The following is a 144,179-nucleotide window of genomic DNA, read 5'->3' on the forward strand; positions in this document are numbered from 1 at the left end:
TGGCAACTGTACCGTGTCTTTCGTCCCCCCTAGCCCAACACTCTGAGATGAAGGAACCTTTTTACTGAGGATGGTTTAAGTCCACACAGCCATCAAACGTCAGTCCCCAGGGTTCATTCTAAATGGACATGCACAAACAAATGGTCAAAGCTCTGGAGACCCAGCCCATGATGAGGCCTGAAAGGTTAGACATTAAGGATGAGCCTGCCTTTCAAAGCAGTGTTTAGTGCTCCCAGAGCTCAGGCTTTGGAAGCTCTCTGGGGACCCAGACTGGAAGAAAGAAGCTCAGAGAGAGTGAGTCACCACACAAAGCTCTGCTATTCTCTCCTCTTAATGATGACTCATACCTAACCCTTACCAAGATGTTACAAGATTGTCTCTAGTTTACTTGCAAACTACTACATTTTCTCCACACAACAGGTAAGAAATGGCATGTTGTCACTACTGAATTGACAATGCGTCCTCTCAAGGTCTTGATAATGGGAGGGGTCCGCACACGGAATATTGCTTTGTCATAGTATGTTATTAACCCTGCACCGGTGTTCTCAAGTGTGGGATGTATATATCGTTTTTCTTTCAAGGTCTTCTCAAAAGGTCTCGAACCGTCATTTTGAAAAGTACTTTTCTTAGTGATGGAAACCGAGGCTTTTTGAAGGCTTCAGAGCTTTCACCAAATTGTGCCAAAAAATGGTTCATTAATTGTGATCCATTATCAGGTCACAATGCACATTAGTGACATCTGCTGGTCAGTGTGTGATTGTCAGACTTATTTTTCTCCACTATTTTCGTCAAAACACGGTGACACTGGTAAGTCGTTGGCTTTAGTAGCCTATAATCAGTTGAAATACCAGGTTTGAATCTTACATAATGCTTCTATTTTTTGCATTCAAGTTGACTATTTTTCAAAAATAAATCTATGGCATTATTTAGGATGCATAATACAGAAGCTTATGCTATACTAAATAAAACATTATTTGAACAGCTGGTATAAAACTATTTTCTAAATAGTGCACCTTCAACAGGATTCGACCTACAGTAGTACCCTCACGTCCCATAGTGCCCCACACTACCTGCAAAGTGACTGGTCACGGTGAAACTACACTGAACAAAAATATAAATGCAAACATGTAAAGTGTTGGTCCTATTTTCCATGAGCTGAAATAAAAGATCCCTGAAAACGCACAAAAAGCTTATTTCTCTCAAATGTTGTGCACAAATTTTAATACATCTGTGTTAGTGAGCATTTCTCCTTTGTCAAGATGATGCATCCACCGAACAGGTGTGGCATATCAAGAAGCTGATTAACTATAATTATCATTACACAGGTGCACCTTGTCACACAACACAATGTCACAGATGCCTCAAGTTTTGAGGGGGCATGCAATTGGCATGCAGACTGCAGGAATGTCCACCAGAGCTGTTGCCAGAGAATTTAATGTTAATTACGTCCAACCGGCCTCACAACCGCAGACCACGTCTTTGGCGTCGTGTTGGCGAGCGGTTTGCTGATGTCAACGTTGTGAAAAGAGGGCCAGCATCCCAGAGTCGTCTCTTCACTGTTCACGTTGAGACTGTTGTTTTGCGGGTACTATTTCATGAAGCTGCCAATTGAGGACCTGTGAGGCATCTGTTTCTCAAACTAGACACTCTAATGTACTTGTCCTCTTGCTCAGTTGTGCACCGGGGCCTCCCACTCCTCTTTCTATTCTGGTTAGAGCCAGTTTGTGCTGTTCTGTGAAGGGAGTACAACACAGCGTTGTATGAGCTCTTCAGTTTCTTGGCAGTTTCTCACATGGAATAGCCTTCATTTCTCAGAACAAGAATAGACTGATGAGTTTCAGAAGAAAGTTATTTGTTTCTGGCCATTTTGAGCCTGTAATCGAACCCACAAATGCTGATGCTCCAGATACTCAACTAGTCTAAAGAAGGACAGTTGTATTGCTTCTTTAATCAGGACAACAGTTTTCAGATGTGCTAACATAATTGCAAAATAGTTTTCTAGCAAGCCTTTTAAAATGATAAATAATTTTAAAATGATCCATTTGGATTAGCTAACACAACGTGCCATTGGAACACAGGAGTGATGGTTGCTGATAATGGGCCTCTGTACGGCCCATGTAGATATGCCATAAAAAACCTGCCGTTTCCAGCTACAATAGTCATTTACAACATTAACAATGTCTACACTGAATGTCTGACCAATTTGATGTTATTTTAATGGACAAAAAATGTGCTTTTCTTTCAAAAACAAGGACATTTCTAAGTGACCCCAAACTTTTGAACGGTAGTGTATATTTTTTAAATAATTTTGACACCAATAGAGTAGCTATCTAGCTATATAAAAACTATATAAAGCTATATAAAAACTATATAAAAACACACCTTCTCTGATGCTGGTTACAAGGCGTTACTTATTTAAATTAGGTAAGAGAATATCATGCTACCATTGGTGTATTAAAATGACAGTTATGGTGATGCCACCTTGTCCCCTTAATAATTAATCCAGGGTGTTTGACATGGGGGAGGGGACCATTAACTTTCTAATAAAACTTGATCAATGTAAAAGCAACATTTGTCAGTTTTCATCATACTTGATATGTTGTCCTTCAAATATCATCCAATTTCATGAAAAACATGATTTTGACGACATTTAAAACCTAGCTGTTACGGCGTTATGCCAGTAATCGAAAGGTTGCTGGTTTCGAATACCTGAACCAACAAGGTAAAAAATCTGCCGATGTGCCCTTGAGCAATGCAGTAAACTCTAATTTGCTCCAGGGGCACTGTACTACCATGGTTGACCATATAAAATAACACTGCAAAAGTATATGACTATATACTATATAGATTGTTTTTTGTTATCTTTAAAGCTCATACCTCCAAGACATGGTAACCTTTTACCATTACTTGAGTGGGTTGAGTTACTAATGTGATATTCCTGTCTGGGTTGGCGCCCCCCCTTGTGCCGTGGCGGAGATACTCGTCCTTGTCTCAGGATGGTACGTTGGTGGTTGAGGATATCCCTCTAGTGGTGTGGGGGCTGTGCTTTGGCAAATTGGGTGGGGTTATATCCTTCCTGTTTGGCCCTGTCCGGGGGTGTCATCGGATGGGGCCACAGTGTCTCCTGACCCCTCCTGTCTCAACCTCCAGTATTTATGCTGCAGTAGTTTATGTGTTGGGGGGCTAGAGTCAGTTTGTTATATCTGGAGTACTTCTCCTGTCCTATCCGGTGTCCTGTGTGAATTTAAATATGCTCTCTCTAATTTTCTCTTTCTCTCTTTCTTTCTCCCTCTCGGAGGACCTGAGCCCTCGGACCATGCCTCAGGACTACCTGACATGATGACTCCTTGCTGTCCCAAGTCCACCTGGCCGTGCTGCTGCTCCAGTTTCAACTGTTCTGCCTGTGATTATTATTATTTGACCATGCTGGTCATTTATGAACATTTGAACATCCTGGCCATGTTCTGTTATAATCCCCACCCGGCACAGCCAGAAGAGGACTGGCCACCCCACATAGCCTGGTTCCTCTCTAGGTTTCTTCCTAGGTTTTGGCCTTTCTAGGGAGTTTTTCCTAGCCACGTGCTTCTACACCTGCGTTGCTTGCTGTTTGGGGTTTTAGGCTGGGTTTCTGTACAGCACATTGAGATATCAGCTGATGTACGAAGGGCTATATAAATCCATTTGATTTGATTTTGATTTGATTACCAATAACAAGGGAGGTTAGCATTATAATCCTTATGACACCTAAAAATGGGGGAGCCAGATACACAAGGTATTGTCATTTCTAAAAAGTTAAACACAGGTATGAAAATACCCCAAAAAAGAAGTTGAAATTCTGTACTGCTGCCTCATATGAAACATTTGATCTCAAATCCAGAATGCTGGAGTATAGAGACAAATGAAGAGTTTTCGGTTCACTGTCCAAATAAATACGTAGGGGAGTGTAGCCACACTGTCCCTGGTTCAGTGTAATGGTGGCTAATGGGGCCTCAGGAGGATGGAGGCTGATTGGGCTCCTTATGGTCTGGCCTGCGTGTTGTAGACTACAGTGACAAGTGTGGCTGTGTATCCCACAGAGGCCTGACTTAGCCAGGCCACCTTCTTTGTGTCACAGCAGATCTACATCGGACCCACATTAGCGCATCATGACTCATGTTCCCAATGGTACAACTGTGCCGTTCCACTCCCTCATGTAAAGACGCACTCAGAGTTACACTGAGACAAGAAAATGTCATTTTGCAATCACTTTGGTGCAATTTTTACAACTGTGATACAAATTCACTTGTTTACTGCATCAAATTACTCTTTCAATTTGTATACATAATTAAATCTTAGTATCTGCTTTTCAAAATGAAATATTATTTTGATATGAGTTTCTTGTCATTTGTCAACAATCCAATGAACTATCACTTAATCAAACTGCTCAAAACTGTTAACTACTGAACCAAAATGATGTAGTGCCTAGTTAAAGTATATAGTTTGACAACTGCTGAACACTGTACATTCATAAATGTATCAATTTGACATAAATTTATGTTGGAAGGTCCAACCAAATCATATATGGATGTGTCTGTAAATACTACATCATTGTACTCAATCAGCCAGTGTGCTTCAATAGGACAAAGTGGAAACAGTCACTCTATGTGCTGCCATTTGGAATTATAGTGTAGTGTACAATGCACTGTTGAAATACCTACGTTGTATTCCACTCATTATCTGAATTTCATTGAAACACTGTAAATGTGGATGTCAATTAAGGCAGCTCCACGCACCTGTCTGATTCAGAGGGGTTGGGTTAAATGTGGTAGACACATTTCAGTTGAATGCATTCAGTTGTATAATTCAATAGGTATCCCCCTTACCCTAAATGTATGAATTTCAAGCAGCGAGACAGGCGATACTGTATCAATTGACAAGTCAATTAGAAAAGGTGATCGTGTACAATGTTGCATGGGGCAGAAACGGAATACAACACTGTGCTATGTTTTTACAGTAGCCAAATGCTTTACAATACCCCTATTTCTGATGATTTGCCCTACATATGTACAGTATAAGGACAATGAAACTGTAAAACTGACATATTTCTCACATGTAAAATGATTTTTAAAAATGGTGTATAGTCAAATACTGGAAATACTGGAAAATGACATTATTTCTATTCAGCACTTCACAAATAATGTCTTGAAATGTATATCTTACATTTTTTGCTGGATTAAATGGTAGCTAATATGATTAAATGGTGAGCCTATAATTATCTGAAGTATTGGGGGCCGATTCAGACCTAGGTAATTTACGCCTTTCCTTCGCACACCTTTCCTACATACTTCTCAGTATTTGGCTTTCAGACTTACCTTATTCAGTCCAGTAACACGCTTTTATTTTAACTTAATATAATACAGCAATAAAATCTCTTTAGTCTCAAATAAATAATGAAACATGTTCAATTTGGTTTAAATAATGCAAAAACAAAGTGTTGGAGAAGAAAGTAAAAGTGCAATATGTGCCATGTAAAAAAGATAACGTTTAAGGTCCTTGCTCAGAACATGAGAACATATGAAAGCTGGTGGGTTCTTTTAACATGAGTCTTCAATATTCCCAGGTAAGAAGATTTAGGTTATAGTTATTATATGACTATTTCTCTCCAAATCATTTGTATTTCATATACCTTTGACTATTGGATGTTCTAATAGGTACTTTAGTATTGCCAGCCTAATCTCGGGAGTTGATAGGCTTGAAGTCATAAACAGCGCAATGCTTGAAGCACAGGGAAGAGCTGCTGCCAAATGCAGGACAGTGCTGTTTGAATGAATGCTTACGAGCCTGCTGCTGCCTACCACCGCTCAGTCAGACTGGTCTATCAAATTATAGACTTAATTATAATATAATAACACACAGAAATACGAGCCTTAGGTCATTAATAATATGGTCAAATCTGGAAACTATCATTTCGAAAACAAAATGTTTATTCTTTCAGTGAAATACGGAACCGTTCCATATTTTATCTAACGGGTGTCATCCATAAGTCTAAATATTGCTGTTACATTGCACAATGCTATGTCATAATTACGTAAAATTCTGGCAAATTAGTTCGCAAGGGGCCAGGCAGCCCAAACTGTTGCATATACCCTGACTCTGCGTGCAATGAACGCAAGAGAAGTGCCACAATTGCCCTAGTTTCATTTTGCCTGCTAACATGAATTTCTTTTAACTAAATATGCAGGTTTAAAAAAATATACTTCTGTGTATTGATTTCAAGAAAGGCATGGATGTTTATGGTTAGGTACATTCGTGCAAAGATTGTGCTTTTTTCCTCAAATGCGCTTTTGTTAAGTCATCCCCCGTTTGGCGAAATGGTCTTCACAAAGTTCGCAACGAGCCAGGCGGCCCAAACTGCTGCATATACCCTGACTCTGTTGCACAGAACGCAAGAGAAGTGTCACAATTTCACCAGTTAAAATAAATTCTTGTTAGCAGGCAATATTAACTAAATATGCTGGTTTAAAAATATATACTTGTGTATTGATTTTAAGAAAGGCGTTGATGTTTATGGTTAGGTACACATTGGTGCACCCGTTTGGCAAAGTAGGCTGTGATTCAATGATAAATTAACAGGCACCGCATCGATTATATGCAATGCAGGACAAGCTAGATAAACTAGTAATATCATTGCCCATGTGTAGTTAACTAGTGATTATGTTAAGATTGATTGTTTTTATAAGATACGTTTAATGCTAGCTAGCACCTTACCTTGGCTCCTTGCTGCACTCGCATAACAGGTAGTCAGCCTTGCAGTCTCCTCGTGGAGTGCAATGTAATCGCCCATGATCGGTGTCCAAAAATGCAGATGACCGATTGTGTCCAAAAATGCAGATTACCGATTGTTATGAAAACTTAAAATCAGCCCTAATTAATCGGCCATTCCGATTAATCGGTTGACCTGATCGGTCGATTGTCAACATACAATCAATCCAGCTTTAAAGTAAGGTTGATAAGCAAGGGAATTGTACTGGGATGGTAACAGGTATACACTGAGTGTACAAAACATAAGGAACTGCTCGTTCCATGACATAGACTTACTAGGTGAATCGAGGTGAAAGCTATGACCCTTATTGATGTCACTTGTTAAATCCACTTAGATCAGTGTAGATGGAGGGGAGGAGACAGGTTAAAGAAGGATTTTTAAGCCTTGAGACAATTGAGACATGGATTGTGTATGTGCCATTACGAGTGTGAATGGACAAGAAAATATTTATGTGCCTTTGAACGGGGTATGGTAGTAGGTGCCAGGTGCACTGATTGGAGTGTGTCAAGAACTGCAACGCTGCTGGGTTTTCCATGCTCAACAGTTTGACATGTGTATCAAGTATGGTTCACCACCCAAAGGACCTCCAGCCAACTTGACACAACTGAGGGAGCGCTACGGAAACCTTGTAATCCATGCCGCGACAAATTGAGGCTGTTCTGAGGGCAAGGGGAGGGGGGGGGGGTGAAAGTCAATATTAGGAAATCAATAATTGACTTTATTACTTGATGCTGCACTCTCAGCCTCTCTCTTCATCTTCATGCATTTGAAATGTTCTGGTTAGTCCTGGTTGAAATGCAACAGAGTAAATGTGCAGAATATGCAGCACTTTGAATGTAGCAACAAATGCACCTGAGATTGATTTGAGCTGGGCTGAAGGAGACTTACGCTAACATTGATCTCCATGGGTGAATTTAAAGTCTTTCACGCTTTCAGATGGTATTTGTCTCTGAATCAATGGATCTTTTATGGAAATGAACTAAAAGCCAATACCAGATAATCCAAGCCTTTGAAGAGGCAGAGCTGAACCCAACTTGGAATATGTCAGGTCCTCAATACTTTAAAAACTTTATTGCTATGTCCACACTCCTGCTGCATTGACTGAGACACCTGTCTGTGATATACAGTATCTCCTAATGCCCAGCACCCTGCACCTGACACGTCTGCTAGACTGGAACCATCAGAATAAGCTGTCCTCCATTGTCCTGAGCAGGAGAAAGAGCCTTCACCCCCAGCTTCAATTCTTTATATGTGAGCAGTGATGTCGAAAAAAGACTTAAGTGAGCAACTCCAGTCATCTGTGAAGAGCAGCCATAAAGTCTCCCTTTCTGACAGAGAAACAGGTTCCCTTCTAAAAAGGCTGCTTATACAACCATTTACCTAATCACACAATGTGTGTGGTAATACTCAAACAATGTAATCCTCCCATTCTTTTGGCAATATGAATTACTTTGTGTGGAGGCGTCAGTGTGATTCTCCTGTCATTCTTTATGTAAAAATGTGGGTACGGAGAAGTGCTCGTGGACGCGATGTGAAGATTGAGTCCCTCTTGCTGAAAGAGAAATAATAAACTGGGTCAGGTTTCTTTGGTAAAATAGTCTGTTGGATACCATTCAAAATATCCATGGGAATTTGTTAATTTTTGATTAAATAGCCACCACTTTGAAAATGATTTTATGAATGGCAAAACATGTTGTAACAAGCATGCGACCATAATGCATACAGGTTATTCAAAACAAAGGTTGAAACCAACATCATTTTCCAATTGTTTCATTCTGGACAGAACCATTGTTATTTTTTTGTTCCATTCCACCGTTCTGACCAGCAAAGTAACATTCTGAACTGGGTCGAACCAAAGAAAAGTATATAGTTACTTTCTGTTCCTTTTAAAACCTCTGAAATCATTTGTTTGTACATTTAGCTCGACATTAAGTTACTTCAGATAGAGCAGCTACATTATTTACACCCCATTATTTTTATTTCTACTTTGCACATTCTTCCACTGCAAATCTACCATTCCAGTGTTTTACTTGCTATATTGTATTTACTTTGCCACCATGGCCTTTTTTTTGCCTTTACCTCCCTTATCTCACCTCATTTGCTCACATCGTATATAGACTTGTTTCTACTGTATTATTGACTGTATGTTTGTTTTACTCCATGTGTAACAACTCTGTGTCATTGTTTGTGTCGAACTGCTTTGCTTTATCTTGGCCAGGTTGCAATTGTAAATGAGAACTTGTTCTCAACTTGCCTACCTGGTTAAATAAAGGTTAAATAAAAATATATATATATTATTTTTTTACATGCATTAGATAGACGAGTGTAGATGAGATGTGAGTGAATGTGACTGAAATGAGATGTGACTGAAATGTTGCAGATGGGGAGAAAGTGTTGTTTGTTTTAAGTGCTGGGCACCTTGTTGTTTGCATTATCTGAATTAGGCCCACAGAATTATACCTACAGAGGAGCGGCTTCTACGAAGGAACGTTGAATGTCTTTGAACTTGAGAGTTGGCTTAACGTTGGACCAGCTAGCTAACTAGCAAGACTGTGTGTGCAGAGCGGCACCAGAATTAAAATAAAAACATGTCTTACCTTTTTGGAGTTAATAAATCCGATGTGAAACGTGATAACTATAGTATCCTTAACTAGCATAATCCATTATTCTCTAATTAAAAATCTCTCTCCCTAATTTCTGAATTACATTTACATTACATTTAAGTCATTTAGCAGACGCTCTTATCCAGAGCGACTTACAAATTGGTGCATTCACCTTAAGACATCCAGTGGAACAGCCACTTTACAATAGTGCATCTAAATCTTTTAAGGGGGGGGAGGGTGAGAAGGATTACTTTATCCTATCCTAGGTATTCCTGAAAGAGGTGGGGTTTCAGGTGTCTCCGGAAGGTGGTGATTGACTCCGCTGTCCTGGCGTCGTGAGGGAGTTTGTTCCACCATTGGGGGCCAGAGCAGCGAACAGTTTTGACTGGGCTGCGCGGGAACTGTACTTCCTCAGTGGTAGGGAGGCGAGCAGGCCAGAGGTGGATGAACGCAGTGCCCTTGTTTGGGTGTAGGGCCTGATCAGAGCCTGGAGGTACTGAGGTGCCGTTCCCCTCACAGCTCCGTAGGCAAGCACCATGGTCTTGTAGCGGATGCGAGCTTCAACTGGAAGCCAGTGGAGAGAGCGGAGGAGCGGGGTGACGTGAGAGAACTTGGGAAGGTTGAACACCAGACGGGCTGCGGCGTTCTGGATGAGTTGTAGGGGTTTTATGGCACAGGCAGGGAGCCCAGCCAACAGCGAGTTGCAGTAATCCAGACGGGAGATGACAAGTGCCTGGATTAGGACCTGCGCTGCTTCCTGTGTGAGGCAGGGTCGTACTCTGCGGATGTTGTAGAGCATGAACCTACAAGAACGGGCCACCGCCTGAATCGTGCTTGTAACGTCAGTAGGTTACTAGCCTAAACGTCAGACGGGGAGCAGTGTTGCCAACTCCTCAGTAAGGAAAGTAGCTATTGGCTGTCCTAAAAGTCACTAGAAGTCGCTAAATGACGTCATCACCTAATTTGTGTAATTGGCCATGTGCATGTAATTGTGATTAAAAAACACCCTAAATATGTTTAGAACTACAAATGAACTGTCTTCTGTCGATTCTTGTTTTTTTTTAAATGTCACAATTCCAACCCTCCTCCTTTATCCGGGCTTGGGACCGGCAAAAGTGACCCAAAAGAGACACTCTGGCGGAGTTACTTCGTTTTTTATTTTATTTTTTTGTTTTTTGTTTTTTTGTTTAGTTTTTTACATTTACACCCCGCCCTGAATGTAAGCCAGGGCGGGATCAGCCAGCGTAGGCTTCCCACATGCTTGATTCATTTGCAATCTGGACGCTGAGGGGTGAACATCTCCTGCTCTGACTGCAGCTGGGAGGGACTGCTGCGCGAGGACTGGGCTTTGGGACCGGCACAGCAGCACCCATTGAAAAGAGTAAGAACAATGCGTGCTTTCACGTCAGTCCCCAAAAGTCTCCAATAACACAAGAAAAAGTCACTAGAATTGTCGCTAGTTGCTTTTTAAAAATTGTGTTGCTAGAGGGGTCTGAATACTTGCTAAATATAGCAACAAAGTTGCCAAGTTGGCAACACTGACGGGGAGGGGCAGGTTGCCTACACATGCACAGGCGAAGATTTTCAGCAGGCAGGCAGGCACGGAAGTTTCTGACAGTGAGGGCTTGCATTGTTGCACTTTTTGTGGACTGGAAAAAAACGCCCTGAATGTAAATTAACGTTATTAACCGGTCCCCATGCTTTAAAAATAATTGTTATTTTCCAGAACGGTAAAGATATCTTTCATTCACAGTTCTGTTCCTCAAACAATTTAATTACTTTCTGGTTTTCGATTCCATGAACCGTATCCAACCCCTGATTTTAAAATGAAATGTTATTATGTATTTTATTAACTAGCTCTTCCACAATCTTTCTGTGAACAACTGCTATGTTCCAAATGCAAAACAACTCTAGCACACACAGCAGGAACCCAGTCCTTCAGAATACCTCATTGTAGGCTAGTGTAGCAGGCATGGTAGCAGAGTCAATCATATCTAGTGTATTCAATCGTTGATTTATGGGAGATGTTAATATTCTGCAAATACTCAGCAATTCATTATTTAAGATTTTATTCATGTGATTTTGACCATCATAGACTGTAAAAGAAAGACAGACCGACAGGTGGAACAGTCAGCCTGGAGTTCTAGAGAGAAAGACAGAATGTGTCTGGCAGTCTTTAGCCCGAGGATAATGCTTAATGGGCTGAGTGATTTGGACAAACACACATCACAGCCTCTTGGGATGAGGCACTAAATATGAAGATCACACTGATATCTAGGCTACACTGTGTTACTGGAGAGTCAGGCTTGCCAGTCTTTTTTTTTACTGACATAAACCAAAGCTTTTTTTCCTTAAAAAAAAAAACCCACATCTGTGTCCAGGCCCAACAGAGGAGAAGATGCAGACAGTGTAGACTAGGAGGTGCTCACCAGGAGAGAGAAGACACGGGTGATAGACAGCTAGATCTGGCCCCACAGCTGGTCATGCAGAAAGAAAGGTGACCAAGGCCTTGTGACCGTGCAAGTGGAAAATAACTTGCACATTAAAGGTGTATATTTAGGGAGAACTACAGTGGTCAGAGATTGACTTGAACTCAGCAGGTTTGGTGTGGTTGCAGCATGAATACTAATGTAAGGGTTGCCATGAAATACAAAAACTTGATGCTGATAAGGGATGACCAATAAGGGAGTAAGTGTTACCAAAGAGCATGTTTGCATCTTTAGAGGAGTTTATATTTTCAGGCTATTAGTACGGGGATATTAGACCCTTAATGGGGAATTTATCGTAGTGATGTCTATTCTAATCAACAGTATTCCAAAATAGTATTACATTTCCCCCGGATTACTATGCCTCTACTGGAGAAAAACATCAGCTCAGATAAGTGGCTTCGGTAAAGACAGCAGCTAGTGGCTCATACCCTGAGTTTGAGTTAAATAACCATTCCCATTAGCGTGATTCAGTGAAAGTTACTTCAGGACCTTGCTTGTGAGACGAGGTTCTGATGTGGTCAAACATATCACGCAGATACAGCAGATTATGATGATGTTCTCAGGACTCTGACAAGACCTCTTCTCCCTACATGGCAACAGGCCATTAGACGAATAGGCAGCACAGCTGATACAGCTCATTATAATAAGACTAGTGGAATCTGGGCAGTACATGTCTGGAATCCACCTTTTAGCCAATCAGAATATGTGGCAGAACAGATGTAATCGTTTCCAGGGAAAATACAAAAATAGTAAACATCTCACCTCAGCAATAGATAGCCTATAGGTTGCTTGTGTTCGGAGCTGGTTTTGTTGTGTTTTCGTTTTACCTCTCAGTAGGGGCGTGGCTTGGCTCTGTCTCCTAAGGACCTATCTATCTATTCCACCTTTGAGAAGCAGATGGAGGCGTGAAGCGGGCAGTCTCTGAATAAGACCAATTACCCAGACACAGACAGTCCTGGCATACCAGCATTACATGTTGGCAGGATAGCACCAGACCAATTAATTGAGGTCTCCTCACTCTCCACCCCCTCTCTCTCTCCCCTCTCTATCTCCACCCCTCTCTCTCCCCACCCCTCTCTCTCCCCCCCTCTCTCCCCACCCCGTCTCTTTAAGGCTCTCTCCATGGCACTGGCCTGGCACTCCCAGAACCTTGACACCATGGCAGGGGGCAATAAATCACACAGACACTGGGAGGCCAGATAGATAGAGTCTGTACATATTGTCTGTCCAGTCCAACCGCCCACTGTCTGCTACAGTCAGAACACTCACCCCAACACACCTGCACGTACAAGGACCCAGATAGACTGATAAATACGTTTTACCATGTCTGCATCTGTAAGGGTAATGTTGACACTCCCTGACCAGCACTCACTGTCTGAAATTACAATCCTGGTGTCTTAAAAGAGACTGAATTGGTACCAATTATAATGATAATTACAAGTTATTATCAGCTGTGCTTGTCGTGCTGGCTACACAGTTTCCCAATCTCTCAGTTGTGACCAAACCAAACATATTTGATGTCCTGGACTTATTCCCGAAGGGCCATTTAAGGATAACTCCCTTTGGCTTTGTGTTCCTCATTAAAAACCTATCAAACCTGTAAAAAATATTTTTACAAATACCGTTGTACCACTGCATCTGCTGCTAGATAGAAGGTATCAGCTAGGAACTGTAAGAAACAGATATGTCCTCTTGGAATCTGTCTCTGATTGGCTGGTTGAGGCCGAGGCCCAGTTAGTGGCTCTCCCAAGCAGGTAGTAGTTATCTCTGCCTCCACACACACGTCAACCAGAGTTTGGTCCAGACAAGGTCATTGGCGCTGACGCAGGGCCTGGTGGGGAAGAATGATATAAGTGGCCCTTAAAGAAGTGCAAATCACAACCTCACAATAACAGCTCAATCAGAGCCACCGCTGAGCTAATCTGTTCTGTCAAGAAATCATCAAAGTTTCATTGGAAAGGGGAGGAGTCATGTGGCACGGTGAGTGCAGCCAGTCGTCATCCATGAACAATTCCGCTAGTCCTATAACTCATCTTCTGTTGTTTTGGTTTTCAATTCTTATTTAGATTAGTAATTCAACATGAATGAAACAATAGATTGCTTTGTGAATCAGCCTTCTTCAAATGGTCAAAGATGAGATAGAAATGCTTTAAAATGATTACATCACTACAAGAAATACGTTTTGAATGAAGGGATGACAAATAAAAAGGTTTGTGAAGCTGTTTTACAACTCAGTCCCTCAGAAAGTTAATAGATGAAAGCTAGTCACTCAGAGGGGATTTGTAATTCCACATAAACAAGGTGAGTAATTGATGAGTCAATGCAGTATGTCAAAAAAGGACCTGTTGCTTACTGGCACAGAGAGACAAAGAGAGAGGAAGAAAAAGACAACAGAGAGATGCTCGTCTCAAATCAAAGTCCTGATAAGCATATTTTTCCTAAATAGGTACAGTATCTGCATCTAATCCCTCCAGATAGAGCCAGTCAGATAAGGGCTAATTGTTCTGAAGAGGGTCTAACTGGCAACAGGAGCATCTGACACATCAGCTGTCATCATCACAGGCCATAGGAGAAAGCACCACGCTATAGAGAACATGGGCAAATTATCATAAGCGATGTGAGAGAGCACAGCTAACAGAGAACATAAGTACATTATCAGAGGCGATGGGAGAAAGCACAGAGTTACAGAGAACATAGGCCAGCCATGATCACACTACAACTCACTCCCACTGGGTCTGAGGAAAAGCCGCAGGGTTTTGGTGTATTGGAAAGGCATAATTTAGCTGGAGCCATGAAAAAGCTGTTTTACTGCTCTATTCACAGTACAAAGATCAGATGTTCTATTTTACTTCCTCCAAGTTCGTTTTGGACATTGGAATAATTGATTTATTGTTGTTTTCCAATGCATTAGTGAAAAAGTTTATAAGGCAGATCATGTACGTTTTGAATGGATGATTTGTGGAATATACAAACCATTCAGCATTATTGGTTGGAAAATACTGAAAATATGTGTGTGTAGGGTGAGGGGAATCTCGTGAAGATCAAGCCATAAACCAAGAGCAGGTCAGTGACACATCTCAGTTGTTTAGCCCAGTCCACTCTCCTGTGGCCTGGTGCCTGACAGAGTCATTATTAAGGGGGATTTTTGGGGCAGATGTGGCGATAGGATTTCATGCAAAAGTGCACAGCATGACATTCGCATATAGCTGTGGCATGGCCTCATTATCATCTCAGACAGAGCATCCCATAATTCCTGATGTGGTAAGAGTGATGTGGGGAGTTTCAGGGACTGTCATGTGTCTCCATGGGCCAGTGGTAAGCTCACTTTGCCCCCAGGGAGATAAAAGCCAGTTGGAGCACATCTCGATCCACTGAATTGTGTGTAATGACAGTGGTCTCGGGTGACCAACACTAATACGTGTATAATAGGTACTATCCCAGAATAATAATCTTCTGACCAGGGGGACTATACAGTATTATTCCAGTTGGAACAAGTAGTACATATTGACATGCCAAGATATAGGACTTCTGAGTAAACCACGTTGCGGTGCATAATATTACTGCTCTTTATCTGCAAATTAGAAATCAAGGTTACCGTGCAATCATTTAGCATGTTCATTTTGTGGTTTTGGAGGTTATTGTTCATGGATGGCACTAGGACCTAAAGAGAGTGACCTAATTCAGTTCACATAGGAAAAATGTACAGTATATTCTACGTGCTGTACTGATATCTCTGTGTCCTTCTTGAATGTACTTGTCATATCTCAGTGCAATTCCCCTGGTGATTTAGTGGGGCCGCATGGGACAGATCAGCACCCTTCACCAGGATTAGAAAGACACAAGGGGTTTAGTCTAATAAAACCCTTGTCACAGCCTCATCCCTAGCCGTTCCCTCCTAATAATGCCCCCAAAAAATATTCTCCGCACGGCAGCCAGGCAGGAGCACACAGACACAAAGATCCTATGGGGAAACATTTGTAGCCTCAGCAGCATCCTTATCTGGCCAGGCCAGGTCAACGCTGCCTGTGAAAAGGGGAAAAGCAGTGTGATTTGTGTCGAGGCATAGAAAGCTACAGATGGAGTCTGTGATAGGCGCTACTCACCCAAAGCTGTTCAAATGCCCAGACACCAATCACAGCTGATAACCTGGGCTTTGTCTCCCGTTTGCTCTTTGAAGAGCAACAATAGTTGTGCCCTAGGGGTAATTAAAGGGCTCACTCTGTATGAGACAGCTCTGCTCTGCTCGTTAGTGCTGCGTACTCACAGAAATGCAGATAAACCGGCAACACCACCCTTCCTCCCAGTCACAATCCTTCTCTTGCTTATGCGCTAACCTTCCACACCTCCCTTAAGATATCCTCCTCCTCCCTCTCTCCCCCCTCTCTTTTCAGCTCCACAGCTGGGCTGCACGCTTACTGTCCCGAAACATGATGACCATTCAGCCCTATGGGAATTTCTCCTCCCAGCTGGCGTTAGCTACATCTGTCTGTCAGGGAGGACGACAGCAGCAGCAGCAGCAGGATCAGGCATCCTCTCCTGTCCTCTCTGCCACAGACACTGACTGAGCTCACACTTTACTGAGAGGGAGGGAGCGTCACCAGACAGCCCACAGCAATTCAGGGGGAAAGTTCTCTCCTTTCTCTCTCTCTCTCTCTCTCTCTCTCTCTCTCTCTATCTCTCTCTCTCTCATTCATTCACAAATAACAAAGTAAGGATATCATGCAATTTGTGGATACTTTTCATAATTGAACTGCTACGTTGACTGATTTTGCTCTCCAAAGAGATGCTCTCCAAAGAGATGTCCTCTCTTCTATTGTCAGCGTTTGAGCGGTGATGACTAAAGCCTTCTGTTCCTCGTCTTACTATTACTCTACACTCTGGGATCTATCTATCTGGACTTCTGTAGCATGTTGGGATACATTCAGAGGGCTTTCTTATCAGCAGTGTCCTCATCCTCTTTCCCAGGTTTGTGGTAACACTTTTCAGCCCTGAAAATTACCTGGAGAGTTCATAGAAAGACAAATGGATTCAATATGAACTGGGAATCTTTACATATCAAGGAGAAGCTGTTGTTACTCTGAAGGCAACGGGGCTTGGATGGTGAAAGTCAACTGTGAGTATGTGTCTGTTCTCTGGCTTGCTCGGTTGTCTCTAGAGAAAAACAAGTGATTCTTCTGGAAGTTTTACATTCACAGATGTGTGACCTCAATAAAGGCGAGTGCAAACTGCTACAAGCATGTCTGAGAGGTCTTAGCATGTATATTTTATGCTGCCTTATCCTGTCCTTCTCTTGTCCACATTCTGATTGTGCCCACATTTTCAGGCATGCGTTTACACATGGTTTTAAAATGTGTCTTTTATCCGTCCACTATGTTCACATTGTGACCAGATTTAATGATCATTCCCTGTATGCACATTTTTTGGCAGATATTCTTTCAAAATAATATTTATTTATTTTAAGACACATAGTGATGCAATAAGTTGCCACCTGTCAATGATTTTACAGGACAAGATAATGAGGATTTAAATGGTTTCACTATCCAGATCTGTTTACACTAAATATATCCAGACACAATGGGTCCCTGACTACCTCTAGAAGTGGTCAGGATGACCACATGACAATCAGATCACAATGCGTATTTTAATCGTCTACAGGAAGAGTAGCTGCTATTTTTGCAACAGCTAATGGAGATCCTAATAAAATACCAAATACCAATACACATGTCCAATAATGTGGGCACGATCAGAATGTGGACAAGATCAGGTCAAAGGATACATGTTAGCACCAGGTATAAACCGGGCTACAGGGAAAGAATTACAGTGTACAGCCACATAGGGTTACTGTATCAAATAGCAGCATATTTAGGTTTCTGCAGTAAATCACTGATGGATGACATAAACAGACAGCTCATGGAAACTTCAAACCTCTTCTCTCAGGTCACCTTTCTAGAAATGTCTGTCTCTGTACCTCACGTCACATTTCTATACATTTACTACATTTTCCTCCCCATTCATCACTTTTAATCTTCCCCTTCATCCATCACTCTATTATCATCTGGCAGCCCACTGTGCACCCCCACCCATACATCCCCTTTTCCATATCCCTGACCTATCTCACACTCTATATCCTTCTGTGTCTTTTTCTCATCCTCCCTTTCCATATTATTAGGTTTTCTTCATCTTCCTCCTTAACTCCTTCTGTTTCCCTTCCCATCTCATCACTCTGGCTCTTTTGAGCTTTCTTATTCTCCTCCTCCTTCAGCCTTCTCTCCTCCATCAATTTCTCCTTTTAACCTCTGTCTCCTTTTCATATACCTTTCATTTCTACCTGGAGGCATGGGACTAAGAATGAGCATACGTTAAAAAAAACAGTGGCATATGAGGAGAACAACACTAAACTTGCTACCTTGTCAAGTCAACAGATTATTAGATTCAATTTGGATTTTGTACACGGTGGAATTGTCTCCAAATGGGCCTGAGGAACTAGTTACTTTAAACCCCACAGTAGGCTGTCTCTTATCCTAAGGTTCCACTCCTCCACCTCCCAATACAATTAAACATTTTTTTTTTTTTTTTTTTTTTTTTTACATTGACAGGGCCTATGTGACCCTCCCATTCCTCGATCCCCTGGCCTGCTCTTTGACTGAATGAAAACTACAAAAAAAGGATTAAGCAGTCGAGCGTGATTTTAACGAGTCCTTGCAGAGCCCTCGAACTTGGTAGAGCGTTAAAGAAATGTGGGGAAGCACAGGGCTATCAAATATTCGGGGATAGGTTGCCACAAAACAGGAAGCATCTGGTAGCTGTTGTTTCCCTTGTGTCCAGTGGAGCATCACATACCTGTACTATCTTATCCTCTTAGCTGCACAATTGGCTCTTTTAAGGTATGAACTGCAAGGGTACAATTATGTACCTATAACTAAAAGGACGTACCTTACAGGGTACCACTACAGTGACGTTTGTACCCCTTTAAGAACACATCTAAACCTTTATTTCTAAGTGTGTATAGGGTTCCTGTATTACCTTATTTCATAGTATTTACATATGTATTTTTCCTTTCAGTTCGACTGACTTTTTGGCAGCCACGACACCTGAGCACATTTCACCCATTTTCATACAGGCAAAATTGCGAGCATATTGAGAAATTGAGTTATTGACCTGAATTTGTTGGCAATGTCCGTAAGCCCTTTCCACGCAGGCCTTGGCAGAGGTAGTGCTGTGTGTGTGTGAGAGAGCGAGAGAGTTAGGACACATAGAGCATATTTATAATAGCATGGTTCATTCAAATAATCCCATCAGTGTGCCCAAGTCCTAATCAAACCAGGGACTTTGGCACACACACAAACAGGCACTCACATACAGTAGAGACATGATTCTCGGACTGGAATGACTTGGGGTGTTTTGGACTTGGGATAGAAACAACAGAAAACCCTCTGAGGGCACAGACACACAGTTTTGCAGTTTTAGAACCGAGCTGTTAATAACACAAATGACTCAAGTCAAACAATAATAACGATAAGAAGTAGAGATGCAGCAGAAACGCAATGCTCCAGTGGTGATAGAAAAAGAAATCCCCTGGGGGAGAGTCAGCCTCCTCATCAACAGACATCAGACCGCTATAGTCATCTCCATCAAACTGATGATAAAATGAATGTAATGATCAGACTTAGCGTCTCTCGTCTAAACAGAAATGCAATTACAAAGTTTGTGCTCATGGTTGAAAAAGAGACACTTGGAGTGCCGAAGGGGAAAATAGTACACACTGAAACTAATTCAATTGAACATTAGGAGATAGATAATGTGTATACAGTAATAGCTATAAATGAATGATTTGAAACAAATGTGAAAAAGATTCATGACAAAAACATGTCAACAGTAGCTACGTTCTTAGAAAAAAAGGTGCTATCTAGAACCTAAAACGGTTATACGGCTGTCCTCATAAGAGAACCCTTTGAAGAATCCTTTTTGGGTTCCACATAAAACCCTTTCCACAGAGGGTTCCCAAAAGAGTTCTACCTTGAACCAAAAAGCGTTCTACCTGAAACCAAAAAGGGTTATCCTATGGGGACAGCCAAAGAACCCTTTATGAACTCTTTTCTCTGAGAGTGTATGTGTATAAGAGTGTATGTGTATAAGAGTGTATGTGTATAAGAGTGTATGTGTATAAGAGTGTATGTGTATAAGAGTGTATGTATATAAGAGTGTATGTGTATAAGAGTGTATAAGAGTGTATGTGTATAAGAGTGTATGTGTATAAGAGTGTATGTATATAAGAGTGTATGTGTATAAGAGTGTATGTGTATAAGAGTGTATGTGTATAAGAGTGTATGTATATAAGAGTGTATGTGTATAAGAGTGTATGTGTATAAGAGTGTATGTGTATAAGAGTGTATGTGTATAAGAGTGTATGTGTATAAGAGTGTATGTGTATAAGAGTGTATGTGTATAAGAGTGTATGTATATAAGAGTGTATGTGGAAAGCTTTAGAGGACTGGTTTTACTTGAGAAAAGTCAATGTCAATAATCAAGAAGACTGTCGCAACATCCCACCTGAAATGTGTCTCTTTGCTCATATAATCCCCCTCTCTACCTACTACACTGCACCCTGCCTCAGGAGAATCCTGTCATAGGTCCTCCTCTAGAATGCCAGATATGCTGGGATCTTAAGCATGGGTCACTGGAATGACTAGAGTTATGCGGGATACACTGTGCCAAAAAGCCTTCGGCCGCTCTCCAGAGCACGCACACAGAACACGTGCACACACTCTGGCTTTTTCTCTCTCTCTCTCTTACACACACACACACACACACACACACACACACACACACACACACACACACACACACACACACACACACACACACACACACACACACACACACACACACACACACACACACACACACACACACACACACACACACACACACATCCAAACACACATACACATCCTCATCTTCATTCACTCTTAGCTTTACCCAAGCACACACATGAGTAGCACTGCAGTGCGGGGCTGGAGTCATGCAGCCACAGTAGGGTGCAGGGAAAGGTTCAGCGTGACTCTGAGGAGTGGTCAGTGCCAGTGCATGTGGAGACTAGTAGACAGAGAAGCCATGGCAGGGGAGGGCTGGTAGCTGACTGCCAATGGACCTAGAGGTAATGAGCCTGTCATCCTTTAGAATGGACCTCTGAGATGTGCCATAGATTTGGTTCATTCATACACACCTGACCACACGCACACCTGACCAATGTAATGAGGTGAAGGCCAAGATTGAATCAGATCAAGCGTTAACCGGCGATAGCCAAAACCCGCATAGCTGATGTTTAGGCGGTGTCGGAGGTATAATTGCGTTGGAACTGTCAAATCAATGAGCAGCTGCTCTTGATTACTGTCATTAAGGCACACCCATCCCACTCACGTTAGAAGTTCAGAAGGAGAAAGTGTAGGCAATATTGAAATAATTAGGCTCAAATAAAAAATCATTAAACAAAATAATGAGGATTTCTATCAGCCTTATCGACATGTACATTACATGTGCCCTTCCAGTGTTTGAACTTGTAACCAATGCTGCATGGGAGTTCTCGTAATGCGACTCCTTGCTGCCAATGCAATGTTCACTTTAGATATAATGCCAGGAGCCACTTCTGGACTTGACAGCTCTAACACAGTTCCACCTCAGACACCTTCAAAACAACCACTATGCGGATGTCGGCTAAAGCGGATCTGTTTGAATAGAGCCTTTAGTCGTGCATTCAATCTGTAGTGCCAAAGATCCGCACCATAGCTAGCGTGATTTAAAGGCTATGTTCCGCATTGGCAAAAACGCTGCATATGTCAGGTCAATCTAAAATTACCTTTAAATTATGATTGCACTATAATGCCTATCTTTCGCTCTACGGATTGAATGCAGCCCTTAGAATCCATGTAACTTACAGGTTTTATGGTGAGTGTAGTTGAGCTAACACTCAAAACGAAACGATACGGAAGGCAGCCAAATTATTTAAAAGGATACAAATATACTGTAGATAGTCAGATCGAAATAGAAATAGCTCAAATCTCACTTCCGCCTCTGACATAATGTCAGAGTAGACTAGTCTACTTCCCACCCCATCTTTCCCCATTTAAAAAGCTTTTACCTCAGAACAAGACAACGATAACAGACGATTCCCCCATGTGCATCACGCTTGTTGCTGTTCTCCAAACATCCCCCCAAAATTGCTAAAACAGACTATTTATTAATTATTTTTAGTAAAACTGGAGCTATGTTTGGGCTTGCCTTACTGAGCATACAGTAGCGTTAAGATTTTTTCCCCTACAATTACGGATTTAGTGTAGGTCCATTGAGCTGGCAAGCTGCTGAAGTCCCCAAGCTTTGAACTCACTGCTGGTGTTAGTCTGACCATTATGACTTATGTTTTGCACCATTTTGGGGGAGAAATGGAAGTTGTGAGTTCTTGCTTTGTTCAAAGCCTCTCTCTGGCTACACCTCCTCCTCAATTGCTTACAAAGTATTTGTGGAATGGAACAATGGCTTTCTTTGGCCCTACTATTTAGTGTCTCGTGCTGTGTGTTTGTGTGTTTGTGTGTACCTGTATACGTGCATGCATTTTTGCCTGAGTGTGTGTGTGTATATTTAAGCATGAGAGTCATTTTTGAGTCAGAGACTGATCTCAAGAACGCCTCGTCACTCAAGTGTCCGTGCATACTAGTCATAATTAATTCATCCACTTCCTGGCATGGAACTAGCTGACTGAGAGAGTGGCCTGGCCTACCTCTCCAGCCCTTTTTACTGCAAGAGGAGAACAAGCTCTTGCTGGAGACCCTCAGTCTACTACACGAGGGCGTACTCCTCAAGCACACATATTCCCATTCGTCAGGCGTAAAAAATGGACAGAGGTGCCAACCTAGAGTACCCTTGTCGAGGGAGGCCAGTAAGGTTACTTTGAACTTGATTACGTCTGCCATTTTTCCTCATGATCAAATAAAAAATAGATTTCTTCGGGGCAAGCAGTTCATGGCGAATGAGAGCGTCGGCGTGAGAGACCGATAGATTGAAGAAAAAAATACAGAAAGGGAGAGAGAAGAAGAGAGTTTAGTTCAGAATCTAAAAGGACAGTGCAGAGAGAGAAAAAACCGATGCCAAGTGCTACCTGGGCTCTCCAGTGCTGTGATGTCGATTGTGTGAGTGATAAAATGTCACAGTAACAAGCTGAAGGGCGATCCAAGGGTTCGCTGAGCCTCCCTGTGGTGAGTGGAATGTTATTTGTGTGGGCCTCAGGCTACCACAGTGTGCCAACAGAATACCAATGAGTGGAGAAGTTACTTAGAAGGGTAGGTCACTGTAATTTAGTTGGTAGAGCATGGTGCTTGCAACGCCAGGATAATGGGTTAAATTCCCAGGACCACCTGCACATAAAATATATGCATGCATGACTTTTGGTAAAAGTGTCTGCTAAATGGCATATATTATTATTATAGGTCACGATAGGGTCAAAATACTATTGGTAGGTGAACTGACAGAGACTATAGATTCATCTACCAATGCTGAGATGATAACAGATGAGGTCTTCTGATATCCAGGATCAGAAAAGGAGGAGGTGGTAGTCTATCATAATAGTTTTATTGAGCCAATCTAAAACTGGGACAGCAAGTTCAGCAAGATATTGCACACATGTACTGTAAATGTTTCCATTGTTACAACTTACAGCAGGACTCAAAATGTATTTGAAGACCATATGAATAGTGTGTTTCGTTCATTTTGGGACAGAAATCTCATAATGCAGATGTTTTGAGAAGGGATCGACCAAGCAGGTGTCTATCACTGAGTGATACCATTGATCTTAAATATCTTAAGTACTGTAGGGCGGATGCCCTAAACTCAGCATCTGTGATGCCACCTTCACCCCCTCTCAATAAAATGGACATTGGAAAATAATAGGACGATTATGTAGATTTTTGTAGATTTTTATTTTAGCTTTGAAAATTAGCTACAGCATTTACGACACAGCTTTAGTGACACCCCTGTCCCAGAACCGTATGATTATGACCGTTTGGAACTTTTGCTAAAAAGCTTCTCCTCCCTACCATGCAGTTCTGCTCGTAAGATGATTACCAACTTTCAGCATTGGGGAAGCTACTCTGAAAATGTAGTTTACCAAAAATCATATCTAAATCTGAAATATCATAGATAACAAATAGCAACAGCTCACACTGGAATCAGATGTTAACAGAATGTTTAATTTAGCCTATTAAACATTAAAACAATGTTTCTAGTGAGGATTAGGAAGGTCTCATGCCGAAAACAATTAAGGAAATGATTGCCTACTTCTTGCCATATTTTTTGTGTGTAGTTCCTGTAGTTAGCTACACCACTACATGGCAATAAAGTAATTAACTACTGGAAATTAGCCACCAAGATTTGAATTTAGTTCAACTACCACCAAGCTACTGCAAAATGTAGTTAAGTTAGTTGAGTAGTAGTTCAAACAGGGGTGCAAATTTGGTTTTAGAAGTGGGGGAGATAAACACTCCAAACAGCCTACCCGACCGCTCGGAGGCGTCCACATTTTCCTAGAGAACACTGTTGCCTTGTTTTGTATCACATTCCAATGATAAAACTGGGGGGGGCAAAAATGCAATTTCAGAATGTGTGTGGGGGACATGTCCCCCCGTCCCCAGTGAAGGTTGCGCCCCTGAGTTCAACTACTCCCCAACACTGCCAACTTTATGTAAAAATGACAAACTGCTGTTGAGTAAACTACATCTTTTTATTTTTTACCTTTATTTAACTAGGCAAGCTAGTTAAGAACAAATTCAAATTTTCAATGACGGCCTAGGAACAGTGGGTTAACTGCCTGTTCAGGGGCAGAACGGCAGATTTGTACCTTGTCAGCTCAGGGGTTTGAATTTGCAACCTTCGGGTTACTAGTCCAACGCTCTAACCACTAGACTACCCTGCCGCTAGGCTACCCTGCCTGCCGCCTACTTGAAGATAAAGTGTAATACCCCCCTTCCTAAAATGTATATAATAAGACAATATTGATGATTACAATTTTTAGTTCACAGTTATTGTCCATAATTGTCGATTATATGATTATTGTCCCATCCCTAGGAAATAACATTACCTATGTTGGATATTCTCCAGCAGCACTCCAGATGACGTGGGACATTGGGTACTTTAGGCTCATGGCAGCACGGAAATACTATACAGAGGTGCTAGTGGGCTTCGACTGATTACCGCTGTGATATCCATGTAGCGAGCATCCATGTCAGCTCGGCAAGATCAGGCGGCTTGCGAGGCTAGCTAGTGGGAGCATGGTTTCAAACATAGGCACAGGTTGGCAATGGCAAACGCTACAAATGCTACCATCCAGATACCTTCAAGCTTCAACCAACTTTCATGCACAGTATCACACATTAGATGTATGTTCGTGGTCGTAGACACAGTCAAACCTATACATCAAATATAACACACTATATGTTGCTCACATTTCTTTTAACCATACCATTCTTTCATCTCACCAGCATTAGAGCTGTGGTTTTCTTTTCCTACCTGTAGTGTTGTTCAGAAAAAAATAGAAATGATAGGAAAAAAAACATTGCTTTCATGTGACCGAGAAACACAGGGCAGAAAAAATGATAGCAATCACTCCAATCACTATTTCATTCCCACAGACTCTAAGGGGGCTATTACATTGACAAATGCCTGAGTTCATCATTAAACTAAATAACCTGGCAGGAAGAAATAGGCAGAATGTTGAAACGAGTTCTTGAAGTGCCTGTCTCCAGGGCTAGATTTAGGACACTGTTATAACCCAATTGGCTGGAACCAGTCCCAAGGTTGCATGTTCAATTCCCATTGAGGCATTATAACATACACGTCAGAATCTGTAGGTGACTTTGGAGAAAAAGTGTTCATCATAGAGATAGGCGTCCCGTCAATGGGAAAGTTGTAAATCATGCAGCGCCTTGTGTCACAATCGCAGATTTTAGAGAAAGAACAAATGTCGGTACATATAAGTGTCTTATATCGGCTGAAACTGAATTTGTTGTTAATGTAACTGCACTGTCCACTTTACAGTAACTATTACTGCGAAAAAGTGCCATGCTATTGTTTGAGGAGCGCTCCTAACAACAAAACACTTTTTTTCACCGCAATAGGTTTGATAAATTCACCTCTGAAGGTGAAATGTGTACTTACATTCTGAAATCTTGCTCTGATTTATTGTCCAAAGGGTCCCAGGGATAACATGGTGTCGTTTTGTTAGGTCAAATAATTTTTCATATGCTAAAAAGGTCCATATAGCATGCACGATCAATTTTGTATTTCCACTTGTTCAATTTGCAAAGAAAGGAATCTGTGAAAATCTAACCCTAAACATGATTTCAACCAGTCAAATCACGTTCGTATTTATTCCTCAGAGATCCTAGAATGGAACCACACTTCACTATATCATTAGGAGTGTAGTATATCCTATAGGACACCAAATTTGGTCAGAGAGCAACACCTTCATAGCACGCCGATGACGCGGGCGGTCTTCACTTGATCGACTGTAACTTTATCAAAAAAGCACCAATCGGGGTCAACCAAAGCTAGCTAGATAGCCAATGAGCTGGGCTTTACGGGAGTATCACAAAATGTAGCTGCTAACCTTGTGCGACAGCAAGCCTTTTTCTTTTGGACAAAAATGATAAGAATATGGAGAGTTATAAAGTTATGAAAACTGGGTGTTTTGCAAATGTTGAACTAATATTGAAAAAGCTAAATCAAAGTCCAAGTATACAGATTTGACGATATTCTTACAGAAAAATGTAATGTGAATGTAAATGTCTCCTTCATGACTTGCCCAAATTAACTTGGGCGACTTCACGCTAAATGTCATGTAGTTTGCTCATACTTCAAGTTATCTGTCTGAAACTTTGCACATACACTGCTGCCATCTTGTGGACACAATCGGAACAACCAGAGTGTTGGCTAGATGTGGGACCTTTCTGTTGCATTTCAAAGATGGTGGTAGAAAAAAAGGTTGTTTTTTTCTTTTATGTTTTCTTCTACCAGATCTATTGTGTTATATTCTCCTGCATTCACAAACTTCAAAGTGTTTCCTTTCAAATGGTACCAGGAACATGCATATCCTTGCTTCAGGGCCTGGGCTACAGGCAGTTAGATTTGTGTATGTCATTTTAGGCGAAAATTTAAAAAAAGGGAGCTATCCCTAAGAAGAAGTGCTAAATAACTAATGGACAATTCAGGTAGTCTGCCTGTTTGTTGCACAGTTTCAATCTACTTAATCACAAGCCATGACATCGATGACGTTTAAAAACCCAGTCAACCCAGTCAGAAGTATAGTGAAGAGACTGAAGCCAGGATAACAGTACGGAAACATTGAAACAAAGACATATGCCAAAGTTTGGGATTTAGCACCCCAAGCATCCCCATAGTGATCTGAGGTGGATTAATCTCACATAAAGGTGTGTGGAGGAACTGCAAAGGTCCAGGTTAATTTGTGCTTTATCAATCCCCGTCGGTACACATTGAGTTCTAAGCCAAGTGACCTAAGAACTGGGATGCTGCTCTTCTTTCAGCTGGGTGAACTCAGCCAGGAGGCAGAGCAAACACCTGCTACAACCTACATCTCACTAGACAATTCTAACAAGCTCTAGGGACAGAAATGACAGCTCCTTTTGTCTGCTAGTTGATTGATCCCTCAAAACTCAAGCATATTTCCTCTAGCTCCACTGAAATCAGTCTTTGTCATCCAGAAGCGACCCCTTCATCTCCCTGGTTACAGAGAGCCACCGAGACAATACTGTGACATCTAAATCCATTTAATACAGACAACAAACATGCTTGCTGATATTAATGAGCAAAGGACTCATTTTTGAATGACCCGGATTTCAAATGTCACAGCTGTTCGGCTAGACTGCTTAAAATGAATCATGTGCTCATCTGTTAAGCCTTGTTGTCTGCTGATGTACCTCTGTACTGTAACAAACTGTCTGTAATAGACCTCAATACAGCCACCTATGCATATATACTAAATGAATTAACAATAACTAGAGCAAAGGATGCGTGAGTGCTTATATGACCTAATGGCCCTAACATGTTCAGACATGCATTCATATGTGACATTGTTCTACATGAGCTTTTTTTTGGCAGTAATCATACACTTTTATATGACACAGCACAAACATGCATACTACACATAGGTGCTATTATCACATGTTAATTATATTGAGGTCCTAAACAGTCTTACTGAGTGGTTTTTCAAGGTGCATGGTCCCCATCTTTGGCCAGTGTAAACATTGGTGTCCTACCCACTAACTCACTAGCTGATGATTGTTGATTATTACTGCCATCTAGTGGCTGGTGGCTCTTGTGGCACAACTCTTTGTACATTTACATGGAGTTTTGAGTTTACATCAGGAGATCACCTATAAACTGCATTTGTTATTTTATTAACTCACTTTATTATTTCTTCTTTTCAGGATATCCTACTCAAGATGGTGCACCCGACAGACTACTCTCTCATAGTCATACCACTGATACCACAATAAGGACAACTTGAGAGAAACAACATGGAAGGTGAAGGAATAAAGAACTCATCTATAAATGGCAATGCGACCGACATCCACCTTGCCACACACAGTCTATGGGAGGTCATAACCATAGCAACTGTGTCGGCCATCGTGAGCCTGATTACGATAGTGGGCAACATCCTAGTGATGCTGTCATTTAAGGTAAACAGCCAGCTGAAGACAGTCAACAACTACTACCTACTGAGTTTGGCTGTAGCTGACCTCATTATAGGTGTGTTCTCTATGAACCTCTACACCTCCTACATACTGATGGGATACTGGGCGCTGGGGAGTATTGCCTGTGACCTCTGGTTGGCTTTGGACTATGTGGCCAGTAATGCGTCAGTGATGAACCTGCTGGTCATCAGTTTTGACCGGTACTTCTCTATCACCCGACCTCTGACCTATAGAGCCAAGCGCACCCCCAAACGGGCTGGGGTCATGATAGGCATGGCCTGGCTGGTGTCCCTCATCCTGTGGGCCCCTCCCATACTGTGTTGGCAGTATTTTGTGGGGAAAAGGACAGTCCCTGAGAGGCAGTGTCAGATCCAGTTTTTCTCTGAGCCAGTGATAACATTTGGGACAGCCATTGCTGCGTTTTACATCCCTGTGTCAATCATGACCATCCTTTACTGTCGGATCTACAAGGAGACGGAGCGTCGCACCAAGGACCTCGCTGAGCTCCAGGGCATCAACAGTTCCACAGACGCTGGTACCACCAAGCCCCAGAAAACCATAATCAGATCCTGCTTCAACTGCAACCAGCTCAGCTCTGCCTCCCGGGACAGAACCCAGGCCTCCTGGTCCTCCTCCAACAGGAGCCACGCAGCCAAATCAGCCGCTGCCACCAACGATGAGTGGTCCAAGAGCGACCAGCTGACCACCTTCAACAGCTATGCCTCCTCGGAGGACGAGGAGCAGCCCGTGTCCCCGGGTGTCTTCCAGCCCACCTACCGGATCCAGTCATGTGGGCCGAGCACGGGTGCAGAGGGCTGTGAGAATGAGCAGCTCAGCAGTTACGAGGACAACTTCTTCCACAAGCCTCCCAAGACCAACTCCCATAAGAGCAAGAAGTGTGTGTCCTACAAGTTTAAACCAGTTCCCAAAGACACTACCAGCGGTGCCCAGCAGAGCAAGACTGGGGACACCAACATGGTCCCATCATCTTTCTCCTCAGCAGACTCCATGAGTGCCCCACCCTCCACCACTTCATGCAAGCCAATAGATGCAACTCTGAAGATCCAGCTGACCAAGAGGAAGAGGATGGTGCTGATCAAGGAGAGGAAGGCTGCTCAGACTCTCAGTGCCATCTTGCTGGCCTTTATCCTGACATGGACACCATACAACATCATGGTGCTCATCTCCACCTTCTGTTCTGACTGTATCCCTGTGTCTCTCTGGCACCTGGGCTACTGGCTCTGCTATGTCAACAGCACAGTCAACCCCATGTGCTACGCGCTCTGCAACAAGACCTTTCAGAAGACCTTTCGCATGCTGCTGCTTTGTCAGTGGAAGAAGAAGAGAGTGGAAGAGAAACTCTACTGGTACGGGCAAAACCCTGTAGTGAGCAGCAAACTAACTTGAGCCATTCACTCTGTCCTTCCAGAGGAACAAGTATGAAGACCATATGACTCAGATACACATGGATATATTTCTGTTTGGTACTTGAATTATGCCTACAGGTAGAGTGTGTCAAATGTACAAAGGTTAGAGACAAGACTAGTTTGTTCGTGGTATTGTTCTTTAATCAGTACTTTTCTTACTGCTCACAAGAAATACAAAAGTGCTTTGCCGAAAATGTTGACACTGTACACCAATACATCATTGAATATGAAAATATAAAAACATAACCCGACATGCACAAAAAAGTGAGAGATGTTTTTTTTATTTTTTTTAACATGCTCTGATTGTTTTAGAGGTATTATGTTAGACTACATTGTGTTTGCTTTAAGGGCTATCACAGTTTTTGTCGTGCGAGCTGGACAACAAACGATTGTACACTCATCAAAGCCTTGTTCACATGTGGCATTCACTTTAGTCAGATACAAACAATAAAACCTTCAACAGCCAATCTTTCCACAAGCACAAACACATACAGTCCAAATGAAACCATACAGCACAGAAACACAGGGGAAGAGATTTGATGAAAGTAAATGCTGAGGTTTCAGTATCAAATTCTTCCAAATAACTATTACTTTTATTATCGACTCAGCAGCTTTAAAGTGCACATACATTTCATAAAACGTGATTTTATTCTATAGTTCACTGGACACTTCCGCATAAAGTATACACCTAACCAGGCAAGTGCACAGATAGGGGTCAACCTGTGCCGTGCCACCTGCCCCTTTGCCCTCCCACTCGCCGAGTGCCCTTTTGGATGGTGGTATATATACTTTTTTGGTGTTCAGGTTTGTTTTTGTTGTTCTGATCTCACTGCACCCAAGTCATTGTGACGTCATCAAGTTCAGATAAGAATTAGCCTTTAATCAATTATAGTGGGTACTTCTTTGTTTGGCGGTTAAGACCCAAGGATGAAATCCTATCAGGGAGTGATTTCATCAGCCCAGGGTCACTATAAGTCACTTAGCACAGTGACAGCTCTCTACACATTTACATTCAGGGGGAGAGCAGGGTTTGATTCATGCACTGTTCTGTGTCATGTATTCATAACAATCTGTTTTACGTCCATCTGTCCTCAGGATACAGGCCTTTGTTTTGGTCATTCTGTATTGGACTTTATCATTCTTATCTACCCATTGATAGAAATAACATTTAAAAAAATAAAATAATGACATCGCTGAGTACTTCTTGCAATTGATCATAAGAAAATCTACTGTAAACTCACTGTATATAATCTTGTTTGATTCAGTACATATTGGTTTTTCTACCAACAACCAACACATACATAGGTTATTCATTCAGTGATATTGGGTGAGTGAGTAAAAATACTGCAAATGTTGTATTACACGTGTAATAAGCTATGATATCATGACCACAAAATGTTTGGTATCGTTGATCATTTAGACTACAAGAAAACTGCACTTGCAATTTTGGGGGGGAAGGTCGAGGAGGAGACTTACGTGTATGAAATCCCCAAAATAATGATAGATTCTTTTATTACTTAAAAAAATGTGTGACAAGTATATTACAGTATTTTGGTCTCTGTGTATTTCTGAATTAAAAGTGTTGAACTATTGTCTCTATTATGTAAACAATGTTTTGAGAACCACTGCATAAGTACAACCACATATTATCAGGAATCGAGGTAAGACCCAAGTGCAGACTGTGTGAAGTAACAATGTTTATTGTAACCACAGGGGCAGGCAAACGACAGGTCGAGGCAGGCAGCGGTCGATAATCCAGAGCAGAGGCCAAGGTACAGGACGGCAGGCAGGCTCAGGGTCAGAGACAGGCAGTGGTCAGGTACAGGACGGCAGGCAGGCTCAGGGTCAGAGACAGGCAGTGGTCAGGTACAGGACGGCAGGCAGGCTCAGGGTCAGAGACAGGCAGTGGTCAGGTACAGGACGGCAGGCAGGCTCAGGGTCAGAGACAGGCAGTGGTCAGGTACAGGACGGCAGGCAGGCTCAGGGTCAGAGACAGGCAGTGGTCAGGTACAGGACGGCAGGCAGGCTCAGGGTCAGAGACAGGCAGTGGTCAGGTACAGGACGGCAGGCAGGCTCAGGGTCAGAGACAGGCAGTGGTCAGGTACAGGACGGCAGGCAGGCTCAGGGTCAGAGACAGGCAGTGGTCAGGTACAGGACGGCAGGCAGGCTCAGGGTCAGAGACAGGCAGTGGTCAGGTACAGGACGGCAGGCAGGCTCAGGGTCAGAGACAGGCAGTGGTCAGGTACAGGACGGAAGGCAGGCTCAGGGTCAGAGACAGGCAGTGGTCAGGTACAGGGTCAGGACAGGCAATGGTCAAAAACCAGGAGGACGAGAAAAAGAGAGACTATGAAAAAACAGGAGCTGAGACAAACCTCTGGTAGGCTTGAACAAACAAGACGAACTGGCAACAGGCAGACAGAAAACACAGGTATACATACACAGGGGATAATGGGGAAGACGGGCGACACCTGGAGTGGGGTGGAGACAAGCACAAGGAAACAGATCAGGGCGTGACATCTATGGTATTGATCAACCTAATCTCCAGACAACACTCACAGTTCATCCTTCGTACAGTCCCCAGTGCGGACCACCATCACTGTGTCCGAGGGTTTTACCATCCTCCAGGCGTACTTACACGGGTGCTCCTTGTTGCAGTCCTTCTGCCAGTAGATGACGTTCCTGCGGTTTAGGTTGGCTCCAGCGCAGGCGTCGTACCTCCAGCCCCCTCCCGCCACACCCCAAAACTTCAGTTCGGCACAGTTCTGGAAGTAGTTGTTGTCTCGGTCCATGGTGGTAAACCTCTGGTTGTCATGCAGGTAGTTCTCTGTGTCTTAGGTGAGAGTGTCTAAGGCAGAGCCCTGGAACAGACCAAGATGCAGCCTGAGCCCAAACCGCTCTTCCTCCACCATAAAAGGACATACTTGCGCATCTTGGTGATGGCAATCTTTGTTCACTAGCTTGACACATAGCTTGTAGCGTCCAGGCCCTTGGGAGAGGTGGTGGAGGAGTTCATTCCCCAGCCAGTGGTCACCAGTCAGGAACACTGCTTGTATTCGACACAGGTGCGGTTGAAGTCCACGCTGCTGTTAACCTTGATGTGCTGTACTACGGTCCAACTACCCTCTTGAATGGCGCAGTAGGCCAGGGTGGAGTAATCACCAGGCTGAATCAGGTACACTCCATCTCTGGCCTGAACCCCTGAATCCATCAACATCTCATAACAGTATCTGGGGTACTCTGCAGGGTGAAATAGCAACAAACTGAATTAACACCCACAGTAGTTAGATCACACAAAGAGTTGATGGGTAACATGAGGTCAAGCTGAGTAAATCAAAGCAGATAATCTGGATTGCTTTTTCTAAGCATTACTTACACCTATTCAAGGTACTATGATGATGATTAAAGGGATACTTCAGGATTTTGGAAATTAAGCCCTTTATCTACTTCCCCAGACTCAGATGAACTGGTGGATTTGTATGTCTCTGCATGCAGTTTGAAGGAAGTTGCTAACTAGTGTTGGCGCAATGACTGGAAGTCTATGGCAACTGCTAGCATGCTAGTAGATACCATAGACTTCCAGACATTGAGCTAATCCTAATTAGCATTGGCACGGGAAACTACCTCTAACTTTCGTCATACAGGATGAAGACTCAGAGACATAAAAATTGTATCCACCAGTTCATCTGACTCTGAGGAAGTAGATAAGGGGCTTCATTGACAAAATCCCAAAGTATCCATTGAACCTGCCACTCCCTGTCTTTTCAGCGATGGACTAATCCTCATGGATATTGGCAGTTCCAACACACATGGGATTTCAACGTGTTCATCAAACATTGATGCTCTAACATCATTTCTCAGCTGACAAAAGTGTGTCACAACGATACACTAATGCTCTTATTAGCAGATTAGAAATGTGAAACGTGGAACAAGTGTATAGAAAGGATGATGCTGAAGGGTCAATAAGTCATTCGGTCTAGACTTTGGCATTTGAACTACCTCCAGAATAATGGAGACTCAAAACAAACTTGTTTGTCTATCAGGAAAGATATGAGACTTAAAATGACCACATATAGCCCACACATACAGTAGGGCTTCTCATTCTACATCATCAGAGAAGTAAAGCCCTTCTCAATCAATACCATTTAAAGCCCAAATGAAATCCCCCTCAAATGATACATGACAGCTACAGATCAGACTATTTAAGGTATTTGGAAGTAAGTATTTTGATTATTATTTTTAAACACAAGTAGTGTAGGAATGTATTTGGAAATACACCGTTCCAAAACACTATATACACACATTTTTCATATGGGTGTTTTTTCATCAGAAATGATTGCTTATGATTGCCTTCTTGAAATAGTACTGTTCAGATGCTTTATTCATAGATTTAAGATGTGTATTAATGTTTTTTTTTGTTGCAAAATGCTATACAGTGCCTAGTGAAAGTCTATTTACCCCTTTCACAGTCTTCACATGTTGCTGCCTTTAAGGTAAATCTAAATAAGAAAGATTAAAGGATGGACAATTAAAGGATGGAATTATTTTCCCTATAGATCTACAAAACCTGCTCCACATATTCAAAGTGAAAGAAAGTTAGAGAAAATGTTCTAAATTAATTAACAATAACATAACAAAGATGTCTTGATTGCGTAAGTCTTCACAACCCAGTGTCAATACTTCCATTACAGCTGTGAATAATTTAAATAATATTCTACACATTTTACACATAAATACTCCCATGCATTTAAACCCAGGTCTGTTCGGTATTTGAAATAATGTATTTGGAAGTAAGTACTTGAAAATATTTTCAAATATTAGGCTTTTTAATAGAACATTTTTGAAAGTACTGTCACGACTTCCGCCGAAGTCAGTCCCTCTCCTTGTTCGGGCGGCGTTCGGCGATCGTCGTCACCGGCCTTCTAGCCATCGCCGATCCACTTTTCATTTTCCATTTGTTTTGTCCTTGTCTTATACACCTGGTTTCAATCCCCCAATTACTTGTTAATTATTTAACCCTCTGTCCCTCATGTTTGTTTGTGAGTGATTGTTTATTGTATTGCGGTCCGTTATTGTGGCCTTGGATTATTTGACGTGCATTGTGATTATTGTTCAGTTAAATTGCGTACATTACTCATATCTGCTATCCTGCGTCTGACTCATCTACACCAGCTACACACAGACACATTACAAGTACATTCAAATACTTCCAATAGCTGTAGTTGATTTAGGCCACATTATTTGAAAATGTTCAAATACACAGAAGTATTTAAACATTAAATAATCAAATACACATATTTGAACCCAAGTCTGCTACAGATACAGCCACACGTTTTACTGTAGAATCCATCTCTACATTTTGTTAGTAATGACATTACATGAATGTCCATACCATGAATTCCCTGGTTGAGGACCACCTTGTGCTCTTCAGATGTGTCCTTTCAGCTAGCAGGGATTCAGTGTGTACTCCCATCAGACTTATCACCAGTGCTGCTGCTAATGCCACTGTCCATGTCCCAAAACGCTTCTAACTGGATGTTCCTTCATGGTGAACAGACATGTGGATTCACCGAGTGGCAATGCTTCATTTCTCAAACTATTTTACTACACCCATTCGAGAGATAATTATCCATTTTCATACATGGACAAAAAAGTGTAATTCTACTCCTGTCACAGTTCATAGCACAACAGTCCACTGCATACAATGACTAGAAATCCTACTTTAGTAACAATGAAACTTACTAAACTGTTACCTTCACTGTTACTGCACCACTGTCTGTGTGTGCTGAGCTCTGTGACTATAAGCTGTCAAACATACAGTAAACTGTACTTTGATAGCACTAAACAGAGAGAGAAGGGTAGAGAGAGAGAGAGCAAACAAGGCTAATCAGGCTGCCAACCATAGACCCAGAGTCCACGGAGGTGCAGTCCTTTCCACACAGCCTCTACAGGCCAGTCACAACTTCCTTCATGTCACAATAGGAAACACCAAGGGTTAAAGCCAGCCTTCACTTATCTGTGTCAAGTGGGATTCATATCTCACCTTCCAAACACTTCCTCCACTCTTGGGAAGTAGAGATTGCAACCTTGGCTTGGTGTTGCAATGTCAGTTTGTTTTAGTTGATCAAGTGGAACAACAAACAAAACATCTTTTAAAATTGACTATCAATCACACACATACCGTAAATTTGTTTCTCCATCCACACACCTCCTGTTTCACCTTGTTATGCAAAGAGGTATTTTAAAGCTATTTGTGATTTTAAAAACGAATTACAAAGATAGATGATCTTCAACTATAAAGTCCTAAACGAAGCACAATATTGATAAGTCCTAAACAAAGCACCATAAGGATAAGTCCTAAACAAAGCACCATAATGATAAGTCCTAAACAAAGTACCATAATGATAAGGCCTAAACAAAGCACCATAATGATAAGGCCTAAACAAAGCACCATAATGATAAGTCCTAAACAAAGCACCATAATGATAAGTCCTAAACAAAGCACCATAAGGATAAGTCCTAAACAAAGCACCATAAGGATAAGTCCTAAACAAAGCACCATAATGATAAGTCCTAAACAAAGCACCATAATGATGTCCTAAACAAAGCACCATAATGATAAGGCCTAAACAAAGCACCATAATGATAAGTCCATAATGATAAGTCCTAAACAAAGCACAATAATGATAAGGCCTAAACAAAGCACCATAATGATAAGGCCTAAACAAAGCACCATAATGATAAGTCCTAAACAAAGCACCATAATGATAAGTCCTAAACAAAGCACCATAATGATAAGGCCTAAACAAAGCACCACAATGATAAGGCCTAAACAAAGCACCATAATGATAAGTCCTAAACAAAGCACCATAATGATAAGTCCTAAACAAAGCACCATAATGATAAGGCCTAAACAAAGCACCATAATGATAAGTCCATAATGATAAGTCCTAAACAAAGCACAATAATGATAAGGCCTAAACAAAGCACCATAATGATAAGGCCTAAACAAAGCACCATAATGATAAGTCCTAAACAAAGCACCATAATGATAAGTCCTAAACAAAGCACCATAATGATAAGGCCTAAACAAAGCACCACAATGATAAGGCCTAAACAAAGCACCATAATGATAAGTCCTAAACAAAGCACCATAATGATAAGTCCTAAACAAAGCCCCATAATGATAAGTCCTAAACAAAGCACCATAATAATAAGGCCTAAACAAAGCACCATAATGATAAGTCCTAAACAAAGCACCATAATGATAAGTCCTAAACAAAGCACCATAATGATAAGGCCTAAACAAAGCACCATAATGATAAGGCCTAAACAAAGCACCATAATGATAAGGCCTAAACAAAGCACCATAATGATAACATTTACATTTAAGTCATTTAGCAGACGCTCTTATCCAGAGCGACTTACAAATTGGTGCATTCACCTTATGACATCCAGTGGAACAGTAGTGCATCTAAATCTTTTAAGGGGGGTGAGAGGGATTACTTTATCCTATCCTAGGTATTCCTTAAAGAGGTGGGGTTTCAGGTGACTCCGCTGTCCTGGCGTCGTGAGGGAGTTTGTTCCACCATTGGGGGGCCAGAGCAGCGAACAGTTTTGACTGGGCTGAGTCCTAAATAAGTCCTAAACAAAGCACCATAATGATAAGGCCTAAACAAAGCACCATAAGGATAAGGCCTAAACAAAGCACCATAAGGATAAGGCCTAAACAAAGCACCATAATGATAAGGCCTAAACAAAGCACCATAATGAGAAGGCCTAAGCAACTTATCTTCATGATGATTAAATATACAGTAAATTGTGTGGTGGTTAATTTCTGTATTATCAAATGAGAAGAGACAAACGTATCACACAAATCAAGAGTTATACTTAAACTGAACCTTTATTAGGGAGAGCTTTGAAATAGCGATGGCTGGTAGACGAATCACCGTCTCTGATGATTCCTTGAGAGCCCCGAGACAAAAGTAAAAAAATGTATTTTATAGCCAAGATACACCCCTTTCAACCTTGGGGCCAAAGGTTAAGATTTGTATGAAAGATACCTATAATACATAGCAGAATGTATCTGCTGTGTCAACAGTTTTTATTGTACAGACCAGTGTCTCGCCCTGCGACTCAAAACTGGAACCATCTCTCTCTGGCACGGTATAGAACAGAAACATTAATCCAAGCCCTGGAATGCTCTTTAGGTTTTATCACCCAAAAGACATGGTAAATCTCCTGTCAGTTTGATCTCCCAGAGGCTCATCCTCAGTAGAACACACATACAACTGTTAAGAATACTCTATTCTGTTGAATGAAATAACCATTTGATGCAATAAAAGTATTATAACGTAATCTTGCAATTTTGCTCTCACATTCCCCCATTTCAAGAGTCCTCTCAACTTAAAAGAAAATTACAAAATTTAAGAACATTCATTCACGTCAAAAATGTATATACAGTGTATTCTACATAAACCAAGAAGCATAAAAGCAATAACTCATTGCATGGGTTCCTGCACATGACCGGCTGCTGTAGCACTGGCTCAGCCTCCTTCCAAGAAACTCAGCACGGTCTCCTATTTCAACCACCAACACATTTTCAAATTCAGATTCAAAGCTATATCTTCATAGACAGTGAAAAGCACATGTTTAATACATAATGCAGTGCATGCAACAATGGAGTTGAATAAAATCATCTTTAGTTATCTATCACACTCCAATGGATCAGCATGGTGGAAATAACTATTTCCATCCCAGAAACTAAAATTAGCATATCTTGTTGGACAAATCCAGGTAGTGACTCCTGGCTAAAGTAAAATGTATTCCATTGGTGCCTAATGAACATGACCCAAGACAAGCATCATGATTTCACTATTTATAAGGCAATGCCAATAGAGCAAATAGATTAGGATCAGTTTCACTCTCCAGATCAGAGTTCACCCTCTCCATTCACCAGGGCATGCTTAGAATAGTGTCAACATCTTTAGTTCATAACAACAATCAAAACAATCAATCCCTAATACATTCATGGCTTCACTTATATAATTATTAACATACTAAACTCAAATCAATCCTTCCGTTTTAAAAATCATTCAGTTTCCAAATCATAATTAAAAACCCAATTAATTATCCAACCAAAATCTTGAATGACATTGCTCAGTGATTCAAATTGGTCCTAACACTCAAAGTAAAAAAAAATCAATTTAACACACATCAACATTGGCAGAATGTACATTTATATTAACATCCAGTATAATTATCCCATAATTCTATTACATTTTTGTATCACGATTACAATACAGATCAGTATCTCAATGCATTCTTAATCTAAATTACTATAATTTCATGTATTGTAGACCTCTACAATCAACCTGATACCCCAAAAGTCTAAAACAATTTTGGGCACAGTTGACAAACCCCCTCCTTCAGGCACTGATTCTTCTGGCGTCCTTTTCGTCTTCTTCAGATAGCTTTACAGTTCAAAGTGAATGGCCGTGATAATGACCCAATTTCAATGTCTCACCTGAGCCGCCATCACCTTTACCACCCATTATGTCTTGTCCATTCGTCAACCAGTATACCAGCAACACAAGAGAAGTTTAGAACAGATCCCTCCCCATGCTCACTCCATGTGGACTCCTCTCACACTCCTGAGAAAAGACATGAGAGAAAAGCAGTTGATCGCTGAGATCGGATGCTGTACACCGGTTGCTGGCTTGGACTTTCTCTCGGTAGAAGTGGTGCGGACAGGGCCGTATTCAAAGCCTTTGTCACTCTTCTTCAGCCAGTTAGAGGGGTGTTTGATGTACACACACTGTTCGGTCCAATTATCTCTTCCATGCATTAAGATACCGTCTGATGTCACTTTTCATGATAGCCTCGAGAGGACAGATCAGAACAACAGTTTTGTTCCGTTCATTAACTATATGATAAATGATTACTTTTACCAATTATTCTTAATACAAATGTCTAAACATAAGTCAAAGAGAATAACAACACATTCTATTGAAACTATTCTTTCAAATTGGCTTATACTCCCTATCACACTGTCAACTTCATCGCAGAGCCACAGGATCAGGACGTTAGACCTATAACCCATTGGGAACAGAACAAACAACACAACAATACACTCCTTCACATATCACTCCATACACATCACTCAAGGTGTGCAAACTTCAATCCAAAACTTCAGAGGACTGTACCCTCCTCATTTTTAACACATTACTCTCCATGAGAGGGGTAATGGGTAAAAACAAAAACACTACTACTGGTCAAAAAAATTAAACAAAAATTAAAATAACAAAATCAAATTAAAATCTTTACTCTTAAGAACTCCATAAAGAAAAATGATTGTACCCATATGGTCATAGGAAAATAGACTTAGTCAAAGGCAATGCCCTCTCCTTCTTCCAAATCACAAATATCATAATTATCAATATTACAAATGACCTTGAAATCAGTATTACAAATTACCTTAAATACATTATCCAAATGGCTTTCCAACAGTTATCATTGTATAGACCAGTGTCTGGCCCTCCGACTCCAAACTGGAACCATCTCTCCCTGGTACGGTATAGAACAGAAACATTAACTCATGCTCTGGAACGCTCTTTAGGTTTTATCACCCAAAAGACATGGTAAATCTCGTGTCAGTTTGATCTCCCAGAGGCTCATCCTCAGCAGAACACACAATAGTTAAGAATACTCTATTATGTTGAATAAAACAACCATTTGATGCAATACAAGTATTATAACGTAATCTTGCAATTTTGCTCTCACAATTGAAACACATTTCTTCATTATTTTGGAGGACCTCTGCACTAAGACAACACATACAAGTACCTTATGAATAGGGGAAGTAATCTTTCCTAACCATGTGACCTGACAAATAAAAATGTAGTTATACTCTCAGTCCTAGTTATCGGCTCTAACTAGGGCTTGAGTATTTCAGTATAGCCTGACTAAAAATACATGAAAACTTCAGCTTTGCTTTTGGGGCAGTGGTGGTTGCTAATAACTAATTGTGCTGTACTGCTGCCCGGCTGGCAGACACTCTGGAGCTGTCGGCACTGACCAACACATGCTCCCACTGAGACTCACCTCTTCTCTCTCACCACTCAGTGTACCCCCTCTCGCTATCCTTTCTCTCCGACTCCATCAACCAACAGCCAACCATTCCACTCTGAAACACCACTGCCTGGCTGAACACAAAGGTGTCACATAACCTTACTGGCATTTTCATTTATAAAATAAAAATGAATTTACAATAAAATAATTTCAAGTACCATTTTAATTCATCCAACACAACTTCAATTGGTTCTCTACTGTAACCAATCAATTGCACACACTTTCATCCTTTGGATTAATTTCAAACCATTGAAATTTAGTGAGGTTAAGTCATGTTAGCAGTTGTGGACAAGAGTTGGTCATCTCAAATTGTAATTAAAATTCTATGCTCTCTGGCACTCTACAGCAGGCACTCTTTGGGCACTGTTTAGGAGCCCTCAAATTAATTTGGTAATGCTTTTGCACACATCAAAAGTCAAGTAGTGCAGATCATTGTGTCACAAGTCTATTGTGTTCTTATGTGGTTTCCAACTCTCCAACGACATGTCATCAGGACTAGACGGGAGCTTGGCATGGGCCACCATTGCGATCAGGGCAATTGTAACAGGTAATAGTCTATAACCTAGAAAACAAGAACGAAGATGACAGAAATTTCACTAACACTATTTGCACTTGTCTTAGATATATTCAAATGACCATGTACCGTAAATTAGAACCCACCTTTGCTATTTCACCTGCACTTCCTGGAACTGAACTCAAATGAGGCTCCTGGTTCCAAAACTCCTTTAGCTGCTGTTTGAACACTTGGATATTTCTGCAATGATCATTAAAAGCAGAGAGGTTTTAGTTACACATGGGACATGCCTGCACCACAAAGAATACACATATCCATAGCTTCCAGTCAGCATGTTAAGTAAACATACCCATCCATAGATTGCGTGTCAGTTCCTCCACTTGCTGAGAGCTCTGGCCACCAATGTCTTAATACTGACTGTACCAATCGTAAACCAGCTACCAGGTGCCTGCAAGACCACATGGGATTAGTTTAGTTGGATTTTCAAGAATTTGTCATGAAAAGTGTGTCATTAACGGTGGTACTCACTCTTCATATGGAGTAGTGAGGACCTTTTTCACTAGGGGGAAAAGGTCAACACAACAGCCAATGGAAACGCTGGGTGACTCTGACTCACCATCAAGGCTATCGGTGAAAGATAGAAAATAAATGTCATGAAACTTCAACTGTAATCATTGCTTTTTACCCCTAAAAATAAAATGAGAAATGTACCTTTTTGTTATCACTGGAAGAAAATCAACAAACACACCAGTGTCTTGGATCCTGAGGGAGAAAAGAGCTGTGCTATTATAGAATCACAACTTTGTGTCAATAAAGCCTTAGATATTTCAATCTTGACAAGTTCTACCTTACCTTAAAAAATATGTAAGCAGTTCTCCAACATTTCTTTGCCACAGGGTCAAAGCTACACTCAGTCTCAGATTTCTTCCAAAGAGCACCTCTGTCATTGTGTTGTGGTCTTTTGATAACTGAAAAACAGCAGAGCGGTGGTGGAATACATTCAAATATTTGTGAAAACAAGCATATCACGATGATAATATAATGAGACAACCCACCCATTAGACAAATATAATACACTACTGATATTTCACACCTCTATGAAGTAGTCACTGTTTTTTGAACCAGCCTCATCAGTCTTGTTAGGATGGGGGGCAGTGTGTGGAAACTCCCAAGGGTCCATATAGAATATCTCTTCCATGTCCTGCACACAGGCCATTTCGTTCTCCTTGTTGGCCACATCACAAGTTTTCCATGTGGCTGGCTGCTTCCTTCGACAGATATTGAGATGGTGGGTCTTCCTCTTACACGACACAACCCGCTTCTGTCTCCCAGGGTTGTTCCCTGAACGACTTGCCGGACATCTACAGTATGAAACATAAATATGGCTGAATACTCAGAAATACTACACTCAATCATAAATTATATGAAACAATGAAAAAAGGTGTGTACGTTGTTCCAGTTGAAGATTTCATTAGTGGCAATCAGCAGTTGAACAATACCCCCGCCCCTGTTTTGGTAAAAAGCAGGATGGGGCTGGATAAATGTAACCACTCTCCAATTCATAGAGCTACGGATGCAATGACTGACCTTTCATGATATCAAAATTATAGTTATAACCATGTTTTGAGGCTATATAGTGTTTGTTACATTTTCTTTGTTTACAAACATTGGAGTAAGACAAGCTTATATTTGGTTCTGATGGGATAAAATAGTTGAACTAAGCTCATGAGGCAAAAAAAAGTTATATTCTTGAAGAATCCATAGGTATCATTAATTTATACATACAAAGATGAATGTAGCAATGGCAGATTGCCCCTTTAAACCCGTACTTTTGAAATGGCAAAAACCTACCTCTTCTTCTTAACGTCTTCCTTTTTACAGAAATCTAACTAAAAGGTAAAGACATATTACAAAATATTTGTTAATTGTATGGAGGTGTTACCAAACATTGCTGATACAGTTGTATAATGTCTATAATGTGTTGTTACAGTAATTGAATAGACTGCAATTGAGAAGAATCATAACCCCTCCCTGCCAAAACTTACCTCCTTGGTGTACTTTGGATGAGAGTAGCATACTCTGTACTGGACCATGTCCTGCTCTTCAAGGCTTTGATATTCTCCCTCTTCACTATCATGCTCCTCTGGCTCGTCCGAGTCCATCATCAATATCCTGGAGGGTAAAGTACACATTGCAATCAATATACATCAAAACTCCTCACACAAACACAAAGCTCTGTAATGGGAATATCCAGAAAGAGAATGTACAGCTGTTTGTATAAGAACAACTGTTTGAAGGGTTGATAGCCTAGCGAGAACCTGAATTGCATCACACTGAACATACACGTAAAAAAGTCAGAGATACATTAAGGGGCAAAATTATTCCCAGGTTTTTCTTTGGGCCTATGTTTGCATAGGGAAAGAATGTGTAATTACATATCTAGCTACACCATGCAGCTGGGTAAACCTGTTTTACCCACAATTCCTCGCGGGCACGTTGTTTGTTATTTTTTAATAATGACGTAGCCAGAAAAGGAGAGCAAGTTTAGCTAGCTATGTTTAGTGCCACTTTTGGTTATGTTGCACATTTCACTTCATAGGAAGCTAATGGCCGTTTACCATTGTCACGATACATATCTCTCTTAAAGTTATCAGCCAGTAAAACCGGCATTGTAGTTTAAACATTTGCAGCAAGCGAGCTCGAGACAGCAGTAGAATGTGGAAGGATAGCTACAGATGAGCTCAATTAACGTTGCTTGTTAGATAACTAAAACTTCCTCGAGCTAACCTATTGTAATATATAGCTTGCTATAGCTGCAATCACCTACCTGTCAGTGTTGATAGACGTTCTAAGATTTTCTGATCTCACAAGGGTGGTTTTGCTATCCGTTCGCCTTGGTTTCTTAACCCAACCGGAGCCCCTGTTACTTTTCTCAACACTGACCAGACACTGTTGGGGATTCATAAATGCACTCATTGAACAATAGGAATACTGGACTATTGTTGTGCACCCCCTAGTGTTCAACATGCTTGGTGCAGTCCAATTCAAAATGTAAATATTAACTGCTTCAAATACAGAATTAATTAATTATCTATTTTTGGTAACTTTTAGGTTCAACCTATTCTCGTAGTGGGTTGGATCTTTCACTGCTTCACTCTAAAATACTATTTTAATAGAATGTTAAGGCTGCTTGTATGGAGGCAATCACAAAGTGACAGTTCTCATCTGTTAGAAAGCCAATGCAAGAACATATTAACTCAAAGTGAATGAATTGTCCTTTAAATGAGAACACATCAACAATCACAAGCACACATCAACAATAACATCTGCTTTTATTGACTCATCATGCCTTGCCACACTGCATTTGCTGACTCCACAGACTGCTGTTTCATCAGTTTGGTAGACTGATTCTGACCTCCTTATCAGAGACACTGACTGATTGTGCAGTCCTCTAGCACTACTGTATAAAACACTAGCACTACTGTATAATACACTAGCACTACTATAAAGTACACTAGCACCACTGTATAGTACACTAGCACTACTATATAGTACACTAGCACTACTATATAGTACACTAGCACTACTGTATAGCACACTAGCACCACTGTATAGTGCACTGGCACTACTGTATAAAACACAAGAACTACTGTATAATACACTAGCACTACTATATAGTACACTAGCACCACTGTATAGTACACTACCACTACTATATAGTACACTAGCACTACTATATAGTACACTAGCACTACTATATAATGCACTATCACTACTGTATAATACACTAGCACCACTGTGTAATACACTAACACTACTATATAATACACTAAAACTACTATATAATACACTAACACTACTATAGTACACTAGCACTACTATATAGTCCATTAGCACTACTGTATATTACACTAGCACTACTGTACTAACAGGTCATATCCAGTGAGTTTAACCAAATGTTTAATTCACAAATCCTGTCAACAGGGAGATCAAAAGCACAGACTTGTGAGTTATTGAACAACACAAGACTTTTAAGCGAGTTTCTCCCAGCTTACGTAAGTGGATCAGTAAGTATCCAGGGAGGTAACTCTATCCAGGTTGGCAGGGTGAGCAGTCTGATCAGCAGGCCCCCTCGCTGGATAACTTTGGGGCTTTTCTCCCCAGGACTCCCTGCCTCTATGGAGATGACCTGGACCCCCATCAATGAGACAGAGGAGAGCACCATGGAGTACGGCCTGTGGAAGGGGACTGTTTGAGCTGACCGCCAAGAGCAACGCAACTCTTTTAAAAATGTATTTTACCTTTATTTAACTAGGCAAGTCAGTTAAGAACAAATTCTCATTTTCAATGACGGCCTAAGAACAGTGGGTTAACTGCCTTGTTCAGGGGTAGAACGACAGATGTTTTTATGGACGGGATCAGAAGTGAGGGAGATCCACATACACAGGGTCACACTCACTGCCCTGAGACCTGCCTCTGCTTATGGTAGGGTTCCATGTTCACCGAACTAGCATGATGGATGTTTATGGCCTGTCACATTCGGTCATCATCATAGTATTGATAGAACAGTGTTTTATTTCCTGTGTTCAATGCAGTGTACCACTGTGGCAGTGAGGCTGGCTGGAGTGATGTGTTCTCCTTTACTGCTCTGAATGAGAGTGCTAGCTGGAGTCCCAGGTTTTCCATCTATGGGGACATGGGCAATGAGAACCCTCAGTCTCTGGCCAGACTGCAGTAGTAGACCCAGGTCGGCAGCATTTATGATCTCATCCTAAGTGGTTATGCGGCTAACTCCCGACTGATTGTCATAAGTGAATAGCATATCAATGTTGCCGTTGCATAATAACTTCAATCATAGTGGTGTATAATTGTGGTTAACTTTGTGTCACACCCTGATCTGTTTCACCTGTCCTTGTGCTTGTTCCAGGCATCCAGGAGGGTGCCTGGAACCCGGAAGAGCTGTTGTCACGTTCCTGCACGGATTTTCAGAGGAAGTAAAGGACGATCTTGCAGCAAAGGAACTACCGATGGATCTCGACTTATTCATCGCATTAACCATCCGGATCGATGGTCGGCTACGGGAAAGTAGGAGGGAGAAGAGGTCTGATTGCGGTCCCAATCGCTCACTCAAGGATCCCACCTTGCATCTGACGAACTCCGGAAGTCCCCGGTGTCTTCGTCCCCAAAAGGATCTGAGTTTACCCGAGTTCCTCCAAGAGCCTCCGAAGACTGACAATTTGCCCCTAGCCGATGCAGCCGAAGGAGTACGCAGACTTAACACCCAGAGTTGTCTGTATTGCAGTACTGTCGGTCATTATGTGTCTACCTGTCCCTTCAAGAGACCTAGCTCATTGGTAGGAATGAGTACTCTGGTGGGTCTTAAGGATAATGTTGCTTCTTCCCCTACTCACCTCCCTCTCTATGCCACCCTGTGGTGGGGCGACCAGTCCAAGTCTCTCCAGATACTCATCGACTCGGGGGCCGATATGAGTCTTATGGATGTTACCCTGGCATCCAAGCTGGGCATCCCCACTCAACCCCTCTCCATTCCCATGGATGTTAGAGCACTGGACGGGCGCTCTATAGGCTCTACCCACCATACCATCCCCAACAACCTACGAGTGTCAGGGAATCACAGCGAGACGATCCAATTCCTCCTAATTGAGTCTCCGCAGATTCCTGTGGTATTGGGATTCTCTTGGCTCCAGCGACACAATCCCTCGATTGACTGGTCTACTGGTGCCATCGAGCCCGTTCTGCCATGCCCATTGCCTGAAATCAATAGCCCGTCTGCTGTTCCTCCTCTGTTGCCCCGTACCCTCCATATACTTCCTACTTTTCATTCATTTTCATTTCGTCTAGATCTAAACCCATGTCTCACAGCCCTTTGTCTCCTGTTTGTTCAAGTCAACCAGCATTTTGTCTCAGCTCCTGCTTTTCCCTAGTCTCTCTTTTTCTCGTCATCCTGGTTTTGACCCTTGCCTGTCCTGACTCTGGGCCTGCCTGCTTTCCTGTGCCTTTGCCCCTACTCTGGATTACCGACCTCTGCTTGACCTCACCCTGCCTGCCGTCCTGTACCTTGGCCACACTACTCTGGATTACCGACCTCTGCTTGACCTCACCCTGCCTGCCGTCCTGTACCTTGGCCACACTACTCTGGATTACCGACCTCTGCTTGACCTCACCCTGCCTGCCGTCCTGTACCTTGGCCACACTACTCTGGATTATCAACCCCTGCCTGCTTTGAACTGTCGTTTGCCTGCCCCTGTTGTTGCAATAACCATTGTTACTTCAACACAGTCTGCACTTGGGTCTTACCTGAAACCTCATAGGTGGAATATGGAGCACACTTTGGAAAAATTGTGCAAAGCATGACGAATATGTGCTTTTTTGTTTTCTAGGGGACTTTGCATATGACATGTGACAAAATGTCAAAATAGTTTTGTTTTCTGTACACACTTGTCCATCACTGGTCAGTTGGTAGAATGATACACATACCATTTATACTAAGCACTTTCTCATGGGATTTTCATGAAGTTAAACTATGGCATACAGGGTCACACTCAAAGCTTATGGTATCCTCAGGGTAAGATGTAAAAGTGGGCTCTGTCGTCATGAGTCTAGACCACTTCATAATTACTATGACATATACGGGTATTAATCCCCAGTGGTATACATCAGCGGCTGCTGTTTCCCTGAAATTAAAAAGCAAAGTTGGCTCATTTTATACTTTTCTCAAACATGGAGAAAAATGATGGACATTAATGAGCAGACAACCTCAAAAATTAATAACTGCAAATTCATGCTGAGTTTGAACTGGAATGTCTAACTCTGTTCCGCGGCTTCCTTGATATTATAAATAGAAAAACAGAAATAGAAATTCTGTCTGAAAGCTCATTAAGGGCAATGGCCACTGAAAACCAGAAGACGGCCATGCCATCCACCGCAATGTGTACATAAGCTCAATTGCCACCATTAGAATATTTGTGAAATTAACAGTTCTGGTTTCATTGGGGTTTTGTTTGGTATGCAAATGGAACATTCCTAAAGTTGTCTGGAAAGATTTACAGTACTTTAGCTTTAGATAATTGAATGTGCTTTTTACATTTATTCTGTCAGCGTTATTATTTCAGACTTCATTAGCACTAATACTGTGTATTATGCTGTGGTAAATGACTAAATCAAACTTTTTCAGGGCAACGGTAGGATTGGAGATGAGTTCATGCGTCAGATCCAGTCCATAGCTGTCTACGTGCCCTATATGACCTGTCCTGGGAACCACGAGGCTGCATAGTGAGTAGGACCTGAACTTGACCCTATCTACTTATTTACTCCTCTCTCTCTCTCGCTCTCTCACTTTCTCACACCCACACACACCCACACACACACAGGCACCAGTCATTCAGTGTTAAACTGATGATAAAAACGGACAATATTACGAAATCTTCATAAACAGTGAGTCAACATGGTTGAAGTCTGCTTACTCTCTGCTCCCCATTAGCCAATGCTTTCCGCTCCTGGTACATATTTCGGTGCATTCCGTACAGGTCACATCTAATCAATGCTATTATTACATGGTTTGGGTAAAAACTCAGTACATTCTGCATTTCATTTTGGTGAGACAGACTGCCAGACCTCCCCAGACTTGGTATCCATAATGTGCTACTGTACTGTACTGTGAGGCAGGGGTAGAATCTCAGAAAAACAACTTTTTGGTCAGAGTGGAGCAACCACAGCTTTTCCACTGTAGAAAACACTTTCGTCAACTCCACTGTGCCATTGGAACATATGGGAGCTATTTCAGCTTCTAAGTCTGGAGCTGGTTCAAGAACCACCTCCATCTAAACAAGTAATCCTTGTCCAAAATAAACACTGGCTGAGACAGATCAGTTTCCTATCTTGAGTTTAAGCCAATGGAAACAACTGACAGAAACTCTATTTACCCCACAATGACTCTCAGACAAAGTCTACTGGGCTCAAATAAAATAAAATTGCATTTGTCCCGTAAACAACAGGTATAGACTAACAGTGAAATGCTAACTTATCAGCCCTTCCCAACAATAGAGAGAGAAAAATATAGAAAAATAATAACACAAGGAATAAATACATAACGAGTAACTATAACTTGGCTATATACACAGAGTACCAGTACTGAGTTGATGTGCAGGGGTACGAGGTAATTGATGGTAGATATTCATATAGGTAGGGGTACAGTGATCAGGCACCCGGATAAATACTAAACAATAACAGTAGCATTGTGATGAGTCAAAAGAGTTGCAAAGAAGGTCAATGCAGATAGTCTGGGTAGCTATTTGGTTAACTATTTAGTAGTCTTATGGCTTCGGTGTAGAAGCTGTTTAGGGTTCTGTTGGTTCCAGACTTGCTGCATCAGTGCCGCTTGCCGTGTGGTAGCAGAGAGAACAGTCCATGACTTGGGTGGCTGAAGTCTGACACTGCCTGATATAGAGGTCCTGGATGACAGGGAGCTCGGACCCTGTGATGTACTGGGCCGTACACACTACCATCTGTAGTGCCTTGTGGTCGGATGCCAAGCAGTTGCCATACCAAGCGGTGATGCAGCCAGTCAAGATGCTGTCAATGGTGTAGTTGTAGAACGTTTTGAGGATCTGAGGGCCCATGCCAAATCTTTTCAGCCTCCTAAGAGGGAAGAGGCATTGTCGTGCCTTCTTCACGACTATATTGGTGTGTGGAGAATGTGAATTCCTTAGGGATGTGGACACCGAGGAACTTGAAGCTTTAGATGCGCTTCACTACAGCCCTGTCAATGTGGAGGGGGGCCTCCTGTAGTCCACGATCAGCTCCTTTGCCGTGCTGATGTTGAGGGTGAATTTGTTGTCCTGGCACCACACTGCCAGGTCACTGACCTCCTCTCTATAGGCGGTCTCATTGTTATCAGTGATCAGGCCTACCACCGTCGTGTCATCAGCAAACGTAATGATGGTGTTGGAGTTGTGCGGGGCCGCACAGTCGTGGGTGAACAGGGAGTTCAGGAGGGGACTAACATGCTGACCACACCGCCCGCGTCTCGTGCGCGAGCGTTGCAAAATACACTTACACATACATGTTATTAAATCAATGCACCCACACTTCTCACGCGCGTCAATGAGCGTCTGCGTAGCCATACGCTTTAAGTCCTGCCTCTCCCATCTACTCATTGGTTTTTAGGATCATATACCGACGTAGGTGATTGAAAGATGAACTGAGGTCCACACTCCAGTCCAGTTGGTGGTGGTAATGCACCTTAAAGTTGGTTGCCAACCGCCATATAAAGTCCAAAGTAGAAGAAGAAGCCTGAAAGAGGAGAGATTACTAGAAACAAACTTGGTTTACCCGTTTATCTGAGGATTAATTGTCGGAGTAGAGGACCTTGTGCATTTCAGGTAAAATAACAACCCAATGATTATATCCCAGAACAAATTAGCTAGCAACAGCAAGCTAGCTAGCTAAATTGCCATAAATATTTAATGCTTTTCGACCTGTCCCCAAATTAATATAGTTGGTTCATAGTTTGTTTTGATATTTCTTTCTGTGTGTCCTGATCGTTAATAATAGCTTTTGATAAACGTTTGTCAGATTACTCAACGTTATGCCTAATCATACTCTGTGTAACCCTGAGTTCATGATGGACAACCTTGATGCCCCTTAGATATTAGAGTTCCAGAGCTTAAGTCCTTGGAATCTGGGTTTAGGCTATCAGCTCAGTGAGAAATCTGCATAAAAAGGGCAGAGATTTACAGGCTCAACCATTCAGATGTGTCATATCCAGAGGATCAGCTGCCAACACATCTCAAATGCTTATACCGTGTGTGTCTGTGTGTGTTCATCTGTGTGCAGATGCGAGAATGTGCTTTCAGGTGTGAGTGTGTTAGCATCAGGGGGGATTGAATGCAAAACATCTAATCATGCACCATAATGTTTGTGCTCCTTGTATCCCCAGGCCTGGTTTACTCTTTCCCAGTGTAATGTGCCTAGTCTGCCTACTGTCTGGCCTCAATTAAGGAGCTGCTAACTGTAGCCTGTTTTTCTTGGCCTTGTCACCAGACATTAGAACATGAAATCAAAAATCAGTACCCTCCCCCCTCGCTCAGATAACACCACGTTTTTGTCTGTGGCGCTAGTCAGAACCTAAACTCGTGGCAGCTTGCTTCAGCTTTTTTTTTACGCCCAAAACCAACAGAGTGAAAGGCAATTAAGCCCGGCTGACCACAAGAGTCCTTAGCATTCCAGCTGCATGAGACCAGCGTGTCCACATGAGATGCTAAGGCCACTATCAAGAGCGCCTTTGTTCCCCTGCACATATAGATCACTGGCCCGTCTGAGGCAATAGGATGTAACTGGTGCCATTTGAAACAATGAGCCATGACGTGAGCTGGTGATATTCAGACAGCAATTGTTTTTTTAACGTTTCAAAGAGCCTGGATTAAGTGGGCACCTTGTAGCACAGACTCATCAGTGACATGGAAGGGCAGATCGGATTGGTTAGTATGTGTGGTTTTTAAACAGTTAATGTTGGGGGGAACGTTGATTAGGATTAGGAATCAGTCCATCCACATTGCATTTGACAAGGTTAAAGTTGGAACATCTCCCCTCAGATTTTTATCTTGATATTATTTTCTAGGAAAATAAAACACACATGGAAACAGCCTGTCTAGTTACAACTAGGCCGTCATTGTAAGCAAGAATTTGTTCTTTTAACTGACTTGCCAAGTTAAATAAAGGTTAAATACTTTCTTTTTTTTAACAACCGATGACTCACTGTTTGTCATGGGGACACAATATCCATTAATGACACAAATAAGCGTATTAAATTATGCTAATCAGATTTTCCACTGTCAATAGGAGAAAAAAAAGAAACACTTTCGAGCTATTGTTCTAGGAAGTTCTAGTTATTTCTCTTCAGACATGCACATACAGTATATCATTCAGTATTTGACCAAAATAAGTCCATATGTTATTGAATTTAACAGAAGTGCTTTTTTATTTGTATTGTCCAGGGTCTCCTGAAATGTATATTGCTTGATGTATGTGGTAAGTGGAGTCCCAGAAGGAGACCTTGGGTCTCTTGTCCATCCAACAGACAGTCAACTGCTTCCCTGCCTAGCCACCACAAGATGGGGGTATTAACCAGACTAAATACAGTACCTTTGACTCAGACTGTGCCGCTCACAGGGCTTCACAGGCTCCTTCATACTGCTGCATACTGCTGTGGCTCCCATTCTAACTCACACAGGATGGTTTGTGATTATCAAGTATGTTACAGCATAAAGAGGATTATGTCAGAATCTTTGTTGCAAATGGTAGACCGGTCTTTTGTTACAAACGGTTTAACCACCAATTATTGAGTTATCATAGCTTTTACCTTGACCATGTAATCTTAACCCCTAGGTTGCACTATCCCATTGACTAGAGATCCTCTATTATTCTGAACATGACCTTTCCTTTTAATCTCTGTCCGGAACTGTCTCTGGTTACCCAACTCTGCATACCACCCTGAATCCCATTGCTGACTTGCCTCTGAGGCTAAGCAGGGTTTCTCTTGGTCAGTCCTTGGATGGGAAACCAGATGCTGCTGGAAGTGGGGTTGGAGGGCCAGTAGGGGATACCTCTTCCCTCTGATCCCAAATGCCCAGGACAGTGAAGGGGACATTGCCCTGCATAGGGTTCTGTCTTTAGAATGTGATGTTAAAGCAGGTGTCCTGACTCTCTGGGGTCACTAAAGATCCATGGCACTTATCATAAGAGTAGGGGTGTTAACCCTGGTGTCCTGGCTAAGTTCCATAGTGGACATAGTACCCAAAAAGCCTGTTTTAGCATGCACACTGGACAGCACCATTGAGGACTTAAACCATTTTGAAGTAGTCAACTGGGTAGGACTTCCTATGGGTTAAGGAAGGATCACATAATTCCACCCAGGTCACCAGAAGAGATCAGCCAATGAATTATACTTGTGAGCGAACATTCCATAACTGCAGTTGGCAGTAAATCGCCAACCTTGACTTTATACCTCTTCAAACAACACACTCCAGGTGGCAGTATGCACCCTTTCAGTTTGTTTGCCAACTTATAGACGTAGTAGTCGAAGACAATTGGCTACTTCAAACTGGAGATGGCCTTAATGGCGCTGCCTGTGCAATCACAGACACCATAATGGGACAGATACAAAGATGCAATGTCATTCATCCCCTCTGTGACTCTTCCGCAGGTTGTTGCTGTAAAATAAATAGAGTGTTTGTTCTCAGTTAACCTAATTGGTAACGGGTAAATAACCCTGTCAGCTGACCTCCAGCACCCATACTCACTCAGGGCTCCCCCTCCTGGTGGGCTGCTCGACCCTGTCTGCCTCTTACATAAGCCAGGAGAGGTATCAGACTCCCCCATCACCTCACCACGTACTTTACTGTTTTAACTGGAATGAAGATTGGCTCCCAGTTTTATTGGTGAAATTAAAATCTCTAAACTCATAAAGACACGGCTAGCTCTTGGCTTGGACTGCCGTTGTTAGTAACCGTCTTCCTAGAAAGGCTTTTCTTTTTACATGCTGTGTGTCAACACAGATTTCCCCAATTGAAATATTGTGGAAATGGCACGTGTTTGGGTGGGTGGATAGCACGCCTGGGACTGACGCTCTTGTCATGACGTTGGCCTGGGGGATAGGTTTATGACCGTCATAAATACCTCTTCCCCTCTTTTCTCTTCTCTAACCTACTAAGGTTACATTTAAAAAACCCTTGGTTAACATAGAGAATCTGGGAACATCAGTATGTGGGAGGAAATTAACTATATTCTGGTAATCCGAACAATTGAACATATGCAGTGGTACTTAATGAATATGATGTCAGTTCGGTTGTCATCTGAGACATTCTCATCAATGATAAGATGACATAAACTCCACAGTGGAAAGTCTATACATCAGAGTTATCAGATTCACATGAAATTGTTCAATTTAAATGTTTGAATATGAAATTATTTGTGATGGGATGAAATGTGATTTTAGCTTCTAAAATGTGAGATGTGGGTTTTCATAAGTTAGGGCTGCTCACTCAGTGGCCTGCCCACGTGAAGAGACAGAGGTTGTAAACTTTTCACACACACCCCTTCTCTTCCTTCCTATATAAGCTCTTGACGACAACATAACTTCCTGTTCCGCGGATGTGAGATGACGATCCCATGTCAGAATGGTTCAGATAAAAACTACAGAATGAAGCCAACATCAGCATGAGCTTTGGTTGCGAATGGTATGAACCTTGAACTCTTATTCACGACAGAAGTGATACCTCCTAGCCGTTGAGTTAGCGACCACAGCTGCAAACGCAGGTTAGGAAGGAACAGACAGAGTATCCCATCCACCACACAACGACATTACTACAACTTATCCAAGTGACCACCAGAGACATTCTTCAAAGGACTTGGTTTGGCAACACGGTCTTCCATCTACCACCAACCTACTGAAGCGCAGCTCCGTGTAAATATTTATTGCATTTTCCTTTTCCAAATGGGCGGTAATTTAGAATGCACAAGATACTGTATTTACCATAGCACAGCTTCTTCCCTTTGTTCCTCAGACTTCCCGCTCTTTCACTCAAACCCAGCCCCTTTTCCTGTGTGTAACAAGCTGTCATATCTGTTCCGCCCGCTAGGGACGTTTCCATTTGATGTAAAGAATTATCCAGGTATAATTAATTATTTGTATATGTTATTCTGTGTGATTAGTTAGGTATTTAGTAAATAAATAATTAAACCCAATTTTGTATTGCTGATTCAACTTGTTAGCCAGGATTCTTGCAGATAACCAAGAATTTACAACTTTCAGAATATGAGACTGAAGTAAGATGACGATTAATGTTGACTGCTATTGATGTAAAATATTGCTAAATCTTTAAGAGTTTATTCGGAAGATAACAGCTCTATAAATATTATTTCGTGGTGCCTGACTCTCTAGTTAATTACATTGACATGATTAGCTCAATCAGGTGATATTAATTACAGATAAATTATTTTATAGAATAGCATGGCATAGCAATTAATCCGGCATAGCCAAAGACACAACACTCTCCAAGGCACAGGTTTGGGTTTGGGTCTTCTTTCATTATGGGAACCGGTTCTATCTGTGTGTGTTCTGGTCTGGTGGTTCATGTGCTATAGTGTTGAAATATTATGTCCTATGAGTGTCATTTGATGAAGATCATCAAAGGTTAGTGATATATATTTCTGCTTTTTGTGACTCCTATCTTTGGCTGGAAAAATAGCTGTGTGTTTTTTTGTGACTTGGCTCTGACCTAACATAATCATATGTTGTGCTTGGATGGATAGATTAACAAGAAGTTTATCTTTCATTTGGTGAATTGCACGTGTTAATGTGTGAAAGTTACATATTTCCCAAAAATATTTTAGAATTTCGCGCACTGCCTTTTCAGCGGAATGTTGTTGAGGGGTGCCGCTAGCACATACACTCAATTAGTATTTGGTAGCATTGCCTTTAAATTGTTTAACTTGGGTCAAAAGTTTCGGGTAGCCTTCCACTGTCACATGGGATGACGCTGGAGAGACGAAGCAAGTATGGGGAGTCACACATTTAATATAGAACGGACATGAAACGAGACAGGACCAGCTTCAGCAAACAAGTAATATAGACAGAAAACAATGAATGCAGCAGCAGGGAACAGAGCAAGGGAACTGACAACAATAGGAGAGGAAATAAACTCAGATGACTGAGTCCAGGTGAGTCCAATATCGCTGTTGCATGTGACGAGGGAAGGCAGGTGTGTGTAATTGATGGCAGGAGTGCATGATGCAGGGCAGCCTGGCGCCCTCAAGCGCTGGGGGGGGGGGGGGGGGGGTAGCGTGAGCATACGTAACAGTACCCCCCCATCTGGCGACCCGCCTGGGCGAACCGGCCGAGAAATGGGCGCTGGGCCAGCCGGTTGGGGCGTGGAAGCCCAACAAACCGGCAGGAGCGTGGGAGCCTGGAGAGCCGGCTGAGGCATGGAAACCCGACGATTCGGCTGAGGCAAGACACCTGTCGATCCCACTGCAGAGAGGAAGCCCGGTGGAGTGTGACGTGGTATGGAAACCGCCGAGCCAACCGAGAGGAGGAAACCTCTCGAGCCAGCCAGGGCGTGGAAACCCGACGGGCTGACTTAGGCACCCCCAGTTCCATCGGCGGCAGAATCCACCCCAACGTCACCAACAAAACAAAACAAACTCCTGAACCGGCTGGGAGAACAAGAACTGACGATCCGGCTGAGGCCCGAGGTGGGATGGGCGTCATCCAAGCCAACCGGTGCAAGGATACCTCTCGAGCCAGCTAGGGCATGGAAGCCCGACGAGCTGGCTAGGTTCCCCCGGTTCCATCGGCCGCGACCCAGAGCCGATGTCACCAACAGCTTCGTATGATGGCTGCTGCATTCTGTCATACGGGATGACGCTGGAGAGACGAAGCAAGTACGGGGAGTCAAGCATTTAATAAAGAACGGACATGGAACGAGTCAGGAACAGGGTCAGCAAATGAGTAATATAGACAAACTATGAATGCAGCAGCAGGGAACAGAGCAAGGGAACTGACAAATATAGGGGAAGAAATAAACAGGTGATGACTGAGTCCAGGTGAGTTCAATATCGCTGATGCACGTGACGAGGGAAGGCAGGTGTGAGTAATTGATGGCAGGAGTGTGTGATGCAGTGCAGCCTGGTACCTTCAATCGCCAAGGCAGGGGGGAGCAGATGTGACATCCACAAGCTTCCCACAGTAAGTTGGGTGAATTTTGGCCCATTCCTTTTTCAGTTCTGCCCACAAATTCTCCATAGGATTGAGGTCAGGGCTTTGTGATGGCCACTCCAATACCTTGACTTTGTTGTCCTTAAGACATTTTGCCACAACTTTGGAAGTGTGCTTGGGGTCATTGTCCATTTGGAAGACCCATTTGTGACCAAGCTTTAACTTCCTGACTGATGTCTTGAGATGTTGCTTCAATATATCCACATAATTTTCCTCCCTCATGATGCCATCTATTTTGTGAAGTGCACCAGTCCCTCATGTAGCAAAGCACCCCCACAACATGATGTTGCCACCCCCGTGCTTCACGGTTGGAATGGTGTTCTTTGGCTTGCAAGCCGCCCCCTTTTTCCTCCAAACATAACGATGGTCAATATGGCCAAACAGTTCTACTTTTGTTTCATCAAACCAGAGGACATTTCTCCAAGAAGTACGATCTTTGTCTCCATGTGCAGTTGCAAACCGTATTCTGGCTTTTTTTGGGCGGTTTTTGAGCAGTGGCTTCTTCATTGCTGAGAGGCCTTTCAGGTTATGTCAATATAGGACTCATTTTACTTTGGATATAGATACTCTTGCACCTGTTTCCTCCAGCATCTTCACAAGGTCCTTTGCTGTTGTTCTGGGATTGATTTGCAGTTTTCGCACCAAAGTACGTTCATCTCTAGGAGACAGAACGCATCTCCTTCCTGAGTGGTATGACGGCTGCGTAGTCCCATGGTTTTTGTACTTGCGTACTATTGTTTGTACAGATGAACGTGGTACATTCAGGCGTTTGTAAATTGCTCCCAAGGATGAACCAGAATTGTGGAGGTCTACAATTATTTTTCTGAGGTCTTGGCTGATTTCTTTTGATTTCCCCATGATGTCAATCAAAGAGGCACTGAGTTTGAATGTAGGCCTTGAAATACATCCACAGGTTCACCTCTAATTGACTCAAATGATGTCAATTAGCCTATCAGAAGCTTCTAAAGCCATGACATAATTTTCAGGAATTTTCCAAGCTGTTTAAAGGCACAGTCAACTTAGTGTATGTAAACTTCTGACCCACTGGAATTGTGATACAGTGAATTATAAATTAAATAATCTGTCTATAAACAATTGTTGGACAAATGACTTGTGTCATTCTTTTTAATGACTTCAACCTAAGTATATGTAACCTTCCGACTTCAACTGTATATGAAACACAGGGAAATCAAGGTTTTGATTGCACTTAGCCTTTAACTGACAGTCCCAGTATTAGTGGATTTGGCAGTGTCAGTAATGCCCTTTTTAGGATTATGTAATATCTTGAGTAACACACGTTTTGTTTAGAGTAGCTATGTTATGACAATGAAGAAAAACATGAACTGGACCATGGTGTTCTAAACAGTACAAACACACACACACACACACACGCACACACAGCGATGTGACTCATTCTCTGGTGTCTGATCCTTCCTCAGAGGCCAACAGGCTAGGGAACCGAGCGGAGTGTCCCTGGATCATCACTATGGGAGGAAACAGATCCATGTACTGCTCTAACAACAACAAAGACGACAGCACCCACTTTTAGAGCTACTGTATGTACAGTACCCGCCAAAAGTTTGGACACACCTACTCATTCCAGGGTTTTGTTTATTTTTACTACTTTCTACATTGTAGAATAATAGTGAAGACATCAAAACTATTAAATAAACGCATCAAGAGGGAAAGAAATTCCACAAATGAACATTTTACAAGGCACACCTGTTAATTGAAATGCATTCCAAGTGACTACCTCATGAAGGTGTTTGAGAGGATGCAAGACACTTCTGTCATCAAGGCAAAGGGTGGCTACTTTGAAGAATCTCAAATATATCATCTCTTTTGATTTGTTTAACACTTTTTTTGGATGAGTATGTGTGTCCAAACTTTTGACGGAGACTTTATATATGTTTTCACGTGACCCTCCCCTTTCACTGTAAAATACATTGAATACCCTCATAGAATTAACTCGACATAATGTTTACGACCAAAAATAACAATAACTGTAGCAACCCTAATTTGGCCACTTCAGTATGCTTTTGTGGCACAGTCGATGCCACGCAGGGCTATGGGCCAGAAGGTTGTTTTTGGTTACTACATGATTCCATATGTGTCATTTCATCGTTTTGATGTCTTCACTATTATTCTACAATGTAAAAAAAAAATTAAGTAAAGAAAAACCCTTGAATGAGTAAGTGTATCCAAACTTTTGACTGGTACTGTATATACGGCATAAAACCACTCACTGATTAGGGAGAGGGGGGTCAATTACATGGATAGATGGATGAATGATACTCTCTGTATTAGTTGTGAACAGGAATGGTATTCCTAGATTAATGAATGTGCAATTGTTTTAACAAGTAAACTTCAACAGCAACTATTGTTAACACGTACAAGGGGTTTTAGAGTGGGAGCATCCAAAACGTGTAATGACAATGAACACAGCCGTCAGTCAGACGTGGTGAGGGCTGCGGTGTAGATCACCCTGGGCCTGACAGGTCAGTAGAAGGCAGCAGTCCAGCAGGGAGCGAGGCAGAGGGGGACTGAGCTTGGTACTGAAGCGAGCTCCGCTGGCGCCATGCAGAAACACTCTGATCGCTCCTCATCCCGAGGGGTGTAAATCTGACCAAATCTGAGCAACAACCGGTCGACCGGCCAAACATCCCCTATACTGAACATAAGAGAAGATTTACAACCAGGAATAACTCCCTGCTCCCCCTCATGCAACTTTTTACTCATTCAATTGTTATTATTGTCTGGCCAAGGGGGCTCTATATCATTCTGTTAATACCCTTTATAAGTCACATGTTCCTGATGATTTACTTGACATAGCATTGTTAGATATGTGAAGAACAGCTAGGCTGTGTCCCAGCGGGCTCTTCTATGCTACGTGAAAGTATCTACAGGATTTGTTTTCTGCTGTGTTGCTGGACACATGAATTGCCGGGTCTGACCTGTAACGTCTTAGGCCACTGGCTAGTCCACATTAGCACTGAAGCACGTCTGTATGTGTTAGATGTTGTAATCACAGCAATTTGAACCACAGTTTCATTCAGCACTTGGCATGGATATGGAGTGACAGCCTGGCATGAGAGAGCAACACCAGATTTCAGGTTTCAGATCCTACTCCCAGCATGCTATCTGTCTGTCTGTCTCTCTGCTCTGTCTCAGGTCCGACTCGGACGGAACGGCACCAAACCGCCTGCACCAGGTCTGGAGGATGTATTATGCCTCCACAGTATGGTCTCCATTTGATGACCTCACACAATAGCACTCTGCTCAAATAGGTGTTACGCTCACAAATCTGTCCTCTCAGACAGACTAATGACCCAATGGCGCGAGCAGAGCAATCCAAACACATTTCCTTTATTACAACGACAGACTGCTGGTTTGGACGCTACCCAAAAAGCCCTTATCCAAAGGTTTTCCTATACGTTTCTCTAGCTTGTTTGTTGCCTTTAAGAGTTTCTTGAGTGGTCTAAGCTATTGGGAACCATTATATTTAGTGCTCTTTGATGGATAGCAAATGTGAATAAATAGGCAAAACATGTGATGCACGTTATATGCGGGTTAACTAATTAATATTTTCATAATACAATATTGGCATGAAAAGGCCTTGTGATCCAGCAATTGCTCTTTGTCCTTTGTGATGGTATCCATAGTCTGTAGATAAATACTGTATCTAAAGTTTCATATCAACTATTGAAATGTATTTTTCCAGGACTGGACCTGGAGCTATGGGCCCAGGAGCACACATATGAGAGACTGTGGCCTGTCTACGGCTACAAGGTCAGTTCCCATGTGAATAATCAGTATATCATACACTCTCCATCAATGTTTTGTCACAGACTGAAAAGCCCCTTAATGGTCCTCTCCCAAAGTTTTCAATGGGCGCATGGAACAGCCAAAGCTCCAGTACATGTCATCACAGGCTCTACTGTAAGTAGCTTACTGCTTTGACTTATCTTTATCACATTCAATAGGTGGTGAGCTGTGGTCTTTCAAACAGCTATTTATCTGGTGCACAATTCAATTATTTTCATCTGTATAAATGCTGTCTGATGTGATGACTAACCACATGCCCATATCAAAGTGGTGTCAGGACAGCACCAGAGCCACTGTCCAGTGTTCCAAACGTCACAGGATCCTGAGGATAAGCCTAACGGAAGCACGTGGATCTCCACAAACAGAAGATGAACCTTTGACTAAAAACAGAAGATAGTATGCTATACATGATCAAAGAAGGATTGTGATGTAGCATAGATGATGGATTGTGGATGGTCTTTTCAGGGCTGCCAGGAGAATCTGTTCGCCCCTAATCAAATCAAATTTGAATTGGTCACATACACACATTTAGCAGATGTTATTGCGGTTGTAGCAAAATGCTTGTGTTCCTAGCTCCAACAGTGCAGTATTATCTAACAATACACACAAATCTAAAAGTAAAATAATGGAATTAAGAAATATATAAATATTAGATTGAGCAATGTCACAGTGGCATTGACTAAAATGCAGTAGAGTAGAATACAGTATATAAACTCAGCAACAACAAAAAAACGTCCTCTCACTGTCAACTGCGTTTATTTTCAGCAAACTTAACATGTGTACATATTTGTATGAACATAACAAGATTCAACAACTGAGACATAAACTGAACAAGTTCCACAGACATGTGACTAACAGAAATGAAATAATGTGTCCCTGATCAAAGAGGGGGGGGCAAAATCAAAAGTTAGTCAGTATCTGGTGTGGCCACCAGCTGCATTAAGTACTGCAGTGCATCTCCTCCTCATGGACTGCACCAGATTTGCCAGTTCTTGCTGTGAGATATTACCCCACTCTTCCACCAAGGCACCTGCAAGTTCCCAGGCATTTCTGGGGGGAATGGCCCTAGCCCTCACCCTCCGATCCAACAGGTCCCAGACGTGCTCAATGGTATTGAGATCCAGGCTCTTCACTGGCCATGGCAGAACACTGACATTCCTGTCTTGCAGGAAATCACGCACAGAGCAGGCAGTACCCAAACAGGCAGTACCCAAACAGTTCGAACTACTAATTCTGAAAATTACTCTCTCCAGAAATAAGTCTCTCACTGTTGCCGCCTGCTACCGACCCCCCTCAGCTCCCAGCTGTGCCCTGGACACCATTTGTGAATTGATTGCCCCCCATCTAGCTTCAGAGTTTGTTCTGTTAGGTGACCTAAACTGGGATATGCTTAACACCCCGGCAGTCCTACAATCTAAGCTAGATGCCTTCAATCTCACACAAATCATCAAGGAACCCACCAGGTACAACCCTAACTCTGTAAGCAAGCGCACCCTCATAGACGTCATCCTGACCAACTGCCCCTCCAAATACACCTCCGCTGTCTTCAACCAGGATCTCAGTGATCACTGCCTCATTGCCTGTATCCGCTACGGTGCCGCAGTCAAACGACCACCCCTCATCACTGTCACACGCTCCCTAAAACACTTCTGTGAGCAGGCCTTTCTAATCAACCTGGCCCGGGTATCCTGGAAGGACATTGACCTCATCCCGACAGTTGAGGATGCCTGGTCATTCTTTAAGAGTAACTTCCTCACAATTTTAGATAAGCATGCTCTGTTCAAAAAATGCAGAACTAAGAACAGATACAGCCCTTGGTTCACTCCAGACCTGACTGCCCTCGACCAGCACAAAAACATCCTGTGGCGGACTGCAATAGCATCGAATAGTCCCCGCGATATGCAACTGTTCAGGGAAGTCAGGAACCAATACACGCAGTCAGTCAGGAAAGTTTGCATCCTGTAGCTCCAACTCCAAAAAGTTCTGGGACACTGTGAAGTCCATGGAGAACAAGAGCACCTCCTCCCAGCTGCCCACTGCACTGAGGCTAGGGAACACGGTCACCACCGATAAATCCATGATTATCGAAAACTTCAACAAGCATTTCTCAACGGCTGGCCATGCCTTCCGCCTGGCTACTCCTACCTCGTCCAACAGCTCCGCCCCCCGCAGCTCCTCGCCCAAGCCTCTCCAGGTTCTCCTTTACCCAAATCCAGATTGTTATGCAGGTGAGTGAGGACCCAAAAGCGATTTAACAGAAACAGAGTCTTTTAATGTCCAAACAGGGAAAACATAAATCCTCAATCTTTACAGGAGATGTCCAAACAGGGAAAACATAAATCCTCTATCTTTACAGGAGAGTCCCCCTTCTAGTAGTAGAGGAGAATAGCAGGGCTAGCGGCAACAGACTGCTGGTCCCTCCGGGTAGGCGCGGGCCGTAGAGGACAGAGACACCTGCTCACACGCAGCATCTGATGAAGAGGCAGATACGACAGGACAGGACAAGGGCAAAGCAAACAAGAATCCGACAAGGACAGAAGCAGAAACAGAGAGAGAAATAGAGACTTAATCAGAGGGCAAAAGAGGGGACAGGTGTGAGAGAGTAAACGAGGTCGTTAGGAGAATGAGGAACAGCTGGGAGCAGGAACGGAACGATAGAGAGAGAAAGTAACCTAATACGACCAGCAGGGGGAAACGAAGAGAAGAGAAAGCACAGGGACAAGACATAACATGACAATACATGACAGTACCCCCCCACTCACCGAGCGCCTCCTGGCGCACTCGAGGAGGAAACCTGGCGGCAACGGAGGAAATCATCGATCAGCGAACGGTCCAGCACGTCCCGAGATGGAACCCAACTCCTTTCCTCAGGACCATACCCCTCCCAATCCACAAGGTACTGATGACCACGGCCCCGAGGACGCATGTCCATAATCTTCCGGACCCTGTAGATAGGTGCGCCCTCGACAAGGACCGGGGAGACGAACGGGGGCGCGAAGAAAAGGCTTGACACAGGAGACATGGAAGACCGGGTGGACGCGACGAAGATGTCGCGGAAGAAGAAGTCGCACTGCGACAGGATTAACGACCTGAGAAATACGGAACGGACCAATGAACCGCGGGGTCAATTTGCGAGAAGCTGTCATAAGGGGAAGGTTACGAGTGGAGAGCCATACTCTCTGACCGCGACAATACCTAGGACTCTTAGTCCTACGCTTATTAGCGGCTCTCACAGTCTGCGCCCTATAACGGCAAAGTGCAGACCTGACCATCTTCCAGGTGCGCTCACAACGCTGGACAAAAGCCTGAGCGGAGGGGACGCTGGACTCGGCGAGCTGGGACGAGAACAGAGGAGGCTGGTACCCGAGGCTACTCTGAAAAGGAGATAGCCCGGTCGCAGACGAAGGAAGCGAGTTGTGAGCGTATTCTGCCCAGGGGAGCTGTTCTGCCCAAGACGCAGGGTTTCGAAAGGAAAGACTGCGTAAGATGCGACCAATAGTCTGATTGGCCCGTTTTGCTTGACCGTTAGACTGGGGGTGAAAACCGGAAGAGAGACTGACGGAAGCCCCAATCAAACGGCAAAACTCCCTCCAAAATTGAGACGTGAATTGCGGACCCCTGTCCGAAACGGCGTCTGACGGAAGGCCATGAATTCTGAAAACATTCTCAATGATGATTTGTGCCGTCTCTTTAGCAGAAGGAAGCTTAGCGAGGGGAATAAAATGAGCCGCCTTAGAGAACCTATCGACAACCGTTAGAATAACAGTCTTCCCCGCAGACGAAGGCAGACCGGTAATAAAGTCTAAGGCGATGTGAGACCACGGTCGAGAGGGAATGGAAAGCGGTCTGAGACGGCCGGCAGGAGGAGAGTTACCGGACTTAGTCTGCGCGTAGTCCGAACAAGCAGCCACGAAACGACGCGTGTCACGCTCCTGAGTGGGCCACCAAAACGCTGGCGAATAGAAGCAAGCGTACCCCGAACGCCGGGGTGGCCGGCTAACTTGGCAGAGTGAGCCCACTGAAGAACGGCCAGATGAGTAGGAACGGGAACGAAAAGAAGGTTCCTAGGACAAGCGCGCGCGACGGAGTGTGAGTGAGTGCTTGCTTTACCTGCCTCTCAATTCCCCAGACAGTCAACCCGACAACACGCCCCTCAGGGAGAATCCCCTCGGGGTCGGTGGAGGCTACTGAAGAACTGAAGAGACGGGATAAAGCATCAGGCTTGGTGTTCTTTGAGCCCGGACGATAAGAAATAACGAACTCGAAACGAGCGAAAAACAGCGCCCAACGAGCCTGACGCGCATTAAGTCGTTTGGCAGAACGGATGTACTCAAGGTTCTTATGGTCAGTCCAAACGACAAAAGGAACGGTCGCCCCCTCCAACCACTGTCGCCATTCGCCTAGGGCTAAGCGGATGGCGAGCAGTTCGCGGTTTCCCACATCATAGTTACGTTCTGACGGCGACAGGCGATGAGAAAAATACGCGCAAGGGTGGACCTTATCGTCAGAATGGGAGCGCTGGGACAGAATGGCTCCCACGCCCACCTCTGACGCGTCAACCTCGACAATGAACTGTCTAGAGACGTCAGGTGTAACAAGGATAGGAGCGGATGTAAAACGCTTCTTGAGGAGATCAAAAGCTCCCTGGGCGGAAACGGACCACTTAAAGCACGTCTTGACAGAAGTAAGGGCTGTGAGAGGAGCTGCCACCTGACCGAAATTACGAATGAAACGACGATAGAAATTCGGGAAACCGAGAAAGCGCTGCAGCTCGACACGTGACTTAGGGACGGGCCAATCGCTGACAGCTTGGACCTTAGCGGGATCCATCTGAATGCCTTCAGCGGAAATAACAGACCCGAGAAATGTGACGGAGGAGACATGAAAAGCGCACTTCTCAGCCTTCACATAAAGACAATTCTCTAAAAGGCGCTGGAGGACACGTCGAACGTGCTGAACATGAATCTGGAGTGATGGTGAAAAAATCAGGATATCGTCAAGGTAAACGAAAACAAAGATGTTCAGCATGTCTCTCAGTACATCATTCACTAATGCCTGAAAGACAGCTGGAGCGTTAGCTTTTCCACTCGTCCCCCTCCCTGATGCGCACGAGATGGTAAGCGTTACGAAGGTCCAACTTAGTGAAAAACCTGGCTCCCTGCAGGATCTCGAAGTCTGAAGACATAAGGGGAAGCGGATAACGATTCTTAACCGTTATGTCATTCTGCCCTCGATAATCCACGCAGGGGCGCAGGGGCGCAGGGTCCCGTCCTTTTTCTTAACAAAAAAAACCCCGCTCCGGCGGGAGAGGAGGAAGGGACTACGGTACCGGCGTCGAGAGCTACAGACAAATAATCTTCGAGAGCCTTACGTTCGGGAGCCGACAGAGAGTATAGTCTACCCCGGGGGGGAGTGGTACCCGGAAGGAGATCAATACTACAATCATACGACCGGTGAGGAGGAAGGGAGGTGGCCCTGGACCGACTGAAGACCGTGCGCAGATCATGATATTCCTCCGGCACCCCTGTCAAATCACCAGGCTCCTCCTGTGAAGAGGGGGCAGAAGAAACAGGTGGAATAGCAGACATTAAACACTTCACATGACAAGAGACGTTCCAGGAGAGGATAGAGTTACTAGACCAATTAATAGAAGGATTATGACACACTAGCCAGGGATGGCCCAAAACAACAGGTGTAAAAGGTGAACGAAAAATCAAAAAAGAAATGGTTTCGCTATGATTACCAGAGACAGTGAGGGTTAAAGGTAGCGTTTCACGCTGAATCCTGGGGAGAGGACTACCATCCAAGGCGAACATGGCCGTGGGCTCCCCTAACTGTCTGAGAGGAATGTCATGTTCCCGAGCCCAGGCTTCGTCCATAAAACAGCCCTCCGCCCCAGAGTCTATCAAGGCACTGCAGGAAGCTGCCGAACCGGTCCAGCGTAGATGGACCGACAAGGTAGTACAGGATCTTGAAGGAGAGACCTGAGTAGTAGCGCTCACCAGTAGCCCTCCGCTTACTGATGAGCTCTGGCCTTTTACTGGACATGAAATGACAAAATGACCAGCGGAACCGCAATAGAGACAGAGGCGGTTGGTGATTCTCCGTTCCCTCTCCTTAGTCAAGATGCGAATACCCCCTGCATGGGCTCAGCACCTGAGCCAGTAGAGGAAGATGGTAGTGATGCGGAGAGGGGGGAAACGGATAACGCGAGCTCTCTTCCACGAGCTCGGTGACGAAGATCTACCCGTCGTTCTATGCGAATAGTGAGTTCAATCAAAGAATCCACGCTGGAAGGAACCTCCCGGGAGAGAATCTCATCCTTTACCTCCGCGTGGAGACCCTCCAGAAAACGAGCGAGCAACGCCGGCTCGTTCCAGTCACTGGAGGCAGCAAGAGTGCGAAACTCAATAGAGTAGTCCGTTATGGATCGATTACCTTGACATAGGGAAGACAGGGCCCTGGAAGCTTCTTTCCCAAAAACTGAACGATCAAAAACCCGTATCATCTCCTCCTTAAAGTTCTGATACTGGTTAGTATACTCAGCCCTTGCCTCCCAGATTGCCGTGCCCCACTCACGAGCCCGTCCAGTAAGGAGAGATATGACGTAGGCGATACGAGCTGTACCCCTGGAGTACGTGTTGGGCTGGAGAGAGAACACAATATCACACTGGGTGAGGAACGAGCGGCATTCAGTGGGCTCCCCAGAGTAACACGGTGGGTTATTAATTCTGGGCTCCGGAGACTCGGAAGCCCTGGAAGTAGCTGGTGGATCGAGGCGGAGATTATGAATATGTTTCGAGAGGTCGGAGACTTGGGCGGCCAGGGTCTCAACGGCATGTTGAGCAGCAGACAATTCCTGCTCGTGTCTGCCTAACATCGCTCCCTGGATCTCGACGGCTGAGTAGAGAGGATCCGAAGTCGCTGGGTCCATTCTTGGTCGGATTCTTCTGTTATGCAGGTGAGTGAGGACCCAAAAGCGATTTAACAGAAACAGAGTCTTTTAATGTCCAAACAGGGAAAACATATATCCTCAATCTTTACAGGAGATGTCCAAACAGGGAAAACATAAATCCTCTATCTTTACAGGAGAGTCCCCCTTCTAGTAGTAGAGGAGAATAGCAGGGCTAGCGGCAACAGACTGCTGGTCCCTCCGGGAGAGTCCATATCTAGTAGTAGAGGGAAAGCCGTAGAGGACAGAGACACCTGCTCACACGCAGCATCTGATGAAGAGGCAGATACGACAGGACGGGACAAGGGCAAAGCAAACAAGAATCCGACAAGGACAGAAGCAGAAACAGAGAGAGAAATAGAGACTTAATCAGAGGGCAAAAGAGGGGACAGGTGTGAGAGAGTAAACGAGGTCGTTAGGAGAATGAGGAACAGCTGGGAGCAGGAACGGAACGATAGAGAGAGAAAGTAACCTAATACGAACAGCAGGGGGAAACGAAGAGAAGAGAAAGCACAGGGACAAGACATAACATGACAATACATGACACAGATAGCAGATGTTCTGAAAGAGCTGCAAAACCTGGACCCATATAAATCAGCTGGGCTTGACAATCTGGACCCTCTATTTCTGAAACTATCCGCCGCCATTGTCGCAACCCCTATTACCAGCCTGTTCAACCTCTCTTTCATATCGTCTGAGATCCCCAAGGATTGGAAAGCTGCCGCAGTCATCCCCCTCTTCAAAGGGGGAAACACCCTGGACCCAAACTGTTACAGACCTATATCCATTCTGCCCTGCCTATCTAAGGTCTTCGAAAGCCAAGTCAACAAACAGGTCACTGACCATCTCGAATCCCACCGTACCTTCTCCGCTATGCAATCTGGTTTCCACAATCAAGGTACTAAACGATATCATAACCGCCATCGATAAAAGACAGTACTGTGCAGCCGTCTTCATCGACCTTGCCAAGGCTTTCGACTCTGTCAATCACCATATTCTTATCGGCAGACTCAGTAGCCTCGGTTTTTCGGATGACTGCCTTGCCTGGTTCACCAATTACTTTGCAGACAGAGTTCAGTGTGTCAAATCGGAGGGCATGCTGTCCGGTCCTCTGGCAGTCTCTATGGGGTGCCACAGGGTTCAATTCTCGGGCCGACTCTTTTCTCTGTATATATCAATGATGTTGCTCTTGCTGCGGGCGATTCCCTGATCCACCTCTACGCAGACGACACCATTCTATATACTTTCGGCCCGTCATTGGACACTGTGCTATCTAACCTCCAAACGAGCTTCAATGCCATACAACACTCCTTCCGTGGCCTCCAACTGCTCTTAAACGCTAGTAAAACCAAATGCATGCTTTTCAACCGATCGCTGCCTGCACCCGCATGCCCGACTAGCATCACCACCCTGGATGGCTCCGACCTTGAATATGTGGACACCTATAAGTACCTAGGTGTCTGGCTAGACTGCAAACTCTCCTTCCAGACTCACATCAAACATCTCCAATCGAAAATCAAATCAAGAGTCGGCTTTCTATTCCGCAACAAAGCCTCCTTCACTCACGCTGCCAAGCTTACCCTAGTAAAACTGACTATCCTACCGATCCTCGACTTCGGCGATGTCATCTACAAAATGCTTCCAACACTCTACTCAGCAAACTGGATGCAGTTTATCACAGTGCCATCCGTTTTGTCACTAAAGCACCTTATACTACCCACCACTGCGACTTGTATGCTCTAGTTGGCTGGCCCTCGCTACATATTCGTCGCCAGACCCACTGGCTCCAGGTCATCTACAAGTCCATGCTAGGTAAAGCTCCGCCTTATCTCAGTTCACTGGTCACGATGGCAACACCCATCCGTCGCACGCGCTCCAGCAGGTGTATCTCACTGATCATCCCTAAAGCCAACACCTCATTTGGCCGCCTTTCGTTCCAGTACTCTGCTGCCTGTGACTGGAACGAACTGCAAAAATCGCTGAAGTTGGAGACTTTTATCTCCCTCACCAACTTCAAACATCAGCTATCCGAGCAGCTAACCGATCGCTGCAGCTGTACATAGTCTATTGGTAAATAGCCCACCCATTTTCACCTACCTCATTCCCATACTGTTTTTATACTGTTTATTTATTTATTTATTTACTTTTCTGCTCTTTTGCACACCAATATCTCTACCTGTACATGACCATCTGATCATTTATCACCCCAGTGTTAATCTGCAAAATTGTATTATTCGCCTACCTCCTCATGCCTTTTGCACACATTGTATATAGACTGCCCATTTTTTTCTACTGTGTTATTGACTTGTTAATTGTTTACTCCATGTGTAACTCTGTTTTGTCTGTTCACACTGCTATGCTTTATCTTGGCCAGGTCGCAGTTGCAAATGAGAACTTGTTCTCAACTAACCTACCTGATTAAATAAAGGTGAAATAAAAAAAAAAAATGGATGGTGGCATTGTCATGCTGGAGGGTCATGTCAGGATAAGCCTGCAGGAAGGGTATAAGCCTGCAGGAAGGGTACATGAGGAAGGAAGATGTCTTCCCTGTAATGCACAGTGTTGAGATTGCATGCAATGACAACAAGCTCAGTCCGATGATGCTGTGACACACTGCCCCAGACCATGACGGACACTTCACCTCCAAATCGATCCCGCTCCAGACTACGGTGTAATGCTCATTCCTTCGACGATAAATGCAAATCCGATCATCATCCCTGGTGAGATAAAACCGCGACTCGTCAGTGAAGAGCACTTTTTGCCAGTCCTATCTGGTCCAGAGACAGTGGGTTTGTGCCCATAGGCGACGTTGTTGCCAGTGATGTCTGGTGAGTACCTGCCTTACAACAGGCCTACAAGCCCTCAGTCCAGCCTCTCTCAGCCTATTGTGCGTTTCCTGGTGTAACTCGGGCAGTTGTTGTTGCCAACCTGTACCTGCAGGTGTGATGTTCGGATGTACTGATCCTGTGCAGGTGTTGTTACACATGGTCTGCCACTGTGAGGATGATCAGCTGACCGTCCTGTCTCCCTGTAGAGCTGTCTTAGGCATCTCACAATACAGACATTGCAATTTATTGCCCTGGTCACATCTGCAGTCCTCATGCCTTCTTGCAGCATGCCTAAGGCAAGTTCACGCAGATGAGCAGGGACCCCGGGCATATTTCCTTTGGTGTTTTTCAGAGTCAGTAGAAAGGCCTCTTTAGTGTCCTAAGTTTTCATAACTGTGACCTTAATTGCCTACCGTCTGAAAGCTCTTAGTGTCTTAACGGCCGTTCCACAGGTGCATGTTCATGAATTATTTATGGTTCATTGAACAAGCATGGGAAATAGCGTTTAAACCCTTTACAATGAAGATCTGTGAAGTTATTTGGATTTTTACAAATTATCTTTGAAAGAGAGGGTCCTGAAAAATAATGTTTCTTTTTTGCTTAGTTTATATATGAGATGAGTAAAGCAGTATGTAAACATTATTAAAGTGACTAGTGTTCCATTTTTAATTATGGCTAGGCATTCCCCTAGGGGAACTCCCCCACCCCATTCAGCTGAAAAGGTGGCGTGAGAAATTCAAAAAATATTCTTTAGAAATATTTAACTTCCACACATTAACAAGTCCAATACAGCAAATGAAAGGTAAACATCTTTAATCTTTAATCCACCCATCGTGTCCGCCCCACCCCTGGTGTACTGACCCCTGCCTGCCTTGATCTGTCTATTGCCTGCCCCTGTTGGAATATTAAACCATTGTCAATTTGATGTGTCTGCATCTGGGTCTTACCTTGATTCCTGATATTAATGAACAACCTAATTATTGTGAACTGCACTGTTAGCTGCTATCTAGCTGCTATCAATCAAATACATTACTATTCTCTGAATAATGGAAATCTATGGAAATCTTCACACACAGGCCCAGCCTTGGAGCACCGTTAGTGATTAGACACACGTTTCACATTGGGAAGAAGGGCGAAACTTCAGATTTCAAACTCTGTCTGCTCAAATATATGCTGTTCACTCTTCTTTAGTAAATTGGTTATTCCAGAATCATGATGGAATGAGTGAATCAGTTGAGCACAGTGGGAAAGGCACAAACCTGTGGTGAAAGGTATTTGATAGATCACAATAATAACGCCCTACAACTTAAAGCTTCATTCAATCAGAAAACAATTTGGTTTGTTTCCCCTGACAAATTGTGAAAAGGGGCCTACATTTTATAACTGTCTACTCATATTTCCTAGATGTTTATGTACAGTATCTGTTGAAAATGTCTAACATCAGTTAAAATGTCATGTTGGTGAGAATGGAACAAACAAACTGGTGTTTAAAGCACCAGTAGGAAAATGCACTGATTGAATCATCTTATTTGACCATACTGTTAGTTAAGAATGTTAGTGTAAAACAAGGTGTCAGACTTTGTAGCTAGCATCAATATATCCTGTTTTTCCATGTAACTCTGTGTCAGTGTTTTTCTCTAGAAGCAGCAGGCACTTGGCGGGCAATCTCAGACTTATGTAAGAGTATTATGTAATGGTATATTAACTCAGAAGGCCCCTATGCCACTGTGTTCCTGTCCTTTGACTCTCTACCCAGTATATTGGGGCGACGGGGTAGACTAGTAACCCGAAGGTTGCAAGTTCAAACCTCCAAGCTGACAAGGTACGAATCTGTCATTCTGCCCCTGAACAGGCAGTTAACCCACTCTTCCTAGGCCATCATTGAAAATAAGAATTTGTTCTTAACTGACTTGCCTAGTTAAATAAAGGTCAAATAAATATTGCAGAGACCCTGTGCTGAGGTGCACAGGAAAAAGTTGTCCACAGAATAGAATGGGATCGGATGTGGGGGGTTGAGTTGTGTGTTTGTTTACTATGATTGGTGACCACCATTTATTATCCTGCTGTTTTCCTTCTCAATCATCTAACAGTAATGTACATTAAAATTACACGAGGACGATATTCAGTACATCTCATTTCGTAAGCTCAAAGTTATTGTTGTTAAGAATGAGTGTAGCACATGGTATTCACGTTTCTTTGTCTTTGACTTCATGTGATTTTGTCAAATAAAATAAAAACTCGGGGACAAAATAACATGTCACTTTAGATCGCATGCCTATTTTTGAAATACGATGTGGTTATTACTGTCTACGGCAGAGACACAGCAGGTCAGAAAGGATTCTTGCTCTGTCTTGACTACAGGGACTTTTGTTTTATTGCATGTCCTTGAACGTTTGATATTATTCTTCACTATACATTTGTTCAATGGATGGTGAACGTTTAATTTCTGTGCTCATTTTGTGAACTCCCTGAGAGGAATGTGCCCTTTCACTTGGCAAGATAAAAGCAAGCAGTTTGGGTGTAGTGGAATCTTTGATCTTTCAGACACTTTTTGAAATCCTGAATGCCACTCCCAGTCCATGTTATAGTGTATTAGTAAAGTTACTGTTTGCTGTGATAGGCTGACAGTTCCTCATGGCCTATAGGAAGTAGAGAGGGTCACCCTGCTGTTTCACTTTTCTCAAATGAACACAGTGGAATTGACCTTGTTATTCCTCATCAGATTGCATGGCTCTGGAAACTATTAAAGGAGTAGTTCACTATTTTACAACTTTATGTTAGATGGTCCCTCACCCTGAAAGTTTGGGTTAAGAGAAATGAACTAACTTAACTACTTCCATCTTCACCCATTTTACCACTACAAGCTAATTAGTAAAGACACGACCATACCTACATATTTGTCCTGGCGAGGCTGATGGGTTAACAGTCTCCAGTGATGACCACAGATAGACCAGATGTGAGACTGGGAAGCAAACATCTCCTTATATTCAAAACAGCCATCAAGAATCCCTGTTAGAACACTCCAAACTTTCCTCAGAACGGCACTGTGGTTAATCCTCACTGCTTATCTATTTCCAAAAGAGTCTCAAGTATTCCATTCAACAACAAATTCCCCACGAGAGACAACTTCTGTGTGGTATTTTTTCGCCACATGAGATCAAGAGGAGAACAGCTTAAACCAGGGAGAGCCTACTGCCTGCCTCTCTGTGGAGTTGAACTGGGACATTTTTTTATGAATTCAAGCTCTCAGATGTTCCGTGGGGAGATGTAATCAAATCAGAAGCCCATTGTGCTTGCACGTCCACAATGCCACTGTCCTCGAGAGATATGAGAGAGTTTCCCTCTGCCAACTACAATGCGCTGCACATCTCCCCAAATTCCTGCTGTAGATCTTCTCTTAATAACAATCCCACTGATTTACAGGACTCGAGAATGTTGTGTCAACAGGAGGAGCGCATGTTTTGAAAAGCTAATCACCATTGTAAATCTGAAACAAACACAACACAGGGGTCGTGGCCGGAATAAAGCTACCGCAGTCCTGTGTTGATCTTCTCGCACAGTGTGTGTAGGAAAAAAATAAAAAATAAAGAATTCCTCCCATAAAATGTAAAGCAAAGTGGATTAGGAATTTTTATGAAAGCAAAATATTAGTTGTAGAGATGTGGGAGGCATGCCACTGGGGTCAAAATAACAAAAAGTTGAAAGTAGTCTCTATAGCTCATCACGGTTAGATGACATAATGGGGATGGAAATAGCATATGTCCTGTCACATTCCAGCACATGGGCCCAGATTGTCTGGTTGGAACTCACATCATCAGAATTGGGTCAAATGGCAATTTCGAAAGGTGACCTGCTTTAATTGATTGGTGTATACACATATAAGTAGTTACCACCACCAGAATTCAATGTAGAGGTCACGTCTTTGGCTGAGATATCCCTCTAGTAGTGTGGACAATTAGGATGGAATCGATGTCAATATACTGTAGTCTTTATGTAAACTGAAAATGGACTACTGGAGCATACTGCTTTGCACTTTCTATACCAAATGTGACCCTGCATATATTAGAATTGGTATTTTTTGTGAACACACATGTTGGCCGACTGGAACCTGTCCAATTCTAATACTCATGTACTGTGTATGATGACTTGCAGATTGAACATTTTCCATGGAGTTTAGACAAAGACAAGAGTCTGTTTCTCTACATTGTTTCTCTTTACATTGTAACTTAGTATGTACAAAGTAACAATGTGATTATATAGTATATATTTTGGCCCCCAAGGTTAGTATTGAGGACCTTATAAAAATAAATGTGCTAGCACTTTTATATGATTGTATACTAACAAAGTGTGCTTCTACTGACCTCTGGTTGATTTTCATTAAATAAACTTCACTCTGAGTCGTGTGCTTGTGAAATGTTACCACTTAGTCATTTTACAGCCCTTTTATACCGTACCTACCCTATGTGGGAAGGTTGTACTATGTAACGACAGGGTAAGAGCACAGACAGATTTGCTGCTGTCTTCGTGGGATGTGGGATGTACCTGGAAACCTTCGTTTTACAGCCCTGTTGCAACATACATACTTAGTAACTACAGGGAAATGATTGGTACATTATATCTACACAATCATTTCACTTTACTCATAAGGAGAGTTTGTTGATCTGCAAGTATCTGGTATTTACATGGTATTAGCAACGGCTTCATTTTACAGCCCTCTTACCTTGTGCCTAACCTGTAAGTGTGAAGGTGGTAACATGAAACAACAGGATAAGATCGCAGACAGATTTGCTGTTGTCTGCATGGGATGGGATTTCTCAAGTAACTACATTGTGTCTACCTGGAAACAGACATAATTGTATTTTACAGCCCTTTGAATAGAAACACCTTAGAACTAAAGGTAAAGTACGTAGAAACAACATGAGAGACTAGAAATATCAGCATTACTGACTTGAAGGTATTCATGTGGTAAGTGTGTGGTAATAAATCAATCAAATGCCACATAGATTTTGTGACTAGGTATTTACATAGTACAGTAAGTACCTTGTAGTTACTTATAAGGTCCTCAATACTAACCTTGGGCACGAAATATATATATAATTACAAGTTCTTACTTTGTATTTACTCAGTAAGTATGTAGTACTTACTTGCTTGGTTCCTAGTAAGTATGTTTTAGACTAAATAGTTACTATGCATTTACTTTTTGTTACTAGGTATTTACCTAGTTATTACCTAGTAATTACCAGTTTCATTGTTGGTCGATCAGATTCAACCCATGCAAAAGAACCATTAGTACAGCCAAATTATAATTTGCTATAGGCAATGTAACAGACAGTAAGGGGATGGCCCCCTCATTCTGAGTCTCTGACCCTATTCCCCTTGTTCTCCTCTGAAACAGACCACAAAGCAGAGGGCCCAATATTGGGCACATACAGTAGGTCACACTTTGCACTGTCAGTGACCTTTGGAACTAGTTAATCCCTAATAACTGAGGAGGTGCAGGTCTGAGACTGCAGGCTCGGAGCTGGCAGGAAATGAGAGCTTGTGCCAAGGAGCATGGATTCAACTCATTAACATTGAGCCTCAACATTAAAGGGCATAGGGGGCTGTGTGACAACAGGGTATGCTAGCGAATTGGCTGTTGTCAGGCAGTACTGGGGCATGCCCTTGGGCATAAGAGATCTCTGTTTGGGTCCAAACAGCAAACAATTCTTGTTTAACAGCCTGCTCATTTCCAGTAAGAGTAGTCTATGCCTGATGTCCCTTTCCAAAGGAGCAATCAACAGACTGTCAAAGCAATATGGTATGTTTACTAGAATAGTCATTTTAGTCACACTGGTAAAGCTACAGTCAAAAATCATTAAAGAAGTGAATCAACAACACAGCTGCTGCTCCAGATGTCCATCCAAATTGCTGGACCCAACCCAGCCTGGGCCTCAACAACTCTCCCATTCATTCTACTGCTACTCTTCTTAGGGCTGTGTCAGACTCACTGTAATGTGGACATCAGTAAGACAAACAGTATAGCATGGCTGGCACCTATCTAGGGTTGGCACAGCTGACCAGTGTGTTCACAGAATGCAGGATTCTGCCATGGAGAATAATGCCCAGCCTGTTATGCCTTCTTCCTGTCCAGGTTTTTCCATGCCAGGCAGTCTCTCTGTCTCCTGTACAATCATTTGAGGTTATGTTCTCACACAGGGATTAAAGCATCAGGGATAACGTTTAATGGGAAAACTCTTACAAACAGGACAATGAGGCTGTTGATACCTGTCACACTCAGATTGTGCCTTACTGTAGTGGAGCACAGGGCGATGTGGAGGTGAATGGTCCACTGCTGTGGTGTCAGGTATAAAACCTCACTTTATCTCATTTTCAGATCTGAGCATTCCTCATCTAAAGGGCACTGTATGGTTTATACTGTAATACAGGGTAACATGAGTAGCCTCATAAATCTCCAATTTTAAAGCCATCTAGATAGGAATGACCCGATAAACAGTCTTAATGGACACCATACTGTTAGGAGTTACAACAACCCCTTAACTGCCTCACAGGGAACCAGAGGACCCCGGTTAAATCAGGCATGTGTAGACAGCAGCAGTTAGCTGGAGGGCCCGCTGCCTCACAGGGAACCAGAGGACCCCAGTTAAATCAGGCATGTGTAGACAGCAGCAGTTAGCTGGAGGGCCCGCTGCCTCACAGGGAACCAGAGGACCCCAGTTAAATCAGGCATGTGTAGACAGCAGCAGTTAGCTGGAGGGCCCGCTGCCTCACAGGGAACCAGAGGACCCCAGTTAAATCAGGCATGTGTAGACAGCAGCAGTTAGCTGGAGGGCCCGCTGCCTCACAGGGAACCAGAGGACCCCAGTTAAATCAGGCATGTGTAGACAGCAGCAGTTAGCTGGAGGGCCCGCTGCCTCACAGGGAACCAGAGGACCCCAGTTAAATCAGGCATGTGTAGACAGCAGCAGTTAGCTGGAGGGCCCGCTGCCTCACAGGGAACCAGAGGACCCCAGTTAAATCAGGCATGTGTAGACAGCAGCAGTTAGCTGGAGGGCCCGCTGCCTCACAGGGAACCAGAGGACCCCAGTTAAATCAGGCATGTGTAGACAGCAGCAGTTAGCTGGAGGGCCCGCTGCCTCACAGGGAACCAGAGGACCCCAGTTAAATCAGGCATGTGTAGACAGCAGCAGTTAGCTGGAGGGCCCGCTGCCTCACAGGGAACCAGAGGACCCCAGTTAAATCAGGCATGTGTAGACAGCAGCAGTTAGCTGGAGGGCCCGCTGCCTCACAGGGAACCAGAGGACCCCAGTTAAATCAGGCATGTGTAGACAGCAGCAGTTAGCTGGAGGGCCCGCTGCCTCACAGGGAACCAGAGGACCCCAGTTAAATCAGGCATGTGTAGACAGCAGCAGTTAGCTGGAGGGCCCGCTGCCTCACAGGGAACCAGAGGACCCCAGTTAAATCAGGCATGTGTAGACAGCAGCAGTTAGCTGGAGGGCCCGCTGCCTCACAGGGAACCAGAGGACCCCAGTTAAATCAGGCATGTGTAGACAGCAGCAGTTAGCTGGAGGGCCCTCTGCCTCACAGGGAACCAGAGGACCCCAGTTAAATCAGGCATGTGTAGACAGCAGCAGTTAGCTGGAGGGCCCGCTGCCTCACAGGGAACCAGAGGACCCCAGTTAAATCAGGCATGTGTAGACAGCAGCAGTTAGCTGGAGGGCCCGCTGCCTCACAGGGAACCAGAGGACCCCAGTTAAATCAGGCATGTGTAGACAGCAGCAGTTAGCTGGAGGGCCCGCTGCCTCACAGGGAACCAGAGGACCCCAGTTAAATCAGGCATGTGTAGACAGCAGCAGTTAGCTGGAGGGCCCGCTGCCTCACAGGGAACCAGAGGACCCCAGTTAAATCAGGCATGTGTAGACAGCAGCAGTTAGCTGGAGGGCCCGCTGCCTCACAGGGAACCAGAGGACCCCAGTTAAATCAGGCATGTGTAGACAGCAGCAGTTAGCTGGAGGGCCCGCTGCCTCACAGGGAACCAGAGGACCCCAGTTAAATCAGGCATGTGTAGACAGCAGCAGTTAGCTGGAGGGCCCTCTGCCTCACAGGGAACCAGAGGACCCCAGTTAAATCAGGCATGTGTAGACAGCAGCAGTTAGCTGGAGGGCCCGCTGCCTCACAGGGAACCAGAGGACCCCAGTTAAATCAGGCATGTGTAGACAGCAGCAGTTATAGCTGGAGGGCCCTCTGCTCCACTTCTCTCTCCCCACATAGTGGAAAAATGTAGTGGTTAAAAGAAACCAAAGGCCCTGTGGTGTTTGGGATTTAGTATTGAAGCTGTGCTGCCTGCATCTGACAGGGTACTCACCTTTTGCTAAATGGGCCCTGCGCTGTCCACTAGAAACTGTTTTATACCACAAGAGTGTTATGACAAGGCACAACATGACACCTGTCTTTTAAGTAGACATGAATGAGTGTTTCAACACCTTATTCCTCATTGGGGTGATTGACAGGGCCCACTCTGGCCACTTCAGACTCCTCACGGTACTGACAGGGCAGTGGCCTCAGAGGGATTCCTCTCGGGGCACAGTGGCAGTGTCATGTCAGACAGGAGAGTAATAGCTGCACTAATTTCCCACCGTTCCCCCTGAGGTCATCAATCCAGCTGGGGATTACAGTGATGGGCCCTCAGAGTGACACATAAACAGTCCAGAGGGGAGTCTGAGGCCTAGAGGCTGGATTGAATGTTGCCTTCTCAACTTCCATGCCACAGCAGGCACTTCTAAGGTAATATTCTACTGGAGAGGGTATTTAGTTGTGGTTTTGTGTTCCCCATGCACTGTCCCCTGCTGGTGAAGGGTATGAGAGGTCTGGTAACAGAGGCTTTGGTCCAGAGGAATGCCCCAGGCCTATGATTTTTAATCCGGAGCCACTTGTGGATTTGACACCTCTAAAGTTTTGCATATCTGATTTGAATCTGTTATTTTTCCTGCAGTGTGAACAACCAAAAAGCACAGGGAATCAGATATGTCAAGCCACATTTCAAACCACACACAAATCAGTACCATGGACAGCCACATTATATTTAGCTGACATTGATTGACTGGACTAAATTGTTTTTGTTATCTTTCAGTTGTCACTGTATGCATAGGTGATTTGATGATGTGGAAATGTTGAAGTTGAAATGGTGCTGGAATAGTGGAGGCAGCTCCTGTTTTCTTTGTGACTTGTAGTAACTCTCCGTGGTTCTAAATCAATGCTTATTTATTAGTCCGAAAATGTTGAGAACATTAACTTGCTTGACCAAGCTGTATGTCATGGAACTGTTTTTTACATGCAACATTCTTTGTGGATTTCAGAGGACAGATGTTGCTCTCCTGGTTTTGTGATGAGGTGTGGTTGAATTTATATTGCATAAGGTGTGTTCTTATTGTCTCGGCCTTAGGCCTATATATCATTGTGGCAAGGTATATGAACCAACAGGTTATAGAACAAACCTTTTCCTGGCTTGGCTTCCCTAGTGATTTTACCTAAGCACCACTATTGCCACCAATCAGCCATATCAGCTTCTTACGCTTAGATGGGCGGGTGAAAATATTTGAGATGTGTCCTTAAAAACATGATCCAAAGTGATCATTTCAGGCAGCGCTGATAGGGATATTTAAGTGTTTAGCGGTAACGCAGTTGGTTATGGCTTGAATTTTGACAGCGAAAACGCAGCTTATAGAGACGTGATGCACACAGCCCATATGCGCATGGAACAAGAGTAGCTTAATGCAATTGTAGTGCCTGTATACTTCCTATGTAGAAACATAATAACGAATGGTTTTTCAATTTTTTATTTTGTTTTATTACAAACCAAGCATAGCCTTCCCTCCTCTCAATGAAGGCTTTTTTGTCTGCCCAATACAATTGCGAAGTCAAAATTGTCGATAAATGGTTCGGCTCCTGATACTGCTTGGAAATAAAGTTTGATAGCAGTGAAACAGTGAGCTGACATTCACTTTTTGAATTGTAGGCAGGCCCACAGTATTTCAGCCATACAGGTCCCGTTTTGGACAGACCACGTATCCAAACCCATCATGAAACGAGAGATTCTGAAGTTTTCTGTAACCCGTAAAAATGGCTTGTTTTCCGTTTCATATGTTAGAAACCATAGCCCTTCCTTGGGCCGACTATAACGAAGGCTTGTTATGTGCAATGTGTCTTTTATATCCTGGCGATTTTACGCTATCATTGCATTTAACAAGTATTGTTGTTTAAAAAACATCGCTTGTTTTTGATTTATTTTATTATAACCAAACTTATTAGAATGATTCAACTTTCTGGTATTATGGTGATAACCTCCGTGTCGCGCTTGCAATGCAACTTCTGGAGATGTGTGAACGCGATCTGACCTGTAAAATGGTTCCGATTATGGTCATTAGAGTTTTGGAGGCCATTTTGTAAATAACATCTCCAAAGTCAAGGATCAGTAGGATAGTCAGTTTTACGAGGGTATGTTTGGCAGCATGAGTGAAGGAGGCTTTGTTGCGAAATAGGAAGCCGATTCTAGATTTAATTTTGGATTGGAGATGCTTAATGTGAGTCTGGAAGGAGAGTTTACAGTCTAAACAAACACCTAGGTATTTATAGTTGTCCACATATTCTAAGTCAGAACCATCCAGAGTAGTGACACTAGTCGTCCCGGCGGGTGCGGGCAGCAATCGGTTGAAGAGCATGCATTTAGTTTTTCTAGAAATTAAAAGCAGTTGGGGGCCACGAAAGGAGTGTTGTATGGCATTGAAGCTAATTTGGAGATTTGTTAACACAGTGTCCAAAGAAGGGCCATAGATCCCCTAGTGTATAGATCCCCTAGTGTAGCCATGTCAGCAAATGACTGCTGTTTGAACACATATATAAATCCGATTTGATAAACAAAACTGATTTTGTGAACAAGGCTTAAGGGCTCTATGCAATCCACATCGCGGAAGTTCAGCTTTACAGCGTGAATTAATTTTAAAGGCAATGTTCCTGCTTTAGTGGAGACAGCATTCACGGTAAAAGCTGTATGTTGGTTCAATCGGAAATTACCTTTAAAAAACTATCGCAGAATCTGTAACGCTTCAGCTTTACAGACTGAATTAGAGCTTAGAGCTCTAAAACATTTCCACCTCTGACACTACCAAAACAACCTCTATGTGGATGTTGGCCAAAGCAGATCTGATTCAATCGAGCCCCTATCTGTGCTGCTGACTGTCTACCTTGGGGTTGTCTTTGTTTTACTAAGCAGAATGAGACCAAAAAAGTGAATGTATTAATGACATTTGCCAAAAATACAAATGTTTAGTACTACTTTCTATTAGTTAGTTATTATTTGACTAAATGTCCCAAATACGGTGGGAGTCTTACTGTTAGTTATCTTCAATTATTGGTAATCACATAACTAACCATACATTATTATACCAGTAAACACTCATTATGTAACCATATTCTAGTCTTCCGAATTCACAAAACCTCAGAAAAATGGCACACCTATTAGTATCACGATTGTGTGGAGAGACGGACCAAGGCGCAGCGTGATTAAAGTTCCACATATTTATTTACGCAAACCTCCAAACAAAAAGAAACAAACAACAAACCGTGACATCAGAAATGCCACATGCACTAACTCAAAACAAGATCCCACAAAAAAACAGTGGGGAAATGGCTGCCTAAATATGATCCCCAATCAGAGACAACGCTAAACAGCAGCCTCTGATTGGGAACCATACCAGGCCAACATAGAAATAAAACAACCTAGATTACCCACCCTAGTACCACCCCGACCTAGCCAAAATGGAGAATAAAAAGGCTCTCTATGGTCAGGGTGTGACAATTAGGGTCTTCTCCTTATAAGAGGAGCAGATGTTTGTAGTTTCTGGCCTGTTTCCCAGCGAGAGGGAGAGAAACCTACATACACATAGTTAACTCTGTGTGTTTTTATACTTCACAATAAGTTAATTTGTTTAACGATTAGACGGGACCTGAGCAAATCATCCCCGTGACAGAGCACTGCTCTGTGTGGCCACTGGCTGTCTCAGCTGCTTGTTTAAACAGCCCCAGCTTGAAAACGTAATGGCCATGCTGACAGCAGTCATATGAAATGTGTTGTCTGCTGATGGTGATGTGCCGGGCTGTTCCGTGGTGTACTGTGGTGTGGTTGAGACTCATGGCCCTGGGCAGAGTGGAGGGGGAATGTTGTGGCTGCACTCTGCTTATGTAAGCTCTGGGGGAGAGGAGGTCTGTGAGATGTCTCTCCAGGCCAGGGCTTAAGAAAGGCACGTAGAAGTGTTTTTCCTGTCACCTCAACCTTTGCTTTTCTTTCCTGTCACGTCATCTCAATTCTGTGTGCGAGAGCAGATACATTACAGTCCAGAGCTGGAGTGAGAGAGAACATGTTTTGGTAGAGTGGGAAACTTGGATTTAGACCTGAAATTGACCATAATTATGTTTGGGAATGAATTTGGAAGATTGATCTATTTGCCCCTCCCAGTAACAAGCGTTACTGTACACATGCTGACCGCCTGAGTTGGAAGAGTATCTGAGCTTCGTACAAATCAACAGGAGGACCTCCAGAGCAGTTATTATGAATACTCCAATACTGCCCTGATACTACACTTATTTAGCTAACTTACACTATCTGCATTGACCCTTTTTGCACAAACTCTTTTTACTCCTCATACACACTACTGCGTCTGTTTAGTACCTACAGTAGTATCCTGTTGCCCCTACCTACAGTATATACCTCAATTACCTCGTAACCCTGCACTCTGTACTGGTACCCCGTGCATATAGCCAAGTTATATTTACTCATTGTGTACACTGAACAAAACTATAAACGCAACATGTAAAGTGTTGGTCCCACGTTTCATGAGCTGAAATAGAAGATCCCAGATGTTTTCCATATGCACAAAAAGGTTATTTCTCAAAAATGTTTTGCACAAATTTGTTTACGTCCTTGTTAGTGAGCAGTTCTCCTTTGCCAAGATAATCCATCCACCTGACAGGTGTGGCAACACCTCTGAAAAGGCAGAGGTGTTGCTAACATTTACGATAGCAAATTTCAATTTACAAAAAAAATGACTGCGTTTTAGTCTTTTGAGCTTCTAGTCATGTAATCTATGCAGCCTACTCAATCACTTTTTAAAGCTACTGTTTACAGGCCTCCTGTACCATATACAGCGTTCCTCACTGAGGTCCCTGAATTCCTATCGGAACTTGTAGTCATGGCAGATAATACTCCATTTTTTGGTGACTTTAATATTTACATGGAAAAGCCCACAGACCCACTCCAAAAGGCTTTTGGAGCCATCATCGGGTTTTGTCCAACATGTCTCCGGACCTACTCATTGCCACAGTCTGGACCTAGTATTGTCCCGTGGAATAAATGTTGTGGATCTTAATGTTTTTCCTCATAATCCTGGACTATCAGACCACCATTTTATTACGTTTGCAATTGCAATAAATAATCTGCTCAGACCCCACCCAAGGATCATCAAAAGCCACGCTATTTCCACTGGATGTCATAAGGTGAATGCACCAATTTGTAAGTCGCTCTGGATAAGAGCGTCTGCTAAATGACTTAAATGTAAATGTAAATGCTATAAATTCTCGGACAACCCAAAGATTCCTAGATGCCCTTCCATACTCCCTCCACCTACCCAAGGATGTCAGAGTACAAAGATCAGTTAACCACCTAACTGAGGAAGTCAATTACGCTAGATGCAGTCACACCCCTAAAAACTAAAAACATTTGTCATAAGAAACTAGCTCCCTGGTATACAGAAAAAACCCGAGCTCTGAAGCAAGCTTCCAGACAATTGGAACGGAAATGGCGCTACACCAAACTGGAAGACAGTACCGTCCAGTATCGAAGAGCCCTCACTGCTGCTCGATCATCCTATTTTTCCAACTTAATTGAGGAAAATAAGAACAATACAAAATGTATTTCCGATACTGTTAAAAGCTAACTAAGAAGCAGCATTCCCCAAGAGAGGATGGCTTTCACTTCAGCAGTGATAAATTCATCATCATTAGAAAGTAAATTATGGACTCCTCTTTTTCCTCCAAAGCTCAGTTGTCCTGAGTCTGCACAACTCTGCCAGGACCTAGGATCAAGGGAGACACTCAAGTATTTTAATACTATATCTCTTGACACAATGATGAAAATAATCATGGCCTCTAAACCTTCAAGCTGCATACTGGACCCTATTCCAACTAAACTACTGAAAGAGCTGCTTCCTGTGCTTGGCCCTCCTATGTTGAACATAATCAACGGCACTCTATCCACCGGATGTGTACCAAACTCACTCAAAGTGGCAGTAATAAAGCCTCTATTGACAAAGCCAGAAAAAAAAACCTATTGGCCTATATCGAATCTTCCATTCCTCTCAACTGTTTTTAGAAAAAGCTGATGCGCAGCAACTCACTGCCTTCCTGAAGACAAACAACGTATTCGAAACGCTTCAGTCTGGTTTGAGACCCCATCATAGCACCGAGACTGCACTTGTGAAGGTGGTAAATTACCTTCTAATGCCGTCAGACCGAGGCTCTGCATCTGTCCTCGTGCTCCTAGACCTTAGTGGTGCTTTTGATACCATCAATCACCACATTCTTTTGGAGAGATTGGAAACACAAATTGGTCTACACGGACAAGTTCTGGCCTGATTTAGATCTTCTCTATGTGGATGACACACAGCTGTACATTTCAATGAAACATGGTGAAGCCCCAAAATTGCCCTCCCTGGAAGCCTGTGTTTCAGACATAAGGAAGTGGATGGCGGCAAATGTTCTACTTCTAAACTCGGACAAAACAGAGATGCTTGTTCTAGGTCCCAAGAAAAAAAAGAGATCTTCTGTTGAATCTGACAATTCATCTTAATGGTTGTACAGTCGTCTCAAATAAAACTGTGAAGGACCTCGGCGTTACTCTGGACCCTGATCTCTCCTTTGATGAACATATCAAGACTGTTTCAACGACAGCTTTTTTCCGTCTACGTAACATTGCAAAAAATCTGAAACTTTCTGTCGAAAAATGATGCAGAAAAATGTATCCATGTTTTTGTCACTTCTAGGTTAGACTACTGCAATGCTCTACTTTCGGGCTACAGGAAAGTAAAGCACTAAATAAACTTCGGTTAGTGCTAAACACGGCTGCTAGAATCATGACTAGAACCAAAAATGTGATCATATTACTCCAGTGCTAGCCTCTGTACACTGGCTTCCTGTTAAGGCAAGGGCTGATTTCAAGGTTTTACTACTAACCCACAAAGCATTACATGGGCTTGCTCCTACCTATCTTTCCGATTTGGTCCTGCCGTACATACCTACATGTATGCTACAGTCACAAGACGCAGGCCTCCTTCCTGGCCCTAGAATTTCTACGCAAACAGCTGGAGGCAGGGCTTTCTCCTATAGAGCTCTATTTTTATGGAATGGTCTACCTATCCATGTGAGAGACACAGACTCGGTCTCAACCTTTCAGTCTTTATTGAAGACTCATCTCTTCAGTAGGTCCTATGATTGAGTGTAGTATGGCCTAGGAGTGTGAAGGTGAACGGAAAGGCACTGGAGCAATGAACCATCTTTGCAGTCTCTGCCTGGCTGGTTCCCCTCTCTCCACTGGGATTCTCTGCCTCAAACCTTATTACAGTGTCTGAGTCACTGGCTTACTGGTGCTCTTCCATGCCGTCCCTAGGAGGGGTGCGCCACTTGAGTAGGTTGAGTCACTGACGTGATTTTCTGTCCGGGTTGGCGCCCCCCCTTGGGTTCGTGCCGTGGGCGGAGATCTTCGTGAGCTATACTTGGCCTTGTCTCAGGATGGTAAGTTGGTGGTTGAAGATATCCCCCTAGTGGTGTGGGGCTGTGCTTTGGCAAAGTGGGTGGTGTTATATCCTGCCTGTTTGGCCCTGTCTGGGGGTTTCGTCGGACGGGGCCACAGGATCTCCCGACCCCTCCTGTCTCAGCCTCCAGTATTGCTGCAATAGTTTATGTGTTGGGGGTAGGGTCAGTCTGTTATATCTGGAGTATTTCTCCTGTCTTATCCGCTGTCCTCTGTGAGAACCCTGACCTGTTCACTGGAAGTGCTACCTGTCCCAGACCTGCTGCTTTCAATTCTCTAGAGACAGCAGGAGCGGTAGAGATACTCTGAATGATCGGCTATGAAAGGCCAACTGACATTTACTCCTGAGGTGCTGACCTGTTGCACCCTCTACAACAACTGTGATTATTATTATTTGACCCTGCTGGTCACCTATGAACATTTGAACATCTTGGTCATGTTCTGTTATAATCTCCACCCGGCACAGCCAGAAGAAGACTGGCCACTCCTCATAGCCTGGTTCCTCTCTAGGTTTCTTCCTAGGCTCCGGTCTTTCTCGGGAGTTTTTGCTAGCCACCTTGCTTCTACACCTGCATCGCTTGCAAATCTAAATCAAATCCAATCAAATGTATTTATATAGCCCTTCGTACATCAGCTGATATCTCAAAGTGCTGTACAGAAACTTGCTGTTTGGGATTTTAGGCTTGGTTTCCGTACAGCACTTTATGACATTAGCTGAAGTAAGAAGGGCTTTATAAATACATTTGATTGATATAAATAAATTTGATTGATTGATTAAATATCATGATCATTACACAAGTGCACCTTGTCCTGGGGACAATAAAATGCCAATTTAAAATGTGCAGTGTCACATACAAAAATGGCATTGATGTCTCAAGTTTTGAGGGGGCGTACAATTGGCATGCTGACTGCAGGAATGTCCACCAGAACTGTTGCCAGAGAATTGAATGTTAATTTCTCTACCATAAGCTGTCTCCAATGTTGTTCTAGAGAATTTGCAGTACACTCAACAGGCCTCACAACCGCAGACCACATGTAACCACGACAGCCCAGGACCTCCACATCTGGCTTCTTCACCTGCAGGATCATCTGAGGGGGGATATGCTAAGTGGGTGGGCATATGCCCTCCAAGGAAAACCCATGGCTTCACCCCTGCCCAGTCATGTGAAATCCATAGATTATGCCCTCATTTATTTATTTCAATTAACTGATTTCCTTATATGAACTGTAACTCAATAAAATCTTTAAAATTGTTGCATGTTGTGTTTATACTGTTCTTCACTACATATTTATCCCTACATTGTTGGAAAGGACTGTAAGTATGCATTGCACTGTTAGTCTTGTTTACAAAGCATGTGACTAATACAATTTGAAAGAAATATGAAGAAATATGCAATATCACGCCTGTAATGAAATCAATCAAATACCCTTATCAAATCACTATCTTTGTACAGCTTATCGCGTATTGATGGCATCCCAAAGGCATGCCGTGGGAGGGACAGATTGCATTGTCCTTCCCTGGCCAGATGTGGTCTAATCTTCAGAGGGTCCGACCGCAGTACCGTTGGCTTGACCAGGAGCCCTCTGGGCAAATCTTATCATCAGTCCTAGGCAGCTTTCTCCATGCAGGATTTTCCACGCAGCTCTCGCTCTAAAGAGTCCACATGTTGATCAGAAACGGAGCAGCTCTGGAATGTTCTCCAGCTGGCCCGGGACACTTTATCTGATAGAGACTGGGTCTGGTCTGGTGCTGTGATTATGATCCCACACAACTGGACCAGGCTGAAGCAGTGCAGAGGGTCAGGGGGACTGCTCGTGAGTTAACGCACTCCCTCGCGACCTCAGAGGGATTAGCTTTCACACCTGTTGTTCATTCTGACCCCAAACACATTTTCTTATTTCTATGAAGAATTAAAACTGTCCCATCACATAGATTATTTGTGATTTCTCGGAAACAGGAAAGGAAAATACCAAGTCAACTGAATGCATTTAACTGAAATGTCTTCCACATTTAACCCAACCCCTCTGAATCAGAGAGGTGCAGTGGTCTGCCTTAATCAACATCCACAGCACCCAGGGAACAGTGGGTTAACTGCCTTGCTCAGAAGAAGAATTACATATTTTTACCTTGTCAGCTCGCGGTTTCAATCCAGCAACCTTTCAGTTACTGGCCCAACGCTCCTACCCACCAGGCTACCTGCCAGGTTGTAAATGTTATTAATCAAAATGTAAATGAAATATTTCCATGCATGACACATTAGAAACATTATACTTTCAATTGCTCCCCTTGATTGAATGATTGACATTTGTCATCATAAAACTGAAATGGCACCAGTTCAAAAATAAAAGGTAGATAAATAGTTGATGGTATTATTTCAGATATTATTGTAATAAATAATGGAGATTATTTCATTTGTTTGTGTGCATGAACTTTGTGGCAACATTATTCTGGATTTGACTCCAGCACAAGAAAACTGAATTTTAAACTACATTAATAAACCCTTCAAATCTGAAAAGACTTTAATCACCTTTCCACTTTACATCAAGTATTTATCATTTTTCCAGGTCTAGCACATAATTGATTGTAAATCTCTTGTTCATAGCCACCCATCCTATGTAATGCTGGGGTACAGGGTGTTCCCCTTCTTGATTAAAAGTAGCCAAAGCAAATCCAAAGTTTGGACTGAGGAGTCTTGTGGTGGAGCCTTCATTAATTTCTCTGATTAAGGTTTTATTCAGTGACAATAGAAGGAGGGTTCTCCAGAAGGCAACATATGGACGAGGCTGGCTGTGGCCTAACTGAGGCCAGTAGTCAACCTCACTGCACTTTTGGAAGTGTAGTGTTTGATTTGCAGAGCATAATGACACTGACCCTAACCCTAGCGCTAACCCTAACCCGGTCCAAAATCTACCATCATATATATATATATATATATTGTTTTCAGCAGCCATTTGTCATGAGAGCCAATGGCTAATTTCCACTGACGATTTACCCCAGTGTACCCCGATTTTATCAAAAAGGCTCAGACTTTGGTGTTTCCACTTCCACAGCCTGGCTCCAGAGACCTGCTCTGACTTCTGGCTGCTGGTACTTCTCAGTTGACATTTACATAACACTGGCTAACTGTGAAAATGGGTTAGCACTTTCCATAGTTAACTCCTTCACACAAAGCAACTGTTTTGATGCAGAGGGTGTTGATTCTGCTCTTCCCAAATCCTCAGTGTCAGCCCTAGATAAGGAAGCACGGTACCCAAATAATAACACTAGAGTTTACATTAGGCGTTATATATTCAAGGTTTATTTTATTGTCATGGTGTACAACATAGCCAGCTAAGAGCTCAATTGCAGTTTACAGTCTGGTCACACGTTATTTAGATAGTCCATCTGTAGATGTTACGGTTAAGGTTAGGATTAGGATTAGGTTTAGTTAGATTAGAATACGGGTAAGGGTTAAGGTTAGGGTTAGGGTTCATTCTAAGGTTAGGGTAAGGGTTAAGTTTAGGGATGGGATAAGGGTTAGGGCTAGGGTTAAGGTTAGTGTTAGTTCTAGGGTTAGGGTAAGGGTTAAGTTTAGTCTTAGGATAAGGGATAAGGTTAGGGCTAGGGTTAATAGATATTTTAAATGTTACTGATAGTCTGTAGAGAATATACAAATAATTAAAGAAACAAATCAAGCGATAATCACAAGCGGCACACTAGTGCTGCTATGGAAAAACCTCTAGAAGCCTGATGTGACTGGTGATTATTCCTCACATTCATATTCCTCTCGATTGACATTTCACCTTTAGTGATGGTGTCCCCACACAACCTTCTGTAGCTCATCAGAGAAATGCATTCTGAATCCTAAAACTCAATAAACTTTTAATTCCAGATATTTTGACGGAAACGTTTTAGGTTGATACAGCTGGGAACACAATAGCCAATGATAATCACGAAATCTGACTTCAGACATGCTCATTCCACAGGGAGTAAACACAACAAGCATATCCAATGACAATATAGTCTACGTCTGCAGTGCAGCTGAGTTCTGCAAAAGCACAGAAACGGAGAGAGAGAAAGAAGAAGAACAACATGACTTGGCAAAATCAAACCAACTTCTGTTGTTGATTTAGGATTTCCCAGTCTGCAGATTTTTGAAAACAATATACTGTACATCCCTGCCAATAAGACAAAAGATTAAATAGTTTTAGATTGGGACGTTGCCTGTCCTTCCTGTTGGGGTTATCATCAAAAGAAAGTAAAAGGTTCAAGTGTTAATACCGTTTTCCTCCTTTCCCTCTTTTTCTTAGCTGAAATAAAGCTGTTATTCTATTCAGGCTCAGTCTATCTGTCTGTCTGCCTCACAAGAAAGCATGTGAAAAACTTAGTACTGTTGATAAAGACTTTCTGTGGACTGATGTAGACAGATGCAATTTGACTGCCATCTTTTAGCAGTGAGAATATATCATGTAGATTCTACATGGTCGAATGTACATGATGACACATTGGATACTGACTGGGCAGCTTGCAAGCTGTGAGGCTGTGCAGACACTCACTGCGTTTCCCCTTTGAAGAGGTTGCTGGACTGGCTATCTCACACAATTACGTCAGCAAGCCCACGTCTAAGCATACAGAAACCTTCTGGCTAATATCACTGAGAGGAAAATGCTGCAGTCTGACTTCAGAAATTGCTGTCAGAAATAAAATAGGCCTCTCTGTCAGTGTCATGTCTTTATCATCTCACACAGTGTTATCAAATCCCTCTTTAGCCTATTTTAGCTCAATGTGCACCAAGAGCTGACATGTGGGGTCAGTGTTTGGATTTACGTGAAGGTGAGATATTTTTTCCTGTCTTTGGTTTTTACTTCCTGTCTGTGCTAGTATGCTTGGAATGTCACTTGCCTTGTCTGGTGCATGTGTATGCTCACTGAACTAGTAGTCAAAGATACTTTGTGTGTTCCCCTTCTAGAACTATTTTCACTCGTAGTAGGAATTTTCATTGTGACTACAGTATAGGAAAAGGCGCATTTCAGAAGACAAGGCCCTCTTTGATTTTATAACATGCTGACCACACCGCTCGTGTCGCGTACGCGAGCTTTGCTAAATAAATATACATGTTATTCAATCATTGTACCCACACTGCTTGTGCGTGTCAACGAGTGTCTAAAATAGAACTTGGTTCTATTTGTGACACTCGCGCTCCAAGTCCTGCCTCTCCCATCTCCTCATTGGTTTTTAGGAGCATATACTCACGTGGGTGATTGAAAGATGAACTGAGATCCACACTCCATTCCAATTGGTGGTGGTAATGCACCTTAAAGTTGGTTGCCAACTGCCATATAAAGTCCAAAGTAGAAGAATAAACTCTCTTTTTTTTCTTTTTTTACCCTTTTATCTGTGGATAAATTGTCAGTAGAGAACCTTGTGCATTTCAAGTATAATAACAACCCAATGTTTATTTCCCAGGACAAATTAGCTAGCAACAGCAGGCTAGCTAGCTAAATTACCATACATGTTTAATGCTTTTCGACCTGTCCCCAAATTAATATAGTTGGATCAGAGTTTGTTCTGATATTTCAACCTGCGTGCCCTGGTATTTTATTAGGATCCCCATCCCTATTCTTCCTGGGGTCCACACAAAACATTAAACATAATACAGAATGACATCAGATCATCAATAGACAAGAACAGCTCAGGGACAGAACTACATTCATTTTTTTTAAAGGCACACGTAGCCTACATACCAATGCATACACACAAACTATGTAGGTCAAATCGGGGTGAGACGTTGTGCCGCGAGGTGTTGCTTTATATGTTGTTTAAAACCAGATTTGCTGTTTATTTGAGCAATATGAGATGGAAGGAAGTTCCATGCAATAAGGGCTCTATATAATACTGTACGCTTTCTTGAATTTGTTCTGGATTTGGGGACTGTGAAAAGACCCCTGGTGGCATGTCTGGTGGGATAAGTGTGTGGGTCAGAGCTGTGTGTAAGTTGACTATGCAAACAATTTGGGAATTTCAACACATGAATGTTTCTTATAAAAATAAGAAGTGATGCAGTCAGTCTCTCCTCAACTCTAAGCCAAGAGAGACTGACATGCATAGTATTCACATCAAATAAAAGTTTATTTGTCACGTGCGCCGAATACAACAGTTGTAGACCTTACAGTGAAATGCTTACTTACAGGCTCTAACCAATAGTGCAAAAGAGGTGATAGGTGAACAATAGGTAAGTAAAGAAATAAAACAACAGTAAAAAGACTGGCTATATACAGTAGTGAGTCTATAAAAGTAGCGAGGCTACATACAGACACTGGTTGGTCAGGCTGATTGAGGTAGTATGTTCATGTAGATATGGCAAAAGTGACTATGCATATATGATGAACAGAAAGTAGCAGTAGCGTAAAAGAGGGGTTGGCGGGTGGTGGGTAGCGGGACACAATGCAGATAGCCTGTTTAGCCGATGTGCGGGAGCTCTGGTTGGTCGGCCCAATTGAGGTAGTATGTACATGAATGTATAGTTAAAGTGACTATGCATAAATGATAAACAGAGACCAGCAGCAGCGTAAAAAGAGAGTTTGGGGGGGGGGGGGGGGGGTACAATACAAATAGCCCAGGTAGCCATTTGATTACCTGTTCAGGAGTCTTATGGCTTGGGGGTAAAAACTGTTGAGAAGCCTTTTTGTCCTAGACTTGGCACTCCGGTACCGCTTGCCATGCTGTAGTAGAAAGAACAGTCTATAACTGGGGTGGCCAGGGTCTTTGACAATTGTAGAGGTCCTGGATGGCAGGCAGCTTAGCCTCAGTGATGTACTGGGCCGTACGCACTACCCTCTGTAGTGCCTTGCGGTCAGAGGCCGAGAAATTGCAGTACCAGGCAGTGATGCAACCACTGCAACCATGCTCTCGATGTTGCAGCTGTAGAACCTTTTGACGATCTCAGGACCCACTATAGCCCCGTCGATGAGAATGGGGACGTGCTCGGTCCTCCTTTTCCTGTAGTCCACAATCATCTCCTTAGTCTTGATTACGTTGAGGGATAGGTTGTTATTCCCGGACCACACGGCCAGGTCTCTGACCTCCTCCATATAGGCTGTCTCGTAATTGTCTGTGATCAGGCCTACCACCGTTGTGTCGTCTGCAAACTTACTGATGGTGTTGGGAGTCGTGCCTGGCCATGCAGTCGTGGGTGAACAGGGAGTACAGGAGGGGACTGAGCACGCACCCCTCTGATTACAATTAAGAGCAAAATGTGTCGCTCCGTTCTGGGCCAGCTGCAGCTTAACTAGGTCTTTCCTTGCAGCACTGGCCCACACGACTGGACAATAAAGATTAGACAAAACTAGAAGTGAGAGTGTGGTGTCAAAAAAGCAGATCATCTCTTTATTACGGCTAGACCTCTCCCCATCTTTACAACCATTGAATCTATATGTTTTGACCATGACAGTTTACAATCTAAGGTAACACCAAGTAATTTAGTCTCCTTAACTTGGTCAACAGCCACACCATTTATTAGCAGATTCAGCTGAGGTCTAGAACTTAAGGAATGATTTGTACCAAATACAATGCTCTTAGTTTTAGAGATGTTCAGGACCAGATTATTACTGGCCACCCATTCCACAACAGACTGCAACTCTTTGTTAAGGGTTTCAGTGACTTCATTAGCTGTGGTTGCTGATGCGTATATGGTTGAATCGTCAGCATACATGGACACACATGCTTTGTTTAATGCCAGTGGCAGGTCATTGGTAAAAATAGAAAAGAGTAGAGGGCCTAGAGAGCTGCCCTGCAGTACACAACACTTTACATGTTTGACATTAGAGATGCTTCCATTAAAGAAAACCCTCTATTAGATAGATAGCTCTAAATCTACGAGGTTGAAAAGCCATAGCATATATGTTTTTTCAACAACAGGCCAATAATATCAAAGGCTGCACTGAAATCTAAAAGCACAGCTCCCACAAATCTTCGTATTATCAATTTCTTTCAACCAATCATCAGTCATTTCTGTCAGTGCATTACATGTTGATTGCCCTTCTCTAGAAGCAGTCTGTTGTTAATTTGTTTACAGAGAAATAGCATTGTATTTGGTCAAGCACATTTTTTCCCAACAGTTTGCTAAGAGCAGGCAGGAAGCTTATAGGTCTTCTGTTAGAACCAGTAAAGGCTGCTTTACCGCTCTTGGGTGGCGGAATTACTTTGTGTTCCCTCCAGGCCTGAGGACAAAGACTTTCCTTTAGGCTCAGATTAAAAATATGACAGATATGAGTGGCTACAGAGTCAGCTACCATCCTCAGTAGTTTTCCATCTAAGTTGTCATTTTTGATTGTTAACAATAATTTTTCCACCTCTCCCACACTAACTTTACAAAATTCTAACTTGCACTGCTTTTCTTTCATTATTGTTTTTTTTTATGCCAGAATACGATGGCTCACTGTTCATTGTTGGCATTTCCTGCCTACGTTTGCCCACTTTGCCAATGAAATATCATTAAAATAATTGGCCACATCAAATGGTTTTGTGATGAATAAGCCATCTGATTTGATGAAAGATGGAGTTGAATTTGTCTTTATGCCGATAATTTCATTTAAGGTACTCCAAAGTTTTATATCATTGATCTTGGCTTCATAATAAAGTTTCTTCTTCTTCTTGATGAGTTTAGTTACATAATTTCTCAGTTTGCAGTAAGTCAGCCAGTCAGATGTGCAGCCAGACTTATTAGCCACTCCTTTTGTCCCATCTCTTTCAACCATATAGTTTTTCAATTCCTCATCAATCCATGGAGCCCTAACAGTTCTAACAGTCAGGTGCATGTTTATCAATAAATTGGAAGAAGCCATTTCGTAAATTCCTCAAGTGCAGCGTCTGGATGCTCCTCAATAATCACAGAAGACAACAAATATGTTTTAACATCATCCACCTAAGAGTCACAGCAAAATCTTTTGTATGATCTCTTATACACTATTTTAGGCCCAGCTGTTGGAACTTTCCTGGATATAGCCACTATATTGTGGTCACTGTATCCAATGGGTACGGAAACAGCTTTAGAACAAAGTCCTATAGCATTACAAATGTGATCTTGTGGATGATCTTGTTCCTGTAGTGTTTGTAAACACCCTGTTAGGTTGATTAATGCCCTGAACCAGATTACAGGCACTGGTTACAGTAAGAAGCTTCCTCTTGAAGCTTCTGGTGTGGGGGGATGCCCACATGTGGTCTGGTCAGCATGTAAGGACTACAATAGACCACAAATATACCAATATTCAACCCTATAAAGCTCCAGAAGAATGACGCAACGACAGAGGAGATTTTAACACAAAGGTTGACTATAACAGAAATGACAACTGCTCTTTTCTGAACGTAATTTGTTTGAAAAATCACACATTGGGAAAGACAAATAATGTGTGCCTTTGATATTGCACAACCATAAGACAGACCTGCCCTGGATATGATTATTGACATGGGCATTAGTTGGTGTGTGTGTGTGGTGTGTGTGTGTGTGTTGGATCAGCTCACACACTTGTCTCTCCAGTCAGTCTTCAGGTTTCCAGCCATTTGTACGGTTGTGTACAGTACATACACTAGTCACCAAGCCCAGCAGAGAGATGATTCACTCCTTTGTGCCCCATGACTCCAAGCCCACCATGCTTCCACCATCTCCTCTCTTCTCTTCTTCTCCCCACTGGGCACACTGGTTGAATCAACATTGTTTCCACGTCATTTCAGTGAAATTGCATTGAACCAACGTGGAATGATGTTGAGTTGACGTATGTGCCCAGTGTGTCTCTTCTCCTCTATGGAGCTCTGAATGTCACCCGAAGCCTTGCCAGCTCGTCCACAGAGCTATGTGAACACACAACCAAAGGAGCACACGAAAAAGGAAAAAGAAAATGCCATCCCATCTGATTGTAATGCTGTGTTCAGACCCCTTGATGTTTCCACATTTTGTTACATTACAGCCTTGTTCTAAAAATGGGTAATCTACACACAATACCCCATAATGATAAAGCAGGTTTAGACATTTTTGCTAATACGTAAAAAAAAAAAAAACGGAAATACCTTATTTACATAAGTATTCAGACCCTTTGCTATGAGACTCGAAATTGACCTCAAGTGCATCCTGTTTCCATTGATTATCCTTGAGATGTTTCTACAATGCTCCTCATTAATCACATCAGACCAACAAATAATTCAAAAAATCCACACATATCGATCACATTTTTAATAATGTAGAACTTTGTTCTAAAGCTGTATCCGTAACCATTGGATGCAGTGACCACAATATAGTGGCTATATCCACAGGAGTCCATCTGTGGTAAATTTAATTGATTGGACATGATTTGGAAAGGCACACACCTATCTATATAATGTCCCACAGTTGACAGTGCATGTCAGAGCAAAAACCAAGCCATGAAGGAATTCAAATAAAATAAAATAAAATTCTATTAGTCACACGCGCCGAATACAACAGGTGTAGACTTTACAGAGAAATGCTTACTTACGAGCCCCTAACCGACAGTACAGTTTAAAAAAATATGGATAAGAATAAGAGATAGAAGTAACAAGTGATTAAAGAGCAGCAGTAGAAAATAACAATATATACAGGGGGTTGCCGGTACAGAATCAATGTGCGGGGGCACCGGTTAGTTGAGGTTGTATGTACATGTAGATAGAGTTAATTAAAGTGACTATGCATAGATAACAACAGAGAGTGACAGTGTCCATAGAGCTCAAAGACAGAGTCTGTCGCGTCACACATCTGGGGAAGGGTACCAAAAAATGTCTGCAGAAGATCCCCAAGAACACTGTGGCCTCCATTATTATTAAATGGAAGAAGTTTGCAACCATCAAGATTCTTCCTAGAGCTGGCCGCCCAGGCAAACTGAGCAATCGGGGGAGAAGGGCCTTTGTCAGGGAGGGGACCAAGAACCCGATGGTCACTCTGACTGAGCTCCAGAGCTCCTCTGTGTGAGATGGGAGAACCTTCCAGAAGGACAACCATCTCTGCAGGACTCCACCAATCAGGCCTTTATAGTGCTGTGGCCAGACGGAAGCCACTCCTCAGTAAAAGGCACATGACAGCGCGCTTGGAGTTTGCCAAAAGGCACCTAAAGGGCTCTCAGACTATGAGAAACAAGATTGTCTGGTCTGATGAAACCAAGATTGAACTCTTTGGCCTGAATGCCAAGAATCATGTCTGGAAGAAACCTGGCACCATCCCTATGGTGAAGCATGATGGTGGCAACACCATGCTGTGGGGATGTTTTTCAGCGGCAGGGATTGGAGACTAGTCAGTATTGAGGGAAAGATGAAAGGACCAAAGTACAGAGAGATCCTTGATGAAAACCTGCTCCAGAGCACTCAGGACCTCAGACTGGGGTGACGGTTCACCTTCCAACAGGAAAACGACACTAAGCACACAGCCAAGACAACGCAGGAGAGGCTTCGGGACAAGTCTCTGAATGCCCTTGAGTGTCCCATCCAGAACCCAGTCTTGAACCCGATCGAACATCTCTGGAGAGACCTGAAACTAGCTGTGCAGCAACACACCCCATCGAACCTGAGAGAGCTTGAGAGGATCTGCAGAGAAGAATGGGAGAAACTCCCCAGATACACGTGTGCCAAGCTTCTAGCGTTCTGCCCAATAAGACTCAATTCTGTTTTTTTAAATGTTTTTTTATTTTACCTTTATTTAACTAGGCAAGTGAGTTAAGAACAAATTCTTATTTTCAATGAAAGCCTAGGAACAGTGGGTTATCTGCCTGTTCAGGGGCAGAACGACAGATTTGTACCTTGTCAGCTCAGGGATATGAACTTCCAACTTTTCGGTTACTAGTCCAAAGCTCTAACCACTAGGCTACCCTGCCACTGTTATCACTGCCAAAGGTGCTTAAACAAAGTACTGATTAAAGGGTCTGAATAATTTTGTGTATTTCAGTTTTGTATTTTGAATGAATTAGCAAACATTTCTAAAAACCTATTGTGTGTATTGTGTGTAGATTGATGATGAAAAAAACAATTGAATCAATTTTAGAATAAGGCTATAACAAGTCAAGGGGTCTGACTAATAGGTTCCAAGTACATTCACAGTTACCATCTGCTCAACTGCATACCTCTGCCATTTATACTTTAGTATTGCATTGTTTCTTGCTTGAGAACCATGCCACAAATAAAATCCCCCGTGCATTTGCTCTGCTATGGATCAGCACATGCAGACTGGTGGTTTTGGAATGCGAAGAATAGGTCCTTTCATGAGCTTTCAGTCTAAATAAAAAACTTAAGCAACCTTCGGCGAGGAGATGTGATCCTTGAAAATTGGTCCCACATCGCCAAATATTTCCAAAGTTGCCAAGCCGAGGTATCAAATAAATCCGCATCCAGGCCGGTGGGGCTGCTGCTGTTACCGGGCTGTTAAGGAGTAACAGATGATGGGACAGAGATGTTTTGGGCCAAAAGGGTTCCGATTCACATATTTTCTCAGACAAGATAGGAAGAGGAGTGCAGATGTTTAGGCTTGTTCTGATACCCTGAGGTCTCATATCCTCTTGTCAGGCGGATCCAGAAGGCATATTAACTGCTATTGATGTTGATTACACAAGACGGGCCTTGCTGGACGGCTCTGCCAGTCTATATCTCCAAGGATATCATAGTGCTGGTCACTCTAGGACAGATAGAGTACTGGTGTGTGTGACTCAATCACACTACAGAAATAGAGACTGAATAACACGTCGAGGGACAGAATCCTCAGTCATATCCTCAGAGGCCTCTCTGGGAGCCTCTCTACTGAGGAGACTGAATGTATTACTATGATTCCTCATGTGTTACTTTGATTCCTCATGAGCTGAGGAATGATTTATATCACCACTGACAGTATAGAATAATGGATTATAATGAATGCAGCCAGTTAAGTCAAATAAGAGGGAAAAGTTAGTCTGGCCTATGCACAGAAAAATGGTCTCATACAGGCCTAGGAGCCAAATGCTACATAGCCGACTACAGTATGGGTGCGTCAGGGAGTGGCCCAAGCCTGTCTATTCCCCTGGACCCAGAAAACCTCCCTCTAACACTTAATAAGCCCACTGTGGACCAGCAATGCCAAAGTACTATAGCAAAAGGGGAATATGCTAATTTAGTTGCAGCTGTTAGACAATGAAGTGGGCGGAAGGTAGCCTAGCGGTTAAGAGCGTTGGGCTAGTAACTGAAGGGTCGCTGGTTTGAATCCCTGAAAAATCAAGTGATGTGCCCTTGAGCAAGGCACGTAACCCTGGTGGTTCTGGATACATGCGTCAGGTAAATGTAAGTCGTTTTGGCCAGTCTAAATTATATAAATGAGCTCCTACTGTGACAGAACAAAGTAATTTTATGAAAGAAATCCCATTTGTCCAGGAAAATCAAAAACATTAAGAACATGACTCAATCATCCAAATAGTAGACATTATCAATGCCGTTAAATAATATTGAAAACATTATGTTTTCCTTGGCAACTAGTAGCTGTTGGCACTGATTACTATGGAGTGGGTGCTTGCCTGGTATCCAGAACTTCCAAAAAGAGCTTATGAAATTAATTTTGGCCTGACTTTAAACTTTATAATCAAAGAATGATGTATACCCACAGTGAAATGTGAGTTTCTCTGTATATTGTAGTTTCTTTCAATAGCAATCAACACTATTGAGCATAAAATTAGTAGGAAAAACACTCTGAATGGGGTTGCAAAGAAAACGGAGGCACTACCTCACTGGAATTATTATTTTAAACATAAATAAATCATTTGATTCACATGCTGATTTTGTGGATATTAGCCTTTGCTTTTCTCATTCAAACAGGATACAACTATGAATGGCACAATTTGCGCTCAAATGGAGTCAGATAACAACAACTTATTTACCATTTTCAGGGAGCTCATTTTGTTCAAGATTGCATCAAAGAAGCACAACATATTTGTACCAGCATAAACAAACTGTTTTCTCCCTGTTTTCTTAACAGTGAATAACCTGATGGTTTGGGGTTATGGTTTTTGAAAAAGCCAAGGAGTAAATCAACATATTCTAATTATTGACCATTTGCATGCCAATAATGACTCAAGATTCCAAGGAAGATAGGAATAGCATGTACTTATTGGTAGTGACACACTCTTGCGGCAATGACCAAAGAATTCCGGGAATGAGACCACATCCCCAAAACAGAAACTAAGAAACTATTCCTGGTACTGAGATGTAGAACTTTGCAAGGGAGTTACTTATTTCAGCCTACATGAATAAATGAACAGTAAGAGACAAGTCCCTGTCAATGTCCTCTTGGCCATCAGGTATAGACAGATACAACTATTTTCAACAGGATAGGAAGACAGAGAAGGCTGGCATTCATGCCGTTCACCAAACATGTGAGGAGAAAGAGGGAGGATATAGAGGAAAAGGGAGACAAGTCCAACATATCATTTTGTCTCTCAAAAGCATGACCCATTATTTTCCATCACATCAATAACTAGAAGCACCTGCCTAACTATAAACAGGCCCTGATATAGCTGCACTCATCTCCGGGCCATGCCTGGTTAAAATAGAAGTGACAGGGATTCTATTCAAATAAGCATGCACTCTGCGTGATCACATACCTCGCACAGAAAGGGAGGAAGGAAGATGAGATGGAAGGAGACAGAGACCTGACTGTGCTCAGTAATGGAATATGAAAACTTAACACCTTGGTTTAAACATTCACTAATGGAATCCACTCCACCGTAAACAACAGGCATGAAAAATGGACAAACTCTCAGGGCTTATGATTCATTTGAGGGTTCTCTGTAACACTTTAGAACATCAACTTTGTTATGTAAAAGTTCCAACTCCAAAGAGATTGTGCCAAAGCAGGCCTAACCAACCACAGTCCCTCATCCTCCCTAGTTCAGGACATCTGATAAACCCCAAACCAAGGACAGCTCTCCTCAAATCTATCAGCTCTCCTCAAATCCAGAGCCACTGAATTAAATTCTTTACCAAATCACATTTCCCAGGCAAAAATAAATCCACCCTCAAGAAAACAATAAAATAATATCTAATGTGATCGACCATGACTGGACAGATTATATTCCAACAACATGTTTAATGCATTACCTGGCAGGTATTTTAATGGTCTGTAATGCCTACTTGTTTGAAATGTTTGAAATGTCTTAATGTAAATGTAATAATTTGTAACGTCTTTTAAGTTCTGTGTTGGACCCCAAGAAGATTAGCTGATGTTATGGTGTCAGCTAATGGGGATCCAAAATATATATTTTTACATTCCCATCTTGAAGACAGACCATAGCTGCCTTTAGTTAATTAGAAACCCGTCTCGTTTCAGTCTGGCAAAAAGTGAATATAGCTCTCCAATATCATGGAGAGCTATATTCAACCAAACTGTTACAATCAAGACAGTCCCTCCCAAACCCTGCTGGCTTTATTATTCATACTTCAGATTTCCAAATACAAGAGGTTTGATAGATGTAATATAATTGCAATAACTGTTAAAAAACAAAATGATAAAAGTGCCATGTGGAAGTCCTGGGAGAGTCATTTAGACCTCCTAAAAACTGTGTGTTTCTGTAAACCACTGTCATGCTGTTAAGGCCCATTTCCTGCTGCTTTCGATGGTCGCTTGAAGAAAACCATGTGCGATCTATGTGATGTACAGCTTTTGTGGCAACCCCAGGAAAACACTGTGATATGTCTGTTTTCAAAGGGGATGATAAATCACCACTCAAATGAATGGGCTGCGTTGTGCTTTTCAAACTGCATGGACCACAGCGTTTGTTTGAACTGAATGACTTTGAAACTGTCACGATAGAAAAACCAAATATGTTTGATTTGCTGTCCTCTTCATATGTCCAATGGACTGAAAGTAGGCGTACTGTATGTAAGACAGAAGTATACATTTACAGTGCATTCGGAAAGTATTCAGACCTTTTCCCTTTTTCCACATTTTGTTACGTTACAGCTTTATTCTAAAATGGATTAAATACATTTTTCCCCTCATCAATCTACACACAATATCCCATAATCAGTGGTGAATAACAGAAATACCTTATTTGCATAAGTACTCAGACCATTTGCTATGAGACTCAAAATTGAGCTAATGTGCATCCTGTTTCCATTGATCATCCTTGAGATGTTTCTACAACTTGATTGGAGTCCACCTGTGGTAAATTCAATTGATTGGACATGATTTGGAAAGGCACACACCTGTCTATATAAGATTCCACAGTTGTCAGAGCAAAAACCAAGACATGAGGTCGAAATAATTATCTGTAGAGTTCCAAGACGGGTTTGTTTCGAGGCACAGATATGTGGAGGGGTACCAAAACATTTCTGCAGCATTGAAGGTCCCAAGAACACAGTGGCCTACATCATTCTTAAATGGAAGAAGTTTGGAACCACCAAGACTCTTTCTAGAGCTGGCTACCCGGCCAAACTGAGCAATCGGGGAGAAGGGCCTTTATCAGGGAGGTGACTAAGAACCTGATGGTCACTCTGACAGAGCTCCAGTTCCTCTGAGGAGATGGGAGAACCATCTCTGCGCACTCCACCAATCAGGCCTTTATGGTAGAGTGGCCAGACGGAAGCCACTCCTCAGTAAAAGGCACATGACAGAGTTTTTCAAAAGGCACCTAAAGACTCTCAGACCATGAGAAACAAGATTTTGGCCTGAATGCAAAGCGTCAAGTCTGGAGGAAACCTGACACCAACCCTACGGTGAAGCATGGTGGTGGCAGCAACCTGTTGTGGGGATGTTTTTCAATGGCAGGGACTTGGAGACTAGTCCGGATCGAGGGAAAGATGAACAGAGCAAAGTACAGAGAGAACCTTGATGAAGACCTGCTCTAGAGTGCTCAGGACCTCAGACTGGGGTGAAGGTTCACCTTTCAACAGGACAACAACCCTAAGCACGCAGCCAAGACAACAGAAGAGTGGCTAAGGGACAAGTCTTTGAATGTCCTTAAGTGGCCCAGCCAGAGCCCGGACTTGAACATCTCTGGAGAGACCTGAAAATAGGCTGTGTAGTGATGCTCCCCATACAACTTGACAGGCTTGAGAGGATCTGCAGAGAACAATGGTAGAAACTCCCCAAATACAGTTGTGCCAAGCTTGTAGCGTCTTGCCCAAAAAGACTTGAGGCTGTAATCGCTGCCAAAGGTGCTTCAACAAAGTACTGAGTAAAGGGTCTGAATACCTATGTTATTGTGATATTTAAATTGGCAAACATTTCTAAAAACCTGTTTTTGCTTTGTCATTATGGGCTATTGTGTGTAGATTGATGAGGGATTTATTTTAATTTGATCTATTTTAGAATAAGGCTGTAAAGTAACAAAATGTGGAAAAAGGGAAGGTGTCTGAATACTTTCCGAATGCACTATATGTCTTACCCGAAGTGTTAAAACTTTCTTTGGTGGACTTGTCCAAATAAGGAAGAGGAGGAAGTGATCACGTCGTCAGAGTTTACAAGTTGGACTTGGCCATGGCTGTCTCTTGTGGAATCCTGGGAGATATGAGGGTGGACGGAGCCCAGCTGCTGAGTCAGTGACTCATTTTTACCTCAGTGGCCTGGGAGAAGGAGGGAGAAGAAGAGGGGAACCAACTCTCCCTCAGACAAAGAGCAGACACAGCAGCACAACATGGACACTGGCCCAGTCAACACACATTTTTGAGTACTGAATCCATTTGTAATGTTCTTCTGGCTTTTAACATGGAGCATTTTGAGATGCACTCAATTGCTTGAGTTTAAAAAATGATAGAACATTTGTTCTAGAAGACCTTATGCAGTAAAATAATTTTGGGGTTTTGTTAGTGTTGAGCTTAAAAGTGTAAGTATAGTGTAATTATGGAACTGTGATGAACGGTGCAGTGTGTGCCTTACACATGTGAATGGAACAGCAGTAACTCAACAGTAGTCTGCCTGCCTCTGGTCTACAGCACAGTATCACAGGGCAATAGCTGCACGCAATTTGTATTATTCTGTACGTAAATCTGTGACAATCCATTTAGCATGATATATTACGTTACGTTCAGGGGTGAACGTAGATTTAATTTCCTTCTGGTGTGGGAACCTCCTTTGTATGCACACGCATACAAATACAAAGATGGGTCTGTGTGGCTCAGTTGGCAGAGCATGGTGCTTGCAATGCCAGGGTTGTCAGTTTGATTCCCACGGGGGACCCATATTAAAAATGTATGCACTCACTACTGTAAGTCACTATGGATAAGAGCGTATGTAAAAATACATACAGAATCCATATTAATTTAACAGAATCTCTATGGGCACAACAGTAAAGAGTTGTCATCTAACTTTTAAAATGTATTAGCCCACCTTTTAATGTGGCATAAACACAACCAGTTGTCACACCCTGATCTATTTCACCTGTCTTTGTGATTGTCTCCACCCACCTCTGTCATTCCTTGATGCTTGTTCAGAACACTAAATAAAGCCATGCTCACCAGAATAATGTCATAGGCTTAATCGCAAGGATGATCAATGAATCATCAACAGTGGGGTTGACATGTGTAAAGTTTCCTCTTTAATTTCTGCTTTTCTCACAGAGCAAGTATGTTTAGGGACTAGGGACATTTCTAAATGACATCAGTTTGAACAGTTTTAAGGAAATTAAAAGCTGTGAAAAAGATCCAACATGTTTATGCTAGTATTTCAAATCGTCTTGGATGGATATTTTATGTGGTTGAAAATGAAGCGCCGTCAGCTTTTATGTCGCTGAAAGAAATTGCACATTGGCTACATAACTGGTCCCTAAGAATGCATTCTCATTCTCTCAAGATGCTGAAAGAAATACATCATATTTCTCTACTCCTGTTCCTGAGACAAAATTAACATTTGGTGTATCATTTTACTGCGAGGAACACTTAATTCTGCAGGAGTTAGCTAATACTAATATTAAAGTAGGTTACATGTGAAGTTTACAGTCAGTGTCCAGACTTCATTTACTATTCCAAATATTAGGCTACTCACTCCAAAATAATTCTGGCATCCATACAGTGCCATTTGATAAATGCAAACAGACATCACTTACAAAACAACAAAAAGTGTTATGAATGACACTCAGTGATTGTCATAAGGTCTACACAAGTCTTGTAACTTGAAGTTTTCAAGTCTTTTTCAAGTCTTTTTGCTCGTTTGTCATGCGTCTGACATGCGGTACTGATTAATAATCTAATAGGCTACAGTTTCCATGAATTCTTTGTTTTAATTATTGTGATAGGCTCACGTTTTACCGGTACGGCATACCCCCACTATTTATTTTGACTGTACTCCGTACCGGACCGTTCCGGCTTATTTTCGGCCTAGTGTACATTATGAATGGAATAGCACTCTTCCAATATCATACGAATTATAGGAGGTATATTATCATACGTCTTAGCCGGTTGTATAATAGCATACGAATTGGATGAATAACTTACTTTATATCTTGGGGTAGTAAAGCTTTATGCACCTTTCTCTGAGACCAGGTTACTTGTTGTTCTGTAACAACAAAGGAGAATTACAGGGAGAATTTACGTTGATGGTTAAGGGAACTAACGACAAAGGTTAGGATCATTTAAGTAAAAGGTTTGGAGAACTAAAACCCCCCAGAGTGTTCGGTGAATTTACCTAGCAGGTTAATTGGGTTAAGAATTGGGTTACGTTTTTAATAAGGGGAAGGGTTAGCTAAAATGCTAAAGTAGTCTCAGACACGACTCGAACCCGCAACCTTTGGATTGCTAGACGATCACGGATTACGCCCAGCCATCCTCCCCAACGAACCTCCCTACTTTTGTGTCTGTCTGTAGTAACTAGGCTGTTAGTAGAAATCATACATCTTGGAGGTGCTCAGAAATACGTTAAGTATGTTTCATAAGGCTCTGAAGCCAGGCTGGTGTTTGAGTTATGTGTATAGTGGGCTCATCCTAAACATCAGCAGAAGGCTGTGCATCTGTGTCACATCAGGGCTGGAGATCAGGGGGACTGCTGGGGACAGGAGCTTAATCCTAATGAATCCAAACACACGCCATGCCTGCTAGTCAGATGTCTTTGACCGCACACAGACTCCCATCGTGCCACACACTGTAAGACCTCATTGCGTTCAAAAGCAGAACAATTTGTATTTTTTAATAATAGTGTGTCTAAACTCTGGGATTAAGGACACATTTCACGGCTCTTGTATCTGATTATGCGTTCCCCTGCCACTTGATTCCTTTCAGGTTTTTGATTTCATAGTCTTAATGTGTCCAACATGGCTAGGTCCCTCCTGTGAGCTTGTGTCTGAGGAAAAGCCTTTGAAGACATCTCTAACAGATAACTGTGTCTCATGTCTCCCATGAGTACTGTACTGCTGCTGGCCAGACGTAAACAAACCCTGGGTGAGTGTGTGCCGTAGGACAAACTAAGGGCATCTGTCTTTGGAATAAGTCTTTCAGGTCAATGGCTATTGTTGACGTCACTTTCAAAAAGTTTCATTTAATCCGAATAAGACATTTTCCTCACAATTACAAATGTTGTTTTCCAATTATAAATATCTGTCAATGGACATCAGGGCCCAATTTTAAGAATGTGTCAACACATAAGAATTCAACACACTAATTAATCTGAACAGAATTTCTAGGATAAATGATTTACAACAAAGTGGTTCTCACAAACTTTTCAACAGTGTAACACGCAGTCCCTCCCTCTCACACACATACCCTACACACACTCACACAGTAACATATAGTAGATGGGAAGGAGGAGGAGATAGAAAGAGAACGAGAATAGGAGTGAGTCATTCTCCATGTACATACCCTCTCTGCCCAGGGAGTGTTATAGGAAGTTTAAAGGAAGTGCGGTGAGGATACAGTAGCCTTGCCCTTATATGGCAGCCCAGCCAGCTTCTATACTCCTGGTCCTCATCTGAGTGAGCCAGCCAAAGCAGCCAGAGACCTCAGTACAAAGTAAAGGGGGAAGGCATTAATTACATAACAAGTTTGGCCTGGAGAAATGTGCATGCTAAAGCTCTGGTTTGAACATTGAACCGAAGGGTTTGACGGAGGCCACAGGAATCTCTGGTATGGCCTAAATCGTGTACTCCAGACATGTGATATGAAACAATCTGCTGTTTGTTAATCCAGGAAAGGACAAACAAACCACCAATGTTTGGTTTTCAGTATTCTAGACATGGGGGAGGCGGACATCAATCAGTTTGATAACTGTCTGACTGTTGTTGTTGCAGGGTTACCATGGGGATGCCTGTCATGATTTAAGATCACTTCAGAAACTATTGCTCTGGGTATAGAAATGTAAAGGTCGAGAAACTTTCAAAGCATTCTATCTCTCAAAGTGGGAGCTAGATGAATTGTGTTTTTCCGCGAAACTCGCTACCCAGGCATGGAAGGCTGTTTATGTCTTTGATTATCTGCTGAATATAGTTATTGAAATAGAGTCAAAGCTTTTCAGATTAATACAAGTAAAAGGCTGGTTTTGATTATACGTTATTGCTCAAATACTATTATTTAATAATTATTCAACTCTTGGCAGTTGACTGGGTGCACTCCCACTATCAGCATCTCTGCTCATTGAACAGTAAACTGATTTGTCATTTTATTGGTTCAAGAACAACAGTTCTCAAAATGAGGCAACTTCCTCTTGCATTTATGGACACACTCATCTGCTTATAGCTGCTTTGTATCAGTGAAAATAATGCATGTTCGAAAATGGAAAATGTTTGCCACGCCATGTGCCCAATTTGCTCACATCACAAGGTGTCATGCTTATACTTGAACATACATTACATGACCAGTTGTATGCGGGCAGCTGCTCGTCGAACATCTCATTCTAAAGTAATAGGCATTATTATGGAGTTGGTACCCCCTTTGCTGCTATAACAGCCTCCCCTCTTCTGGGAAGAACTTGCCACCATTGGACTCTGGAGCAGTGGAAACACGTTCTAGGCTGTTACCATGGTAACTCAATGTATAATCGGTGTGGAAGAACTTGACTGGCCTTCACAGAGCCCTGACCTCAACCTTATCAAACACCTTTGGGATTAATTAGAACGCCGACTGCGAGCCAGGCTTAAGCGCCCAACATCAATGCCCGACCCACTAGATGATGGAATATTCATGTGCGAACTTGCTTCCATTCATCCACAAGAGTATTAGTGAGGCACTTAGGCCTGGCTCGCAGTCGACGTTCCAATTCATCCCAAAGGTGTTTGATATGGTTGAGGTTAGGGCTCTGTGAAGACCAGTCAAGTTATTCTACACCGATCTCGACAAACCATATCTGTATGGACCTTGCTTTGTATACAGGGGCATTGTCATGCTGAAACATGAAAGGGCCTTCCCCAAACTGTTGCCACAAAGTTGGAAGCACAGAATCATCTAGAACATCATTGTACGCTGTAGCATTAAGGTTTCCCTTCACTAGAACTAAGGGGCCCAGCCCAAACCATGAAAAACAGCCCCAGACCATTATTCCAACTTTACATTTGGGACTACGCAACTTTACAGTTGGGGCAGGTAGCGTTCTTCTGGCATCCACCAAACCCAGTTTCGTCCGTCGGACTGCCAGATGGTGAAGCGGGATTCATCACTCCGAAGAACGCGTTTCCACTGCTCCAGACTCCAATGGCGGCGAGCCGACGCTTGGCATTGTACATGGTGATTTTAGGATTGTGTATGGCTGCTTGGCCATGGAAACACATTTCATGGAGCTCCCGACAAACAGTTATTGTGCTGACATTGCTTTCAGAGGCTAAATACTTATGTAAATGTTTTATGAATGGAGATATGCGGTGGTGGTTACTATGTATTGTGAAAATAGCAGAAGTTAAAAGAATATCAGTAACAGAGGCATAGCCCCTGTTTGGCCCTGTCCAGGGGTATCATCGGATGGGGCCACAGTGTCTCCTGACCCCTCCTGTCTCAGCCTCCAGTATTTATGCTGCAGTAGTTTATGTGTCGGGGGCTAGGGACAGTTTGTTATATCTGGAGTACTTCTCCTGTCTTATCCGGTGTCCTGTGTGAATTTAAGTATGCTCTCTCTAATTCTCTCTTTCTCTCTTTCTTTCTCTCTCTCGGAGGACCTGAGCCCTAGGACCATGCCTCAGGACTACCTGGCATGATGACTCCTTGCTGTCCCCAGTCCACCTGGCCGTGCTGCTGCTCCAGTTTCAACTGTTCTGCCTGTGATTATTATTATTTGACCATGCTGGTCATTTATGAACATTTGAACATCTTGGCCATGTTCTGTTATAATCTCCACCCGGCACAGCCAGAAGAGGACTGGCCACCCCTCATAGCCTGTTTCCTCTCTAGGTTTCTTCTTAGGTTTTGGCCTTTCTCAGAGTTTTTCCTAGCCACCATGCTTCTACACCTGCATTGCTTGCTGTTTGGGGTTTTAGGCTGGGTTTCTGTACAGCACTTTGAGATATCAGCTGATGTACGAAGGGATATATAAATAAATGTGATTTGATTTGAAGTAGGGGTGCTGAGGGTGCTGCGTGCTGCACTGGACCCCATCCCAAAACGACTTCCCGCGGCTATGAACAGAGAATTTCTAAATGACCTTGTAGATACTTTCTTTTCTTTTTTTCTGATGTCCTTACATGACTCGGTAGTGCGCATGTTTGTTTTCCGGGAAACATCCCAGTTGAGTATTGTTACATGGAGCTGCTGGCTTACTTGAATCTCCATCTGAATTATAATCAAAGGCTGAAACTGATATTGCTATTTCAATACACAAAACTCTGTCTGCTGGGGCCAAAAGCCTGTTGCCCCACAGTACTGTAATTGGGAGCCAATCTGAAACGTTGCGATTGAATTTAATGTACTACATCCAACTCCAATGAGCTAATTATGGCCACTGTCTTGTGTTTCCTCTCTACGTTATCTCTTTGTTTGTGTTTGTGTTTTCCGACCCATGGAAACCAAAAGTCATAAAGGACATTACAGTGAACTCTCCATCTATTTCATAACCAGGAAGAATAGCTGCTGCTTCAGCAACAGTTAATGGGGATCTGAAATAACCAAAACAAAAGCCAGAGATGAGAGCTCTATCATTCTCATGTCATTTGAACAGTTGAGTTCCAAAGCATAACAGCAGACCCTTTTAACACTTACAGTAGGAAAGTCTGATAGTGGACTGAATAAACAGCATCCATGGAATTTTAATAGCACTTTTATTGAAATGCTTCTACTCTGCCACCGACTCAACCCTTTGTCCGTCAACAAACTTCTCAATAATATGATAATATTTTTGCCTTTCGGATGGATGTCAGTTAAAAAAAAACTATAAATGAATCTGAAGCAAAGATCGTTTTTTTCACGTTCTATCTATATCAGTTACGGAAAATAGTTGTGTTGTCTTGTATCCATTGACAAAGCAGTTTTTCCCAATAGTTCCAGTGTTTGAATACTTGTTTATGCTTTGGCTACTCCAACCTCGGCCAACAGCTCCGCCCCCCCCCCCCCGCAGCTCCTCGCCCAAGCCTCTCCAGGTTCTCCTTTACCCATATCCAGATAGCAGATGTTCTGAAAGAGCTGCAAAACCTAGACCCGTACAAATCAGCTGGGCTTGACAATCTGGACCCTCTATTTCTGAAACTATCTGCCGCCATTGTCGCAACCCCTATTACCAGCCTGTTCAACCTCTCTTTCATATCGTCTGAGATCCCCAAGGATTGGAAAGCTGCCGCAGTCATCCCCCTCTTCAAAGGGGGAGACACCCTGGACCCAAACTGCTATAGACCTATATCCATCCTGCCCTGCCTATCTAAGGTCTTCGAAAGCCAAGTCAACAAACAGGTCACTGACCATCTCGAATCCCACCGTACCTTCTCCGCTGTGCAATCTGGTTTCCGAGCCGGTCACGGATGCACCTCAGCCACGCTCAAGGTACTAAACGATATCATAACCGCCATCGATAAAAGACAGTACTGTGCAGCCGTCTTCATCGACCTCGCCAAGGCTTTCGACTCTGTCAATCACCATATTCTTATCGGCAGACTCAATAGCCTCGGTTTCTCGGGTGACTGCCTTGCCTGGTTCACCAATTACTTTGCAGACAGAGTTCAGTGTGTCAAATCGGAGGGCATGCTGTCCGGTCCTCTGGCAGTCTCTATGGGTGTGCCACAGGGCTCAATTCTCGGGCCGACTCTTTTCTCTGTATATATCAATGATGTTGCTCTTGCTGCGGGCGATTCCCTGATCCACCTCTACGCAGACGACACCATTCTATATACTTTCGGCCCGTCATTGGACACTGTGCTATCTAACCTCCAAACGAGCTTCAATGCCATACAGCACTCCTTCCGTGGCCTCCAACTGCTCTTAAACGCGAGTAAAACCAAATGCATGCTTTTCAACCGATCGCTGCCTGCACCCGCATGCCCGACTAGCATCACCACCCTGGATGGTTCCGACCTTGAATATGTGGACATCTATAAGTACCTAGGTGTCTGGCTAGACTGCAAACTCTCCTTCCAGACTCACATCAAACATCTCCAATCGAAAATCAAATCAAGAGTCGGCTTTCTATTCCGCAACAAAGCCTCCTTCACTCACGCCGCCAAGCTTACCCTAGTAAAACTGACTATCCTACCGATCCTCGACTTCGCGATGTCATCTACAAAATGGCTTCCAACACTCTACTCAGCAAACTGGATGCAGTCTATCACAGTGCCATCCGTTTTGTCACCAAAGCACCTTATACCACCCACCACTGCGACTTGTATGCTCTAGTCGGCTGGCCCTCGCTACATATTCGTCGCCAGACCCACTGGCTCCAGGTCATCTACAAGTCCATGCTAGGTAAAGCTCCGCCTTATCTCAGTTCACTGGTCACGATGGCAACACCCATCCGTAGCACGCGCTCCAGCAGGTGTATCTCACTGATCATCCCTAAAGCCAACACCTCATTTGGCCGCCTTTCGTTCCAGTACTCTGCTGCCTGTGACTGGAACGAACTGCAAAAATCGCTGAAGTTGGAGACTTTTATCTCCCTCACCAACTTCAAACATCAGCTATCCGAGCAGCTAACCGATCGCTGCAGCTGTACATAGTCTATTGGTAAATAGCCCACCCATTTTCACCTACCTCATTCCCATACTGTTTTTATACTGTTTTTTTATTTATTTATTTACTTTTCTGCTCTTTTGCACACCAATATCTCTACCTGTACATGACCATCTGATCATTTATCACCCCAGTGTTAATCTGCAAAATTGTATTATTCGCCTACCTCCTCATGCCTTTTGCACACATTGTATATAGACTGCCCATTTTTTTCTACTGTGTTATTGACTTGTTAATTGTTTACTCCATGTGTAACTCTGTGTTGTCTGTTCACACTGCTATGCTTTATCTTGGCCAGGTCGCAGTTGCAAATGAGAACTTGTTCTCAACTAGCCTACCTGGTTAAATAAAGGTGAAATAAAAAAAATAAAAATTTTTTTACAAGATAAGTCATTCTAGTGAAATTTGCCAAGAGAAGTTCAAGTGTTTGGCAATGGGGAGACTGAAGGGTGTCTTTAGTCATTCTTTGATGAATGGAACTGTCTCTCCACCAGCCACGTACTGTACAATTCTGTATGATCACTGTGGGGTCCCTGTTTTCTTTTTATATAATACTGATTAACGTTTCCAACTCTGATGACTGAGACGTGACCACTGTAGACATAAACATTGTATAAAAAAAATCCTTCTTTATTCAACTGTTCTATTAAATATCCAAGGAATCCAATATTTTTCTTTATTCTATTATTTTTTTGTGGGGAGGAAAGGGATACCATTACCACGGTGCTAATGGTTTGAACTCATTAAAGGCCCAGTGCAGTTAAAAACTAGATTTACCTGTGTTTCATGTATATTTCCACACTGTGAAGTTGGAATAATACTGTGAAATTGTGAATATAATGATAGTGCCTTTTTGGTGTAAGAGCTGTTTGAAAGGACTGCATGAAATCTCAGACTGTTTTAGTGGGATGGATTACAGCTTATTTTCAGTTTTCCCTTCCCACTCAGACCGTCTTTGCTAAATTCTTGCTTGAAATGTTCGTTTCACCATTTTAATTGGTAGGTACTTAATTGTTACCCAAAAAGGATTTGATATTGAGATAAAAACGGCTACATTGGACCTTTAAAATTGGGAAATTGCTTAACCTCATGACAACTTTTAATATCAACGTAATATAGTGTGCCAGCCAGTCAACGCAGCAAAGTTAGTCTAGAAGAAAGAGGAGCATTATTCTCCTCTTCAGCTATGTGCTGCACATGCTGGTGAAACGTGTGGCCTTGAGAAGCTTTGCCACAATCTGCAAAGCCTCTCCTACAGCAGTAGAAACTAAACAAAAGCCATAACTCACTGACTCCCTCAGCTTGAGATATAAAGTATTAGTTCAGAGTACTCTCACAGAAATATATGTATGGTGTGGACCAGTGGTTCCCAAACTTTTTATAGTCCCGTACCCCTTCAAACATTCAACCTCCAGCTGCGTACCCCCTCTAGCACCAGGGTCAGCGCACTCTCAAATGTTGTTTTTTTGCCACCATTGTAAGCCTGCCACACGCACACTATACGATAAATTTCTTAGACATAAGAACGAGTGTGAGTTTTTGTCACAACCCAGCTCATGGGAAGTGACAAAGAGCTCTTATAGGACCAATGTCACGCCCTGGTCGAAGTATTTTGTGTTTATCTTCATTTATTTGGTCAGGCCAGGGTGTGGCATGGGTTTTTGTATGTGGTGTGTATGTATTGGGATTGTAGCTTAGTGGGGTGTTCTAGTTAAGTCCATGGCTGTCTGAAGTGGTTCTCAATCAGAGGCAGGTGTTTATCGTTGTCTCTGATTGGGAACCATATTTAGGCAGCCATATTCTTTGAGTGTTTCGTGGGTGATTGTCCTTAGTGTCCTTGTTCCTGTCTCTGTGTTAGTTTACACAAGTATAGGCTGTTTCGGTTTTTGTTACGTTCATTACGTTCTTTGTTTTGTAGTGTTTATAATTGATTCGTGTTTTACGTTTGTTTATTAAACATGGATCGCAATCTACACGCTGCATTTTGGTCCGACTCCTTCACCACAAGAGAACCGTTACAGAATCACCCACCAACCAAGGACCAAGCGGCGTGGTAAACAGCAGCAGCAGGAGAAGCGACAGGTGCAGCAGGAGCAACAGCAGCAGCAGCAAAGGCAGCAGCAGGAGAAGCAACAGAGGCAGCAGCAGCAGTGGGAGAGGCTGCACTATTTGGATAAATGGACTTGGGAGGAGATCCTTGACGGGAAAGGACCCTGGGCAGAGCCAGGGGAATATTGCCGCCCCAAAGCCGAGCTGGAGGCAGCGAAAGTAGAGAGGCGGCATTATGAGGAGCTAGCGCGGCAGAGCGGCTGGAAGCCCGAGAGGCACCCCCAAAAATTTCTTGGGGGGGGCACAGGGAGAGTGTGGCAGAGTCAGGAGTCAGACCTGAGCCAACTCCCCCTGTTTACTGTAAGGAGCCATGGATGGAATTGGAGCTGTCGGCGAAGCTGAGTGCTGAGTCTGAGTGTTGAGGATGTATTGGACAGAGTAGAGAGAAAGCTGTTGGTTTGGCATAGTATGCACGGCATTTGCCCTGAGGAGCGTGTTAGCTGTCCGATGTCACCCGTGTCAGTTCCTCGTACTCAGCCTGAAACGTGTGTTGGAGTTCCGGGGGATTTGATGCCGGCTATACACACCAGCTCTCGAGTACACCTTCACAACCCGGTGTGTCCTGTTCCTTGCACTCACCCGGAGGTGCGTGGCCCGGTACCACTAGTGCCAGCTCCCCGCACCAGGCTTCCTGTGCGTGTCCTCGGCCCAGTACCACCAGTGCCAGCACCACGCATCAGGCCTACAGTGCGTCCCGCCTGTCCAGCGCTGCCGGAGCCTTCCTCCTCTCCAGCGCAGCCGGAGTCTCCCGCCTGTTCAGCGCTGCCAGAGCCTTCCTCTCCAGCGTTGCCGGAGCTTCCCGTCTGCCCAGCGCCGCCAGTGCCGCCAGTCGGCCCAGCGCCGCCAGTCTGCCCAGCGCCGCCAGTGCCGCCAGTCTGCCCAGCGCCGCCAGTCTGCCCAGTGCCACCAGTCAACCAGACTCTTCCAGATCCGCCAGTCAGCTGGGATCTGCCAGAACTGCCAGTCGGCCAGAATCTGCCAGTCGGCCAGGATCCGCCAGTCAGCCAGGATCCGCCAGTCAGCCAGGATCTGCCAGATCTGCCAGTCAGCCAGACTCTTCCAGATCTGCCAGTCAGCCAGACTCTTCCAGATCTGCCAGTCAGCCAGACTCTTCCAGATCCGCCAGCCAGCCAGACTCTTCCAGATCCGCCAGTCAGCCAGACTCTTCCAGATCCGCCAGTCAACCAGACTCTTCCAGATCCGCCAGTCAACCAGACTCTTCCAGATCCGCCAGTCAACCAGACTCTTCCAGATCCGCCAGTCAACCAGACTCTTCCAGATCCGCCAGTCAACCAGACTCTTCCAGATCCATCAGTCAGCCGGGATCTGCTCTCCAGAGGATCCTCAGCCAGGATCCGCCAGTCAGCCAGGATCTGCCAGATCCGCCAGTCAACCAGACTCTTCCAGATCCGCCAGTCAACCAGACTCTTCCAGATCCGCCAGTCAACCAGACTCTTCCAGATCCGCCAGTCAACCAGACTCTTCCAGATCCGCCAGTCAACCAGACTCTTCCAGATCCGCCAGTCAACCAGACTCTTCCAGATCCGCCAGTCAACCAGACTCTTCCAGATCCGCCAGTCAACCAGACTCTTCCAGATCCGCCAGTCAACCAGACTCTTCCAGATCCGCCAGTCAGCCGGGATCTGCCAGAACCGCCAGTCAGCTGGGATCTGCCAGAACTGCCAGTCGGCCGGGATCTGCCAGAACTGCCAGTCGGCCAGGATCCGCCAGTCGGCCAGGATCCGCCAGATCCGCCAGCCAGCCAGGATCTGCCAGTCAGCCAGGATCTGCCGAAACCACCAGCCAGCCAGGATCTGGTAGATCCATCAACCTGCCTGAGCTTCCTCTCACTCCTGAGCTTCCTCTCACTCCCGAGCTTCCTCTCACTCCCGAGCTTCCCCTCAGTCCCGAGCTTCCCCTCAGTCCCGAGCTTCCCCTCAGTCCAGTGGGGTTCTGGGTGAGGACTACTAGGCCATGGTCGGCGGCGAGGGTGGACTATCCAGGGACGCGAGGAGGAGGGACTAAGACATTGATTGAGTGGTGTCCACGTCCTGCGCCGGAGCCGCCACCATGGACAGACGCCCACCCGGACCCTCCCTATTGTTTTGAGGTGCGTCCGGGAGTCCGCACCTTAAGGGGGGGGGGGTTCTGTCACGCCCTGGTCGAAGTATTTTGTTTATCTTCATTTATTTGGTCAGGCCAGGGTGTGGCATGGGTTTTTGTATGTGGTGTGTATGTATTGGGATTGTAGCTTAGTGGGGTGTTCTAGTTAAGTCTATGGCTGTCTGAAGTGGTTCTCAATCAGAGGCAGGTGTTTATCGTTGTCTCTGATTGGAACCATATTTAGGCAGCCATATTCTTTGACTGTTTCGTGGGTGATTGTCCTTAGTGTCCTTGTTCCTGTCGCTGTGTTAGTTTACACAAGTATAGGCTGTTTCGGTTTTTGTTACGTTCATTACGTTCTTTGTTTTGTAGTGTTTATAATTGATTCGTGTTTTACGTTTGTTTATTAAACATGGATCGCAATCTACACGCTGCTTTTTGGTCCGACTCTCCTTCACCACAAGAGAACCGTTACAACCAAGGCACAAATGATAATTTAATAATAATCAATCATTTTGCTCAATATTTAACCATCTTACAAATAAAACCTTATTTGTTCATCAAAAATTGTGAATAACTCACCAGGTTAATGACGGAAATATCTGTGTGTTGTCCTTGTTAATGCAGATAGAGAAGAGCTCCAACTTCTTAATCATAGCCTCAGTTTTGTCCCGCACATTGAATATAATTGCAGAGAGTCCCTGTAATCCTAGATTCAGATCAATCAGGCGAGAAAAAACATCACCCAGATAGGCCAGTCGTCATCATGCAAGCGGTAAAACAAGTGAAAATTATGGTCAGTAAAGAGAACTTTAAACTCGTCTCTCAATTTACAAAAACGTGTCAATGCATTGCCCCTTAATAACCAGCGCACTTCTGTATGTTGTAAAAGCGTTACATAGTCGCTGCCCATATCATTGCATAGTGCAGAAAATACACAAGAGTTCAGGGGCCTTGCTTTAACAAAGTTAACAATTTTCACTGTAGTGTACAAAACATATTTCAAGCTGTCAGGCATTCCCTTGGCAGCAAAAGCCTCTCAGTGGATGCTGCAGTGTACCCAAGTGGCGTCGGGTGTAACGCACGTTACCATTCCACCATGTCTCCCTGACATGGCTTTTGCGCCATCAGTACAGATACCAACATGAGCAGCAGCTACGTTTGGCTACATACGGACCGTTAGTGGAATTCCCGCGAGAGACTAACGGTTAATGTGATTGGATGTTAATTATTTGACTAGGCTACCTGTATTTTGACATTGTGTTGTTATTTCGCTGAACACTAGATGGTTTAATTGTATTTGTGGCTGTGAAACGAGGCTACTCAGATGAGAAAAAAACCTCACCCATTTGTATAGCCTCGTTGGAAAATTTAAATGGACTGTTTGAAAATGTGAAGAAAAAAAAGTAAAATTAGTGTGAATCACATTTGTATTTGGCATGTCGCGCCGACGGTATTGCACGTACCCCTGGGAATACCCGGTGTGGACCATCACGCCTTCAGAGATGTGAACGTGTGAAAAGGAATGGTTAGAAACATACAAACGTTATGACATGGTGAAATCCCACAGTGTGTTAAATGGCATGTACTGTATTCCTTTGCGGACAGAGAAACTGCAGGCAATTTTTTCTGTGAATCAGCGGGGGTGTTAGAGGTACTATATAACCAGTACCAAGTACCAAGTGAAACGTGAAGGAGAATAACAGAACATTTTGACATTTCAACATCTAATTTTGATTTACATTTGGTTAAGTTGTCAACTAACGTGAATTCAACATGAATTCAACCAAATAAATGTTATTGGATTTAGGTTAAAAGTTGGGTTAAAAAAGGACTAAATTCCCTTAAGTTTACTTTTTGTAAATCCAATCAGTTTCCCACGTTGATTCAATGTCATCACATGGGATATTTTGTTGTTGAAATGACTTGGAAGCAATGTTGATTCAACCAGTTTTTGCCCAGTGGGTAGTGACCCTACAAGCGGACTGTGACAAAAATGACTTCATAGATACTAAACCTGTCTCGTTTAAAACTGAAGAGAGCTGAATTATGTCTGAAAAAATGTGTTTATCTTCAGTCTCTCTCTCTCTCTCTCTCTCTCTCTCTCTCTTTCTCGCTCTCTTCTCATAGCTGTGGGTTACCACAGGGCCATTCTTGATACAATTATGTGTACAGTCATACCTGCATGAATGTACCAACCCCATTAACAGACATACAGACAATTATTCAATTTGTGCAGATGTTCACCATACAGAAAACCTAAGACAGTAGACGTTGACAGTATGTTCCTGTTCAAAAGTTTAAAAACATTGCCATTTCATTCTAATATGTGATAAAATGAGACATACTACACCGGATAGGTACAGTGAAAGGTGTTGTTTTACAGGGTCAGCCATAGTAGTAGGGCACCCCTAGAGCACATTAGGGTGAAGTGCCTTGCTCAAGGGCACTTCTTCAGATTTTCCCCCTTGCCGGCCTGGGTGTTCGGACCAGCATTCTTAAGAAAACAACTGTACTGTCTTTGCTTGAGCTTTGCCCATTAGAACATAGAACAAAAACAACAACCTTCATGTTAGAGTCATTTTCCCACCTGAAATGACTCCACATGAGCTGATGAGAAACAGAAGTAATCAGTTGGCCTAGCTAATACAAAAATAGAATGTGACAAATGTATCAGATTTATAGATGAAACATGGACTGATACAGGCTATCAACACTAATCCTCTGAGGTTAGAGCTTCCCCACCTTTTCTTCAGCCCCATGGGTCAAATAGATTTATAGATGTAGAAGATATTTCATTACGGTTATGGATCCTATGAGAGTTTATTAAGGGGGAATAAATCCCCTCAGTCAGATGTGTCTGCTGTAAAGATGATGCGGTATTAAAGGCCTGGTGTGTGGTGCACTCATTAATGTCAGGGTGGATATGCAATCCGAAGGCCAACATGCCATTACTGAGCAAATAAAATATACGTCCAACTACAGAAAAGACCAATAAACATTGAATTATTTCAAAAAGTCTCTCTCTCTCTCGCGCTCGCTCTCTTTCAGAAGATTTAGAATTACAGTAAGGGGGACATGTAGAATTACAGTAAGGGGGACATGTTGACAAGTATTGACATCAACCATAGTTGCTAAAGTCTGTTTAGACGTTTAGTTTATTTAGTATGTACCTTCTCAGTTACTTCAAACCCATGTCTCTTCTCTACTGTACATTTATTTACCTTTTGTCTGTGTCAGTGGAAAATCAACATTTGCACATTGACATTGAGCCTTGTAGCCTATAATGTTTCATTGTTGTATGTAGGCCTAATGATTTTTACAGCACTTAAATCACCACCACAGACCAGATAGCTCTGGTTTATGCCTTTTGGGCTCTCAAACAAATATCTCCTGCAAACAGGAATCTAAATAAAACCCTGTTGTTTGTTAAATCAATAGCATTAATAAACCCTACATTTAATTTCCATGCCTCTGAGCATCTATGACAATCAATACAATTTGTTATAGAAAGGACTGTTTTTGTGATGAATGGTGAATTGCCCAAAAAAGTATTTGGGACTTTCATTAGCCTTTGGAAGTAAGTATTCGAGGAAGAGTATTGAGTAACGTGCCGCTGAGCTATTTTTTACGCCCGTAATACAACACCATTATTTTATGTATTCATAATATTTTCTTAGACTGTCATGATGACAGGTTACAAATTCCGAATTGAATACAATTTTTGAATATACAGTAGTATTTTAATATATATTTCACATGTGATTCAGGCATATATCGTTTCAAAATACAAACACTAGGGTTTATGATTTAAATGTATATTTATGCAAGGTGACAAAATGTTTTACTTTATTTGCGGCATGCAAGAATTAAAACAAAAAATACAGCCGTTCAATTTCACAGAAGGCAAATACAGAGACTGTTGTGCTTGTCGCTAGTCAATATAGAGAAACATATGGCATATGATTGAGTTCATGCACTCTATATTACTTGATATCTGTCTATTGGCTTTCTGAAAATATGACCACATTAGTATTTCTTCATTTGTGAAATGTATTGCTGATACTCGAAGTCCGAATGTTGAAAGAAATATTTATTTGAAAAGATTTCAGTGTATCAGAAATAAACATTTCTTTCAACATTCGGACCTCGATCTTCTGATATGGAAATAATAAACCTACTATATAATTAGACTTAAAAATGATGTAACAAATTATTATGTTATTACACTGAATCACCTTCATGATTTACAACAATATTGTCTACAGTGCCTTCAGAAAGTATTCATACCCCTTGACATGTTTTGTTGTGTTACAGCCTGAATTCAAAATGCAATAAATATATTTTTTTTCACCCATCTACACACAACACCCCATAATTACAAAGTGAAAACATGTTTTTCGAAATGTGTGCCCATTTATTTAAATTTAAAGACAGAAATATTTTATTTACATAAGTATTCACACCCCTGAGTCAATACTTTGTAGAAGCACCTATGGCATCAATTCTTCTTTTTTTATTTTTTTATTTAATGTTTATTTAACTAGATTACAGCTGTGAGTCTTCCTGGGTAAGTCTCTAAGAGCTTTCAACACCTGGATTGTGAAACATTTCCCATTATTCTCTTTAAATTCTTCAAGCTCTGCCAATGTTTTTGTTGATAATTGCTCGACAACCATTTTCAGGTTTTGCTATAGATTTTCAAGTAGATTTATCAAAACTGTAACATTCAGGAACATTAACTATCTTCTTGGTTAGCAACTCCAATGTAGATATGGCCATGTGTTTTAGGTTATTGTCCGACTGAACCAAATTTTCCTCTAGGATTTTGCCTGTGCTTAGCTCCATTCGGTTTCTTTTTTATCCTGAAAAACTCCCCAGTCCTTAACGATTACAAGCATACCCATAACATGATGTAGCCACTACAATGCTTGAAAATATGGAGAGTAACTTTACCATGCTCAAAGGAGTTCAATGTCTGCTTTGTAAAATTTTACCTATCTACCAATAGGTGCCCTTCTTTGCGAGGCATTGGAAAAACCTCCCTGGTCTTTGTGGTTGAATCTGTATTTGTAATTCCCTGCTCGACTGAGGGACCTTACAGATAATTCTATGAGTGGGGTACAGAGATGCGGTAGTCATTCAAAGATCATGTTAAACCCTATTATTTATTATTTATTATAGTCCATGCAACTTATTGGGCCGGTTTCACAGACAAGACTTAAGCCTCGTCCCAGACTAAAATGCCTGTTTGAGCTGTCTTAACTCAAAGCGACTTGCACAGACTTATCTTAAAATAGTCGTAGATTTATCCTGTTCTGGGTTAAACAAAGCCAATTGTAAGAGGGAGGATTAGAGCTGCTCTAGGACTAAATTTAAGCTTAAATTAATCCTTCAAAGAGGCAGGTTTAACTTCTGCTTCGTACTGTTTGTGAGGGACCATGGACTATTTGGAATATCTAATGAAGACCAACATGCACCACAGAGGCCAGCCAGACCAGTACTTGTGGATGCGAGTAATCCATTAAATTACTTTGATGAAATAGCTTTTCAAGACCACTTTCATATGTACAAAGAAAATGCATTAGAAATAATATCTTTGCTTCAGCCTAGACTTTCCTCTCTGTCTCAAAGAGGAAGGCCTTTACCCAATTCTCTCCAAGTTCTGATCACTGAGGTTTTTGGCATCTGGAATCTTTCATTGTGAAACTGTTGATTTGTGTGGTGCCAGTGAAGCAACTGTGTGTATAATAGTTCACAAAGTCTGCAGGGCCATTTGTGAACTGAGGAGTCTTTACATCAAGTTTCCTGGTGCTGCTGGCCAAGCCAACTATGAAGTGCAATTCTATGACTATGGACACTTCCCAGGAGGGATTGGCTGTATAGAGAGGATGTCATGTTCCCATCAAGTGTCCTACAACTCCTGATGCTGAGGAGTACAAGACCTGTAAGAACTGGTTTTCCATCAATGTTCAGGGTGTATGCACTCCTAGTTTAGAGTTTTCAGGGTGTATGCACTCCTAGTCTAGAGTGTTCAGGGTGTATGCACTCCTAGTTTAGAGTTTTCAGGGTGTAGGCACTCCTAGTTTAGAGTTTTCAGGGTGTATGCACTCCTAGTTTAGAGTTTTCAGGGTGTATGCACTCCTAGTTTAGAGTTTTCAGGGTGTAGGCACTCCTAGTTTAGAGTTTTCAGGGTGTATGCACTCCTAGTTTAGAGTTTTCAAACATTGTTGCCCGTTGGAAAGGTGCAACTAATGATTCAAGGATTTTTCTCAACTCTTCATAATGTGCTCAGTTTCAGAGAGGACAACATAGTGGACTACTATTTGGTGACAGTGGATATGATCAGAGTAACTTTGTATTCACTTCATACATAAATCCCACAACAGCTGAGCAGCAAAGATACAATCAAGCTCATATCTACACGGGAGAGATGGCTGAGCATATGCTTGGAGTATGGAAAAATCGATTCCACTGTTTAAGCAATACACTTGATTTCAAGCCAAGAAGATGCTGCAAGGTGATCATTGCTACAGCTGTGCTGCACAACTACCTGAAGTAGCATTGCTGTCCCGATCCTCCAATGGAAGATCAGAATCAAGCAGATGTGCCCACAGCTGAGGCAGGCAATGACCAACGAGGACTTGCACACAGAGTTGCTTTCACATTGCAGCACTTCAACTAGGAGGTGCATTTAAATATGGAATGTATTTGTTATGGCTTATTTCTGCTTTGATAAATTTTGTTCTGTACAAAATTCAAATTGTGTGCAGCAAAATTAAATGAGTGACTAAACCAAGGCTGGTTTAAAATGTAGTTTGTGGTGATTAAAATAGTCTCACTCATGAATATCCAAAGGACAAAACATGTATTTTTTATATATCATATTGTTCACCAAGGCTGGTAATCACAATTGTCTCATTACTATATATTTTTGGATCATACCTCTCTCTTCCAACTTCATATCCAATTCAACCTGTAGAATTTTCATTTTCATTTCATGTTCTTCCTTCAGACATTTCATTTAATGCTCATGAAATTCTCTAGCTAACTTTTCATGCATGGTCATCTTTTTAGTTCTCTGCTGAAAGGTGGTGGCAGCATCTTCTCTCAGGGATGCTATAGCAGATGTGGAGGAAACACACTCACTGTGTACTGGCTCTTCCAACCTGTTCAGGTTCCTTTCCTTTGGAAAAAGAACACCTTTAGAAGTACAAATAAATTCATATGGTCCTTAGAATGAATGAAATAATAAAGATTGACACAGACAGTGGAATATGTTTACCAAAGGAAGTAACCAATTGACTTTCTTTGGCATTTGTACCATACTGTATGTGCTCAGTTCTTCATCTGAACTGTCCAAATGGTCATCATCTGGTATACCATCCAGAGGTTGGTCATCGTCTGGTATACCATCCAGAGGTTGCTGGTGCTCTATTATTCCAGACAGCAAGTCACTCAATTCATCAGTCATTTTTGGTTGGTCCACCACCAGTAGTAAATCACTCTCTTCTGATATCTCACCTGAAGTTATTGTACTCTTCTTGTGGTTACATTTTCATTGAATTCAATGCAAATTTCAGCCTAACCACTATTTTTTTTTAAAAACCTTTAACTAGGCAAGCCAGTTAAGAACAAATTCTTATTTTCAATGATGGCTTAGGAAAAGTGGGTTAACTGCCTTGTTCAGGGGCAGAACGACAGATTTTTACATTGTCAGCTCAGGGATTTAATCTTGCAATCTTTTGGTTATTTGTCCAACACTCTAAGCACAAGGCTACCTGCCACCCCAGGTAGCCTTTTTCTTTTGCTCAGTAGCAGTAGTATGGTTTTTACTTTCAACAACTGGATGGTTTGACAAAAATCGTTTTAGTAGCGTTTTCTCATACTCACTGTTTTTTGTTGTTTATGAGCACCATTAGACCAACAGCATGTGCTCATACTTAACCTAATCAGGCTTAACCCAGATGTTCTCATTTAGGCTTACTTACCTTACTCCAGGACTCCATAGTCTCCGACTAACTAAGCCAAATTTAAGCCACGTTCATGAAAGCTACTTAAATGTCCCAGTTTAACTAGTACACATTAAGGCCTACTCCTAGCTTAATCTAAGCCCTGTCTGTGAAACCGGCCCATTATGTGAATTTTTAATCCTGAACGTATTTACTCTGTTGCATAACAAACTATTTGAATATTTATTGACTCAAGACATTTCAGCTTTACGTTTTTTAAAATTTGAGAAGTAATACAACAACAAGTGGGGAAAGTGTGGAAAGTAAAGTGGTGTGATTCGTGTGAATACCTTGTGTGAATACCTTCTGAAGGCACTGCCTTGCACTGTATGTTGATGTATCTGTAAGGATGGCAGGGCGTTATAATATGCTGTATGGGTCTAAATAAAGCGTCTAAATGAAGCTAAAAGCATAGTAGCACCTATAACAGCTGTTATTTTCATCCCCCACTGTCTTCCCATATATGTTTCAGCTCCCACATGAGCAATGAAGTCCTTGCTATGGATGATTCATAGCTCCAGTCCAAGCCAACCCAGGCATGCACATTTAGAGTTAGAGTCATTGTCTCCCAAAGCCACAGTGCTGAATTGATGGTTCCAGTTGGTACTCGGGACAAGAGACTTGGCTGGCACTGCTTGGATACAGGCCAGAGGGATGTCTAAATCAAGGTGTAAATCAAAGACAAACAGAAGAGGGGCTCATCACAGGAAATTAGCATCAAATTAGTAGTGTATCTTTCTCATTAATTGAGCAATTGATTCTGATGTTTTCTTCAGAGATCCTGATCAGTGTATAGATTTCTACAGTATAGTATAGATAGGCTTTTACTCTGCAGTCACTAGCAACACAAAACATTATTGACTGCAAGTAGGCCTACTGTGGGAGGCCACTAATAGTATGGAGATGTGTTACACATGTGCAGACTGTGTTGTTGTTTCCTGTTTCTATGCCTGTGGATTTCCCTGTGTGCCTTATTCAGAAGGAGAATGCCTCCTTTCATAGCTAACTGCAATGTTAGCAACAACCCTGTGTGCATGTGGCAGGTTGCCATTTATATATTTACCAGTGTTACTGTTGTATCCAAGTTCATATGGTCATAATTCAGGAGGTATGGCTCCAGTACAATGAACAGCTGTTAAATGTTGGGTGACCTGGTTTGACTCCAGCCTGCAGCTAAATCAAACTGCTGCAACTTCTCATGAGTAGGCCTATAACCACAAGACTGGATACCAGCTAGTAGCCTCGATGACAACCAGGCTCCAAGGGAGGAGTGACAACAATGTGATTTGGAGGTATGGCTACACGAGACTAACCAGCTAGTTATAGCGTTTGATCACTGTTTTGTCAACACGTGGACTGAACCAGGATCATGGCACTTGAATTTCTGAATTGCCTTAAATCAAAGCAACCCAGAACCTCCACCAGTGACTCATCAGTAGAGAAAACAAAGCCAGTTAGCCTGAACATGTTGATTCTGGGAGAGCTGAGGTGATCTGTTTTTTACATCCCACTATTCCTGTTAATTTCACATGACTTGTTTTTTAAGAGAGTGGCATCAGTCTTTTTTTAACAGGTAGTTAAGTGTGAAATATATTAATTCATCACAACCTTATTTGGTCAGATTTTCCTAGCTCATGGCAGTCTATTAGCCTTGGATGACAAGATTGTGTGTTCACGTATCTAATTAAGAAACGATTGCTATATTGTGGTGTTTTCAAGCTGTTGACTATTCCATAGCTAAAGAAATGAGTGCCACTGTACAGTATAAGTGGGTTTTTCAATTTAAATGTGTATATCTGATAGGCATAAATAAACTATCCCCTACTATCCCCTACGGAGTCAGAACTAAAGAATAACGTATATTTAAAGTCCTCCAGCGGTCTTCAAACTTTTACTGTTGAAAAGCGATATCCCAAGTATAAATACAGTAAAGTACACTAAAGCGTAAAAAAAATATATGTTTTGAGCAAAATTGTGTTTTTTTAGACACTGCTGCCAACTTCAAGGAGTAGGGTATTCAAGGAGTTGGTCTGATGGGAGTCCGTGATGTCATCGGCCTCCCCTCTTGCTTGAGGAGCAATAGAAAACAAAAAATTAAAAATTCTCTAAAATGATGTTGGAAGCGACTTAGGGTGGAGAAATGAAAATGCAATTCTCTGGCAACAGCTCTGGTGAACATTCCTTCAGTCATTATGCCAGCTGCATGCTCCTTCAAAACTTCAGATATCTGTGTCATTGCGTTGTGTGACAAAACTGCACACCCATGCTGTTTAATCAGCTTCTTGATATGCCACACCTGTCAGGTGGATGGATTACCTTGGCAAAGGAGAAATGCTCACTAACAGGGATGTAAACAAATGTGTGCACAACATTTGAGAGAAATAATCTTTTGTGCATATGAAACATTTCTGGGATCTTTTTTTTCAGGTCATGAAACATGGCACCAACACTTTACATGTTGCATACATCTTTTTGTTCAGTATATATAAAACAGAAAAATCACATTTTTGACTGCACTGGGCCTTTAAGTAAATCAGGTGTTAAATGAGGTGAAAAGGAGACTGGAGTGCCACTTTACCTACCTTCTGTGAAATGAAAAAGGCCAATGTGTTTTGGTTGCAGGAGGAAGGCCAAGGAAAACTGCTGACTTTTGGGAAGTGACAAGCGAGTGCCTGGGAGTGCCAGTGTTATGGGGCGGAATAGCCATCATACCCATCATTACATTATTTCATCCTCATATAGGTCTCAGCTGATCCCCTCTGATGAGGACACCTTAATTCTACAGGAAACCCACTTCTTATGTGACAGTCGTCTCCAGACTTCATTGAGTTTCTTCCGGAGAAGCTCATTATAAGTCTTCATCCTACAGCGTGCCAAGGACTTTTGCTCGATAAAATGGGGCGCATTTTTTTTTAAAGCCTCTTTAAGCCATGGAAAATCTCCTGTAAAATGGGAGAGTTAACAGGCTTCTGTAGTTATCCTCCTCCCATCTACTACTGTTACCCGTAGAGCCTTTCTGACAGAGAGCAAAGCATCTGGAACTTAATAACCAGGAGACACTATACAGTCTGGGTGTTCAGGGTTGTCCTGTCCCCCCTGACTAAAGAACACACTGTTCCTCCACTTAGAGAAAGACACTAAGTTTACACCTTTACAGTTAACACTAACTGATCTACAATAATACACACATTAAAGCAGATAACTCTGGAGCATCATCCATTCATTTGTGATTATTAAATTGGTTTTTAAAGGTGTCAAATGTCCCAGAACATTCCTTTTAAGAACAAAGATTTTATAATGATTTATAATTATATTCTGCCTGGCATTTCCTGAACTGCGACACACCCATATATTTTCTATTATTTTTAATAAACCACAAGCAATCAAGTCCTAAAACATCCTCTGAACACAATTACATTTTGTCATATAGACTTGTAAATTAGTTTCAATTCCCTAATATCATTAAAACCAACCAGATTAATTAGTCATAAACCATCTGCTTCAAATAAAGAATTGGCAAATGGGCTAGGCCTATTTCAGGCCTAACCTGAATCTCCATTCATGTTCCATTGTTGGCCAATGTCTGAGCTAAAACACATTTTCTGATGTCTCTTATTCACAGTGTCAAAGCTCAGGAGAAGACCCAGATGCAGACCGTTACAAAGTAACAAACATTTATTACAAAAACAGGGGAGCAGGTAAACGACAGGTCAAGGGCAGGCAGAGGTCAGTAATCCAGAGCAGAGTCCGAAAGGTACAGAACAGCAGGCAGGCTCAGGGTCAGGGCAGGCAGAGGTCAGTAATCCAGGGAGGTGTGACAAGGCACAGAACGGCAGGCAGGCTCAGGGCAGGCAGAGGTCAGTAATCCAAGGAGGTGTGACAAGGCACAGAACGGCAGGCAGGGTCAGGGCAGGCAGAGGTCAGTAATCCAAGGAGGTGTGACAAGGCACAGAACGGCAGGCAGGGTCAGGGTCAGGGCAGGCAGAGGTCAGTAATCCAGGGAGGTGTGACAAGGCACAGAACGGCAGGCAGGGTCAGGGCAGGCAGAAGTCAGTAATCCAGGGAGGTGTGACAAGGCACAGAACGGCAGGCAGGGTCAGGGCAGGCAGAATGGTCAAAACCGGGAAAACAGGAACTAGAGAAAAGACAGGCACAAGGGAAAACCGCTGGTAGGCTTGACGAAACGAAACAAACTGGCAACAGAAAAACTGAGAACACAGGTATAAATACACTGGGGATAATGGGGAAGATGGTTGACACCTGGAGGGGGGGGGTGGAGACAAGCACAAGGATAGGTGAAACAGATCAGGGTGTGACACAGAGGTGTTCTTTAAGAAATATGTACAATATTAAGGTATTGTTCTTTTCACATTACCAACTTTAAAATGTCCATATTCATTCCATATTTGATATTCCCCTATTCATTGCATAGTTGAACAGCTCTCAACTAAACAGTGAACCAATCCAAATATGGTATCCTTTGTCCAGGCTGTGTTTATATAGAAACCACAAGATGGAAAATAGAGAAGCCAGACAGACCTGTTCCGAGCAGGACTGATTTCCAGAGGGTTCACAAACAGCTACTATGAAATAGGCTCACTGCCTCAGACATGACGTGTTGTATAGAGAACCCGGCCATAGAGAAGACTTCCAATCTCCTTTGACGAGCTGCCTTGGCGGACTAGAGGAATTTGATGGATGATCGTGAAATGACAAAACGTTATATGATGTCTGTCAGGTCACAGGTTTATACTGTTTACACAGCACAGCCAGGAACTCACTTTTGTGAGATCAAACAAAATACTGTAGAGGTTGTGGACAACTTCTGGGATTGATAGGGGAGCAGTTGTCACTAAGAGTTTGCTTTCGGTACATACAATGCCTTCGGAAGGTATTCAGACCCCTAGACTTTTTCCACATTTTGTTAGGTAACATCCTTATTCTAAAATTGATTCAATTGTTGTTTTTTTCTCAACAGTCTACACACAATACCCCATAATGACAAGGCAAAAACAGGATTTTAGAAATGTTTGCAAAACTGAAATATCACATTTACATAAATATTCAGACCCTTTACTCAGTACTTTGTTGAAGCAACTTTGGCAGCGAGTACAGCCTCGAGTCTTCTTGGGTATGACGCTACAAGCTTGGCACACCTATATTTGGGGAGTATCTCCCATTCTTCTCTGAAGATCCTCTCAAGCTCTGTCAGATTGGATGGGGAGCATTGCTCCACACCTATTTACAGGTCTCTCCAGAGATGCTTGATCGGGTTCAAGTCCGGGCTTCGGCTGGGCCACTCAAGGACATTTAGAGACTTGTCCCGAAGCTACTCTTGCGTTGTCTTGGCTGTGTGCTTAGGGTCGTTGTCCTATTGGAAGGTGAACATTCACCCAAGTCTGAAGTCCTGAGCGCTCTGGAGCAGGTTTTCATCAAGGATCTCTCTGTACTTTAACCCATTCATCTTTCCCTCGATCCTGACTAGTCTCCCAGTTCCTGCCGCTGAACAACATCCCCACAGCATGATGCTGCCACCACCATGCTTCACCGTAGGGGATGGTGCCAGGTTTCTTCCAGAAGTGACGCTTTGCATTCAGGCCAAAGAGTTCAATCTTGGTTTCATCAGACCAGAGAATCTTGTTTCTCATGGACTGAGAGTTTTTAGGTGCCTTTTGGCAAACTCCAAGCGGGCTGTCATGTGCCTTTTACTGAGGAGTGGCTTCCGTCTTGCCAATCTACCATGAAGGCCTGATTGGTGGAGTACTGCGGAGATGGTTTTCCTTCTGGAAGGATCTCCCATTTCCACAGAGGAACTCTGGAGCTCTGTCAGAGCGACCATCGAGTTCTTGGTCACCTCCCTGACAAAGGCCCTTCTCCCTCGATTACTCAGTTTGACCGGGCACCCAGCTCTAGGAAGAGTCTGGGGTTCCAATCTTCTTCCATTTAAAGATGATTGAGGCCACTGTTTTCTTGGGCACTTTCAATGCTGCAAAAAAAGTTTTGGTACCCTTCCCCAGATCTGTACACAATCCTGTCTTGGAGCTTTATGGACAATTCCTTCGACCTCATGGCTTGGTTTTTGCTCTGACATGCACTGTCAACTGTGAGACCTTATATAGACAGGTGTGTTCCTTTCCAAATCATGTCCAATCAATTGAATTTACCACAGGTGGACTCCAATCAAGTTGTAGAAACATCTCGAGGATGATAATGGAAACATGATGCACCTGAGCGCAATTTCGAGTCTCATAGCAAATGGTCTGAATACTTGTGTAAATACAGTATTTTTGTTTTAGATTTGTAATACATTTCCAAAAATGTCTAAAAACCTGTTTTCGCTTAGTCATTATTGCGTATTGTGTGTAGATTGATGAGGGGGGACAAATATGTCAATCCATTTTAGAATAAGGCTTTAATTAACGTAACAAAATGTGGGAAAATGAAAGGTGTCTGAATACTTTCTGAATACACTGAATGCCTAAGGAACTTGTCCAAAGTGTTTGAAATACAACTCAGTGATCAGGCCAAGGACAAGTTATGGAGTTTATATGCACAGGACTTGTGGTTTACTTCCCTCTTCATCTTGCCTCTCCAGGGCTAGCTCAACTATCGTTGTACTAAGTGATTTAGCAGAAGGAAGCTGGTTGTCTACAGTGCTAGTCGGAGAGAGATGTATGCCTAAAGTTTTCAATCACATGTTCAAATCAAAGTCTCCACAACTGTCCAACCAACTAAGTAGAATGGTTTTCTGCATTGCCATATTTTTTCTACATTTGACACTTCAGTCATTTAGTAGACACTTATAGTCGTGAGTAAATAGATTTCCCCCATGGGAATTGAACCCACAACCCTGGCGTTGGCAAGCTCAATGCTCTACCGAGTGATTGCCATTCTGTGGTCTTCTCTGGGGGACTTAAGTGAAGAAATACTTGCAGTGATTTGTGACAAATGCTTGTACTCGTCTCGAGGGAGGATGTTCAGATTGGCCATGGTAGAAAAGTTTAAGAGTTCACTGGCCTCTATCATAACACGTAAGGCCCAGTACATCACTGGGGCCAAGCTTCCTTCCATCCAAGACCTATATACTAGGCGGTGTCAGAGGAAGGCCCAAAAAATTGTCAGACTCCAGTCATCTAAGTCATAGACTGTTCTCTCTGCTACTGCACGGCAAGTGGTACTGGAGCGCCAAGTCTAGGACCAAAAAGCTCCTTAACAGCTTCTACCCCTAAGCTATAAGACTGCTGAACAATTAATCAAATGGCCATCCGGATGATTTACATTGACCCCCCTTTGTTTTTACACTGCTGCTACTCGCTGTGTATTATCTATGCATAGTCACTTTACCCTTACCTACCTCGACTAGCCTGTACCCCTGTACTGGTACTGTCATGCCCTGACTTTAGAGAGCTTTTTATGTCTCTATTTTGGTTTGGTCAGGGTGTGATTTGGGTGGGCATTCTATGTTCTATTTTCTATGTTTTGTATTTCTTTGTTTTGGCCGGGTATGGTTCTCAATCAGGGACAGCTGTCATTTGTTGTCTCTGATTGGGAATCATACTTAGGTAGCCTTTTTCCCTTTGTTATTTGTGGGAAGTTAACTTTGTTTGTGGCACTTAGCCCTGTAAGCTTCACGGTTGTTTCATTTGTTGGCGACATTTTAAAATAAAATAAAAATATACGCTCACCACGCTGCGTGGTGGACTACTTCCAACGACACCCGTGACAGGTACCCCCTGTATATAGCCTCGTTATTGTTATTTTATTGTGTTACTCTTCATTTTATTTTAAACTTTAGTTTATTTTGTAAATATTTTCTTAACTCTATTTCTTGAACTGCATTGTTGGTTAAGGGCTTGTAAGTAAGCATCTACACCTGTTGTATTCGGCGCATGTGACAAATAACATTTCATTTGATTTGACATGATCTAGAATAACCCATCTTCTTTGAAGAGCACTGTTAAAGTTTGCTAAACAGTGCTCAGATCTAAAGGGCCCACTGTCCACCCGCCTCAGTTGCTTACCCATCCAGCTATGTGTTTGGTGAATCCTAAAGAGGACACGTGCTCTTCATATGTGCAGTCCTGTCCACACAGACGGTTAAAGATATGTGCACTGAAGCGAGCCAGGAGTACCGTACACAAGGTTTGTGTGTGAATTTATAGCCACTGCTGTGTTGTGCTTCTGATGGTGAAAAACAGATGACATTACCCCCAATAGAGAAAGGATGTCACGGGATTGTAAGTTAATGGAGCACATCCTTAGCGTTTGTGTAAATCAAGATGAATTGCCTGACACCAGGCAGGATACAACCCCATCCACTTTGTTAAAGCACAGCCCCTATACCACTAGATGGATAACAACAGTCCGTCAACTTATTACCCTGAGGCAAGGCTGAATATCCCATGTACCCACCGCACAAGCCCGAGGGGCCGCAAGACCGGACAGGAAGATCACGTCAGTGACTCAACCCATTCAAGTCGAGTATAGCGCAAAAAGCTTAGCACGACGTGCACACCCCTCCTGGGGGCGGCACGGAAGAGCACTAGTAGGCCAGTGACTCAGCGCCCGTAATAGGGTCTTTGTTTCTAGGGACCTAGAACTAGCATCTCTGTTTTGTCTGAGTTTAAAAGTCAAACATTTGTTGCCAGGCATCCAGGGTAAGCAATTTTGGGGCTTCACCATGTTTCATCAAAATGTACATCTGTGTGTCGTCTGCATAGTAATGAAAGTTGATATTGTGTTTCCGAATGACATCCCCAAAAGGTATACTATATAATGAAAACAATAGTGGTCCTAAAACAGAATCTTGAGGAATAATGAAATGTACAAATTATTTGTCAGAGGGCAAACCACCCATAGAGACAAACTGATATCTTTCCGACAGATAAGATCTAAACCAGGCAAGAACATGTCCGTGTAGACCAATTAAGGTTTCCAATTTCTCCAAAAGAATGTGGTGATCGATGGTGTGGAATATTGATGTGATATTCTTTTCGTCGCTCCTCAAGGTAAACGAATGCCAGGAGTGGAGGGGGCAATCAGGACTTCATTCCCCCCATCACTCTGCTATCTCCTTTTGAGCGCACTCATTTCACCACTATCCCCCTTTAAGTGCACTCATTTCACCACTATTTCCCTTTAAAGATCTTGCGCACATCGGCAACAGAGAGTGTGATCACACAGTCATATGGAACAGCTGGGGCTCTCATGCATGCTTTAGTGTTGCTTGCCTCGAAGTGAGCATAAAAGGCATTTAGTTCGTCTGGTAGGCTCATGTCACTCGGGAGTTTGCGGCTGGGTTTGTCTTTGTAGTCAGTAATAGTTTGCCATGCCTGTAAGGGGTGCGTAACTGGTGGCAGGGAAGTCAGACGGAGGAGAGCAGAACTAGGTAATAGCCGGAGCAGTTTAATAGTAATATCAACGGCATAAGAAATACAAAATATGGGCACAATAACCCGATGCGCACCAGTCAAACAAATGTGCACAAGCACTTACAACAAACAATACCGCACAAAGACATGGGGGGAACAAGAGGGTTAAATACACAACACTTAATGAGGGAATGAAAAGCAGGTGTGTGGGAAAACAAGACAAAACAAATGGAAAATCAAATATGGATCGGCGATGGCTAGAAGACCAGCGACGTCGAACGCCGAACACCGCCCGAACAAAGAAAGGCACCGACTTTGGCAACAATCAGGATCGTAGTGTTTCACTGCGATGGGGGAAGATCGGTCAGGAAATAGATCGACAGGTGCGACCATGACCGTAGTGGAATGGGTAAGGGGTGTATCTTACCTCTGCCTAGGAGCCTAACACTGGGTGCACACCGAGCAGAAGGAAACATAAACCCTCACGTCCTAAGCCAAAGTGGGCCACCAGTACTTCCCATTCAGACAGCGCACCGACCTACCGATGCCTGGATGAACAGAGGAGGGTGACGTGTGGGCCCGATAGATCAGCCGGTCACGGACAGCAGACGGAACGTACAGACGCCCAGCGGGACACTGGAGTGGAGCGGGCTCAGCACGCAACTCCTGCTCAATGTCCGCGTCTAGCTCCCACACTACAGGTGCCACCAGGCAGGAGGCCGAGAATATGGGGGTGGGATCCATGGGCTGCTCCTCTGTGTCATAGCACTTACAACAAACAATACCGGGCAAAGACATGGGGGGAACAACAAGACAAAACAAATGGAAAGTGAATCGGCGATGGCTAGAAGACCGGTGACGTCTACCGCCGAACACGTCCATTCTTTTAGTATTGTCTCCTAGGAAAACACAAACACACCTTCTTTCTCTCTCTCTCTCTCTCTCTCTCACACACACACACACACACACGGCACAGGAAAGCAAACCAACAAAAGCACTCTTAACAGTAACTATTCTCTAAGACAACACAGCTGGTGATGAAGCCACCTCTTTTCAGACAAAAACCCTCTTAACAGTAACTATTCTCTAAGACAACACAACTGGTGATGAAGCCACCTCTTTTCAGACAAACACCTTTTATTTCAGGATCAATGATGTGTTTACTGATAGACTATAATGCTCAGAGACTATAATGTTTACAGATTCACTCTGCAAGGTTATACTGTACACATAGTTATACCGTACATAAAATACACTGTCAAAAATATTTTCTGATTGCTTGACCAGCCTTTATAGATACATTCTTAAGGTTATGACTTGACTAGCAATAATGGATAAATTCTTAAAGTTTTGATTTGACTAGCCATAATAGATACATTCTTAAAGTTTTGATTTGACTAGCCATAATAGATACTGTACATTCCTAAGGTGATAACTTGACTAGCCATAATAGATACATTATTAAGGTCCTGTCTCACCCTCCAGTATTTATGCTGCAGTAGTTTATGTGTCGGGGGGGGCTAGGGTCAGTCTGTTATATATGGAGTATTTCTCCTGTCTTATCCGGTGTCCTGTGTGAATTTAAATACGCTCTCTCTTAATCTCTCTTTCTTTCTCTCTCTCAGAAGACCTGAGCCCTAGGACCATGCCTCAGGACTACCTGGCATGATGACTCCTTGCTGTCCCCAGTCCACCTGGCCGTGCTGCTGCTCCAGTTTCAACTGTTCTGCCTGCGGCTATGGAACCCTGACCTGTTCACCGGACGTGCTACCGGTCCCCAGACCTGCTGTTTTCAACTCTCTAGAGACAGCAGGAGTGGTAGAGATACTCTCAATGATCGGCTATGAAAAGCCAACTGACTCCTGAGGTGCTGACCTGAGGTGCTGACCTGTTGCACCCTTGAAAACTACTGTGGTTATTATTATTTGACCATGCTGGTCATTTATGAACATTTGAACATCTTGGCCATGTTCTGTTATAATTTCCACCTGGCACAGACAGAAGAGGACTGGCCACCCCTCATAACCTGGTTCCTCTCTAGGTTTCTTCTTAGGTTTTGGCCTTTCTAGGGAGGTTTTCCTAGCCACCGTGCTTCTAAACCTGCATTGCTTGCTGTTTGGGGTTTTCGGCTGGGTTTCTGTACAGCACTTTGAGATATCAGCTGATCTAAGAAGGGCTATATAAATACATTTGATTTGATTTGACTAGCCGTAATAGATACATTCTTAAGGTTATGTGCTAACATAAAGTATCCGGCAAAAACAAGCTGGTCTGAAAATGTTTCCCATAAAAGACTGTTCTTCTAACCTCAATTCCAGGTAACATAAGTGATTTATAAACACATTTAATTTAGCTATTTACTTCCTGCTACAGCTGCTAGGGAAGGAGGCTTTGACATACCACTCGCTGACACAACTTGCCCTATCCCATTTGTATTGCAATAAAGAACACATTGACTGTCTACATGTCTACATTCCTCAATAAGTGAAATGCTAGTTTTTTAATAATAGAAATAGACACAGTAAAATGTGCTATACAAAACTAATTTATGCTACATAAACACAGTGCATATTGAACATATACAAACACATTTCTCCTACTAATCGTGGATAAAATTCTCATGTTAATCATGTTCCTATTAAACAACCTGGAATTGAATCTACCCACTTCGCCAGACAGCAGGTCCCTTCAGTATAGAGGGATTTCCTAACGTGCTCCAAGTGGATTGAGAGAAAGGAAGAACAATTAAGTCCCAATTTAAGGCCTTAGCTCTCTCTGTATCGATCTGTATGCAGTAATAAAGCCAGCACTAAATCAATGTCTACTCCATAGCACTATGCCACACGACTGTCTGTCTGTCTGTATAGGTGTAGTCTGTTGTACAGGCAGTTGTCTGTTAGGCTACACAATAAGTATTCATTACCCAGTATTCATATCTCACAGTCTAGGCTGTACACATCTAGACTCCTCATATCCACAAGGAGACTTTTCCATGCTAGATCTGCTTACCTCAGTCAATAGGAAAATGCAGTGAGATGAGTATGCCAGAACATAATCACAAATCATTTGTAGACTGCAAATTGACTGCAAGAAGCCCAAATATATATAATATTTTACTAAAACGTAACTATTTCAAACCTTGCTTGCATTTTTGTACGATCACATACACTCAGTGTTAAAAACATTAGGAACACGTGCTCTTTCCATGACATAGACTTACCAGGTGAATCCAGGTCAAAGCTATGATCCCCACCTGCTAAATCCACTTCAATCAATCTAGATGAAGGGAAGGAGACAGGTTAAATAAGGATTTTGAAGCCTTGTGTAATGAATTTCCTCCTCTTCTTCCGAAGAGGAGAGGCGAAACGGATCAGAGGACCAATATGCGGCGTGGTAAGTGTCCATGGTTCCTTTTTTAATACGTTAAGATACACATGAACAACTGACTACAACAAACAAGAAATGTGAAACTCAAAACAGTCCTATCTGGTGCAAACACAGAGACAGGAATAATCACCCACAAACACACAGTGAAACCCAGGCTACCTAAGTATGATTCTCAATCAGAGACAACTAATGACACCTGCCTCTGATTGAGAACCATACTAGGCCGAAACATAGAAATACTCAAATCATAGAAAAACAAACATAGACTGCCCACCCAACTCACGCCCTGACCATACTAACTAATACAAAACACAGGAAATAAAGGTCAGAACGTGACACCTTGAGACAATTGAGACATGGATTGTGTATGTGTGACATACAGAAGGGTGTATGGGTAAGACAAAATATTTAAGTGCCTTTGAACGGGGTATGGTAGTAGGTGCCAGGCACACAGGTTTGAGTGTGCCAAAAATTGCAACGCTGCTGAGTTTCTCGCTCAATAGTTTCCCGTGTGTATCAAGAATGAGCCACCACCCAAAGGACAACCAGCCAGCCAGACACAACTGTGGGAAGCATTGGAGTCAACATGGGCCAGCATCTCTGTGGAATGCTTTCGACACTGTGGAGTCCATGCCCCAACAAATTAATTCTGTTCTGAGGGCAAAAGGGGGTGCAACTTAATATTAGGAAAGTGTTCTTAATGTTTTGTGCACAGTGTATATCCCAAATAAATATATATATATAAAATCAATGCAAGTTGGGAAAGCCTGGTATACAGCCTATTTAGCAAGTCAGTTAGTTAGAGTTACAGGTTAGCATTTACCACATAATCTCAAACTGTACTGAGCATTGCAGTATAGTCTCTGTCAATGTCACGGTATTCCTGTGGTGAAGTAGAGTCGGACCAAAATGCGGCGTGATTATACTGATTCATGTTTAATAACAAAAAGGAATAAACACGAACACTACAAAAACAACAAACGTGGAAAACCAAAACAGTCCTATCTGGTGCAAACACAGCGACAGGAACAAAGACACTAAGGACAATCACCCACAAAACAACCAAAGAATATGGCTGCCTAAATATGGTTCCCAATCAGAGACAACGATAAACACCTGCCTCTGATTGAGAACCACTCCAGACAGCCATAGACTTTGCTAGATCACCCCACTAGCTACAATCCCAATACATACCAAAACCCCAAGACAAAACACACCACAATACAAAAACCCCATGCCACACCCTGGCCTGACCCAAACATGAAGATAAACACAAAATACTTCGACCAGGGCGTGACAGTCAAGGTCATCTGTCAAAAGTATATAAAGCTACAGTATATAAAGCTGGTGTGATAGTATATGAAGCTTGTACTACAGTATATGAAGTTGGCACACCAGTATAAGAAGCTGGCAATACAGTATATGAAGCTGGTACTAGAGTATACGCAGCTGGTACTACAGTATATGAAGGTGGCACTACAGAATGTGAAGCTGGTACTACATTATGTGAAGCTGGTACTACAATATATGAAGATGGAACATCAATATATGTATCTGGCACTACAGTATGTCAAGCTGGTTCTACAGTATATGAAGCTGGTACTACAGTATGGGAAGCTAGTACTACAGTATGTAAAGATGGCACTACAATTTGTGAAGCTGGCGCTACAGTATATGAAGCTGGTGGTATGGTATATAAAGTTGGAAATACAGTGTGTGAAAAAGGCACTACAGTATGTGAAGCTGGCGCTACAGTATGTGAAGCTGGTAAAATAGTATGTGAAGCTGGTAAAACAGTATGTGAAACTGGTACTACACTATATCATTTAAGTCATTTAGCAGACGCTCTTATCCAGAGCGACTTACAAATTGGTGCATTCACCTTATGACATCCAGTGGAACAGTAGTGCATCTAAATCTTTTAAGGGGGGGTGAGAGGGATTACTTTATCCTATCCTAGGTATTACTTAAAGAGGTGGGGTTTCAGGTGTCTCCGGAAGGTGGTGATTGACTCCGCTGTCCTGGCGTCGTGAGGGAGTTTGTTCCACCATTGGGGGGCCAGAGCAGCGAACAGTTTTGACTGGGCTGAGCGGGAACTGTACTTCCTCAGTGGTAGGGAGGCGAGCAGGCCAGAGGTGGATGAACGCAGTGCCCTTGTTTGGGTGTAGGGCCTGATCAGAGCCTGGAGGTACTGAGGTGCCGTTCCCCTCACAGCTCCGTAGGCAAGCACCATGGTCTTGTAGTGGATGCGAGCTTCAACTGGAAGCCAGTGGAGAGAGCGGAGGAGCGGGGTGACGTGAGAGAACTTGGGAAGGTTGAACACCAGACGGGCTGCGGCGTTCTGGATGAGTTGTAGGGGTTTAATGGCACAGGCAGGGAGCCCAGCCAACAGCGAGTTGCAGTAATCCAGACGGGAGATGACGAGTGCCTGGATTAGGACCTGCGCCGCTTCCTGTGTGAGGCAGGGTCGTACTCTGCGGATGTTGTAGAGCATGAACCTACAGGAACGGGCCACCGCCTTGATGTTAGTTGAGAACGACAGGGTGTTGTCCAGGATCACGCCAAGGTTCTTAGCGCTCTGGGAGGAGGACACAATGGAGTTGTCAACCGTGATGGCGAGATCATGGAACGGGCAGTCCTTCCCCGGGAGGAAGAGCAGCTCCGTCTTGCCGAGGTTCAGCTTGAGGTGGTGATCCGTCATCCACACTGATATGTCTGCCAGACATGCAGAGATGCGATTCGCCACCTGATCATCAGAAGGGGGAAAGGAGAAGATTAATTGTATGTCGTCTGCATAGCAATGATAGGAGAGACCATGTGAGGTTATGACAGAGCCAAGTGACTTGGTGTATAGCGAGAATAGGAGAGGGCCTAGAACAGAGCCCTGGGGACACCAGTGGTGAGAGCACGTGGTGTGGAGACGGATTCTCGCCACGCCACCTGGTAGGAGCGACCTGTCAGGTAGGACGCAATCCAAGCGTGGGCCGCGCCGGAGATGCCCAACTCGGAGAGGGTGGAGAGGAGGATCTGATGGTTCACAGTATCGAAGGCAGCCGATAGGTCTAGAAGGATGAGAGCAGAGGAGAGAGAGTTAGCTTTAGCAGTGCGGAGCGCCTCCGTGATACAGAGAAGAGCAGTCTCAGTTGAATGACTAGTCTTGAAACCTGACTGATTTGGATCAAGAAGGTCATTCTGAGAGAGATAGCGGGAGAGCTGGCCAAGGACGGCACGTTCAAGAGTTTTGGAGAGAAAAGAAAGAAGGGATACTGGTCTGTAGTTGTTGACATCGGAGGAATCGAGTGTAGGTTTTTTCAGAAGGGGTGCAACTCTCGCTCTCTTATGAAGCGAGCACTATGGTACATGAAGCTGGCACTATATTATGTGAATCTGGTACTACAGAATATGAAGCTGGCACTAGAGTATGTGAATCTGGTACTCCAGTATATGAAACTGGTTCGATAGTATATGAAGCTTATACTACAGTATATGAAGCTGGTAATATAATAAATTAACCTGTCACTACAGTAAGTGAAGCTGGTTCCACAGTATATCAAGCTGGCACTACAGTATGTGAAGCTAGTACTAAAGTATATGAAGCTGGTTCAATAACATATTAAGCTGGCACTACAGTATATGAATCTGGTTTGATAGTATATGAAGCTTGTACTACAGTATATGAAGATGACACACCAGTATAAGAAGCTGGAAATACAATATATGCAGCTGGTACTACAGTATATGAAGGTGGCACTACAGTATGTGAAGCTGGTACTACATTATGTGAAGCTGGTACTACAATATATGATTCTGGCACTACAGTATGTCAAGCTGGTTCTACAGTATATGAAGCTGGTACTACAGTATGTGAAGCTGGTACTACAGTATATGATGCATGTACTACACTATATGAATCTGGCATTATATTATATGAAGCTGGCACTACGGTATGTGGGGCTTGTACTACAGTATATGACGTTCACACTAATGTATATCAAGCTGGCACTACAGTATGTAAAGGTTGTACTACAGTATATCAAATCAAATCAAATGTTATTTGTCATACACATGGTTAGCAGATGTTAATGCAAGTGTAGCAAAATTCTTGTGCTTCTAGTTCCGACAATGCAGTAATAACCAACGAGAAATCTAACATAACAATTTCACAACAGCTACCTTATACCCACAAGTGTAAAGGGATGAGGAATATGTACATAAAGATATATGAATGAGTGATGGTACAGAAGGGCATAGGCAAGATGCAGTAGATGGTATAGAGTACAGTATATACATATGAGATGAGAAATGTAGGGTATAAAAACATTATATTAAGTGGCATTGTTTAAAGTGGCTAGTGATACATGTATTACATAAAGATGGCAAGATGCAGTAGGTGGTATAGAGTACAGTATATACATATTGCGTTGTTCGTGGACCTATTGGGGCGGTAAGCAAATTGGAGTGGGTCTAGGGTGTCAGGTAGGGTGGAGGTGATATGGTCCTTGACTAGTCTCTCAAAGCACTTCATGATGACGGAAGTGAGTCCTACACGGCGGTAGTCGTTTAGCTCAGTTACCTTAGCTTTCTTGGGAACAGGAACAATGGTGGCCGTCTTGAAGCATGTGGGGACAGCAGACTGGGATAAGGATTGATTGAATATGTCCATAAACACACCAGCCAGCTGGTCTGCGCATGCTCTGAGGACGCGGCTGGGGATGCCGTCTGGACCTGTGAAGGAGAGTCTGCAGGATTTGGTAGCGGGCCGTGTCAATGGCACTGTAGTGTCCTCAAAGCGAGCAAAGAAGTTGTTTAGTCTGTCTGGGAGCAAGACATCCTGGTCCGCGACGGGGCTGGTTTTCTTTTTGTAATCCGTGATTGACTGTAGACCCTGCCACATACCTCTTGTGTCTGAGCCGTTGAATTGCGACTCTACTTTGTCTCTATATGTCACGCCCTGGTCTAAGTATTTCGTGTTTTTCTTCATGTATTGGGTCAGGCCAGGGTGTGGCATGGAGTTTTTGTATTGTGGTGTGTTTTGTCTTGGGGTTTTGGTGTGTATATATTTGGGATTGTAGCTAGTGGGGTTATCTAGCAAAGTCTATGGCTGTCTGGAGTGGTTCTCAATCAGAGGCAGGTGCTTATCGTTGTCTCTGATTGGGAACCATATTTAGGCAGCCATATTCTCTGAGTTTGTCGTGGGTGATTGTCCTTAGTGTCCTGATGTCCTTGTTCTGTGTTAGTTGACACAAGTATAGGCTGTTTTCGGTTTTCGTTACGTTTATTGTTTTTGTAGTGTTTTGTATTGATTCGTGTTTACGTGTGTTTTTTTCCATTTAACATGGATCGCAATCTACACGCTGCGTTTTGGTCCGACTCTCCTTCACCACACCTAGAAAACCGTTACAGAATCACCCACCACCAAAGGACCAAGCAGCGTGTCAACAGGCAGGAGCAGCCCAAAGAGGAGATACGGAATAAGGATTTCTGGACATGGGAGGAAATCCTCGACGGGAGAGGACCCTGGGCTAAACCAGGGGAGTGTAGCCGCCCAAAGGTGCAGCAGGAGAAGAGGCAACAGGAGCAGCCCAAAAAGGAGGACAGTATGGAATATACTTCTGGGGAGGAGATGTGCGGGAGCCCGCCTGGGATTCGATGGAGCAGTGCGCGGAAGGTTATCGGAGAATGGAGTTGGCGAAGCAAACTCGGCGGCGCGGACGGAAGCCTGAGAATCAGCCCCAAAAATGTCTTGGGAGTCAGACCTGAGCCAACTCTCCCTGTTTATCGTGAGGAGCCAAGGAGGAGACCAGAACCAGAGCCGGTGTTGGAGGTGAGCGAAACAGAGACTGTGAAGGAGTTAATGGGGAAATTGGAGGAGAGAGAAATGAGGGAGTTGCTGTGTTGGTGCTTTTTGCATGGAATTCGCCCGACGGAACGTGTCGGGGATTTGATGGCACCTGGGTTAGCGCTCCATACTCGTCCTGAGGTGCGTGTTAGTCGGCTGGTGAAGTTGGTGCCAGCCTCACGCACCAGGCCTCCTGTGCACATCCCTAGCCTTGCACGTCCTGTGCCAACACTGCTCTCAAGATCTCCAGTACGCCTTCACGGTCTAGCCCATCCTGTGCCACCTCCACACTCTAGTCCTCCGGTAGCAGCTCCCCGCACCAGGCTTCCTGT

At 43.1% G+C, this 144,179-nt stretch overlaps 2 protein-coding genes, 1 long non-coding RNA gene and 2 pseudogenes across 4 annotated transcripts; 3 read left to right on the forward strand and 2 right to left on the reverse strand.

Annotated features, from left to right (window-relative positions):
- Positions 1-28,390: 28,390 nt before the first annotated feature.
- On the forward strand, positions 28,391-31,670 carry LOC115138472 (muscarinic acetylcholine receptor M5-like). The gene has a single exon (XM_029675346.2). The coding sequence runs from the start codon at positions 28,475-28,477 to the stop codon at positions 30,056-30,058; it is 1,584 nt and encodes a 527-aa protein (XP_029531206.1). The 5' UTR covers positions 28,391-28,474; the 3' UTR covers positions 30,059-31,670.
- LOC115138795 (fibrinogen-like protein 1-like protein) lies at positions 30,453-39,922 on the reverse strand (annotated as a pseudogene).
- A 1,428-nt stretch (positions 39,923-41,350) lies between these two features.
- On the reverse strand, positions 41,351-107,817 carry LOC115138475 (KATNB1-like protein 1). 2 transcript variants are annotated; one of them, XM_065025691.1, is made up of 10 exons: positions 107,756-107,817; positions 43,765-43,891; positions 43,571-43,608; positions 42,813-43,080; positions 42,572-42,687; positions 42,431-42,481; positions 42,248-42,343; positions 42,069-42,167; positions 41,866-41,959; positions 41,351-41,767 (listed from the first exon to the last, which is right to left on the reverse strand). In XM_065025691.1, the coding sequence occupies exons 2-10, from the start codon at positions 43,882-43,884 to the stop codon at positions 41,735-41,737; spliced, it is 915 nt and encodes a 304-aa protein (XP_064881763.1). In that variant the 5' UTR covers positions 43,885-43,891; positions 107,756-107,817; the 3' UTR covers positions 41,351-41,734. The 2 variants fall into 2 exon arrangements, with proteins under 2 accessions (XP_064881763.1, XP_029531209.1); XM_029675349.1 differs by lacking the exon at positions 107,756-107,817 and adding an exon at positions 44,547-44,694.
- LOC115138797 (acid phosphatase type 7-like) lies at positions 44,745-49,013 on the forward strand (annotated as a pseudogene).
- Positions 107,818-126,467: 18,650 nt separating the features above from the next.
- On the forward strand, positions 126,468-137,082 carry LOC135574186 (uncharacterized). The gene is made up of 2 exons (XR_010465213.1): positions 126,468-126,542; positions 136,247-137,082. It is a non-coding gene; the product is annotated as an uncharacterized LOC135574186 (long non-coding RNA).
- The last annotated feature ends 7,097 nt before the right edge of the window (positions 137,083-144,179 follow it).

This window comes from Oncorhynchus nerka, linkage group LG12 (assembly GCF_034236695.1).
Source record: "Oncorhynchus nerka isolate Pitt River linkage group LG12, Oner_Uvic_2.0, whole genome shotgun sequence".
NCBI lineage: Eukaryota > Metazoa > Chordata > Actinopteri > Salmoniformes > Salmonidae > Oncorhynchus > Oncorhynchus nerka.

Bases quoted from the DNA above. Each gene is read 5' to 3' on its own strand.
- LOC115138475 (XM_029675349.1), bottom strand. From the start codon at position 44,683: ATGAATCCCCAACAGTGTCTGGTCAGTGTTGAGAAAAGTAACAGGGGC. The intron at 42,168-42,247 runs GTGAGTACCACC...GTGGTCTTGCAG, and splicing joins CTCACTACTCCATATGAAGA to GCACCTGGTAGCTGGTTTAC. The intron at 41,960-42,068 runs GTATGTTTACTT...TGATCATTGCAG, and splicing joins GACACGCAATCTATGGATGG to AAATATCCAAGTGTTCAAAC.
- LOC115138472 (XM_029675346.2), top strand. From the start codon at position 28,475: ATGGAAGGTGAAGGAATAAAGAACTCATCTATAAATGGCAATGCGACC.